General features: G+C 45.9%; 3 protein-coding genes across 8 annotated transcripts; 1 reads left to right on the top strand and 2 right to left on the bottom strand.

The window, feature by feature from the left end:
* The first annotated feature begins 2,498 nt into the window (after positions 1 to 2,498).
* HIP1R (huntingtin interacting protein 1 related) lies at positions 2,499 to 59,662 on the top strand. Of its 6 annotated transcripts, none has more exons than XM_044989968.1 (32): positions 2,499 to 2,694; positions 28,624 to 28,687; positions 29,432 to 29,574; positions 31,249 to 31,305; positions 32,177 to 32,257; positions 32,493 to 32,569; positions 34,234 to 34,295; positions 36,070 to 36,210; positions 38,143 to 38,200; positions 38,312 to 38,387; positions 39,358 to 39,495; positions 40,248 to 40,306; positions 40,389 to 40,461; positions 40,908 to 41,091; positions 41,609 to 41,697; positions 42,199 to 42,315; positions 43,213 to 43,314; positions 44,639 to 44,833; positions 45,764 to 45,911; positions 46,709 to 46,795; positions 47,714 to 47,821; positions 49,191 to 49,327; positions 51,116 to 51,226; positions 51,490 to 51,548; positions 51,991 to 52,021; positions 52,153 to 52,215; positions 52,874 to 52,974; positions 53,750 to 53,855; positions 54,808 to 54,931; positions 55,889 to 55,950; positions 56,536 to 56,733; positions 57,419 to 59,662. In XM_044989968.1, exons 1-32 carry the CDS (start codon positions 2,602 to 2,604, stop codon positions 57,464 to 57,466), a joined length of 3,192 nt encoding a protein of 1,063 aa, XP_044845903.1. In that variant the 5' UTR covers positions 2,499 to 2,601; the 3' UTR covers positions 57,467 to 59,662. The 6 variants fall into 6 exon arrangements, with proteins under 6 accessions (XP_044845903.1, XP_044845906.1, XP_044845905.1 ...); XM_044989971.1 differs by lacking the exon at positions 2,499 to 2,694 and adding an exon at positions 2,930 to 2,954; XM_044989970.1 differs by lacking the exon at positions 2,499 to 2,694 and adding an exon at positions 22,183 to 22,206.
* Positions 59,663 to 68,461: 8,799 nt separating this feature from the next.
* VPS37B (VPS37B subunit of ESCRT-I) lies at positions 68,462 to 93,348 on the bottom strand. The gene is made up of 4 exons (XM_044989522.1): positions 93,165 to 93,348; positions 75,066 to 75,237; positions 72,828 to 72,910; positions 68,462 to 71,272 (listed from the first exon to the last, which is right to left on the bottom strand). The coding sequence occupies exons 1-4, from the start codon at positions 93,267 to 93,269 to the stop codon at positions 70,769 to 70,771; spliced, it is 864 nt and encodes a 287-aa protein (XP_044845457.1). The 5' UTR covers positions 93,270 to 93,348; the 3' UTR covers positions 68,462 to 70,768.
* Positions 93,349 to 102,659: 9,311 nt separating this feature from the next.
* ABCB9 (ATP binding cassette subfamily B member 9) lies at positions 102,660 to 135,477 on the bottom strand. Its single transcript, XM_044990274.1, has 12 exons — positions 135,392 to 135,477; positions 126,778 to 127,482; positions 126,366 to 126,480; positions 125,089 to 125,219; positions 123,646 to 123,851; positions 121,057 to 121,254; positions 116,168 to 116,296; positions 113,715 to 113,903; positions 110,881 to 111,054; positions 109,534 to 109,693; positions 107,820 to 107,956; positions 102,660 to 104,725 (listed from the first exon to the last, which is right to left on the bottom strand). The coding sequence occupies exons 2-12, from the start codon at positions 127,400 to 127,402 to the stop codon at positions 104,426 to 104,428; spliced, it is 2,364 nt and encodes a 787-aa protein (XP_044846209.1). The 5' UTR covers positions 127,403 to 127,482; positions 135,392 to 135,477; the 3' UTR covers positions 102,660 to 104,425.
* Positions 135,478 to 143,471: the final 7,994 nt, after the last annotated feature.

Below are 143,471 nucleotides of genomic sequence, written 5' to 3' on the forward strand. Positions count from 1 at the left end.
TGTTTGAATTCATGTCTGGCATACTCATGCACAACACTATATCTTAATCTTGTTCTGAATATGGTTTTCTCTAGGCATGAGATCTGGAAGATTGCAACTTTCAAACTGAAAGAGGTGGAATACTTGGGTGAATTTATTCATGCATTAACACACCTGCAAAACAAACAGATTATGCTCTGAGGCTTTCTATGGAGTTTCAAACTAAATCAACTACCTAAGAATAGGGACCTTTGGAAACATACTATTAGAGGAAATTAGACTTTTATTTAACAGCTTTCAGCTACTTTGCTTTTCTAAATAGAGGTCTGAGAAACAGAAGAAGATAGCAATGAGGTTCTGTAGCTTTTTAAACTAACTTGTACATTTTTCTATTACTGTAGTTTTTGTATAGAGAACAAGCTTGATTTTTAAAATAAAAACACCCCTTGATTCAGGAAAGCTTCATCAAATAGAAGAACTGGAGAGAGTTGACAATTACACAGTACAGACAGAAAAATTAACATAATTGTCTCAAATATTTTCCTTTTCCCTTAACAGATTTGCAGAGTTCCAGTTTATTAGGGCAAATGCTGCTAAAGCCCTGAAGGTAGTGTCTCGACTCCTAAAGAAAGCTGGTATTTAGATGTCTATATTCAAATATCTTACAATGCATAACTACACTGTTCTTTAATAACAGCTCATGGTTTCAAAGATTTTTTTTTTCCTGTATGCATTTAGTTTTGGTGATGAAATATGAGAAAACATGAATAGGATTATTCCAATTCAAATACTTTGTTCTATCTGTATGGTTGTAATAGCTTAATATTATCAGTTAATTTACTCAGCAATTTTTCTATTATAGCTCACTTACAGAGCTTAAATGAACTAGTCTGTTACACTGATTATTTTTCCTGCATTAGAGATAAGGAACTTCTATTGAAACAAAAGAATAAGAAAAATCCCTTTTAACTTACTTCAGCTGTGCTGCCTGTGAAACACTGCCAGTTAAGACAAGTTGTAAGCTGTATTAGTGTACATCTAGTCTACATGAAAATATTTGTTGGTATTTCATTCTCCCAATCCCCCACTATTACCCTTATGTTTGCCTCACATACCTGTTACATGTTGTCCTTAATCAAACTCCTTAGCAGAGGCACTCTCATGACATGTTTGTACAATGCTTATCACAATGTGGCCTTGATCACTGATAGCATATAGAGCATGCAACAGTAGTATAAATATTTGTTTATATAGAGGCATACACCATCAAAGAATTCTAAATAATATCTACATGAATAGTACAGCAGGATTTAAGTTTTTTTCAAAAAGAATGAAAAAAATCTAGTTAAAGAACAACATATATACAGGTGTGCCTGCAAAAGTATTTTCTGTTTTTACCAAAACACAGGTTCTATGATACATTACTATGCTTTATAAAAGTGATTTAGTACCTTTTTATATAGAGACAGGGACAAGCACAAATGTAGCTAAAGAATTCGATAGATTTGAAATCAAACAGTGGCTTCTTAAGCTTTTTCAATGTGGCCTACATTTTACTAGATGAACAAACAATGGAATGGTCAAGATGCTCTTTGTCTGCATTTGCAATTAACTGTTCAGTGGTAATTCAGGTACTACTTATTGGTAGACAGGCTTCTGTGCACAAGTGTCAAAGTTGAAATGCACCACATATACTTTTATTCATTACAACATTTTGTTTACACTATCATTTTAAATCTGAAGGCTTTATCAGTCCATCAGTATTCTCTAAGTAAGAGGATTCTATTGTATTTATAAAATCACTTTAGCTATTTTTGAGTTACACAGCTAAAGACAAAAGTAGCTTTACTATAGACAGAGACTACTATGGACTAAGACAAGGCTGGAGTACTAATGCTTATGTTTTCATAACCATTTGACATGAGTGAATGCAACTGAAGGTGGAGTGCTTAATGTTTAGAAACCTGCTTCCTGCCCAAATCCTGCTTCTATTGAAGTCAAGGAGGTTTGTCCTTGATTTAAAGTAGATCAGGATTTGGGTCTCATTGCATAATTTACTCCAAAGAAATCAGAACAGTTACTGCAGTCTCCCTACTGGAGAAGAGGAGTAATTAAATACGAACAATCCTAGCTTATGAATAGACAATACAGGCACTGATTTCCCCGCTCAGCCTTCCGCCGTTGGTATCATTTCAGGGTCTTCTACTAGGTTACATTGGGCAGAGAAAGATGCTTCATTTCATACCCCGCCTGTAATTCTAGAATCTAGTCTAGACTAGGGGCTGCAGTGAGTGGAGGGAGCGAAGGAGATAGGGGGTAAGAGAGACGCTGTTTTGCTGCGGAGCTGCCGCTGCCGGGGAGGAGCGGCAGCAGCTGCTGGTTGTGAGTGGCTGCCCGGGAGCGGGGAGGGGAGGATTCCCTGGCCTGTGAGTGGATGCTGCTGCCCCCAGCAGTGGCCCGGCCCGCCCGCTGGGGGCGCCCTTGCGCTCCCTGGCTGGGTTCTCGCCAGGATGCGAGCCGTTGCCAGGCTGAGGGTCGGGCCGCCGCGGCTGCAGGAGCAGAACGTTCCGCGCCTCAGCCCGTAGCGGAGCGAGCAGCCGCTTCTCCCGGCCGCCCAGCACCATGAACACCATCAAGAACGTGCCGGCCCGCGTGCTGAGCCGCCGGCCCGGGCACAGCCTGGAGGCGGAGCGGGAGCAGTTTGACAAGACACAGGCAAGGAGGGGACGGCCCCGCGGGAGGAGGGCGCTGCATGGCTCGGGGAGCGGGGCAGGTGGGCGGCGAAGGCGCAGCTGGGGGGCAGTGGGAGGACAGCCCGGTGGTAGCCGTGCGGCGGGCAGGGCGGAGCGTGCCGCGTGCCTGCTGGGGGCACGCGGGGAGAGGAGCATCTCTGGGGCCGGCTGGGCTTGGATTCGCTTTCCCCGCGCTAATTCGTTTCCAGCTCGGGGAAGCCTCCCTCAGTGTGGGTAACGCAGGTAGCGGTGCCTGGCAGAGATCATGGGGGCGCTGAAGGCGGAGCGGAGCCGGGTCTGTGCCGTGGAAGGGGCTGGAGCGGGGTCGCGCCAGAGAACACCGCAGCGAGGGGCTCAGCAGTCCGTGGCTTTTGCTAGGGGAAGTAAATACATAAAGGGCTTGTGTTCCCTGAGTTGTGCTGGACTCGGATAGAGAAAAGGTGTGGGGGGCAGTGGTTCCTGGGATCTCCACAGCTTCCCAGGGCAGGCCTGGGCTCTTTACAGCTCCGGGGACCTGTGGTCCCTGGCTCAGGCATTTTATCTCTGGCTTGGCTACCTTTGCTCTTTAATTTTCGTGGGTAAAATTCATTAAGTTTAAGACCAAGGGGTGGGGGGAAAGGCAAATACATCTGGATGTGAAATGCCCCCTGTTGATTGCATCGATACAGTTTACACTTCCTGTAATAAACAAGGAAACTGGCCTGGCTAAATCACAGACACCTTCAACCAGGTTATGCAGTGGCCATGCCAGCTCAGCTCTTTCCTTTTTCGGACTAGGGTGTAGTATGTGTTTGGGTGGGTGTCAGGAAGTGGTCTTACAAAAGATCAGATCAGGCTGGTTTGTTTTGTACAGATAAAAGTGAATGTCTTGCTACATTTCTCTTATTTGCACTGCCTATAAGATTTTTATTTTTAGAAACTTGTTGCAATGACTGTACTCTTTCTAGTTGTCCTAGTATATCCGGTTTGACACAGTTACAGAAGCCTGATGCAGGAGCAAACCTGTTTTTCTTTCCATTGGCAAAATAGGTCCATTATTATCTAGGAATCTGTGAGGTGAAAGGTTTCACATGTAATTGACTGAATGTTATGTGTATAGTAAAATATACACCCTTTTGTTTAGATATCTGTGATGTGGATTATTTTTAACTTTCTTTAGTATACCTGTTTTTCTGAAAATGAACTTGATGGTTTTTGTAGCAAATGGAAAAAAATGGTTTTTCCATGTGTTGTATACCTTTATAATAGATTTTAAAAATCAGGTGTAGAAATGTCTGTGGGTCTTTGAGTTTTGTGAGTTAACATATGGTATAAAGACACTTTGAAATAACCTAAAATACAGATATTTAAAGAGGAGACTTAAGAATACAGGATTTGTGGGATGGTTGTTCATTTCATTATTATTTGGAGTTCAAGCCCTTCCATAATTGAAAGTCTGTTACATTTTTTTAGGAGGCATAAGCAATTAACGTTGTTATTTGCACATGGGAAAGATAACTCAATTGTCAATTGGCATGAAGCTTAAAATAAGAATAAGGTAGTCAAATAGTTTTCCACAATTTAATAACTTTAGGGAGTTTTAAATAGCTGTAATTTCTAATTCAGGTGTTTGCTAATATAATACACTAAATAGGCTAATCAAAATTGGTATTTGAGATTTGGCCAAGATACTGAAAGTATAAGCAAAAATAAAATAAATTCTCCATTAAACTGAAACAGAAATCTGGAACAGGTATTGTAGAATAAGACTTTTCAAAATATATTTTGACACGATTAATTTTTAGAAAGTTTTTAGGTTTGTATAGAAGTGTTTACCCTAAGATCTTGATTTTGCAAACATTTGCACATAAAAGAATAATTACTACTTCTGGGTATGTTTTTAAATATTTCTATGTATAATATATTAAAGTAAAATATGTCTGTGTGCTTCTAGATAGACTCATGGTGCTGCAAGGAAGAATCTCTTTTCTGTTCATGTTCATAAAGCAGTTTCTAATAAGTAGACCTCACTATGTGTATTTTGAGAGGGTGAATAGAGAGGATACTGCCCCTGCTTATAGCTTTATTTATTAAGTCTGATTTCAGTTCTTTGTAGGACATACTGATGATGAGGCAGCCATATTTCTATGGCTGACTAGATGTATTAGGTCACTTCCTCAAATAGCAAGTGAACTTAAATTCAAGCAATAATCATGTGAAATAGCAGCATTAATTGAAATCACGTCCTTTTTCTATCCTCCTCAAGTCCCTTCTGGCAAAACTGAATAATCTCTCCTAATTTGGCCCACAAGATTGTGGGGTCTTTCCTACTTAGTCATGCAGTTCCTATGCATGTGTATTTGGTTGGTTGGGAGGAGGGGCAGTGAATAAGTTACATACTGCCCCTAAGGCATGATAGAATAAGTCCAAGCTAGTTTATCCAAGAGTTGTGTATCTGCTATGCCAGTGAACTCACAATATACAATTGCTGAAGTAATTGGTTTGACAGTTTTTCTTTGCTTCTTTCTTACCTGTGTGTAAAATATGCACACAGGGTCTGCTTTTTTTTCTTCCTCCAAAGGTGCTAAGCACCTGCAGATCTCACTGACTTCAAATGGGTGCCCAGCATTCCTGAACATCAAGCTTCTAGCTCTTTAATTGCCTGAGATTGGGCTTTTTCTCACCATGCCGAGGGCTAGATTTTTTTTTATTATTATTTTTAATCAAAGCTGAAGTCTTCACATTATCAGTTTACTCCAGGAAGTTGGAATTTTGTGAGACTTGCAATAAAATCACATGATTTGGCAACACTAAGTAGACATGTAATACAAAATTGAAGCAGATTTGCACAGTATCAAGATACCACTTTTGAACAGTCTCTCTTTAGAGCCAAACCTCTTGTTATATAATGACTTTTACTCTGCTGTCTTGATTGTGAAGGAAAAGACTTGGTTGATTTATATATTAGTCTGATTTAGATACTAACTGTGCAGGCATGGAGATCTCTTTGCAGGATTGATGCTGCAGGACTATCCTCTTTTAAATGATTGCACTAAAGAACAATAATAAACCCTTAAGAAAAGATTTTTTTCCACAGTGTTATCTTCTGTGTAAACACACCAAATATTGGCAAATTATTGAATAAAAAGTTTTATAACTCCAGGCCCATGGGCGTGAGGGTCTAGGAATTCAGTGGTGCTGCTGAAGGTTAAAGGAACAGCAGCAACAAAGAATGCTGAACAAGTACTCTATCAACACGGAGTGCAGGCCAGGTAAACATGCTGCAAGCTGTTCTTTGCTGCCCTTCAAATGACTTAAGTCTTGTCGTGATAACCTTTTTAAAATAGAGGTAGTAAAATCTTCGTTTGTGTCCTGGTCCCATATTATCTTCTGTAGATCCCAGGCTGTTCTTGTGCATAGACTAAAAACAAAAACCCAGGCCTGTTACACTCATGACCCTAGTGTAGGATGGACTCTGGGACTGAAAAGTTAAGTATGTTAAGTTGACCCATTTGGCAAAGTGTAATAGAAGCAGATTCACTCCAGGTGCCAAAACAAATGGAGGAGAGAGAAAAATAGACATGTTCTGTCCTTTTAAAAGTCAATCACTTCTTCACCCAGAAGACAGCTAGAAATAAACACGTTTTTCTGATAGCTTCCATGCAAGCAACTGCTATAGTTGCCCTAGAGATGTTATGTGATCTCTCATAAAAGGCAGAGTAGCCCTGCGGCACAGGAAATTCTTTCTGTTCTGATATAGTCACCCTATGGGAAAAAAAATTTGGAATGGACAGCACTGACCAAGTTTTTTTCATCTCTAATTTCCTAACATCTCGGCAAACTAGATGGTTTAATTTAAACAATATCTCTCAAGAGTTTTCACTTTCATGAGCCTCATAGGAGAGTGCAAAGTGTCACTAGTAGTGCTGTGCACATAACACGGGTTTGATGGCAGGGGGGCATTCTGAAAAATTTAAAAAAACCATGTTTTAGCTCAACCTAAAACGATTTAAAAAAATTGGCAAATTGGAAAGTAAAAAAAAAAAACTTGTTTCAGATCAAACTAAACAATTTGTTCTACCTGAAACTAAACATTTTGTTTTGTTGAGCTTTTAAAAAAGTGTTTTTAAATAAAACGGAAAGCAATTTTGAAATAAAAAGTCATTTTGAATCAGAAAAAATGTCTTTTTTATTTTATTTTATTTTAGGACTTTGACTGAAACAACTCAGCGAAATTTACTTGAATTCACAAAATGTTTGTTGACCCAAATCTGCATTTATCATTGTGGGAGGAAGGGGAGGTGTGGAGGAGTTTTAGCTGAAAAATTTCATCCAGCTCACATAATTAGTGCTGCAAACACTCCAGATAGAAGTGAGAGGTTTTATTAAAGTTGCAGGTGCACCTTTAAATGTATCTGTGCTAAAAATTACTGTGTGCCTAGGCTAGCTTGGCCGGGTACCTGGATCAGTTAAATACATTTTGGTGAATTCCTGAAGTCACTGGCTAATAATGGTATGCCTTGTATGAAACAGACCTCTTTTCTTTGTCCCATCCAAAGACACCTTTAATGTAACACTGATTCCAATGACTGAGTTGTTTGTTTCAAAAATGTACATCAACTTAAAAACCATCAAAGTAGTAGTAAATTATATTGGTGGGCATTTAAAATTGAATTAGAGCAGCTTTGGTTGATACAAAAACAATAAGAGTATCACATTGAGGTCCAATTGATACCAGTGCAGAATGAGCACTATTCTCCGATGTATCACAGCTTTGTGACTTTGGTATCTTTACTATATGGTTGCTTAAGGCAATCTGTTGTACTTCACTGAAGAATATTGTTGTAAGAGTTGGCACTTCAGCCAAGAGACTGAAACTAAAACTGTCGTATCAAAGGCTCATAGAGGGATTTCCTCCTTGCATTACATGTAGTTTCTATTTCCAAATAAAGCATCCCTCACCTGGAATGGTTCCCCTCACTTAGTCACCTTTATGCATCTAAACAGACTTCCTCATCCACTCAGCCCAGCTAGGAGCAGATGCCAAGGGGGAAGATGACACCATCCCAAAGGAAGTGATGCTTGTTGACATGCAGTCACAAGGAGGCCTGATTGTACATTCCATTCCCAAACAAGAATCGCCATTGAGCAAAGCAGGGCAATGCCTGTCCACATTGCCTCGTGACTGCCTCTGAATAAGCCCGACCTCTTCTTGAGTCACTTCCTCTAGAATGGTGTCAGTTTGCCCTTGGCATCTGCTCCTGGCTGGACTGGGTGACTGAGGAAGCCTGCTCAGAAACAGGAAGCCTTCTGTAGAGTATGGCACACTGTACCAGGTCAGGGACACTCAATTAGTAGAACAAGTTGTCAGGAGCCATTGGAGCAAGGAGTACGATGATTCAAGAAACATATACTGGCCAGCACCTTTTCTTGGCAGTAACCCTTGTGGAACTGTCTAGGGCTATTGTCTGAATACGTGATTGGAGAGCTTTAAAATCTGTATTCTGTGTTCACACTTTCATTTGGGTATTACAGCCTGATCCTGCGATGCTGGGAGCTCTTAACTCCTGTTCTCAAAGTCAGTGGGTGTTGAGGACCATCAGCACCTTGCAGGATTGAGATTCCTCCCCCCATGCTGAAGAACTCTTTGGATCTAGGAGCCAGATTGTGGAACAGTATGAAAATTGTTTCAGAATGATTGCCGTCCAATTTCTGATCACCAGTAGTTTTGCGCCCCGCCCCCCCTCCGGCTTATCTTTCCCCTGTAGATCATTTATAGAAATGTGAATAATCCTCTTTTTCATTCTATTTGTTTTGCTACTTGTGTGTCTGTGTGGGTGCATATAAAATTTTCATTTGAATTATTTAAGCATGATTTAATAGGAACACTGGTCTTAAATGTTGTTCTCCAACTCTACTGATACAGGCATAGAACCTAGGAGTTAAGTGTAGTCAGGAATAAAATCCTGCTGGGTTTTGCATTCCTTACGCATTCAAAGGTAAACATCTCTACCAGAAGTTTCAACGATCAAATGAACCAGGTAGATGCCCAGAACACAATGTATATTTCCACTTGGTATCACTTTCATAGTGCATTTGGTTTGTTAAAAGGGGGGAAATGTTAATAGGACACTTATCCTTTTAAGCAGCCATTGGGGATTAGGACAATTTGACAAGCCTTGGGCCAATTACTGTAAAAGGTTTACAGTGCAATGTTCTGCTAGCAAAAATAAATCACAAAGGTGGCCTTACAGTGAACATTATTCACTGTCATACAGGAGACTCGATTCCACCTCTGTGATGGGGAAGATAGTGGCACTTCAGCATCACTGCCTCATGCAAAACAGTTGGAAGAGCAGTGGGTGGAAGTAGCTAGCACTAATTAATGTGGTCTGAAGTGAAAGAGTGGGTGAAACACCAGTCTCCATCAATTGGACTGTGTAATCATGAGGTTTAGTCACTGTATTGGTACATAAGGGTTTGAAGTAAGAGACTATAGTCTGGCCTAATGCAGAAAAAATCTGGCCACTTGTCATCCCTTCATAACTCATCAAAAGTCCTGATTCTGGAAATAAATATAGGCAGGGTAGGTGGGTCTGGCTCCACTGAACTATGTATTCAGTGAACTGGAGTGCAGGTTACAGCTCAAGAAAGACATGGAAATGGTCTTAGCTATTCTTTCCTCCATAACATCATTTTAACCTACTTTGCCCTGGTAGACCATCTGCCATCCAAGTATCTCTCAAATGCTTTATAAAGACTAAAGAATGAAAAATATCTGAAGGAAGTACTTATTTTCCCCACTTCTGTACCTCAGTTCCTCCAGCTGAGAAGTGATTTCTTGCCCAGAGGCGCACACAAAATCTGTGGTAGAGTTGGGAGTAGAACCCAGGTGTCTTGACTCCTAGTGCTGGTCGTCGGCAGGTGGGATCGAACCTGGGACCTTTGGAGCTTAGTGCTTGAGCTAAAAGCCAACTGGCTGTTAGCTAAGACTGTAGAGCAAACTCTTCAATCAATCCCATGGCACAGAACACCACACCCCGCAGGTGTGTGGATTACACTGTACCTTAACCCAAGACCTTCCTTCTGAGGTTACTTGATGTATAGTTGTGTCCAAAGGCACTAGAGCATCCCCCCAGCCCCTGTCTGAGCACACAGGATCCCAAGAGAGTGTTAGGACCATGGCTGACTTTGTTGCATCTTGGATATGCCTGGAGCAGAAGAGCCAATTTTCCTAAATTCTGCACCATAAGGCTAGAGAGACTGTAAAGGGAGGGTGTGGAATTACGTAAGTGGTTCAGTGATATGAAACAGCCCCCGATACCCTAAATTCAGGCAAATATCATTTCCTACTTGGGCTACCAACAAATCTCACTTTAATCTCTGTACATCTTGTTCTGTCAGATTGAGTAGCTTCCCCTGGGGGCTATTCTATCCAGGTACCATTCACCATCCCAGAGTAGCGGGAGTTTGTTAAATGAGCAGCAGGGAAAGAGTTAATCATATTCATATTTAAATTGTCTCCACCGAGCTATGGAACTAACATCCCAGTCAAATGAATAGGAGGCAGTTCAGAACATTCAGAGCTATTGCAAGGTTACACTCAGAGGCATAAAAAATAAGTCTAAATTCAGTAGAAACAAATGGGGTCACTGTGTCTGGCATGCTGTATGGTATTGGCTCAGTCAGAGCGTGACTGGCTCTAGAAATGCCAGAACGGGCACGGTCTGCTCTTCTCTGTCGTATAGTCACTTCAGCATTTTTTTTTCCAAATTGCATAAAGGGATCCCTTAAAGAGTTGAGCAATCAGAATTTAAACACTTATCGAGCCCGTGATGTTTTTCCAATGAAGATCAGTCTAGGAATTGCCAGTCCTTACCACAATCCTCAGAAAAAGTGAAGGGTGAGTCTTGGACTGGGTGATCATGAGTGTGAACGCTTCAAGGTGAATATTCCAGTTGGCCTACTTCAAAGACATCCTCCAATCCCTGAAAATATGACTTTCCCAAGGCAGCTCAATGAGTATGGCCTATTGCCATGGAAATTAGACGTTGACACGGGCAGTGGCAGTACATCCAGATTTGATGATTTACTGGCCAGTGGAGAACTGGGACTGTTCTGAACACGAGCGCCAACTAACAATGCAGGGTCAGAGCTCTAGATAGGCATGTGCAGTTGGAGGGCCAGATCCACAGCGGAGGTAAATCAGACACCGTGAGATTTAAATTTAATAATGACAATTTATTAATACTAATTCCTAGCTTTTATATACCCTGCTTCCGCCATAGATCTCAAAGCACTTCACAAAGGAGGTCAGTATCATTCCCATTTTACAAATGGAGAAACTGAGGCACAGAGCGGTAACATGTTTTACCCAAGGTCACTAGCAGGTCAGTGGCAGAGCTCAGAGAGAACCCAGGTCTCCTGAGTCCCAGTGCAGTATTCTATCAACTAGGCAACACTGCCTCTTTCTACCAGCTGAGGGTCTGGCCCTCCATTTGTAATGCTTTTGTCTCCAGTCCATTTGAATAATTACAAATATTTCTTCTCTTGCTCTAAAGCATGTTAATTGATTCAGGGCTTTGAACTTTATAACTTGGGTTATAAGCCTGAGTGACTGGAAAATAAATGTAACACATGGACAATATATCAATATTGACATTATAGTTCTGTACATAGACTTCAAATTCTCCTCCTGCTTCAGTTTTTGTGCCTCTTGTGTGTAAGTTTAAAAAAACCCAACAGCACTCCACAGAGTGGAAGGCTCAGGGAATTAGTAATAGAATACACAGCCTCTCACCTCAGGTCCTTGGACTGAAGCCGAGATCAGCTCAGTACAATCTGAACCTCGCTATAGTCTCACACCTTCTTAGTAAGTTGCATCAAGAAGGTTTGCGTGTTTATATTCCCAAGAGTCACGTGTCCACATCCCAGTTAGCATCCTGATGTCAGCAGAGAGAAACCAAAGGCAGAGTGGATTTTGGAAGCTGAACTCTGCTTCTGTGGTCTCTCCATATCCAGGGTGGTGTACATTGACAGTGGCATAGCTTGTGCTGCTACTCACTCTGTTCTACCTGTTCTGTGGACGATAGGTTCCCAAGTTGTCAGTGTGGCCTCGTCACAAGCAGTTCACTTATGTTCAACTTTAAATCAAAATCTATGTAGTTAGGACTATTAAGCAGAGAACTGATGACCTGGGAAATGTGAGGTCCCTAGTAATGTTATGTCAAAAGGAGAGCAAGGATTGACTCATCAAAATGCCAAATATAATCCTCTTCCACCCATATCTGTGGACCGAGGAACCTGATGAACCCACGATAAACTCCTCAGTTGACTCAGACTAGTGTCCACTTGGCAAATATCCTCTCCCCTTCTATTACAGTCTTGCTAAGGCAATGCAGCTGAAAGAACAAGCTGCTAGTGTTGCTACAGCTGCTTCCTGTGTTCTGGCTCAAGGAGGCTTCTCTGGCCAGCTTTCCTTAGAGCTTGTCTACAACTGGAAATTACCAAGAGAGCTGTTCTGGAATGGCTCCCTGACCCCACTTACTCTGGAATAAGAGTGTGCGCTCAGGGTCTCCTGTGGAAGTCGTTATTCCAGAAAAGTTCCAAGTGTGAAGAGTCCTTAATGCCCAGGCCCTGAGGTCTCTCTCTGTCCTTGGTGGCACTTTTCCCAGCCTGGCTGCAGAATCGCACTAAATGCCACTCTCAGGTTATCCCTGCTACAGCATAGAGTGGAAGCAGGAAGCCAGGTGACCTGGAATCCTAGTAGATAGCCTTTGGGGCTGGAGCCATCTCATGTGTCCCTCTGCCTTAGTTCACAGAACATTAACAGAATATTAGGGTTGGAAGGGACCTCAGGAGATCATCTAGTCCAACCCCCTGCTCAAAGCAGGACCAATCCCTACTTCCCTAAATGGCCCCCTCAAGGATTGAACTCACAACCCTGGGTTTAGCAGGCCAATGCTCAAACCACTGAGCTATCTTTCCCCCCATAGTGGAGGCAGGGTTACTGTTTGTCAATAGTGCATGAATGAGCTTCTGTCTCACTGCCTTGTGGTCAGAGCCAATACCTCACATGTTCGTCAGGGCTGGGCGACTTCCTGGACAGACAGAAGAGTGGTTGCTCAGGTCTCAAATTGAAGCAGAGAATGCAGCTTCCCTGGTTAAAGCCTATAAATAAAGGAATGAGTTCACTGAACTGGGGAAAAGGAAGTTCGTTGTTGGTCAACGTTTGCCAATCTAGCCCTGAGGCTAAGTCCTGCCTCCCTTGGTGTAAACAGAGCAGCATCATGGTCCATTATTAGTCATGGAGTTGCAGATCCCAGAGGGACCTGGTGTCATCAGTGACAGCTGCTTGTGGGATGGCAGTCTCGTCCTTGCCAGGGAGTAGCTAGAAGGGTGCAGTGAGCTCCTTAAAAAAATGTCTCCGTAGCCTTGCTAATTGCTCTGGCCGCCATATACTCCCAGGGCCAAAGGCAGCTGTAATGTGAGCAGACAATGGCATAACGTCACAGGCTTTTGTACCCAGTTACAGCTAGGGTGACCAGATGTCCTGATTTTATAGGGACAGTCCTGATAGTCAAGGCTTTTTCTTATATGGGCACTTATTACCCCCCACACTCTGTCCTGATTTTTCATACTTGCTGTCTGGTCACCGCAGTTACAGCAGGGCTGAAACTGGCCTTTGATATCCCAGGGTAGAGCTGCCATTACACACAATGGGATCCCCAGTCAGAGATTTAGTGACATGTTAGAAAAAAGCCAGGTAAAAGAGTCAATCCCTTTCCTCCCTCCCTCAAGTCCCTGCTGGTCACCGAAAGAGGTGTCGTCCCCAGCACATGTAAAGTGTGTGTACAATGACCTGCTGGCCTATGCTGGCTAGAGACTGCTGCATTGCATCCATCTCAGAGCTCTTCTCTGCTTCGTTCCATGTTCGTTGTAAAGCAGCCTTACCATCAACCCCAGGACCACGCTACAGTATTTACTTCCTTTTTAAAAGAGTGTGAATGTAAAGCTTGTGAAATTGATAGCCCTGGTGACCAAAGTTCCTTCTGTCATGCTGTCTGGAGTAGCTCACAACTGTGAGTGCCCACCCCACACTGGTGGTATGTTCTATAACTGGATTTCACCAAGCCAGTAACTAACTAGATCACTATACCAGTTTTACCATGGAGTCACAGACAGTCCCCTTAGACTCTCCAGCCTAGCTTGCCACCCACACAATCTGGATTTTGTGATAATCACTTAAACCAAAAATCACACCAGCTCAGGTTTCTCCCAGTCCCAAGAGACTAGTCACTTACCCCAGATCAATTGGTATTCCAGATCTTACACCAAAGACAACACTGCTGGCCAATTCTATAGTAAACTAACTATAGGTTTACCAGCTAAGAAAAGGAAATGAGAGTAATTGAGAGGTTAAAGCAGGTAAAATATATTAACAGGTGAGTCACAGTCTGTAAGTCCAAATGGTGGCAGAGATGTAATAAACTGCCAATTTCCCCCCCCAAATTGCAAGGTACCAGAGGTGTCTCTGCTTTTCATTTGGCACACTTCCCTGTAAAAGTCCAAACAATCAGAGATAAAAGATCTTAATTTGAATCCATATTTATATCTTCTCACAGAAGATAAGCTGACAGTCTCTTTACCCACTTGGGCTTTTCCTTTGATGATGAGGGGTAAGGAATGCACTTTGCATTTCTGACCTCAGGTCACCACACACACTGGCTATTTGCTTTGAAATTAGCACCTTTTCTGATAAAATCCTTCATTAGCATTCCCCAAGGCTGCTTTGATGTCTGATGAGTTAGTTAGTTACAGGGGTATTTACAATGGAAATATTAGCTATTCCATTATAACGGCAACAGATAAGTGAAAACAACACAAGTAACATTTCACTAGTTTTCATGAAGTTTAAACACCTAAATACACTCTTACATTTACACTCATTTTGATCTAGACCAATACATAAGTGAATTGGTCTGAATACACTCTACCATGACCAGGTCAGCCAGCATCACACACTCTAGCCACACAACTGTATAGGATGGGCAGTACAGGCTTCCTTGAAGTGACATCCCCTAGGAGTGAGAGGATAAGTCTCTGTCTGTCTCCATGCCTGTTTAATCCTTACCCTCTGAACACACTGCCAGCAAAGATGCCAGTTAGTGGTCAGGGAGGCAGTGATTTATGACCTGTCCATTGGAAACTGCACTGAGACCCACCATATCAAGGTTAGAAGGGACCTCAGGAGGTCTTCTAGTCCAACCCCCTGCTCAAAGCAGGACCAATCCCCAGACAGATTTTTACCCCAGTTCCCTAAATGGCCCTCTCAAGGATTGAACTCATAACCCTGGGTATAGCAGGCTAATGCTCAAACCACTGAGCTATCCCTCCCCCTGCATTAGCAGTGAATAGCTATCAGTCAGTAAGCATTGTAGATTAGTGCTGGCCTAGGCTAACCTGCAACACCGGAGCATATGTATTTGGAGCTATACTCCAGCTGTGGAACCACTTCCTTCCTTCGTTGGCATGTGGGAGAGACTTAGATTTTAGCAATAGCTAAAGAAGTGATTTTTCTTGAACTCTTGGCTGAAGGGGAAAGCCTTCAGCATATAGCAAGGGTGATCCATGTGTTTCCACGTCTGGTTTATTTAGTGATATGAATTCTTATGTCTAAGTGAAACTGTCTCATCAAAAAATCAGTGGATGGATTCCATCCATCAGTTCAGAAGAAATGGCGTTTCTGGCTAGGACATTTTCACATCACCTTTCCTCTACTCAAAATTACTAAGATCCAAAAGGATCTAATTTCTATTAAGAATCACTTGTTAAAAGTTGTTGAAACAGACTTCTCTGTTTCTTCAGTGCTAATACTTTGAGCCTTACTTACAGAATTAGAAATGAGCTCAATCTTCTGAGTAATAAAAAAAAGAAAAATCATAATCATGCTCTAGTCTTATGAAAGACTGACTAGGACACAGAGCCAACTCTCTGTGGAAGAGAACTGAAAAGCAAGCTCCCGTCCCCCCGAGAAATTAAAACACAACAACTCCACCCATGGGATCATAATCGGCTCAAATCCTGCTCTCCTGTTTGTATAGATGCATAGGCCCATTGACTTTCTCCTAATGCTTGGCCGCTCAGCAAAGAGGCTACTTGTGTGAGTGAGTCACATGATTGTGCAGTGAGACACAGAACTGATCTCATCCTCTCTTTATTAGGTATTGCAGGGTGGAGGTGAACTGAAAGTTTGCACAGCTCGTAAGTGCTTTGTGACCATATGAAAACCACTTGGGAAGGCTCTGAGGACACACCTGTATGGAATCCTGCCTCAACCCCTGCCGGGTGGGGTTTTAGGCTGACCCTGTAATCAATTTGGGAGACAGAGTATCTTTCAGAATTAACTCATTGATTTACAGAGATGGGCAACAGCAGGCTCTTGCAGAGATGGTTTAATGGAGGTGGAAAAACAGGTGGACATTGAGCCCTTGGGTCTAAAAGACAGGCGTGTTCTCATGGGAATGCTACAGCACACTAATAATAATTAGCTCTTTTCGGTGGCTCTTAAAGCGCATCACAAAGGTTCTCAGTACCATTACAGACGCTCCCCGACTTACACAAGCGTTCTGTTCTGGAACACCTTGCGTAACTCAAATTTTGCTTAAGTCGGAAACATATCTCCGACCATTACGCCAACAAAAACAAAAAAAACCCCAAAACACTCCTATTTCTAGTTTACGAAACTTTTTCCGTAAACCTCAGATTTGCGTATGTCAGGTTTACGTAACGGGGAGCATCTGTATCTCCATGTTGGAGATAGAGGCACAGGGAAGGGAAACAACTTGCTTAGGGTCACCCAGTAGGCTAGTAGCCAAGCTGAGAATAGAGCCTCATTCTCCTGAGTCCCAGTCATGTGCTCCATCCACTAGGCCACACTCTCTCCTGGTATCTGGAAGGGTTCCTAACACACTTCCTCCATGCACACTGTAAACTACCTGTATGGATATTATGAGACTTTACTAGCTGAATAAACCTAGGAAGAATTAAAATAAAATCCTTCGTATCTGTTTGATCAGCACAGAAACATTGCTTGCTACTGGCATAGGACTTGCGTTGGTCTGTATCCTGCATTGTAAGTCTTGGTTCTGTTAATAAACCATCCTCCCTCAGATCACGACTGTTGGTGTATCTAAAATTAATTCCCAGTGACGTATTTGACATTTTGTCACTTGCAAACCCCATACTAAGAGCTAGAGTTTAAGGGAGCCCAAGCCTGCAATGCACTGTGAGGTGCTACGTACCCTCGGTTCTGATAGGATTGAAATGGAGTTGAGGGTGTTCAGCCCTTTGAAAGATTAGGCCCTGCGTTAGCAACTCAGTGAGGGACCTGGGAGTGCATTTTGCCGTACGTTTGAGACTGATCAACTTTAGGGGTTAAGAGGATTAGATCAAATTATTGGCTTAGCTACTTTACTACAATTACAGCCCAAATGTCAGTCTAAACCCACAGGCTTCATTAAATACGCTGAAAACAAATCCTGCATCTCTTCTCTCCATGCCCATAACCTGTCCCTACATTAGATCCTTCCAGCCACGCAGGCTGAGTGTGGCTGCACTGTACCGCTGAGCCTCAAATAATCAAGATCTTCTGCAAAAGTAAATTCCATGCTGAGCAAATAATCCGACAGACCTTTCTGTAACCACACATACTGGGCATCAGACACCGCACCTACCTGTGTTTGGGGGAGCGGGGATTAATTCAAGTACCTCCAATAATAGGGTGGCTGTGCTAAAATTTGTGGAAGTCTATTTTCATGCTTCTATCCTACATTCTAGAGGGACAGTGAAGCTTCCTGACCTATTTTGTGTGTCACAGCCACAGCATTGCATTGTATGAAGGAACAACTATCTGAGCAGATTAAGTTTAGAACCTCCCTAAACCTAATGTCCTTGGGGTTCCCCTGATTCCTGAAGCCAGACCAATCCCAAACATCACACCTCCTCCCCATTTGGATGTACATGCAGACTGCTCAGGTATAATCTGTTTAATTCCTACATTCATTCATTGCTACAGTCTGAGTAGGGAGCTGGATTTTACTTAGAGGGACAGGCTCTGAAGTAATAGTTCTTCCATTCTAAATTCTCCAACTGCTTCACTTTGGTAACTTTACACCTCCTCCTAATTTGTCAGTGTTCAATAACTGCTCTCCTGCTCAGCCGGACCTAGCATGCACTAGTTCAGGTGTCTACTGGAACCATTGTCTTCCTCGCCAATTCCTTACAAATAGCTGCTACTCATCTGCTTCTGCCACACGGCTGCTGGCAGGGCCTCAGAAACGCACAAACATCTAATGTCCGAGTGACTAAGTCTTGGAGCCTTTGCTACCTGGAGGTGTGAGCCTGACAAGTGCTAAATGAACAGGCGTCCTCACCACAGGGGCTGACGCTGATTGGAGGCTATGCCAGCAGTCTTAGATGGGCCAAGTTATGAATGGGTCGTGGAGACTGAATGCATGTCAGTGGAGCCTGTATTACTCTGTTCCTGTGCTGCACCTGAGAACGTCCGACTCAAGGGCTGTTGAAACAGGAGAAATAAACTATAGACAGTCTCTGCCCCCTTGGAGAAGGCCTTGGCCATGGAATGTTGTACTGAAGAAACCCAAAACAAACACAGTCAGTTATGGAGTCCCAGCTTGGCAGACTCCGAGGCGGAGACGCCAAGCAATTTACATGACCTTCTCAAATGGGTCAGCCTCAATGTTTTTTTTAATAGCTGAATTAATAAGACGGGGTAATGCATCACACTGTTTCAGAGGCATTGGTTAGGAAGAGAAGCCATTAGGTTGCTTGGTAACGGACACAACACCCCTACCCAGGATAAGTTACCCTGAAGCCTGCACACTGTTTGATGCTATGAAAAGCAAAGCAACTGGCAGATGCCAGTACAGTGTCTCCATGAGACAACTCACTGAAGGGGCCTTAAGGCAAGTAGTAGACCATAAAAAGTCTTGCTGGGAGGGCTGGTATCTTTAGCATCAGACACGTCCGCATGTGTGTACACAAATTAAAATTGTAGAAGCAAGGCGCTGGTTGCTACTCAAATGATTTTCAAAGTGCTGTCAAAAGTATTAACCAGTTAATACCAGTAGCGGGTTCTTGCACTCAGCTACAGCCTAGCTGAAGGCCTAATCCTGAAGGGTGCTGAGCGCCCTTTCTTACTCATTTAAACCAGCACCTCTTGACTGCATTCAGTTCCATTTTTAAGTGCAAACATGGATGATGAAGTGCAGTTTCTCAATCCTAATGCTGACAAATCAAAAACAGCAGTGTTGCCATTAGTGCCTACAGATGATGTGACGTTAATTGGCCTTGGGCATTTAGCTGGGTCTGTGTAGTAGCTGAAACAGAAGCTGCTTTTTTTCATCAGTTTTTTTCTAGATGTGGCCATCCAATGGATTTTTACTGTGCTCCAGAGGGAGTGGAGGATGGAACTGAAAAGTGTATTACAATCCCCAATGCAGGACTCAGAAAGGCCTTTTAATAGCTCAGTAGCTAACACTTTTAAGCCCTTCGAAGCAGTCCTATTCTGCTGAAGAAAGATGCCTTTTCCCTGGTCAAAGAAAGCACACTCGCTTCTCCTCCATCACTGAGGAAATCTTTACTTCAGCCTTTGGTTGACACTGGAGTTTCAGCTGTAGAGTCCAGTATGCAGCAGCTCCAAGCGAACAAGTGGATGTGTATGAAGCAGCTGCATTACATACATGCTGATAGATGGGAAGCAAATCTTTTTTTTTTTCTTTTAAATGCCAAGACTTGCAGCTGCATGATGGATGGCAGAGTCCAGCCTCCATGGGGAAGCAGGGAATGAATTAAAAGGAGGACCATTGGCATGATGGGGCAAAGATGGCATTTCCTAAGCAGCCTCTCTCTCTCTGCCCAAATGTCTGGGCAGAGGATTATATCCTGGCCTCCAGCTTCAGGAGGAGTTTTGCAGAAGGCGTGTGAAAGCCTGAGTTGTACATCCCTGCCAGAGAACGGGTGCTTGCGGAAAACAACCAAAAAATAAAGTTCTCATTCACATGCTGGCATTCCAGCTCCGATCCCCAGGCTGACACCTGTCCAGAACCTCCTTGCAGCATACAACAGCCATGATAACCTGGCGCAACCCTTCCGTTATTCACAGCTCTTCCCTTTAAAAACAAGCTCTTGGTAATTTTGCTGGTCACTCCTGTGCATAGAAACTAGGTCACTGGAGAGAGAGTGAGATTAACTTGATACCTTCCCTTGCCCGGTGTGGAGAGAAGTGAGGTAGGTAGCTTGCTCGTGCTCTGTTTAACTCCTGCCGTGCCATGCAGCTTTTCTCTGAGCAACAGTCCTGCAGGGGGATGGATGGGACGGGCTCCTTTTCCAGCCCCATCAATGATGATTCCATTGCTACAGAAGAGAGATCACTCTAAATCCAAGTTGATCTGCTTCCATCCTTTTCTTCACCAACATCCCTGGGTAGTTATAACTAGCCTTAGGAATTATTATGAGAGATTGTCAATATCCTCTCCTTATTTCCCCCCCAGCTCCTAGCCCTGTCCTTGGAAGCTGGTTGGGGTGGGGACTTCACCTTCACTAACTTTGCAGAGTGGCAGGTGTCTTTATGGAGCTCTATTAATATTTCATACCAGGATCGTGATTAGAACACATTTTGGCCTCTGCGTGGATGGGACCAGACCATGGTCCAAGACGGTTGTGGCTCCATCATGTTACAATAGTCCAACATGGCTGCCTTTTGTAGAGCAGCAGTTATTCTACTGCAGTAGCACCGAGAGGCTCCAGTGAGGATCGGGGCCCATTGTGCTAAGCGCTTTACAAACTGGTCCCTGCCCCAAGGAGCTCCTGACCCAGATCCATGTTAGCATGGTTATTCCACTCTGGGCTGGATCACAGATAACTGATGTGCTACTGAAGAGATTCTCTACTAGTGTTTCTATAGGGGTCTGTACTGAATTCCTGTGCTTGCAATAAAGGTCAGTTCTTTTCTCTCCAGTGGAGATTCTAGCCCTGTTTGTCACTACAGAAGAGCTTGACAGAGCAGCATGTAAGGAAGCCTCATCGCAGGCTGAAATGCCAATAATTGAATGAATCAAGGCGTTGGTCTCCCCAGATGTGCCTGACATTTAAGGGCCAATGACCTTGGAAATGATTATAAATAGCATGGTAACCTATTAAACGCTTATCATGAAGTTGTGATTTTTTTCCCCCCGTCAGTTGCTTTAATTGCAAGCTGAATTATTCTCAAGTCCCCACGCCCATTATCCTACACTCGCATGGTATGAAATGCCTCTGACTCTAGTCGCATGGAAATACCAGCATCCTGTGAAATGTAACAGAGTCTCACTATGCTCAGGACTGAGATGTGTTGTGTAAAGCTTTTGCCCAGGCGTAATGTATGCTGAAGCCGAGCTTTGTTCAGTGCATACTCTGAGCTTGCCCGGTTAAGTTTCCCTGCTGGCTGGCTCTGTGGTATTTGCACTGGCATCTGCTCATTAAACATACAGCCGTGGTGTTTGTGTTCTGGAGAGGGGTGACTGGCCAGGCAGGGTATGTCATGCTCCAGTGAACTCTCCTCCTCAGCCTGCCAGTTTGACAAAGAACTGTGTTTACGAGGTGCAGTAACTTCAACTCCAGAGGGGCTGTGGCTTCTGGAGCTGGGTCTGAGCCAGCCCCATTCCCTCCCCACCTTCATAGCCAGGCAGCTCCCCTTTTTGGGTGGGTTCGGATACAAATCTGGAGCTATCTTTGCAGTTGAGGCCATCTGTCTGCCTTCCTAAAGCTGAGTGGGAGGATTAGCTATTAAATTAAATGTCCTTGGTGGCTTGAACAAGCCAAGTTGATTCCTTAGCTGAGGGCTTGGCTACACTTACAAATTTGCAGCGCTGCAGCAGGGTGTGAAAACACACCCTCTCCAGCGCTACAAATTGCGGCGCTGCAAAGCGCCAGTGTGGTCAAAGCCCCAGCGCTGGGAGCGCGGCTCCCAGCGCTGTCCGTTATTCCCCACAGGGAGGTGGAGTACGGACAGCGCTGGGAGAGCTTTCTCCCAGCGCTGGCGCTTTGACTACACTTAGCGCTTCAAAGCGCTGCCGCGGCAGCGCTTTGAAGTGTAAGTGTAGCCAAAGCCTGAAATGCTTCCTTAGGAGCCCTGGACAGCTGGGTTTTAAGTGCCCCACTGCTAAACTCTGTTTCTAAATCAGTTAGTTAATGTCTGTGTCCTGGGCGTGCCTGTCTGAGGAGCTGGGCAGCAGCCTTTAATGGTCCTGTTCTGAAGGAGAACATGAGAGAGAAGTGGGGAGTAAGTGGTCAAATGAGCTTGTTCACCCAACAGATCTCACCTTTATATCAGTTGTGGGGGCAAGGGGGATGCGGCCTCCTCCTGACAGGGAACAATCCTGTGACAATCCAGCCACTTCCCTAGTGAGCTACTTAACTTGGAGATGGGCCCTAACCCGAATGCCCCTGGACTCTGGTAAAATTCAGATCTTTGTGGTTGACTCTCATTTCCCTATGGGCCTGAACCAAAACCTCAGATCCAGAACCCCCCCAAAGTTGGGGAAGTTCTGATCTGAATCCAAACCCTGTGGCTCAGGCCCATCTGCTGAGCTGGCTGGTCCCCATGGCAGTTGGCTGGTCCATTACTCTGGTCAACGTGGTGGAAGGATTGGGTTATACAATTGATATTTCCTTCCACATCAGACCTCCCAGTATGTCTGCCTGGGGCGTTTGACTCATATGTCCCTCCTGACTGCTTTTTGGGCTCCCTCTGCTGTTCTTTGCTCTCACCTCTGGAGTCCTGCAGGGCCCATGCCGCTCCTGGGAGTAGCTGGACAACGCTACAGGCTCCACTGTCACCAGAACCCTGAGGAGAACCTGCCTGGTGTCCTCAGGCAGAGTCCAGGCCTTAGGCTGCTCAGTCAGGGCTGAGAGTAGAGGGGGGAAGGGTCTGCTGGGCCCCTTCCCTGCCTCCTGGTTCTAGAAGGTGGGCAGGCCTTGGAGCCTGGCCTTTCCTGCTGGAATTGAACCCGTTGTCTCCCTACTCTGGTGTGGCGTATGCACACCCCATTGTGTTCTCCAAGAGAGATGAATGGGAAAACAAGTGGCTGGATGGATGGAGTGTAATCCAGGGCATGCATAAGTAGTGCTGGGAGGGAGAGGGAAAGATGCCAGGGAGCTGGCTATGGTTCTCCTGGGAAGGCATCTGCCGTCTGCTTGTCGAAGTAGTATCTGCAGCCTTGAGGTGGTGGAGGATTCATCTCTGCCCCTCGATAACCAGAGAGCAATAGCAATGTAGCCCCCTCCTGTGGCCGCTGCCACCTTCAGACGGCCAGAAGACATGGCCACTCCCCTTGCCCTAGTAGCCATTCCTTTCCTGCCTCAGGACACAGACACTGTAATTCACTCTACTTAGGCCTGCTAGCCGGAGCTAACCAAGAACTCCATGTTGGGCTGCCACATGCTGCACGTCTCCTGAGCGCTCCTGTCACTGTGCCCTCTGCTCCCCTGTTTGCTCCTGGGCCTAATCCACAGGTATGGTCCTGATCTTCAAGGGCCTTAGCAAGGTGGAACCAGCCTGCCTCAGAGTCACCTCGTGACCCACTAACACAGCTGTGTTTATTGAGAACGCAGAAAGCAGGATGAAACGTTCACAGACCAGGCGTTCTTGGTGCTGCATCCTACCCTGTGGCATATCCTGACAGGAGACTGGAATGAGCTCTAGGCCATCTGGCTTCTTGCCCTTCTGCAAAAGCCTTCCCCATCATGCCCAGATACTGTGGTGATGGGCACAGCACAAGAACTTGAATAGAACAAAACAGCTGGGCAGGAGGCAAACGGTTTCACTGGCTGAACTCCAGGATGACAAGCAGAATCCATTCTGATCCCCTTTTCTGCTGTGGTCTGCCCCTTGACACTAAGATGATTGGTGTCTATTGAAAACTTACGGGAGAGAGATTTCCTCTCTTCTAGAAAAGTAAACAGAGGTCCACCTTTTCTCCTACAAAAGGATACCTTTTTTGTGTGTGCTCTGTAAGCAGAGAGATTCTCACTCTGTCTTGTCTTATGGTATGTGTACTCTTAAAGTGCTGCAGCGGCACTACAGGGTAGACACTGCTGCGATGGGAGAGACATACCTATGTCCATATCAGTTTTCAGTGTCAAGCAGCCCTTAAACTCACTGGTTGCATTGTATAGTGTGTGTTTGAGAGATTTTTTTTTTTTATTTTTTTTTAGGTTTTTCAAAAATCATGATCATCTTTAATTGTTCCATTCCAAAGAGGATATATGAAAGTTAGTTATTCAGTAGCTGTATACCTCAGAGGGATGAGTACAGCATCACAGTTAAAAAATACACCTAACTCCCAAGATGACAGAAGATGCTGGAGAGTATATGCCTTATACCATCAACCCAGACAAATAGAGTTTATTTTTTAAATATATACTTTATCATACACTAACTCCTGAGACTTTATCCATGAAGAGACAGGGAAGAGATCTGTAGGTAGCACATACAATATACTAAGTGATCAAAGCAAAACAGTAAAGCGCTGTCTTAACTGAGAGATCCGAGGCTGGGTTTCTCAGTCATTAGCAAAGATCATTGTATAATCCAGGTTTCACAGGCAGGATGGAGTAGTGCGTAGTGATACCGGACAAAGCAAAGCACAACTGTTTTCACTAAATGGAATATGTAAAAATGAGATGTTTAGGATGACCATAACATCCAGGGATTTTTCTGAATTGTATTTGGAAGTCTTACAGGTTGTTGTACCGTTAAACATGAGGCACAATTAACCAATAGTATATCATTCTGAGTAGAGATGTCTTCATTAATTTATACAGTTCAGCTGCAGCATTGGTTCTTAGAATCTAAGTGAATTGATGGCACAATAGACTTCTGTATGAAATGAGGTCAGGCATGTAGAAATTGAATGAGGACTCTACATGGTGAGGGCTGTGGGACAATAATAACTTCAAACGCCATATGTTTCCTGGAGACCCTCAAACATGCAGATCCAACCTTAGCAGATGTGGAATATAACATCATAGACTTAAAGGCAGTGCCAGCTTTGGAGATTAATTCTGTTCCCCCTGGGAGGAAATTGTGATCCCCTGAGGGACATACAAAGATTAGTATTAACAAGTCTCTAAAAGCATCCGAACAGTCAACTTGAATTTTCTCTTGTGTTCTACAGCCTTTAGGGGAAGCTGGCCCATATTTGGGGTTTTTAACTAAGCTTGTTTAACCCGCTGGTCGGGGTCTGTGTGTGTACTTGTCCTCCCCCTGTGCCCCATCCACAGGGGAAGCACTCGGCTTGAAGGTCTGGTTTTTTAGCTTGAACTGTAGCCTCATGCTTTTAGCCCTGGAGTTCCCTGCTTCAGTTCCCAGGGTTGGCCAAGATGGCACCCATCACATGAGTGGGGTTCTTCTGGGATGTGAACTGTTTTGAGACTACATGGGGTGAGTTTCCTCTGTCCAGAGGGTGTGTGTGATCCATTGGTCTGGGTCAGTGTGTTACACATTTCCCTCTGTAGAGATGTGAAGGGTCTCATCTCTCTAGCTGAGTAGTGGGGTCACATGTGCCACCTCTCAATGTATCACTTTTGTCCTGTGGTTTCCTGGTTCTCCTCTCTGCATCATGTAATGGCCGCTTTAGAGACTGAGTGGTTCTGTGTGTTGTAGCAGGGCTCCTCTCCTCTCTCACTGCATTCTCCCAGCTCCTATTACAAGTAAGAGATGGTGTGTGTGTCGGGGGCAGGAAGGTGGTGTGTGTGTCGGGGGCAGGGAGGTGGTGTGTGTGTGTGTGTTGTGTAGGCTTGGAGTGTGGTTTTAGGACTCCTAGTGCAGCCTCTCTTACAACAGTGATGTGAGAAACTTAAGGGCTTGTCTTCACTGCAGAGTTAACTTGGACTCTTCCTTGGTATTACCTCCTAGCTCCGCTCTCGTTCACACACAACACTCTTACCTGAATGTGGTGATGCTTTCGACCCGGACTAGCTGGTCTGCCCTGGGTTATAGGCTAACACTCAAATGCTGCTTATGCTTGGGCTGGTTAACCTGACCGCTTTGTGGTGAGGACACAGGCTAACCCATCTGAGAGCTGAAATTCCTCCAGTGCCTTCCCGCAGTTCATCTCCCCACCCCATGTGCCCAGGGAGATAGACACGTTCTCCCACAAGTCACTGGGAAAGAATCACAGAGCTACTCGTCTTACTGCCGTGCTAAGAACCATGAGCTATGACCCCAGAAATCCTAGGGCCTTGCACAGTGAGCGCAGCACCAGCGTGGGGGACACAGTAATTTGAGTCTGGTTGGCAGTGTGGCCGCTCACACCCAGGCTGGACTTGAGCGCTGATCACCTGAGTGAACTCTGAGGGAAGACATGGCCTAAGGCTAGAAGCCAGTTAACAAGGACAGATCTTATCAGGCGTCTCTCACGTCCTAGAAGTCATTGCCCCAGTTCACACAAACGGGTTCTTGTTGACAGTTTCAGCACAGCCTAGAGACTGAATGGCCACAGAGGCTGCCCCCGTTCCAGTCTCTCCAGGGCAGGAGAGAATCCAGTCGGTGGGATTTTGTGGTGAAGCCTGCAGAGCTGCTCCTCCCACAGTTATATTTTGTCAGCCCAAAAATCTGCAGCACATTGAAATGTTTAACGTTGGGGGTCTGTGAAATAGGGTTTAGGGTCAAACTAAATGGCTCAAGAAATGCTGATCGGGGTTGGGTGGGGTTGTGAGTGGGACTGGGACTGGGCCTTGGCTATGACTAGATTTATGCTGAGTGTTTCAGTCTTTGCAGTGGATGGTGCATCTGATGTTTCTCCTGACAAGTGTTTCACCTCTTCATCTGGTTAGCCAGATTCCCCATTCACATTCCTTCTTCCCCAGACACAAAATAACCTTTTGCCCTTGCGGGGCTAAGGGCTGGAGAATGCAGTGTGTGTTGAGATGCCGCTCTCTCATTTTGGGATCGCAGCTCAAGTCATAGGTGTCTTGATGCTAGATCAATGCGCCTCCTTTCCGGAAAATCCATCCGTGGTGCAAAACCACAGCCTAGCGTTTGCCATTGTGTTGACGCTCTGAGACAACAGGCGGAAACTCCCAGAGGAAACAGGAGGAAACGCTGATAAGAATCAGAGTTACAGGAATGTTTTCAATCTGGCTGTTTTATGGCTGCTCTGCTTATGACTAGAAAGCTTGTTCTTTATGTGATCAGCCCCTTAGGATCATAATGCATTTAAAGTGCAGCTCTCTCCTGACAATGTAAAATTGGCATCTTAATATTCACCAGGCCTACTCCCGGTGAGGCTGCGGTATCCTGCCTGCGCACTGTGGATGGTATAACAAGGCTTTACCTCTGTTAGCCCGGCAAAGCAGGAGTCTGTTCTGGTATGTGCACCACTGGGAGGATTGTTCACCAAGATCTAATTACAGGGTTGGGCAGTTACACCTATGCAAATCCACTGAAGACAATGAGGTTACACAGATTTGGCTGAGGCTGGAATTCAGCCTGCTGAGCCTTTTATTGGTCATGCAAGAAGGAGGAAAGCCCAGCTTGCATGCTCGGACCCCTGGATGAGTTTGCAGGACTTGGAATTGGGTGGGGGGGGCGGATCTGTAGTTGTAGACAAGTATATCTTGATTTGGAGCCACTGAGAGCCAATGCAAATGGATGGCATTGTTCATAGGGTCAGTCTTCAGAGTAGAACTGTGTGATTTAGATTGGGGCATGTTGAAAGTGTTTAGACTCTTAAGGCATAGTTTACCCACCTAATAAAGACTGCAATCAGCATCACTCTCATACCATTTTGCTGCTACTTTAATCACGTTGCCCTACACTTTGAGTTCTTTGGAATGGGTGTGGCAGCGGCTAATCCCATATTTATTTGTGGCCTGTTTTCCAAATTTTAGGAGTACAAACTACAAAAGGAGATCTGACGAGAGATTGATGTAAGGAGACATAAAGGGAAATGCCATCAAAGCTGTGAAAAGAAGAGCTGTGGGTAGCTCGAAAGCTTGTTTCTTTCGCCAACAGAAGTTGATCCAATAAAATATCACCTACTGTGTGAAAAGAAATAAACATTTCAAAGGCTTGTTATGGTTAGATAAACAGCTCTGAAATTGGCATTTTGCTGTTATGCGTGTTTGCTCTGTAGACATCTATCTGAGTTATTGCTGAGAAAATGCAGTCCGTGTATTTACTAGGATCATAGCAGCCATGGAGAATATCAATTGCTCTCATCAATTTGACTCCCAAATTCAAATGCTAGAATCAATCTGGTCAGTGATGTACAAGGCAAGACTCAAGATGGTTGTCAGATACAAAGAGGAGGCTGTATTGCTAGCAGGTACAAAAGAAATCATTTGATATGTGTCCTGAGCAACTCTTGATGTCACTGATAAAGGGAACACTGAGAACTTAGTGCTTGGATGTCAAGGCACGAGGCGTCGTGGGTCTCAGGTCCGAGAGGCTCTCTTTTCAGACTATAACCAAGGAACTTGTTAAACGTGAGACCTTACAGGAGGCTGAGCACAGGGTTGGGAGACGGGAGGTGCTGAGTTCTAATCCTGGCTCTATCACTTAATACGTCCTGGGCCTTCGGACAAGTCACTTGCCTGCTCCGACCTTCCATCTGTACAGTGGGGTGAGGATACTCCTTGCCTAGAGATAGTCTAAGGCTGACTAGTTGGAATGCATGTTTGAAATGAAAGGTGCTTTATAAACTAGGAGCATTATCAAATGCTCCATATGGCCAGGCAGTGTCTAGTGAATGACAAGGAGGATCTAGAAACAGACCTGGTGCCTGAGATTTTTATGGACTAACAATGTTTGGCAGTAAAGGATTGTGCTGATTCTGCCTCTGACGTCTACTGTTTTCTCCCCACACAGGCTATGAGCATCAGCAAAGCCATCAATACACAGGAAGCGCCAGTGAAAGAGAAACATGCCCGCAGTATCCTTTTCCTTAGCAAAGACAGTGACCCCTGCTTCTCAGAGGCCAGTACTGTGGCCAGTTTTCAAAAGGAGCTTTGTAATCTCATGGCCAAGTTTCTCTACACATCATCACGCAATTCCCAATTAGATCTCATACTTCAGGGTGTCTTTTAATTGCCCTGGGGATCAGACAGGAATTTGCCAATAGATGATGGGGGTTTTTGGGGAGTGGGGCAGGTCGGGAGGAGATATGCCTTCCTCTGAGTCATAGGTTGCAGCTGCGGGGAGGACACTGGACTTGACAGACCCTTGGTTTGATGTGAGATGGCATGTTACATGTTCCAGGGTCTTTGCTGTGATCAGTAAACGTGCAGCACAGGGAGAAATATAACATAAAATCATTTTCAGCCACTCGCTGACAAAGAGCGGGAGCTGGGTACAGAGGGGGTGAGGCAGTTCTGCTCTTTCCATTGCTTGCAGGGACATGGGGCTGCACTTGGATGTCCCGCCGCCTGCAACACACTCCATTCCCAGGCCATCCTTTTGGTGTGCCATCACACCAGGGTCCCGCTGGAAGCCCTTTGTAAAAATAAAATGTAACATAAATTCGTGATTTGTGTTACTCAAACCCTGGCTCTTTTAATGAGGCGAGAGTCGTAATGAGAAGCTGATTGAGATAAAGGAGACTTAGATAATGAGCGTGTCTGATTGGAATGGCTGCCCTGAGTTTCTACCTGTTCAATTAGCCTTGACGTCTGGAAAGGGATTATCTTGGGAACTCACCATGAGAAAGGAGCATTTACTTTCTGGTCCTACGCTATTGGCCTCCCCCTGCCCAGCAGCTCCATCCTCAGCTGGAAGTTCTGCCACGTTCTGCACAAAGTCCTGAGAGACGGGCATCCTAATGTAAGTGGCTCCTTCCCTTCCGCTTAATGCTCATGTACTCTGCATTCATAGAGCGTGTCTCATCCGTACCTTTCGAAGCCCCTCATGAAGGAGGCTCCCCATCTGGCAGAGAGGGAAACTGAGGCACAGAAAGTTGAAGTGACTTGCCGGACAGCACATGGCAAGTCAGTGGCAGAGCCGGTAGCAGAACCCAGGACTCTTGGCTCCCAGTTGCTGGGGCTGTAGGTTAGACTCTGAGTGCATAGGAGAGGGTAACTCTGTTGCCTCTTGCTGGCTGGTGGGAGGGCAGAACTTTCCACCGTCATAGATGAGCATGTGCCCTACTTCACCAAGCTGGCGGAAACCTGGCGAGGCATTTAAAAAGTCAGAGGGAGGAGAGGTATCAGAAATAGGAGAAAGCGTGTCTGGCTGGTCCAGCAACATTTTACAGTCTGGGCAGCGGGTGCAAGTTCGTCTGTGCTTAAGGAAGCCTTCGTGGGCTGCAGCATTTACTGATGTGTTTCTGCTGCTGAACTCCCTTAATTTCCTCTGCAGCGTATTAACACACTCCTCCTGCGAGGAGCATTAATGTTCACCTCACATGTATTGCGGAGCTCTCCTCCCTCACTACTCCATGCGCCGCTTCCTGGAGATCGGTGCCTGGCCCTCCAGCGAATACAAGGCTACAATTCACTGGCGAGGCCCGGCTGCGATCAGCTGTGTCGTCTGTGAATGCTGAGGGCCTTGCTGGGGTCTCCTGTTCCACTACCACCCCTCTATTTTTAACGTTTAATGCAAGAGGTTTGGGACGCAGCAGTGAGCTTGGGGAGGAGGCTTCTTCCTGGCAGCTTGCAGGCTAACCACAGAGGCTGATACCGACGCTAGTGTTAGGCTGATTGGGTTGAGAGATATTCGAGCTTTGGGTTTTAAACACCTAGATCACTAGCTCAGCACTTGGGTACCAAGGTGAAAGGCACCTAGGAAAACCCTTAGCTAGATAACAATTCAGTGAAGCTTCCAAAAATGTTGTTAATCTTCACTACATTCAATTTAGTAAATCCTGAGTAAAGCAGTCCCCCATCATAATGATTATACATAGGCACTTGCCTAGTGCTTTTAACTGGTAGATTTCAAAGCACTTCTTGAAAGTGGGTGTCATTGTTCTTGTCTCATAGTTGGAGAAACTGAGTCACAGTGAGTTTGTAACTGGCCCAAAGTCACAGAAGCAGAAGTGGGACTAGCACCTGGGTCTCCTGACTCCTAGTTCCCTACTCTGATTACTAGACCTGCTTCCCAAAAAGCATCATTGTGTTTAAAGTGCTCTAACAGATCCTTTAAGAGTGTACACACCTCTTTCTTGGACCAGCTCCATTGTTTTTAGACTGAAACTTCAGCTCAGTCTCCACCTTCTATGGACAAATGGGATCCATTCCTGGTTCCTGCTAGAGGACCAGGAGCCATTAGATCCATCCCTCCAGTCAAAAATCTTGTTGCCACTTTGAACCAGTTAAAATTTTCCCCTGGAATTTCCTTGTGTTGCTTCCTCACAATAGGCCAGCAAAGGGGGAACTGACAAATCCAGATCTGTACGGTGCAACAGATGAGGATGAGAGGGGGGTTGTAGACTGGGAGGGGCAGTTCAGGGCAGGCTTGTCTTGATCCTCGTATGTCTGACCTCTCTGCCTTTTTCCACAGGTTCTTCAAGACTGTCAGAGATATCGGAGTAATATCCGAGAGACAGGAGACCTGTGGGTGAGTTGCAACAATGGCCTGTGCTGGCCACTGAAAGCCTTACATTGAAAAGGGGGTAGAGCTGGGAGGCCTTTGGTGCAGTGCGGGGAACGGGGGTGTCCGTTGGTGAATGCTTTGTTTCTGAGTGGGGCGTTGAAGGGTTCTGTGCTGTGGCACGAAGGCTTTTGAGTGGTGGTTGGGTACTACAGAAATAATTAAACATCACCTTAACGCTCATAATCCCTAAACTGTAATCCCTAAGTAGCGAGGATTGCGTCACCTACCGCTGAAGTGCGGCCATCTTGAGGGGTGAATGGCGCACAGGAGCTGCGTGTTACACAGCAACTCTAGGGGAGTTTAGGACAGGAGGTGGGAGAGACTGTTGCATCTAACTGACACTGCAAAGGGTGGTAGGAGGGGATGGGAGAGGGTAGGTAGGCGATAAATGCAATTGCCTAAATTGGAACTTGTCCATATTCTTCTCACGTTTGGATCATGAATAAAATGAAAGTCTTTTCTACCTTCGGCAGGGGATTGGAAGTGATTTACCCTTTGGAACTGAACCAGTGATTTCTTCTTCCTGATGAGACTAGAAATGCAGTTCTGTTTGTGAATGAGAGTTGTATTTAGAGGCATGGGAGGTCCCGCCCTACTGTGCCCACAATTACATTTTTCTTCCTGGTCCTTTGGAGGCCAGATCCTCAGGTGGCAGAAATCAGTGGCGCTCATTTGACTTCAACGGAGCTGCGCCTGTTTATACCCACGGAAAATCTGGGCCAAAGATTGGAGACACTCGCCTCTTTGTTGGCTGAGTCCTGTTCAGCTGAGTGTAATGATGAATGTTTAGTGTCACCCACAAGTTTTGTAATGTTTTCCTGATATTCCTTGGCAGGGGCACTTGCATGACAGATATGGGCAGCTTGTGAATATTTATACCAAACTTCTACTCACCAAGATATCCTTTCACCTAAAGGTAATTCCATCTCCCACCCTCCCTGAAATTTTGACAGATTTTTGCTACAAAGCTGCTGTTCTCTTTCTCTTATTTGTTGAATTCACACTGTTCTGAGAGCAGGTGTGAATACAAGATTAGGAAGAGCCATGATTGAGCAGGGATCTTAGCTTGAATGTACCTATGTGTCTGGAGTGGAGGTGTGGGACCTGCCATAAAAATATTACTGAATTTATGAAGACTTTTCTTTTTGAAGCATCCTGACTTTCCCCCAGGCCTAGAAGTGACGGATGAGGTGCTAGAAAAGGCTGCTGGGACAGATGTGAATAACATGTAAGTTTCCTTTTAGGTATTTAAAACCTTCTACAAAGCATAATGACTCTCTTTGTCCTGAGCACCATTAATGTAAATGGTGCATCCTGCTAATGAAATACTCCACATTAAAGTTCAAAGTGCTCTGTGTTGGAGAAAGAGGCCAGCTTATTTTATTAGACTGATATAGCCATAAAATGCATCATAAATCTGAGCGAGGCAAACAGCATCTTTGCACTGAAGCACCTTTGCGGAGTGCTGCGTGAGCTGTGAGCAAGACTGTTGTTCATCATTTATAAGTGGTAAGATGGTGCTGAGTGTAAATGCTGATGATACTCCTCCTGCAGAGAACTTCAGCCTCAGTCCACATCAGCCAACCCTTCCAGCCATGGGCCAAAGTGCAAATAAGCAAAGGCCTGATTTTCAGAGGACCTGAGTACCTGCAGCTCTTATTGGAGTCCTGAGTGTTCGGCACCTCTGAAAAGCAGGCCCCAAAGTTCTGTCATCTTAAGCAGCACATCAGGAAACAGTCAGATCTGTTAGATGCTTTCCAAAGGGTAGTGGTGGAAGCCCCTTTCCTTGTCTCAAGACTGGACAGAGCTGTGGTAAAGACCCGGTCAGGAACAAGCTGGGGTGGGAGGGTTTGCCTAGATGGCCCAATAGGGACATTCCACCTCTCTACCTCTGACTTCTGTGATCCCGATACCAAAGCCCATTTGTTAGGCAGATGGCAGCCAGGACCCCGTGGTAAGAACGCCCAGATAGCTGCTTCCCAGAAGTCCCTAGGGGCCAATGGCTGACATTCGCTTATTCTGTGTGCACCAGAATGCAATGAAAAATAGCCCAGTGGCTCCACTCCCAGCCTCATCTCATTCTGGCTGGGAACCCTCAGGAAGTGACTTGCGTGCTATAAGGAGGGGGCTGACCCTGTTGCACAGCAGGGGGGGCTGATAGTCCGATTCACGAGCGGGATGGGGTAAGGGGGAAGAATCTGCTTCTCTCTCCATGGACATGTTGGCCCTCTGCAGCATCTTGGGTCCTAACGGCAGTGCCTAACGGGTGATAATAGAACAGTACAGTGCACCGGTCCTGGGGGGGGAAGAGATTACAGCATTCGATGGTCCTGGCCCCAAACATGCACCTTCCTCTGTGTTACCACCGTGGTTGATGGCCTTTACTGTGGAGTGCTTCAGTATTTTCTGACGAAAGGGCACACAGTGCTGTAGTAATAAGGGCTTCTCCAGGGATGAGAGAGGAAGGAAGTTTTGTGTGTTAGCATTGCAGGAATGTGTCCCCTCCCGATGACAACACTGCAGGACTAAACTTAAGACAGCACCCTATGGTCATGGCCCCCAAACACAATGGAAACCCAGGGCAAGTAGCGTATCATGTTGCACTGTTACTGCAGTATTACCAAGAGTTTCTCTGGTACTGTAGTAATCCTCTCACTTGCTGGCTGGCAGTTCGGTTTGTATGTATAGCCTGCTTGCTACCCTGGCACGGTGTGCCGATAGTAAAAAGAAATGACTGGAGCTGTGGTCGGAACAGTGCAGCTGACAGTGTTGTGAAGGTGCCTTACAATACTGTGCTGTACAATGCTTCAGCATCTTTTTTAATAAGGGTTTCTACGCTGATCCTGACCTTGCTCTTCGTGTAACGTGATGGGGGGGATTTTGTTTTTTCAGCTTTCAGCTCACAGTCGAAATGTTTGATTACATGGACTGTGAACTCAAACTCACAGAGTCAGGTAAGCAATGTGACCCTGTCCTCTACTGTTTGGGGTATTTTCTCCAGGCTGATGTTAGTTTCTCGTCTCAGTCAGTAATCAAGTGAAGAGCTCGTCTTTTCTCATCTAATAATGAGCTCCATAGGTTTAAAGTAGTCTTTCAGCTTTGTTTGCTTGCTTATAAACACAACTGTCTAAACAGGCCAATTTGGGGAAGATATTTAACATTCTGACTGCTTGTAGCAAACCTATATTGGCTCTGAACGATGACAAACCATGTGTGGTAGTGCTGGGAAAAGATGTATTTTTATTGCTCATTGATACAAAGATGTTAATTACATGCATTCCGCAAAGCTTTTATTCCCATAAACTGGAGACTGCAGTCAGTAATGTATTCTTTATAAATATTCATTTCCCTTTCTGAAATGTCCTCTTTGAGAGCTGAAGGACTCGGCAAGTGGAAACAGCGAGGGCTGCTTTTAGTTACTTGCCTAGTCTCATTCTGAAAGAATTTTTGATGACTTAAAATTTTTGTTTTTTATTTTTTTAACCAGCCAGGAACGTGCAGCTGGAGAGGGGGCAGGAAATGTAATATATTCTAATGGTCTTCACTTCCCGAGTGACTAAAAACACTTGATTCTCTTACTGTCTCCTCCAAGATGGTTGTAAATGATCCAATTATGCTGGGGGGTGGAAATTAAAACTGCCATTTTATAGTCACAAATACTTGAATCTGAACATAGAGGAAGTCGAAGTTGAATATTCTGGCTGGATTTCTGTAAAAGAAAGGAAGAATTTTCTGACCGTTGACGACATGGTGTTACAAAATCTACAGTAATGGCAATCCAGTCTCATGGCCAGGGCATGAGACAATTCCAGCATGGAGCAGGAGGGAATCTTATACCCCCTCTGTTCTCATCCCCTTTCACAATTGTTTACCTGCCCCCTCTTCCTTTTGTAGCATCAAATATTGGCTGCTGCTTGAGGCGAGATATCTGAGCAGGTGGATGGGTGTGACAGAACAGGTGTCTTACATTGAGAATAAAAGCTAAAGAGGTTCTGCCCATCTCGGTCTCAGTATCTTTAACCTCAAGTGCTCGGTGCCAAGCAGCCCCTGGAGAGAACCCAGGTAGTTCATAAGTGACTCTGAGAAGAGCTCTGAAAGTTCTGATCACAAGGAGGGGCAGCTGCTTTGCTCCCACTAGTCTAGTTCAGCTGCACTGGCCTTGCATGTGAACCAAGAGTTCAGTCCCCTTGTGGCAGGTAGAGATATGGACTTTGTAGTTATTATAAAGCTTTGTAATCCAGGTAGCACACTCCACTCTGCCCAATGGCAAGTTGAGTAAACAAAGACACTAGGGCTCCAGCTGCAGGCTCAGTCAGAATTACCGTATGCTGCTTCCCCAGAATGACACCAATCTGTACCTATCTCATCCAAGATCTCGCTAGCCACCCCAGCTGCACTGCAGTGGCTTTTAACATGTCACACTGTAACCTGACACTGGGTAAAGGCTTCATCTGTGCAGGTCTCGCCTCCTGGTCCCGATTCGATTCTGCCTGGTAGCAGTAGATAGACGCAGGCAGGAGTTGTCTGTGATCTGCCCAGTATTAGAAGCCAGAGCTCCTGCGTCCCAGCCTGGTATCTTAACCAGGAGGCTGTTCTTCCTCTCTTGGGAGCAGCCTGTCAGTGAGACGCTTCTGTCCTGCCTGAACATGCCCCTGGGCAGCCTGTATTTAACTGTATCTCCTACTGGATGAAACCATTGCAGAGTCCTAACCCCGCTTCCTCCTGCAGTTCTCAGACAGCTCAACACCGCCATGGCCGTGTCTCAGATGTCGTCTGTTCAGTGCAGGCTGGCTCCTCTCATCCAGGTGATCCAGGACTGCAGCCACCTCTATCACTACACCGTCCAGTTAATGTTCAAGCTCCACGCCTGTGAGTCACCCGCTGTGCACGATTTCCTGAAGCTCTGCCCCTCTGGCGTCTGAACTCGCTGTCGCATCTGCTGCTTGCAGACACCACTGCACCTGTGGCAGTTCAGCTACCCTGGGTGCTGGGTTAAAGCCATTAACAGGTGCCAGCCTGCAACAGCTTCATGTTTAGAACACCGAGCTGGCTTTGTCTGCGGCACTGAAATGCCTTCAGTAGCTTGGCACCTTTCACCTCACTACACTGCAAAACACGTTCAGGCCCCTTGCCCCTTCCTCCACCCCAGCCTTTCTGACAGTGCCGGACACTGGGTGGCTGAATATCTAATTCAGTGCACTACCCTGTGCAAGCAGGGGCCGTGGGGAACTGGGTGCAGTTCTGTGGAGGTCAGACCAGGTGAGCTAATGGTCCCGTCTGCCCTTGGAATCGATGAGTCTGTTGTTTCAGGCCCTGTCCATTCTGAGACCAGACCCGTGCTGGCTGACAGCCCAGGGGTTAGCAGGGCTCTCACATGAATTTTCTGGCTGGTGGGGACAGGCGCATAGGGCGCCTATTGCTTGGTGTTAGAATACGGTTCTGGAAGTAAAAATCCCGGTGCACCATAGTCAGGAAACAGCTGGAACTCTTCCAGCAATGGCTGCATTTCAAGATGGTTCTAGGCTGGAGCGGGCTCCGCTGGCTGTCACTGAGCCTTGGTAGGTGATTGCTAATATACAATCCCTTACCTGAGCCATTAATCTCTCCTTCTCCCCCGGCGGCTGGGTGCCAGCTACGTTATTAAAGCCCAAGTGTTGGCTTAAGATAACTAAGTGCCCCATGGTGCATTTTGCAAACCTCTCCCTTCGTGATGGTCTCTCACCGAGGCCATTTGCTTGATTTCATGGGCCAAGCTTCAGTTTCCTCTTGCCGCCAGAGTTAAAGCCGTGATCTGCATGTGACGGTTCTGAGCCGAGCAAGTCATTCCTATGCCTTTTAAAGGCCCTTCCCCCACTGTAAAGATACACTTTAATCCCAGAGCACCTTTCCCGGCAATCAGCTTTCAGTTTTCGTATCCCTGCAGCTCAGTAACACTATCAGGCTTGGCTGTGTGTATGGAAGGTTTATAAAGTACACGCTCTGATTGTGGACTGTAGTCCACTTGTTTCCACTGCTGACTTTTTGACTAGTTCCCTTGTTTGCAGTACATGCTTTGTTACTGGTTCTCAAGGGAGCAGCGAGGAAGGGTTTGATTTCACCTGGAGGTTGGGAACCCGAGTATTCGACATTCCCAGGAAATGTGAGAGGGTCAGAGCCCCGTCTCCTTTCAGCATCATGCTTCCCACTTGGATTAAAAGATCAAATTGAGCTTGGCTGAAACACAAATGGCCATCTCCCACCCTGCATTCCTAATTTCCAGGCCAAGCTTTTATGGACAAACGTAATGAAATGTACATTTCTTGAACACTCTGGACTCTGAGAGTAACTTCCCCCTGACTAGCCCAATGTGATTCACAAGCACTCGCTAGCTAAGCCTTCCAGTGTCCCATGAGATGTAAAAGAGATCTAGCAACAGCTGCAGCCACAGCTGGGGTGGAACACAGCAGAATTCCTGTGTCACTTTCATCTGACAGGCAACAGGTTGGATTCCCATTGAGGCATCAGTAACTAAACTGCAGCAACGTCTGGGGACTGGCTTTAGCCCCTTGACCCTACCTAGATTTTTTTTTAAAGTAGTTTGTGGTCAGATCACATTTTAGTACATTTTCTCCGGAGTGTTCAGAGGTCTCTTTCTCACCCAGTATTTCATGGGCAGTTTCTTCCAGCTAGTTGGATCAGGTGTATGGAAAGGTCCTTTCCCAGCTGAAGCATTGAGTGGTACTGTGCTCTGTGCGCTGACTTAGCACCTGCTGTGTTTATCAGGCTGGGCTGGTAATTCCTTTATCTCCTCGACTGTTCTAGGTCTGCCAGCTGATACGCTGCAAGGTCACCGAGACCGGTTCCACGAGCAGTTCCGCAGGTAACGAAGGGCGCCCTAGTGCGGGGCAGTGACTCGCAGCTGTTCTGAATGCTCCATTCACCAAGGCTCCCACTACTCCCATTTTAATGATTTTCGTTTTCTTCTCTCTAGCCTCAAAAACTTCTTTAAAAGGGCTTCAGACATGTTGTACTTCAAGCGGCTCATCCAGATCCCGAGGCTGCCAGAGGTACCATCCGCTTTCCTTACTGCATGCTGATGTCTTTTGACACGAAACCAGAAACATACACGACACTTTACAGAATACCCAGAAACGGAGTCCCTGCCCCAAAGGCCTTGCAGTCTATTATGTGCATGCGGTGCCTGGGAAGCAGTGTGCCGTAGTGAGGGCTCTGAAACAAGAAGGCTTGGCAGCAACCCAAGCCAGGCGCTTCAGGGTAGAAAACGGGTAACCCTGTCGATCTCAGTTGCCTAGGGGCAACTCATGGCTCTCCAGGTGTCCAAATGCACCTCAAAGTCCAGGAGCAAGGAAATTCAGAGCTAAAGGTGCCTCGCTTGAGCGTTAATTCTCCCTGTAACGACGGCCTATCGCAAGGTGCTCACAGCAATGCAGGGAGTGTGTCCTGTGTCCTGCAGTCTCTTTATTTCAATGGTCTGAAGTCTTCAGCTTCAGCAATGAATTTCCTTGATTGGCTCCACGTTCAGAGAGAGGGAGGGTTGGCTGATCCAATGGCCGGCATGATGCCAGACATTGAAAGTGTGTCTTGTTCCCATCGACTTTCAAAGGAAGGCAGCAGTACAACAGGCACCATGGAAAACCAGCAGGGAGAGAGTTGTCCACTTTAGGGGTTCCCCCCTTTTTTCACTCTGCAGGCCACTCTGTAAGTGAGAGCGAAACACTCGTTGGATCTGGCCCTGCTGCCTGGTTCTCAAAGTGTTCAATTCCAGAGATCATCAGGAATGGCTCTGCGGATGTCAGTGGCCCATGGGCCATAGAGTGAGAACCACTGGACAACTATCTTGTGTTCTCTCATACCCTGAGGTGCTGAAGCACTAACAGAACATAGTCATGATGGTTCCTGGTACCCTCCTGATCTATCAATGTGCTCACCCCCACTGGGGCTGTACTCTGGGTGCCCTGTTCAGTTCAGTTCACCACAACCAGGTGAAACATGTTTGGTTTTCTGTTGTCTTGACAGAGCCCCCCTAACTTCTTGCGGGCGTCTGCCCTGGCAGAGCACGTGAAACCGGTGGTTGTCATCCCCGAGGAGGCCCCTGAAGACGAAGAACCAGAAAACTTAATCGAGATCAGTACGGCTCCTCCAGTGGAACAGCAGGTGGGAGCTCAGAGATTCTTCTCAGGGGTGTCTTGGAAAGGCAAGAAAACCAAAGTCTGTCTAGGGTGCTAACGGTCTGTGTTAATCTCCATTCCAAGGCACTGAACACTAGGAGCGTTGCTTAAAAATGGAATTGGAGCGAGCCACACGCTCTTCTTTGCACTCCGTACAGTAACTTCTGCAGTATTTCCGGCAATCTGTGTAGCTGTGCTGAAGTCTTGGCCTTGTTAGTCTCCCTGGACAACCTTGGTCAGGACTCTTCCTCTCCTCCCACATGGCTGCCTGCTCCTTGTTTTGAACAGCTGGTTACAGCTGAGGCTAGGCATCATTCGGTATAATACGGCTGGGCTGGGTGTCAGGATTTGGGAAGGGCAGGGAAGTCGATGGGATGCAGACCCAGGGATTTAGAAAGCTCCTTGCCTTCTAATGTGGAAGGACACTGATGTTTAACAATGTTTTCAAGGACCATGGGGATATTTTTTTCACATCATTGCAATCTGAGAGCCTTGATTTGTCATGGAAGCTGTTGGGGTGGATGAGCCTCAGTAGGGAGTAAGTGGCATGAATTGGGCTCTCGCCCACAGCCAGGATATTGGGCTTCTTGCAACGGTTGTCTCTGGCAAACCTGGCCGCCTTCCCAGACTTGCTGTGACTGGTTTCCAGGCGATCGAGGCCTAATCTGACTTAGGCCAACCCCTGTCAGACACTTTGAAGGGCTGAGCCCTAACTTGGGTGCCATCTTTCTTTTGCAGAACGTGTCGGATATATTTGAACAGACCTTCGGCCCCCCCAATGGCGTTCGGGATGACAGGTGAGGGGGACGGCGGTCAGCTGATGCTCGGAGGGAGCTGCTGCTTTCTGGGCTAGTAACGAGGCTCATTCTTTATTCCCAGGGATCTCCAAATCGAAAACCTAAAGAAAGAAGTGGACTTGCTTCGGGCTGAGCTAGAGAAAATTAAACTGGAGGTAAAGCCTGGTGCTGCGGTGAGCTGGGGTGGAGGAGGAAGAACCCAGTTCCTGTCCCCTGCCACTGCACTGTGTCCTCTCATGTTAGAACTTTCCAGATTACCACAGCTGGATGACAGGCCTGGAATCCATTTGCTGAATATTGTCACCAGTTGGGTGTCTCAATGTACTGGGGAGAAGAGAATTTTGCTGTTAGAAAAATATATTCCTCTCCAGTAGGATCTAGTGGCCATTCCCAGAGATCCCATGTCAGATTGTGTGTGTTAGCATATTAGCTGAGGACTTCACAGGCCAATGTAGACTCTGGGGAATCCAGGGCAGGCCATTGTCAGAGTCATTGTCAAAGCCACCCCTAGCACTCAGGAGTGCCTGGCCCCCAGCCCTATGCTCAGTCCGTGCCAGGCTCGCTGAATCGGGTGGGTAACTGCAGGTGCCTGTGTCTGTAGGCTCAGCGGTACATCACGCAGCTCAAGGCCCAGATCAACAGCCTGGAGGCTGAGCTGGAGGAGCAACGGAAACAAAAGCAGAAAGCTCTGGTGGATAACGAACAGCTCCGGGATGAGGTGGAGCGACTGCAGAGGGCACAGCTGGAGAGCAGCCGAACGCAGGGGCTTTACGTTGAAGCTGAAAGTAGGTGGCAGCGTCAGAGACTCCAGAGAGAGAAGGAGAGTGTGAGCCGAGGGGCCTAGACCTTAAATAAACCTTTGATGCCCATGGGTGGCTGAATCCAGGGCTGTGGTGTTGGGTCTGTCCCTTGTGGAGAGGATGTTCCCTGTAGCCATTCATTGCTTGGTCAGGAACAGCTCCAAACCCTGCAGTGTCGCTATGGGGAGCTGCAGTGTGTTTGACCAGATATTTTGAAGGGAAATGCCATTAGCTGCTTATGTCAAAGTGATGGGAACAAACTGGCTCGAACTGCTTAAGAGGATGCCCCTGTGTTTAGCAACTAGGGTTGGACTAGGTGACCTCCTGAGGTCCCTTCCAACCCTGATATTCTATGATACTTCACAACTAGCCTCTGCTGTTCTTTTCCCCTGGGTGTGTGAGTAGCTGTGGGTTAGAAGGCTGGTTAGTACTGAGTCGCCAGGGTGCAGAGCGTGGAGTTCCTGGGTGTAACTGACACTGGGAATGTTCTTGTCTCTGCCAGAGAAAGCCAGCGCCACGGAAATGCGCTACGCCAAGCTGAAAGAGAAACACAGCGAGCTCATCAACACGCATGCAGAGCTGCTGCGAAAGGTGAGGGCTGGCTCATGTGGCTACAGGATTGCTAGGGCTTTAGCGGAGCCAGAGGGCGTCACAGAAATCAGCTTGTATATTTTTCTCTCCCTGTTCCACTCCCCTGCTGCCACTGCCTGTCTAGCCCTGGCCTCTTTTCTGTCCGTCCCTGCAGCCTCGACACTGTTAATTCAAGACTCCCTTCCTGCCATCTGCAGTCTTTCTACGTCTCTCCATGACCCCTTTATCTTTTCTCGGGCCTGTCAGTTTCTTTTTTTCCTGTTACCTGCGGCATTTTGGGATATGTACTTTGTATGAAAGGTGCTGTCCAAAATACAGATCCTGCCAGGGCTCATTGGCCTGTAAAGAGGCAAAGGATCGAATGAGGAATTTGGAAACTGGAATTTGAATCGACTGGATTGAATGAGCCATGAAATGCTTTCAACCCTAGCAGTGGTGCTTGGATGTTCCCCATCCCCGATATACCGAAACAACTCTCCAATCCTCCTCTCTTGTGCTCAGAATGCAGATACTGCCAAGCAGCTAACAGTCACCCAGCAGAGCCAGGAAGAAGTGGCTCGTGTCAAAGAGCAGCTGGCATTTCAGATGGAGCAAGTGAAGCGGGAGTCGGAGATGAAGGTATGTCTGCTTCTGCCCAAAGCTCTGCCCTGGTTTTGACCAAAATAGCCTTGAGGGCTGATCTTGTTCCTGCAGGAATGAATGTGCACGTGTTTGTACCTGAAAAAATTGGGTGTAGAGCTGTGTTGCTCCTACACACGCAGGCATCTTCGCGCTGGTTTGGCAGCCACAAAATAAGGGGCTGCGTTGAGATCAAGTGATCATCTCTGGCCTGATTTCTCTGAGGTGCTGAGCACCTGCAGCACCTCAGCAGCCTGCCCTGAACCTTGAGGTCAATGGAAGCTGGGAGCGCTCAGCAGCTCTGAAAAATCAGCCCCTGACATTTGTATTTTCCAGCATAGCTGCCTGAACGAATGGGACTGAAATTCCCCAAGCCTAGCCCACGGCGACTAGCCCATGGCGTGTGTGATGGATGCACAGTCGAGTACTCATCCTTGTGTCCGGTACATAGCCTGCCCTCTGCCTTCAGGGGCAATTAGTGATTCACACCCTTCCTAACGACCTGGGTTTGCATCACTCAGGTTGTCGCCGCCCAGATTCCTTGGCAGTCAGGTGGTTTATAGGCACATTTCACTCACATCTCCTCCAGAGTCATTGTCCATCTGTCCATGAAATCTCCAGGGTGGGTCTAAATTTTCAGACGTGACTAAAGATTATGGGAGCCCAGCTTGGCACTGTAAAGGGGTCTGGTATTCAGAACGTGCCGAGGGCTCTCAAATAAAATCCTTAGTCACTTCTGGAAAACGTAAGCTCCTGTTTCTTTAAGCAGTCGGGCTGCCCTGCCCGTGGCCCCCTGGGTAGCAGAGCTGTAGAAAGCCATTGTCTAAGTGGGCACAGAAGTAAAACTGGAGAGCTATCCTGATGCCTTCTCTGATTCCCGTCTGTCTGCAAATGTAGCTTGAAGACCAGACCTTGCAGATGGAGCAGCTGAAGAGAGAACTGGAAGCCAAGAAAGAAGAGCTGACCCAGATTCAGAGTTCGCTCAGCCATTCCAAGCAGGTACATGGCCCAGATGGTAGGAACGCGCCCACGAAGGGGACTGCCTTTTTGAGGTGCTGAGCACCTCTGGGAATTGGTCTCCAAGCAGAATCCTGCTTGTAAGAGAGTGCCCGGTGCAGCATTTCAACTGTGGGAGCCTTTCTGGCATCCTTGTGACAGGCTGGAGAAGGAAATGAAGGATGCCTGCCCCTGTGCGTTTGTGTAGATGACCACACAATACATTGGCAGACTTCCCGCTCCTCTTAGGCAGCATTTCAGACCCACAGAGCACCAGGCAGCTGCTCCCACTCAGATCCTGGAGATCTCCTCTCCCCGTCCCCATGCTCATTAAAACCAGGTTCTCCGAGTGCACGATCCACCAGGTGGCGACCTGAACATACTGCAGAGGCTGCGCAGGCTGTCGATGGACCTCAGCTTGCAGAATTGGAGTTATAAGGAACATGGATAAACCGCGAGAGCTTCACCCTTGTGCCAACCCCTCTATTGCGAATAAAAGGGCTGGAATGGTATAAAGGGGCGGAGTTCCACAGCACAGTCCTGTGTAGGACAGCTCTAGGGTGCCTTCCTGAGCCCACCTTTGCAAGTCTCAGCAGAGTGGGCCTGGGTTGAGGTACTGCATGAGGCAGCCCTGGGAGTCTGCTGTAACTTAGACCCCCCCCAGGACCATCCCAAGTTACAGCGGAGGCCAGGCCAGCCCTGGAGCAGCCCAGGATTCAGAGGTCACAACGGTGGCGTAAAGCTCCTGTAGGCCGACTTGCCCTGGGGCTGGGAGTTCTGTGCTGCACCTCTGAGATGAGCAGCACAGAATCTCCCCCCAGATGCTGTGTGGGGATGGGCTGGCTCGGGGGATTCATCATGGGCTAAACATCTTTCATGTCCAGGTCCCTGACTCCAGTGGCTGTGGCTGGCTGTCCAGTGGCCTGTGTGTAAATGAATTTGGTGGGTCCCAGGCCCGTTCCCTCTTGGTGCATGTCCTCTTCACAGAAACCACCACTGGACTTGGTGCTAACTAGTTGAGAGGCCAAGGCCATGGTGATCTCACACCACCCCCTGTGCTGGTCTCTCCAGGAGAACAGTCTGAGGGAAGCTTGCCCTGCTGCTGGATAACAGGAGGGGTCCCTCATCGCTTTCTAAAGCACTAAATTCCTTCCCAGCTCTTTAGAAGGCCAAGAATCCCCCATGGCTGGCTGGCCCAGGCTGGCATCGGTTGTCATGCGGGTTAGTTGGCATCTGGTGCCTAGTGGAGCAGGCAGAGATTTGTGCTGAGGGCTTGGATTGTGAGAGAGTAGTTTTGAGACCCTGGCTCTTCCTGCTTTGTTTTCAGGCTGGCTCTGAGCTCCACTCCCAAGTGGAAGCCCTGCATGCTGAGAAGGACTCGCTGAGGAAGTCGGTGAGCGAGAAGGAGTGTGAGCTGCTGTCTGTAAAGGGCCTGATTCAGGAGAAGGAGCTGCTGTTGAACCAGGAGGCAGAGAGGAGTGCTAAAGAAATCAGGGAGCTGCAGGGGAAACTCATGGAAAAGGTACTGGGGAGAAATGTTTAGGGTCTCAGGGCAGAAGCCCCTTTCCCAAGCATCCCTTGGAACCTGCTGGGGCCTCGAGCGACGCGCATGCAGAGAAAAGAGCCAGGCAGGAGGCTTAGCTAATGTGGAATGAATCTATCTAATGCCAAAGAAACCACTTTGTGGTCAGACTGCAAATGTCACGTGGCTGACGTGGCGAACCCCTTACAGCCTGAATGGTCACTTGCAGTGACACAGCTTCGCTCATGGGCAGAGCTCCAGGTGATTTGCAGCCAGCAATAAACAAAGCCCCTCCACATCTCTGCCCTTCTGGGAGGGTGTATTGCCCAGCGGTCAGAGCAGTGAACTGGGAGTTTGTTCTTGACTCTGCCATTAATTTGGGCTTCGTATGATCCTGCAATGAAAGGCCGTCTTTGCCTCCTGAATATCCCCAAGATTCAGGGGCCTCATGCCGGATAACCAGGCCTCAGCAGGCCAGGGGTTTCTCATTCCCTCTCCTGGAGGGTAGCGTAGTGTGGCTGCCGTGTGGGTGTGGGGCAGGAGTGGGAGGGAAGAGGGGCTCCAGCCTGAACCCAAACATCTACACTGCAGTTAAACAGCCCCTTAGCCTGAACCCTGTGAGCCCGAGGCAGCTGGCACGGGCCAGCCGCGGGGTTTTAATTGCAGTGTAGACAGACCCTAGATTCTCTTTTGGGCTCCCTGTGTGGCTTTGGGCAAGTCACGTTACCTCTTCTCCTCAGTTTTCCCATCTGTGAAATGGAGGGAATACTTCCCACCAGCCTCTGGAGCACTCTCTGTAAAGCCCACTGAGACCCTGGGAGGAAGGGCACTGCAGATGGGAAATGATTATTGCAGAGGTGGACAGCTGCAGGCTGGGAGGGACTCCGAGACCCTGCAGCATGTGTAATGTCGTTTATTTACAACCCACAGAAAAACCAGGAGCAGAGCCTCCAGCAGAAGCTTCTGGATGACCAGTTTGGTATGCTCCAGGGCACGGTGAAGGAGGCAGAGAACATCATCCAAGACGCCATTGCCAAGCTGGACGACCCCTTGCACGTCCGATGCACCAGCTCTCCAGGTAGGGAACTGTTCGGCCGACGGCTGTTGGCAGCCAGGGAGAGCCGAGCTTTGCAGATGCGAGCTGGCTCTGTGCCTTCTCCCTGGCAGGTGGGTGACGCTGCCCCATAAGCCTCCCTGGCACTGTCTTCTTGGCTAAATATTGAGCCTGAGGGGTTCTGGGCTCCTTGGCTTTCCCTGGGGTGAATTTTCCTTCTTTCGTGAGTCAGACCCTAATACTGCTTGAACGCCCCCTTTGGCTTAGTCAGCTGGACACCTGTTGGAGTGCGAGGAGCGGGAAGATCCCCTGTAGAAGGGACAGGTAATGCTGATCCCACCCTCGGCCCCCATCTGGCCAGCCGAGCCGCGGCAGAACAGCTTGTTAGCTCTGCTTTCTGGGCCCTTGTGGGTGCCCAGGCTTAGATGCCGGGCTCAGATGCAGGTCTGGAAATGGCTCTTCGCACCGAATAGCCGCAGGGCTTTCTGACCCAGGGGACTCAGGTCAGCAGCAGCTTGGTCACGGCTGAAGGAGTGTTGGACTTCATAAACAGGAGGCATCGCAAAATAAGTGTAGCTCTCAAAAGGCCCCCGATGGATGGCGACTCCTTGCTCAGTACTCGGAGGTATTCGCTTACGAATGCAGTCAAACTAAGCCAGGCCCGCAAAGCCAGGAACAGGTTAATTCCCCTGATGGGGGCCTAGCTGCAACATCCAGACCCTCCAGGGCTTTGGGCTGTTCAGACAGGTACGCGGCCTAGTTCAGCCCATGTCCCACGTAATCCCTTCCTCGCCTTCACTCGACCCTTGGTGTCTTTGCAGATTACCTCATCAGCCGGGCGCAGGCAGCACTGGAGTCTGTGCACTCCTTGGAGAATGGGCACGGGCAGTATGTGACCAACATGACAGGTAAAGGCGCCTGGGCCGTGAGTCTGGATCGGAAGCTGGCACTGAGGCCAGTCCCGCGGAAGGGCACGTCTGAAATGGGCAGACCAGGCAGTTCGGGCGGGGTCGCCGCAATTTGGTCCAGACCTGAACAGTTCCGTGTGCTTAATGTGTCTGTGAAATCCGTGGGGTGTAAATAAAGAAAGAAATCGCACGGCAACGGGCCATGTTCAATACCCTGGGGTGCTGAGAGGCTGGGGGAGTTGGGCATTGAGCGCGCTGGAAACTTTCTGGTTGTGGGTGGGTTGGGGAGCGTGGGATGTGCTGGTCCTACGCTGTCATTTCTGCGAGCCCAGAGCTCTGACAGGCGCATTTTAATACATGACATGAATTAACGAATGAGGCTCTTCTTGTGTTCAGGGTATTCAAGTCCCAGCCTCTCTATCTGGGAGCTAAGGATTAGTGTTCCCAGATTGGGGGATGCTGAGACTTGGAGGGATTAAGGCCAAAATTGTTCAGCCTCCTAAATTCATATTTAGGCTCCCACGGGTGCCGAGTGACTTAGGTGCAGACGTCCCTTTGGCCTCGACATCAGGCTCCTGTTCGTGCAAAGGCTGGCCAGGGTGATTTTACGCAGGGTCACCCAGTGAGTCGGTGCTGGAGCTCGGACTAGGGTGCAGGAGTCCCTGGCTCCCAGGTCTGTGTGTGGACTGCTCTGCGCTCGTCAGGCAGTTACCGATTCACCGTGTGTCCCAGCTCTGAGCATTGGTGCTTCGGACACTGCTCTGGGGGTCGCTGACAAACGCTTGGCGTAGGGGAGGAGAAGCAAGCAACTTCCCGCCTAGAGTGATCCCTGAAACGTTTCGCTGGCGCAGAGACCTTTGCATGAGAGCATCGGTGTCCAGTGCTCACCCTGCGGCCTGTCTCTCTTTGTTCCTCTAGATGCCACTGGGTTGGTGGCGGCCCTGGCCCAGTTTGCTCACTTGACTGCCGACACCATCGTGAATGGCAGTGCCACGTCCCACATGGCACCCACTGACCATGCCGACAGTGAGTAATGAACCCAAAGCCGGCTTTAGGCGCTTTCAAAAACTCTGGCGCAGTTAGGACTCGCACCAGCCGGGCAGCCCTGTGTCCTGTTTACTCCCAGAGCAGCCACGGTGTAGCCTGGGCCAGTGCAGGATCCCCCCACTACCCTGCTGAGGTGCCTCCAGCCTGATGTGCGAGATCGCCCTAGAGGGAACAGGGGACTTTGATCTCAATGGTCCAGTCAGGCCTTGGTCTCTCTGCCAGCATGGTGCCCTTTAGTGCCAAAGGTGCTGGTAGCTTGTGTGATGCAGACACTGGACTGAGACCCAGCCAGCTAAGACATCTAATGCCTTGTAGTGACAAGTTCACGGGCTCTCCCCTGCTCTCAACACATGTCCAGATTTCCAGCTTCACTTAATCAGCAGATGCCAGAGGTTGGTGCAGGTTTGAAAACAACCCGCTCCCCATTTGCCTCTGGGGGCCCACCCAACCCACATGGAATGCGGGAGTGTGGCAGGACCCACTGTTGCTCTCGGTGCCTGGCTGATAGAAAGAGGATGTGCACGTGCAGCTGGTACTTTCTTGTGCTGCTAGGTGAGGGGCACATCTGATGATGAGCAGGAAGGTTCGTGTCTGCTGGAGGGGTTTTGAGTGACTCACTATGTAGTGGTTAGGGCTGGAGAGCGCAGATCTGACTAAGTGCCTCTCTACAGTTACTAAATGTGGCGCAGGCTTCAGCAGATCTTCCTTTCTGTGGTCCAGACATGCACTAATTGAATGTTATGGGCAATCTTCCTTCTTTGCCAAGGATGAATGCAAAGACTTCCCTGAAGCAGGCTGTCCCTTATTTTGTATGACACTAGCGCCTAGCTATATCAGCGCTGCAATGTGCAAACATGTAGTGAGAGAGTCCCTGCCCCAGAGAGCTTCCTTTTGAACTAGACAAGATGGACAAAGAGTGGGCAGGGAAACAGACCCAAAGAAACAATGTTACTTGCTGAAGGGCACGCAGCGAGTTAATGGCACAGCCACCCATCTCTTCCAAGCTCCAGTCCAGTGCTCTGGCCACTAGGCCATGCTACTTCCCTATTTCCTGCCTTGCTTGTTCACCTGACTCTCTCCTATGGCTAGTGGTCTTTCCTGTTTGTTTTCTCTTCTCCACTGTAATACTTGGCACTAAGATCACATTCTTCAAAGCATTTTACAAATGTTGGTCTGAGGAAGAAGGCCCAGAGGGAGTCAGTGTGTCAATGTGAGGATTAGAACTCAGGACCTTCTGGCCCCCAGTCCTGTGCTTGGACCACTAGACCATACCCCCTCACGCAAAGGAAACAAACTGCCTACATATTTGTTAATCCTTTGCCATAACTGAGATTCTTTCTCCTGTCAGAATTAATTGAAACCTGCAGGGCCTGTGGGCATCGGAGTCTGGGGTATCTGAACGAGCTGAAGGATAAGCAGTTGCTGAGACAGGCAAACCCGGAGGACGTGAGGAGAACTCTACAGGGCATCCTTCAACTGGGCCAGGTAGGGGGTGATCCTCGGCGTGGGGATACACTCGTGGAGGAGCACTTCGTCTTAGCCACACATCATTGCCCTGGGACAAATCCACCCTGGGTGTAACTCCAGCCAATCCAGAGGAGCCACACCAGGAAAGGATTTGACCCACTGGGGCCGAGACATGCAAGTAGGAGGATGCTCAGATGATTCAGATGGAAACAAAATAGCGTCCGCAAGTGGTGCCCCATGGCTTCCTCTGCCACTGTTGACTTGCACGGCAGACCCAGGTGGTTTCCTGGTTTCTATTTATAGCAGCAAAGTTAAGCCTTTGCTCTGCAGGGATGTGGCTTCTGCTGGCTAGCGATGAGTGCAGATTAGTGCTTAGCAGCCAGGAGCTTAACACCTTTCACTTTTTTCTCTTGCTGGAAAGTCTGTCGGATCCTTCCAGCTTGTTATACCCGAGGCTGGGGGGTGGCTTGGGTTTCAGACATGGCATTTTTACCTTCTTCAGAAATGACTATTCCAGGTCCCAGAACATCTCCCTCCTCAAGTCTCATCCTGATGGGCATTTGCTCTTGGTACCACCAGCCGGCCCCCAAAGGACCCCACCATTGTGTCTTAGACTGGCAGGCAATTATGCATTCACTGTGGTGAGCGCTAGCAGGAGGGACTCGCTTCTCTTCCACCCATGGCTGCCCTTCCCTTCTCACTACTCTGCGCCATAAATCCAGAGCTGTGATGTATTCCAACCTCCCTTAGCCCGTCACCTCTTTCCTTAAACCCCCTCTCATTTCTTTTTGTTGCAGTCACGGGGCAGGAGTTCTGTGTTTGTATTTGGTAACACTTTAAAAGCTAAGTGTGTATTGAATTATTGTCCAGCAGTCCAAGCCCCGGCCGGAAAAAGGAAACTTTCTTTTGGAATTGGTTTCATGTCTCATTCTTTATGATCTGGTCTAGATATTAATGTGGAACAAATTACTATTTTTTTCTTTTTAGATTAAAAAAACAACCCCCAAATGAATGTAATGTTGGTGAAGGCATCGCTGAGAGCCTGGCGCCTTGACACATTCATGCTATTTGTATTTTTGTGGGAGCAGGCTGCGTTGTGCTGGGGGCTGTACAAGCGCAGATTGGGGGACAATCCTGACCTAAGATCTCATTTGAATCTCTCTCTCCTGTGCATTTGGGTTCTGCAGGAACCTGATCAAAGTCCAATATCTCAATTTTTGTATTTGATTTTTTTTTTAATTCCCTGTGTGCTTTGTTTTAATTCCAGGAGCCATTTATAGGGGTGGAAATAACATGATCGTGGGGAGCATTTCAGTGGAAATACCCTTAGACCAGATCAGGTTATTTTAGCCCAGTAAATGGCTCCCTGAAACCATGAAAAATGTGCAAACCCACATACACCCTCCTGCCCCAAAATCGCCACTAGCATTATACATTAATATGCTACTAACTTCTAGCACAACGAGCTCTTCTGCCTTCCGCGTGCTCTGGAAAGCTACCGCAACACTTCTGCTGCCTGAGTGCAGGTCTGTCCCTGGTTTTGGAGTGTTTTCTTTACATGGAAAATCAAACTTCCTTTATGACCCTTTGAACCTCTCTGAGATTCCTCTGATATATTTACTGCAAGACTCAGGTTCACCTGGATCATTCCCAGCTCTTCATCGTTGTGGAGAGTTTTGTTCTTGGGGTTTTGCTCTTTCCAGGCCAAAGAGAGATTCTTGCTAGTTGTTTGTTTGAAATCTTTGGGAAAGTTTTTATCCTGGCGCCTGATTTCACGCTGGCTCGTCGCTTTCTTCCCTTTGCCAGGAGCTGAGGCCTAAAAGCTTAGACATCAAGCAAGAAGAGCTGGGTGATATGGTTGATAAGGAAATGTCCTCCACCTCAGCAGCGATTGAAGATGCTGTCAGAAGGATAGAGGTGAGGTGAAGACCGTGAACTCTGTGTCTAGCAGAGAAAAATTGGCAATCTGTGTGAGACTTCTGGCCTGAGTCCCAGTAGAGCTGCGTGTCTGTCACACTTGAATCAAGGCCCCCGAGGCAGACAGGGATCCAGAATTCTCAGACCTGACCACGTCAGTTCATTTGACAGGATCTCATGAAGGGAAACCCTCTTCCTTTATTTTTCCTACCACAGCCAACCAGGTGGCAGTTTTTAACCACCTCTTCCTGTCTTCTCAACAGGAGATGATGAATCAGGCCCGAAATAAAAGCTCCGGCGTTAAACTGGAAGTGAACGAGAGGTGAGTAAAAAGTATCAACTAAAGGGGAGTTAGCACGTGTGGGATCTGGAGCGTCCCTTTTTGAAGGGAAGAGCTGTTACTGAGGACATAGCTCTCTTCAAATGAAGCCGTCTGTGTAGTGGTGTCTCTGTTGACAAGCCTGCCTTTCGTGTGCCTTGTTCCATCACCAACAGCAGCACGGTTGGATTTCTTATGTTCAAGCAAAACGTTATCTCATGCAGAGTGGGGAGAAAGCATGTCGCCAATATAACATGCTGGGCTAAAATGTATTTTACTGCAAAACTACACGTACTGTACATTGCTGCATCTGTTTTGAAGCTGTTTTCTGGGGTCCCTCAAACCAGGTTCCCCTTGATCTGGTTTAATTTCCATTTTATGTTAATCACACGGAAGATGTTCCCTCAATCAAACTTGCTAAATATTTTCTCCTTGTTTCCAACAGAATTTTGAACTCCTGCACTGATCTGATGAAGGTCGGTATTTCTGATATTAAACCTACATTAAAATTCCTGGAAATATGTGGTGTAACTTAAAATGCTTGGCTGAGCAATCGCTCTTTATAAAATCCTTGTAAAACAATGGAGTCTGCTTTGATTTGTTTCAGGCTATTAGGCTTCTCGTAATGACATCCACCAACCTACAGAAAGAGATTGTGGAAAGTGGAAGGGTAAGGCTCCCTTTGGGATCATACAGCCACTCCTCTTTGTGGGTTGACATGAAATATTGGAGGAATTTTTTTCAAAAATTCCTCGACTTGCACAAACATTAACCTAACGTCACAGTTTCTAAACAGACTGTACGCTGTGAAACATGGGGTGTTTATTGAAAAAGGCATCCATAACCTGTGCTTTTATAGGAGATGTTTGCGCTCATCTTAACAAGCCTGGTCAATGTACAGAGGATGACGACGACCCAATCCAGTCTATTTTAAACAGAAGTCAAAATTTTCAATCCTGGGGGGCCTAGAATTATAGATTTAGGCATTTAAGTGAATGTGACCTGATTTGTCAGAGATGTGGAGCGCCTGCAGCTCCCACTGACTTTGGGCACAGCACTTCTGCAAATTGGGCCACTTCTGGGTAGGTACCTGGATATGGATTTAGGAGCCTCACGGTTTTGGGAAAATTTAACCTGCATGTTCTATGTTTTTGGTCGCATAAGTTTGTTTGACCACAGTGCCCCGGGTGCATGGTGTATTCAAGGGAGCTGAAACTTTTAAGAACAATTTGAAAATGTGACATCTATTTTGATATGTTGATTGCTTAGTTAGAAACTGATGCAAAGTGTGTCCTATTAAATGCAACCTAACATTTTCGTGACAACAGGGGGCAGCAACGACACAAGAATTTTATGCTAAGAACTCCCGTTGGACGGAAGGCTTGATCTCTGCCTCCAAAGCTGTGGGATGGGGAGCCACACAGCTCGTGTAGGTATCTGCGATGCCTGTCGGTTTTAAATAGTCACAGATTGGAAATGTTTCTCAGGCACTGCACAGGAGGTTTCCTTCAGTATGTGCTGCACTATGGGTGTACAGAACCCCTGTATATGCTGTAACCTGTAACCAATGTGCGCTCCGGTTTCCTAGCAACTGAATTTAGAGCTGACCAAATAGACTATATGGGTTAGGATCCCAGTTCTCTAGAGCCAAGCCCCTCAATCAATTGAACAGCTAGTGTTGTCTCCCGGTCTGCTGCCCCACCTTCCCCTTGTCATCGACCCCTAATAATACAGATGTTAGATTGTAAGGTTTGTCTCAGGAGAAGGATTTTGCTTCCTCTTGTTAGCAAATATTGAACACATTTTGGGTGTTACCCCGATTGAAATAGTGGTAATAATGTAGGGCTCAGTCCTGCCAGGAGTCTGAGCTCCATTCTGACCGGCTTGAATGGTAGGATTGCGTCTGTGGGAGAATATTCCACAGACTAATACATTTCACAGCAAGGAAGTTTTGTTTTCTGATAGCCTGAATCCAGGACCACTCTAATCGTCCCTTCCTCCTTGGTTTTTACACCCTTCAAGTACTTCTAGACTCTGGGGTTTTAGCACGTTTCCTCTATACACGAACCCTTTCAAAGAAAAGCTTTGCAAGCAATTATTTAAAGCCACATGCAGAGTTTGAAGGATAAATAGCTTTGCACTTCCCTACTTTAAATTTATGTCAGGCTTCTCTGATCAGACTTCACTGTTGATCTATATTCTAGAGAATCTGCAGACAGAGTGGTTCTGCATACGGGCAAATATGAAGAACTGATCGTCTGCTCCCATGAGATTGCAGCCAGCACAGCCCAGTTGGTGGCTGCATCCAAGGTAAACTTTTGAACAGAAATGCATAAGAAAGAGGTGAAAGCTGTGACAAGTGTCTCCTCTGTTGTTCTGGTGGGGACACATCTAGGCATCAATGTGGGGGGGTCTGCCTCCCCTTCAGAATCAGTGCAAGCTAAGCAAAACTCCCTTTTGGAGAGGAATTATTACTTTTCAATTTAATTATGTTTTTGTTTAAAGTGAGATGTTGAATCCTTCATCTCCAGAAGGGCTGGCCTCTGAAAAGAGGATACAAAACCTTCTTGCCTCTCCTTTCGAGCTGACTCTGTAGCAAGAGTTCTGATACCAACACAAAACCCCAGAATAAATAACTGTAGACATCTGTGCTGGAGATGATGTATATTCCATTTTCTGCCACCTTTCCAATGTATATGGACAAAAGAGGTTTTGAAAGGTTAAAAATGATTGATAGGTAGATGGATATTGGGTTATTTTATCTGTGTTGTGACGTCAGTTGATTAAAACTAAAAGTATGTTAAAAGCTTGTTTTATTTTTCACCACTGATGCTTTGTTAGTTCACTTATTTTGGTCACACTGGACAATGAAAATAAACTAGTCAATTTCACACTTGCTTCTAGTACATTTCATCTTCAGGGTCTCATGGCCTAGCAGCATGCTGCTGCAGGAATGTTTAAATGAACAAAATAAGAAACCATTTCTAATAACCTTTTAAAAACAAAACCTAGAGGCTGGGCCTAGCCTGCTTGATGCAGTGTCTAACCAGAGTCTTTCAAACAAAAGCAAATGATGTCTTGCCCCTTTTCCATTTCCGCAGCTTAGCTGTGTCTTCTTTAGCTCTGAGTAGAATCTGAAGAGTTCAGGTTTCCATTCACACACACATTTGGAAGCGTGTTTGCATATATACAAAAAACTGGCGTCTCTTTGCATTTCCCTTGTGGCTCGGTAACCCTGAAAACACTTGGTTGATCTTTGCAGGTGAAAGCCGATAAGAACAGCAGGAACCTGGGCAAGCTGCAGGAGTGCTCCCGCAACGTAAATGAAATGGCTGCCAATGTTGTGGCTTCCACTAAGTCCGGGCAAGAGCAGATTGAAGACAAAGGTGAGGTGTAAACAGAGCCTTGGGGGTTTCAGTGCAGAAATATCCATGACTCGCACACCGACTCCAAGTGTCAGTTCATGTGCATTTCAAATGAGCAGATAATTTATACGCTTTCTGCTAAGTGCACGTACAGGGCTGGTGGGAGGAGAATATAAAGGTGGATCAGTGTTAAGTGCTATGGGATTCCCACATTCTGGGGTTTTGGGCTCTTGGCCTGCAGAGACCTAGGCCTCTATTTGGCCTCTGGGAAGCACATTCAGTCATTTTTACCATCATCTATTCTGCACCTCCACAGGGCCATCTTAAGGGCTTTGTCTAGGCACCAAACATTCAGGCAGGCCTGAACTACTGACTGTGAATTACAGGCCCAAATTGCAATGCAGCCAGGAGGAGCTGAGTATCATTATCTTGCAGTCTCACACCAACTACCAGCTGCAATTGTTCCTTAAAACATTTCAGTGATTGAACTTCTAAAAATAATTTTTGGGATAGTTTAGCATTCATTTAATGTGAAATATTCTATAATGGAGACACAGTATAGGATGTGATTTCTAATAACTTCCACAGGGACTAGGAGAAAAGTAGCTGTTACAGGATCAAATTTTTCAGTCTTTTCCCATAAATATTTGGGTCCCTTCCAGGGAACTAGTGTGACAGCAGCCATCCTGGCTGACACACTGGGGATCGAACTCCAAAGCTAAAAGTGTGAGCTGTTAGAGATTGCTCTAGTTCGAGTCATCATGGCTCTGCGCCTGGGGTTGAGACATACTTGCATCAGCTGTGGATTGGGCACAGAGAAATGGTCAGCAACACACTCACCAGTGGGTTACACTAGCACTTTCCCCACCTATTTGGACTGAGTGAGTGTATGTGTCCAGCTGGCTCTGTTCTGTATCGTTGTTGGGACATGATCCTTGTAAGCTACAGGATAACCCCCCCTCTCTCTCCCCTCACAAGATACTATGGACTTCTCTGGCATGTCGCTAATCAAACTGAAGAAGGAAGAAATGGAGACGCAGGTATGCCACCCCTTGCTGAGAATAAGCAAACAGGGCTAGGTTCCTTTTACTGATCTAGCAACTCTCAGAACTAGTCTCTGAGAATCTCTGGTATGGATTTAAGCAGACAGTGTTGTGTAGCCAATCTTCAGCAATAAAACGGGACATAACTGACCTTGTTGCCAAAGAGTTCAGTCTGCTAGAATAGGCGTATATAGCAGAATGTATTAGCCAAGATTGAATTTGGATGGGACACTGAAGCTGCCTAAAATTCAGTTTGTGGTTCAACAGCAGAAATGTCTTCATCACATCCCCTCCTAAAGCTCACTCTAAGGTTAACCTTGTTGTATGGTGATCCTGGTGCAGAATGGCTGCCACGTTCTACCCCAGAAGTGGCTGCATTTCTCGGGTAGGAGATCCCTGTGATACTGTTAAGAGCTTTCGGCCCCATTACAGACCTGGAAAAGAACATAGCCATGATCGAGAGCGTCATACACCATAATGTGATGGGAGAATGGTCCCCTTCTCTGACGCCTGACTAGAGGGATCATAGCGCTGTGCACCCAGCACTTGGGGTTAGAGAGTAAAGGGCTTCTTGTTATGCAGGTGAAGGTGCTGGAACTAGAGAAGAAGCTGGAGAACGAGCGAATTCGTCTCGGCGAGCTGAGGAAGAAGCATTATGCTTTGGCTGGAGTGTATGAAGACCCAGATGAGGGGAAACTAGCTGTGGCTCCAAGGCGGAGCATCTTGAAGAAGCCACCACTGGCTCAGAAACCTGCCTACCCCCTAAAACAGGACTGTGAGGTATTCGCTCTGATCCCTTCCCCTTCCGCTAACTAAACACCCCTGGTGGTTGCTGTGTCTTATTTATCCTTGTTTGATGTAGGGGGAAACTGAGGCACAGCCACATGAAGCAACAGGCTTGGGGCTACACAGCGAGTCAGTGGCAGAGCTGGAATTAGAACATGGGAATTGCAGTTCCCAGAGCTGAGCCCAGTCCAACACCCTGTCTGCTGCCTGCACTCTGTTTTCAGCATGAATAGTCCCCAATGCACTTCAATCCATAAACTGGTGGGATTCATACAAATAAGGGGTGGGTGGGTGTGTGCGCGCGCCTCTGTCAGTCCTGCCAGCTAGCCAGGAATTCTGACGCGGGGGAAATGGAGCAGCAGTGCACCTGCCCTCTGGGAGACCAGTGATTATTATTTATACCCAGTGCAGAGGTGGGCTAGGTGGGTCTTAGAGATGGAATTAGGTAGGTCCCTGCCCCACACAACCTACAGTCAAGTTCCAGACGAAGGGCAGAGTTTTCCCCTTGTGATGATGGTTACTGCGGTTCGGAGAATGGGGCAGGAGGGCACGTTGACAGCTCTTTCACTACTGCTTTGTCGAAAGGACCCAGCTGTGGTGGTTGCCATTCGCACTGGTGATGATGATGCCTCTTACCAATGAAACTGATTAATGTTTTTTTTCCACATTGCATTTTTAGCTGGAGCAGCATGACGGCGTTTTTCAGGCCCGCATTGTAAATTTCTAGGGGGGATACAGAAGTTGATTCAGCACAAAAGGAAGAGGAGGCACAGGCTGCTGCATTCGCCTTCCAGCCACAGTACACTTCGTCTTGGTGGTGGGGGCTAGGATTCCTGCTAGGCTCGGACGGTGCGGGCACCACGTTTCCCCTCACAGGGAGTCTAGGAAGAGCTCCACGTACCATGATGTAGGCATTCCAAAGCTGTTTTATCTGTGTTTTAAACAGATACTAACTGGATTAACCCAAGAATTGCCTTCAAGCTGGCAGGCTGTTGTTGTTCAGCTGGTTCTCCTGACTGCCACATGTGAAGAATAACATGACTTTACACTTCCTTTCTGTCACTAGAACAATTGGGTTACTGTCGTTTACTAAAGCAATGCTAACGATGCCACGTGGCACATCAGTTATACAGAAAGCGATTGGAGCAGCTCTCCTAGTTGATTTTTTTTTATTTATCAGCAATAGGAATCTTAAGTAAATGTAGGTGTATCTCACTACTGTAGTGTACAAACTTTAAGGAAATGTGAAACGTTTTTAAAGTAGGAAGTTGCTCTTTTCTTGCAGCCATTTGCTTTAACAATGTGGCAGGCTGAGAAAGGGTAACAGATGTCTCTGCATGGGTAAGTACTCAAAGGAAGAGGCATCATTTAGTTTTAAACTGTCAATGTTTAAATGTTTTTAAAGGAACAGGGCTCATACAGGGGAGAACTAGTTAATATATATGATGGCAATAAGGGTGCAAACTTTTTTCTTATTAATGGCTCAAGGTCAGGGGAATAGTTTCACTGTTTATAGTTAAGAATTATCAGAATTAATCTTGGTGTATAATATCCATGCAATAATTATTGGTAGAAAGTCTGCAGCAATAAGAAATTTTGGGGAGATGTTAATTTAAAGAGACACCGTTGGTTTAAATACTATAAAAATTCCTTCCCCTGAGTTCCTAGTAACATTTAGATTTGAGAACATTTTATTTAAATTATATATATATTTTTGCCTTTCTTGCTGTTTATGGCCCATAGTCACCTTCACTATAGCGCATTGTAGCTCTCGTTTGTGAAGTCAGTTTCAGGTCCTGGGTCTCACGCCCTAGCCCAGTGCTGCACTGTTGGGATTGCAGGCACTAGATGGAAATGTTTTAGACCTACAGTGTCTCTCTGGCCCGAGGAAGTGATGTATATAGGAATGTGTGACTGCTCTTCAGTACAGAATGCTTAGGGAGAGCCTGGAACCGGCTTCAACTCCCACTTCCCATCCTGTTTGTTCTCTACTGTAGGGGAGACGTCACTGGCACATTGCCACATCAGGCTTCTAAACTGGAAGTGTGGTTGTCTTCATGCATTGTTTGATCAGCAGCATAGAGCCATGCACCGGCCTTTTTTCCCCCCACACCAGTGATTTGGTACTTCGCCTCCTCCACTGCTGAGAGCATGGCACAGGCAGTAACGTGGTCTGATGCTGTACTGCAGGGGGAGTCAGTAGGCAAACCACTAACCAAATGTGGACCGCCAGACACTTTTGAACGGACCCTGAAATCTTTACTTATGGTTACTGCAGTGTGAAAAAATGTTTCTCTGGAGTCTGGACCTTGACTATTCTTTGACAAAAAATAGACTCCTCCTGCTGTATGTTATAATGAATTCTCACTCTCAGAGCTTAAATTCAGCTGGAGCAGAGCTCCAGGAAATACTCAATGAGAATTTAAGCCCTGTTCGCAGAGCCCTGTACTCAGCATTTCAAATGCGGATGCATACGGTTAATTTATGCAGCAATACACCCCAGGTTGAAAATGTTGGCTGCTCTGTCTTCTGAAACCACTTTTTACTTCCGGGATAGTGAGTTTTGTCACTTCAAGATTTCAGTTAAGGAATCTGACCATTCAGAACCAAGATTTCTGATAATTGAAGTGAATCCAGGTGACAACTAGGCCTGTCACTGCACCCTGCCCCAGTTAATTGAAGGTATGTCCATGTAGACAGCCACACCACAAATCACTTCTAAAGGTAGTACTGACATACAGCGGTTGCTTGCTATCAACTTTTCAGTGTGAAGACAAGACTACATGATGGAACTCTCACAGCAAAAGGAGAACTGAAGACTTTTATACTGAAATCTGTTTGTTATATTTTAGTAGCAGGAAAGCTTGGTTTTGTACTCTTTTGTAAATCTCAAACAAGCAATAAAATGTGTTCCTGGGTCTAATATCTCTATTATAAATTGTGCCAGGGAAGGGGGAGCCGGTTTAACAAAGGGGCAGGTTCTGCTAATGAGTCAAGTTAATGCAGATAACAGCTAAGTTTTGGGTGGGGTTTATGATTAAGGAAGCGTTCTTGAAAACCAAGTTCTTGTTCACACTTTCCCCCACTCTGTTCAATTATTTTTAGCGTTGGAAATGGCAATTGGCCCTTCTTAAAACACTGCAGCTGGTTGGGACTGTTTGGTTTGCACAGAAAGCCCGCTCCTGATCACGTGCACCTAAACAACCACTAATGTTTAGTAAATATTCATACCCCTCAAAAGAGACTAGGACATCCCAGTCCCCCAGATAAGTATCAGTCTCTGCCTTGCCTTGCCCTGAACTTTTGTCTGGGTGGAGGTGAGGCAGCACCAGGCCAGAGCAGCTGATGCTTGAGCTAGCTCATTTCCTTGCCTTTCCTAACTGGACACATCTCCTCTTTGCTTCTGGCTCAGGGGCTGAGAGCTTAGGAGCATCTTTGAAGGACAAATATTTAGGGAGACACAGCAGAGGATTGTCAGGACATGGAGAGATGGTTAAGGGAGAGGGGAAGGGTAGTTGTAGGGGAGAAGAGCTACTGCTGGAAATCTCACATGGAAGGGACTCTCAGCCTGTTCCCCGTTGATATAAGGGGCACCCCCTCACATTGGAAACAGGGAACTGATGGGCACCTTTAGGTGAAAGTGAGGCTGCACACAAAGAGCTCAAAGGGAGATGGCAGCCTGTGGCTTTGGACAGGAGCCTTCCAGCTCATAGCCGCTGAAGTCAGCAATTAATGAGAATCTTAGGGAAAAACAAACCAACCCTGGGAGACTTGGTCTAAAACTGACCCAGTGTTGCCAAGTTACTGTCGTTGGTCTAAAGCATGTCAACATGTCTGAGCAAATAGACACCCTGCTGCATACACGCACCTTGCCACATACAGCTCGTACACTTGCACTCTTTGCATAGGCCGCCGGTACAGCAGCCGTGTTTTAGGAGATGGGGAGAGTAGAGCTTCATTTCTGCAACTATTCAATGTTGGGTTTGGGTGCTTGAAGGCCCAACCAAAACTCGAAATAAATGCTAATGGCAGGGTACATCGCAGTCTATTAACCTCTGAAAGTTTACACCACCCCCTTATTTCATCCCTTCTTATTCTTCCCCTTCTAGAACAGCTTGGCTTATTCCGAGTTCGGAAAAAGGTTCGTGCCGTCACGATTTAATAACTGTGCAGACTGGACCTAGGTCTTTATAGATTCAAAATGCTGCACAATAAAATCCTCAACAAGTGGTGTCTCATCTGCAAGGAAAACAATGGCAGACGGGAAGCAGCTTGCTGACTGCAGTGCTGTTGTAGCCATTTTGGTCCCAGGATATCAGAGCTCTGTGTAGCTCAAAAGCTTCTCTCTCACCCCTACAGAAGTTGGTCCAATAAATGATTTTACATCACCCCACCTTGTCTCAAAGCAAGTTAGTAGCAGGGCCAAAATTAGCACTCAGGCCTTCAGTTTCCAACACCTCCACACAGTCAAATCCACACGTGTAGCCTACAACATGGAAGGACCTTAGGAAAAGCAATTAAACATGCTGGAATTAAGATCCTATCCACATCTCAAAATCTGTAACGTAAGGGGCCATCCTTCAGATTGGCTTGTATAAATTACAAGTTACATTTTTGCATCAGGAGAAGAGAATGAGCAAAGTTCAAGCCATTTAAGAAAACCCTTAAACAAAGCCTTTTAGCCCTTCTGTCAGCGCTGCACTGCAGCAGCAGTTTGGTTACACTACCACTTGTAGAGCCAAAACAGTAGTAGCTATCATGAGAAAGATTTGGCAAAAAAAGTCTAGTGGAGGTAATGGGACCGACACAGCTATACCAACCCTGCATAGAGTAGACAATGCCTCAGGCAGGACTGGTTATAGCTTCCTTTCCTTACCTGTTGCTGCAGGACTCAGCACTGGAAGGCAGCCAGAGAGCTACTGCCCCTGGTTTTATTTATTCAAATCATTCACAACCCTTCTGCAGGACTGAGATGTATCCTGAAGTCACACACCAGGGGTGAAAGACTGAACCCGTATTCAGAACAGCTTTTGGTTCCTGCAGAACTATCACAAAATTAGATAGAATAGAAGCGACTTTGCTTCATGTGTAAGAGGATATTGCACTGTTGCCTCTAATCATCTAAATTACTATTTTCACCTGATTAAATTGTAATCCTATTTTTTTCTGGAAAAAAATAAATCACCCGACAAATATCCAAGTCATTGAAGGAGAAATTTGCCCAAGGCAGAGCCCACTCTATTCATTTACTGAATGTAATCTTGAAACTGTTCACAATTACAGATCACCCATTCCAAAGAAAAAGTAAACACCAAAGGAATTTAGTTTATTTATTGAAATGAACTAGTGGTCTCTTAACCACTAACAATTCCATTCTTATACAGCACAAATAAAACCTTTATAGTATGTTACATTAGAAACAAATACCACTGTAAGTGTAGTGAGTTTAAAACCTGCTTAGAGACTCTTCCGATTTCCAGCTGCCCCAGTCTGATTTCCCTGTATGAAATGTATACAGATTTTGAAATAGGGTTTTTGGTGTTAATCTTGTGCGTCATTTGACAAAGCAAGTAACATGTCTAATGCATCAAGCTGTACTGAGTACCCTCCACCCCGCCTGGAAGATTTACATCCTTAAAGTGCGTGTGGAGGGGGAGATATTTACAAACCAGTTTATTATTTTAATATGCTAAGTAGTGTTGACAGATTAGTCATAATTATACTTATTGGGTTCTCGGCACTATGTCAGGTAAATCCAATACCTCTTAGCTTTCTTCAGTTTCACTCCATCCTGAACTTCATCCTTTAAGGTCTGAGAAAGAACAGGTAGTGGACTTGTCACACTATGCACAAAAAGGGGAAGGTAGTTCTTCAGTTTCATAGTTGCTTTCAACATATGTACAAACAGTGCTAATGATTTATTCACAAGAAGAGCAAAGCCAATTAACACAGCGAATACCTCCAAGGAATACACACTTTGGCTAACGCAGAACTAGAACCACAACAACTCATCACCATTTGTCTATCCACAGCTCATTTTGCTGAATGTTCAAAGAACTACGATAGTGTACACAAATGAGATTTTTAAAGAACCCTACGGATAAACATGGCAAGTCCATCTTCATTGCTGTAGTACGTTTATAATCTATTTAAAAAAACACTAACTACACAGTACAGGTAAAGTGACCAAGGTCACTATTTACAAAGTTCCATACAAATGTCAGCAGAAGTAAAAACCATCAAAACCACATTTTAAATGCTACCTACATTCTAAAATCAAGTTACACCTCTCAATTTAAGCTCAGTGCCCACTCTATGTTATAAAGACATTTCCTTAACGTAGATTATTTTTAGGAAGCATTTGCCATTTGTAGCAAAAAAAAAAAATCACACCACTGTATATTAAAGAACATTTTGACAAGAGAATTGAGCCATCCCTTTATATAGGCTCCTACTTGCCAATGGTATTTTAATCTCTCTTTCATTATAAAGAGTACAGATTAGTATAGTTCTAAACATCCTATCTACAACAGAAACTACTCGTTTTTTAACAAAAACAGTTGGGAGACACTGAAATATCACCTGCATTTCTCATCTCACCCAGACAGATCAGTATAGTGTCAACTGGGTTTCTGAAAGAAGGATTCAACCTTCCAAAGCTCTCTTCCTCCTCCACCCTCAAACACTGCCAACAGTCAAGCATATCAGTAACCACAAACCAGTTTGAACACACACATACTTTATGAAAGAACATTTTCCCTAAGCAGCTAGAGTTCAGTTACAAGATTGTTACAACTGACTTAATACAAGATTCCCTGACAGCGTATTTTTAAAAATCCATCATCCATTGAGGGCAATTAAGCATACAAATAGCAGATACCACCCTTTAACCTTCTAGAGTACTCGCTGAAAAATCTTTTATAAAAAAGGATGCCTTTTAGGGCCCTTAATCAAAAGAGTTAAGCAATGGCCATTGATTTGAAAGGTAAGTTCATAGTCTTACTGGCCCAATTGCAAAGAGTGATTTTTAAGGCACATCAGCCACATACATATGTGATAATGCATCGTTTTCTGACAGCAAATTGCATCAGCTTAATTTGTATTTAATTTGCACAGTACAGGTTTGCCTTTTTAGACAAAGTATCCCTGAATGGTCCTGTCATCATTATACAAATTACTTTAAAAAGAGGAAAATGTAACAAGTAAAAATATTTTGAAATATTTCTTAATAGAAAATTTTACTTGTATTTTACTTGCACTATTTCTTACTAGAAATAGTTGGAAGGTAGGTAGATAGTCTTCAGTTCAAAATTCAGACCACACTTCTTATCCCCTCCATCACTGAGAATTTTTCTTAGCTCAAAATAAATTGGCACTTGCTAAGTGTGCAATCTACCTGGTTGATTTTACTATGCTTTTGATAATCAGATTAGGGACATATTTACCACACAACCCCCCTAAACTTCCTGTACACAACCACCAACTCTTGTGGCCTAGCTCATTTTCACGGCAGCTTTATGCTTTGCATTCAGATATGACAGTTAACATCCAAATGGCATCACCAAAAAAATTATTTTGAAACATTAGTAGTTCACAATTAACCATGCTGAAAGCAAGCCATAATGGGAACACAATACCAAGAAAAGTGTCTGCTACTCTATTTAAAATCATTTACCATCAGCTAGTGTATTGGGAGACCAGACTTGCAAACAAATTCACCACACATTGTTTCACAACTTGCTAGGCTTACCAATTCCCTTCTCGTCACTTGCCAGGCTTTCAGGGAGCTCTTCAGATACCAAGAACTTTGACCATTCTGGTGCCTTTGATCTTAGAGGCAGAGTCAGCCCAACAGCCTACCTTCCAGACTAGACGCTGTTATGCTAATGTTAGCATGTAGCCACTACAAAATTCTAGGGGAGAAACAACTAGATGAGTTATGGTTTGTGTAGAGAAAAAATATTCTATTTTGACCTTTAAGGGAAAGTCATCCCTGGACCGTTCCTAATGGAAAATTATTTCAACCACTTCTAAACTGGGAGATGGTAGTTTAAAAAACAGGTGCCTCTAGATGAGAGATGGAGAAGATCTGGGGCCTGGCTTTTTTGTAGGTGTCATTGTTTTAGGCTGCATTGGTGAGAGATTTGGGGTCAGAGGGAGTTTAGAATATGAGCTATGCTGCCCAGCGGTGGATTAAAAATGTAGGCTTGTGACTCTGGCTCCAGTTCCTTGAATCACCACAATGAAATCCGAGCTTCCAAAGTCATGAAAATATATATTATAACCCACATACTTAGAGAAATTAAGCAAACACACAGAACCCTCCACAGCAAGTGTGGGGAAAAAACGAGATTGGGGTGGGATAAACTAGGGTGTGGGGCTGGAGGGTGTTTTGAATTTGAAGTTGATACTAGGAGTTTTCTTTACACAGGCCAAAATAATTGATCATCTAGTACCAAAAGTGGTGAATCTATAATAATTTCTGGTGACAAAGGATATAGAGAGCTGAACAGGGTGTGCACACAAACTTCTCACCACCGTGAACATTCATGATAGATCACAACTGCTAGCTGGAAACAGACGCTCTATAATATCCGCAGGGTTGCCAGTATGCCAATGACATGCTGATCTCAGTTTTAATGGTATTACACCTGTGTCTTATATTTAAAGACCAGCCTGAGTTAGGCAACCAATGTGTCTCCCCCCACCTCCAGGAGTTAACATAAGGCATTTTTCACCACTAAAGATTACCACATAAGAAACATTTGTCCATGCAGAATAAATATCACTCTCAACTTACCAAACATTTGGCAACTTCCTGGATGGCCTATTTGGATCTCAGAGTAAATGCTTTTAACAGACTTATTTAGAAGTTACATATTAACAGTCTTCAAACTGCAGCCACTGTCCCAACTTCCTAGAAATCCAGTGCTTAGGAACTGCAACTTCTTGATTCCGCCTCCCCCACACAGGCCATATCATTTAAAGGCACTGAAAGCAAAGCCTTTTATATTCCCAGCTTTCAACACTGCCAGTTTCCTGCAGCACAGGAAGAAGTGTGTTCAAATCCTGTCCCCAATCCTTGCATCCCCAAGATGCAGCTAACGGAACAGTATTCTAAGGGAAAGACTTCTTAACCATAGCTGGGGATCAGTTTACTTGCGCTGAGTTTCTGCTTAATACTGCTTTTAAAGTGGCAGATATTTTGGGGGAGTATCCCCAAGTGTCTCTTCTGCTCTTCCTATGGCTCAGGTGCCTAAGTAGACTTGGGAGTCTTACTTCTCCATATTTATATTGTCTTAACTATGTTCAGTATAAAGTTTTTCTGCATGAAAACAGGAGCAATGTGTAGGCCTTTCTCCACACACTGTCAGCCTTCAAAAGTTTAGTATCTAGGATGCACAAGATCTATCCCCATAGCCAGGTTAAGTAGCAGGAAACTGAAACTTAAGAGCTCCTCTGTAAGTTGGCACCTGCTAAGGGTAAAATCTACCTGGCTGCTTTTTCTAAAACTTTAGAAAATCTAATGCAAGAGTGTCTGTTTAGAGTTTGTGCACCTCTGATTCTAAGAACAAATTTACTGTATACAACCATCAACATTGTGGCCTAGACCTGAGGTTAGTTTTTCAAGCAATACACACTTCCATTGCAGATTTATGCTTACCATTCAAATACAGTTACCACACATCAAATACCAACAGATGGAACAGAACATTCTTTTGAGACAAATGGTTTACAATTAACCATGCTTAAATCAGGCTGCAATGGGAACGTAATACTAAGACAGACAAATATGCTAGTTTATTAAAATCATGTATCATCACTAGATTAGAGAGACCATACTTATTGTGCAAACAAAACCACTGCACAGTGTTTCACAACTTATAAAATTACCCCTCTATTAGCGCTCTCCAGGCTTATCTAAGGAACTGTTCAGGTGCCAAGAATTTTGACCAATCTGCTGCCTCTGAACTCCTAAGGGGAGGGCTAGTCAAAAGTCCTATTTTTAGACCAAAGGATTTCCTGATCAGATTTCCTAGTAGTTGCTAGCAACTACCAAGGGTTAGGAGGAAAACAGCCTATTGAAAAATCATGGTTTGGATAGAAAAACAAGTTATTTTATGTTCTATATTCTATTATTCTAAAAAGTTCTATTACCACTGTTAGAGGAAGACAGCTCATGAATCATTCCAGCCAAAGAGAAATGACAGAAGCTTCAGGACACTGGGAGATGAGGGACGGAACACAGAAACCCCCAGACAAGAGAGGAGAGCAAGACAGACCCATTTTGGACTCTGCTTCTATATCATTGATCCAGTTTGGAGTGGGCAGGTTCAGGAGGGATTGGGAATATGAGGTTGTGGTGCTTTAATTGGGCACCAAATGATATAGCTAGCCAGGACTGGATTAAGTATCCTGCCTCCTGGAGTCACATGATGGAAGATTAGTCTAAACAGTGACTCTGTTGTATCACGGGGGTTGCCAGTACAACCTTTCTAAACAACTGATTGGTTGGTCTCCTCGGAGACAAGTTTTGCTGCCCTGGAAAGCTGTCTTAAATTATTACTATTCAATGCTAACTATCCAGTACAGGTAACGTAAATAAAGTTATCATTTACAAAGTTCCATACAAAGTGTTAGCAGAAGCATAAACCATCCAAAATGGGCATTTAAAATGCTACCTGCATTCTAAAACCATGTTACACCTCGCCATTTGAGCTCAGTGTCCACTTTCATGTTATAAAAATGTTTCCTTAACTCTGATTCTTTTTAGAAGTATTTGCCATTTGTAGCACACATTTCAAATCAAACCAAACTGTGTATTAAAGAATATTTTGGCAAGAGAATGGAGCCATCCCCTTATATAGGATCCAACTTGCCAATAGCATTTTAACAACATTTTAATTATATACAGTACAGATTCATATGGTTCTAAACATCCTATCTGTAGCACAATTTACTCTTTAACTATAACAGATGAGTTGGAAACAGTGTCGGAGGGTGGGAGGCATGAAATAGCCCCTGCATCTTTTACCCTACCCAGCCAGATTAGTGTGATATAATTTGTGTTTCTGAAAATAAGACTCAAAAAGCTTTCCGAAGCTCTCTTCTTCCTCCACCCGCCAAACATTGCCATCAAGTAAGCACATAAGTAACTACAAAGCAGTTTGCACGTACACCAATACTCATTAATGGCCAAGCATGTTCCATGAACATCTGGAGTTCAGTTTTGAGACTGTTTTAACAACTGAAACAGTCATTGTGACAGTGTCTAAAAACCAAACTAATCATCCACTGAGAGCAATTAAGCATACAAATAGCAGATACTGCCTTATTCTAAAGTACTAGGTGAAAAAATTTTCATAAAAGAAAGTGTCCCTACAGCAAAAGGGTTAAGCAATGGCCATGGATTTGAAAGATACGCTAACATTCTAGTAAGAATATTATAATCACAAGTACTGATCCTAAGGCACATCAGCCACATGCATATGTGATAATGCATTGTTTTCAGACAGTAAATTGCACCAAATTAATCTGTATTTAGTTTGCACAATACAGTTTTTTTTTTTAAACAAAGTATCCCTGAATGGTCCTGTTATCATTAAAGGTACTAAAAACAGACAAATTTAACAAGTAAGAAAAAATATTTTGGACTATTTCTCAGTAATACCAATAATGGGCTATACCATTCGAAAAAGAGTTAGGTATATAAAATGCAGTGCAAAATTCAAAATACGCTTATCTCATCCCCGCCATCGTTTCTGGGGAATTTTTTAACCCAGAAAATAAATTGGCAATTGATAAGCATAAAATCTACCTGGTTATTTTTACAAAGCTTTAGCAAATCTAATCTGAGTGTCCGTTTAGCGGTTTTGTACCCATCTATCAATCTGGTAGCTCTAGACCTGGGTTTATTAGTTCTATAGCGGCTTTATGCTCAGCATTCAGATTCAATGGTTACTAGCCAGATCCTAGCACTGGTAGCACAGGACATTCTTAGTGAAAGACAGAGTTCACAATTAATCATGCATATATGAAGCCTCAATGGCAACACAATACCAAGAAAAGACACTTTAAAAAATCATGTACCACCACTAGATTAGAGAGAGAGACCATACTTATGCAACCAAATCCACTGCACATTGTTTCACAACTTGCTACGTTTACAAAATTCCCCCCCCACCCTTTCCAGATTTATGTAGGGGGAGCTGTTCAGGTACCCATCTGCAGTCTCTGATCTTCCAATGGGAGAGTTAGCCATGTAGTCCTATTTTCAGACCAGAGGGTTTCCTGTTATGAGATTATTTATTATTAGCAACTATCAAACTTCAGGGGGAAATAACTAATTGGGAGTCAGAGGGTTTACATAGAATGGGGGCCGAAGGGGAGAAATCAAATAAATAATCTGTTTTACCCTTATCAGAAAAAAGGCACTGGAGCCTTCTAAGCAATCTAACACTCTCCCGGACAGTGGGAGATGGTGCTTTGAAAAAGTCTATCTCCACATACAAGATGCAGCAGATTCTGAACTAGGTTTCTTACATCACTGTTCTAATTAGTGGAAGGGCAAAGGTTGACAGGCTGGGAGAGGCTGGGAATATGAGTTTGCGGAATTTTGATTAGTCATCAAACAATATGGCTGCTCAGGGCTGATTAAGACATGGGCTTGTGCCTAGGGCCCTGGTTCCAGGAGTCACACAATGACATCAAAGCTAAACTTGTGTAGAGATCCCACTTCTGCCCCAAATGGCATGGGAATGGGAGGACAAATTAAGCAAGATGCAAACAGCCATCCTAGAGTGTTTTGACTAGTGGAGGGAAGGTTAATTGTACATTTCAGATGGAAAAGAATTTCAAACACTGTAGGACAGAAGATGATGGTGTCTAGGGGCAAGAAGTGCCTCTAAATAAGAGACAGAGCAGGGAGGTTGAGAATACGCGTTTGTGGACTCTGAATGGGCACCAAATGAGATGACTGCCCAGTGCTGGATTAAGAGAAATTTAGGCCTAGCACTCTGGGTACTGAAATCACAAGACAACATCAAAAGTTACACTTGTGTAAAAAAAAATTGCTTCTTAAACCCATGGCATGAGAAGGACAAATTAAGCTAAAAGTAAGCAGCTACCCTAACAGCAAGGCAGGAAAGTGGGGAAAACAGAAGGAGGCTGGTGAGACTAGGTTCAAGAGGGTGTGGACGGTGAAGTTTCTACAAAAATATGAACTGGCACTACAAATAGTTTTCTTTACCTGGCTTCCAGGATCAATCACCTAACAGAGAAAGATATTCGGTTACTTATTTCAAAAGACCGGGACTTTCAGGAAATTAACAATGTACAGAAGTGAAAGGTGTGCATTTTTATTGTGAAAAACCCAAAACAACAACAAATTTAGGAGTTAAAAATATTTTAAGAATTAATATTTTTCAAAATAAGCTACCGAACATTTTCTGATTAGCAGGATCGGAGAAAAAAGTTAGTGTACCCGGCCACCAATGTGGAGCCTTGGGTTTATTTCAAAGAATCCAGGTCATTTCCACTGCAGCTTTATGCTTAGCATTTAGATACAATGGTTACCACTCAAATACCAGCACAGACAGCACAGAAAATTCTTTTGAGATATAAATAGCTCACGATTAACCATGCTTAAAATCTAGCCGGAATGAGAACACAATACCATGTCAGACAAGTATATTATTTTCCTTAAAATCATTTACCATCACTGAAGTATTGAGACCATACTTATAATGCAAACAAATCCACTGCATTGTTTCACAACTTGCCAGATTTACAAAATTCGGCCCCACCACCCTCCTACAAAAAATAGTTTACATAGTCACTGATTTTAAGAAACAGAAAAGAAAATGATTATTTACTGAGTGCAATTTCACAACCCCATGTTGCAGGCCAAACTTTGTGTTCCATTGTGCAAAGCACAGAGGTTTTCCATTGCCTATATTAAATCTCTGAGAGGGAGCGAGAAAGGACTAAAATTTAAGCACCAATACATGAGTTAGGCGCACTGATGTATTCACTGTAAGATAAAGCCAGGATGTGGTGGAAGACGAGGTGGTGGTCTTTGGGGCAGTGCTGGAGGGAATTGTGATACAAACTGAGATGGGTATCCTGGCTGTGGCATTTGACCTGCAGACTGAACTCCCACTCGTGGGGGAAGAGGAGGGTATGGAACTCCTGGATAAGGAAGAGCTGGTCCTGAATCCATGGCTGCAGTAAATGGAGTGGGGAGGCGTCCTGCTGGGACTGATGGAGGAGGTGGGGGTGGTATTCGTCGGGGCATAACTGAGGGAGGAGTGTTTGCATCTGAAGAGTAGGAAGTTTGAGGTGCTGGTGTTGTCTCAGGTGCTCTTGGCTGAGGCTGCTGCTGAACCTGTGGAAGTCTCTGTCCCTTCAGCACCATCTCTTGGAGCTTCTCGATTTTTACACGTCGCAAGTGAGCCAGTTTACGTTTGCTCTGGTATTCATCAATGAATGAATCCAGCGATACTTCACCATCAAGAAACTTTTCTGCCATATTCTGTCAAACATTGAATAACCCTGTTAGAAAGTAATATGTTCTGAAGGAATCAGAAATAGCTTATATCCTAACAGCATTGTGTCTCCTTTCCTGTCATTTGTTCCAGCTTGCACATGGAAGGCAGAACACGGTATCCTTTACAATTCCAAGCAATGTTTTTCTCAGTTATTTCTCAGATGTATTTGAGTTCATCTCTGCTCAGCTATCATTTTGTGCCCAAGCCATGGTAGCAAGAACATTTAAACCTGGCTCTTGCTTAGCAGGGCTCTCATGTTTCCCTGACCTCTGGAAACATGAATGAATCACATTCAACAGTTTTCCAGATGGCTGGCCAAACCATTCATTTTATGATTCAGCATTGCCAATACTGACCAGGAAACCACTTAGAACCCTGCAAGCAAGAACTGATTCCAGCATCAGTAGAGAGTCAGAGATCAGTATTAAGCCATGTTTTTAGTCTACTCATTCTCACTGCCTGGACAAAGTGAGGCTTTGGTAAATGCTATTTTAATCAAGACAGGCAACAATACATTTCAATATAACCAATTATAATTTGCCCTGAACATGGCTTTTTGAGATTACAAGTCAGTTTTAACAGGTTTGGTTATTACTCTTAACAAGCAGTGTAGTGAAAACAAGCCAATGTCCCACAGGCAATTCACAAATAGAGCCAACCACGGCAATGCCTGTAAAAACCTGAGCACAATGAGGGGTGACCAGATACTAGACAGATACACAAGGATCATAATGGAATATTCCATTGCTGCTGAGGAGGCTTTCCTCCTCCCCCAGAACGCTGCGCACTCGTTATCCTCATTACATTTTCAGTTTCAGCAAGAGAGAATGGCTCACGTCAGTTTTTCATCTCACCCAGACTCCAAGAGTGACTGACATGTTGTGTTAGTTTAATACATGCACCTGGCAAACAACATTACATCTGGATGTTTATTTAGAAGGAGTTCTACACAGACATGCTATTGGTTTGAAAACAACCTGAGGGCACATCTACACTATGGGGACTATAGCAGCTCAGCTAGGCACCATACTTATGCCAGCATAATCCCATAGCACTGACAACCTATAGTGATGGAAGGGGTTTTCCCGTCACTATAGGAACACCGCCTCCCTGAATGAAGGTAGCTAGGTCAACAGAAGGATTCTTCTGTTCCCCTATCTGCATCTACACCAGGGATTAGGTTGACATAGCTATGGCACTCAGGGGTGTGAATTTTTCACACACACCCCCGAACATGTAGCTGTGTGTCTATGGCCTGAGCATGCTTTCCACATACAAGTTAGAGAAAAATTATAGTATTTATGTTAAAAATCTTTAAAGTAAGCTTGCAATCCTTACTCAGACAAAATAATTCCCACTGAACTCAAGTGGCTGTTTGCAAAAGTGTTAAGTGATGGTTTGGGCCCTATTCTTTGAAAAACCCTTAGATCTAGGATATCTTTATTTAATAGTATGTTACAACTGCGTATGTTCAAAGCCTTGCATAACTGAGATGAGGAGCAGAATCTCTTATTTGCACTACACATGTACTGCCATTACCTCAGTGTCTTCTTCAATCTTTGCCCCCTCTGTTTGAAGAAGTGCTAATAGTGTCTCCAGGGAAGCACTGCTGGATTGTTTATCTGTAATAATTTGAAAAGATCAGTTAATGGACCAGCTGTTACAAGCGATAATTTCTGACTGAAATTATACAGCTCCAGTAAGGATAAGGCTTCTTTTAAAGGCCAAACATACTATTTGATTATTTAGTCTTTGTATTACTCCAGACAGGAGGATTCTACGTAGAAAATGCTAATGTGTTTTCTGAGAATTTCATTTAAAAATTACTCACTACAGTAAACTTATAACTGAAAAAAAATCAAATGAACTTAAGTTGGTAAATGTGTTAAGATAAAATACTTCATAACTTGAAGTATGAAGCAAGAATGTATTAAATGCAAGATTATATTCAGTCTAGGTCTGAATTTTCATTGGGTTGGACAATCTCAGGAAAGAAAAATTTGAGGGTTTTTTTTAACATCAGCTGAAATTTGATCATATGCAGACAAAAGATCAACAGTAGTTAGGTATGTATGTTCTTTTAATCATAGAAAGGAATGTGTATTCCAACAATACACGTTTGTCTCTAGTTCTTTTTACTAGGTGGCAGAAGATGTATTTAATAATTAAGGCTACATTTTAGTCACGGGTATTTTTAGTAAAAGTAAGGACAGGTCACGAGCAGTAAACAAAAATTCATGGCCCATGACCTGTCCATACCTGTGACTAAACGTACCTGTGACTGAAACTTAGGGGGGGGTTCCCTGGGGCAGCCTCAGGTGCTGGGGGAGGGCGGCCTAAGTGCTGGGGGGAAAGCAGCAGCGTGCAGCCCAGGACCACCACTGCTGCTGGAGTGGGGGATTGGAAGGGCCAGCAGGCTCCCTACCTGGCTCCGCACCTCCCCTCCGCCCCAGCAGCAGCAGAGTTTGGGTGTGGGAGGGGGCAGGGGGTTGGGCCACAGAACAGGGTGAGGCGGGCACTGGGTGACACTTACTTTGGGAACTCCCTGGAAGCAGCGACATCCCGCTCATCCGCTCTGCGCATTGCCTCCGCCCAGAGTGCTGGCTTTGCAGCTCCCATTGGCTGGAAACTGCAGCCAATGGGAGCTACGGGGGCGGTATCTGCAGGTGGAGGCAGTGAACAGATCTACCTGGCCATGCCTCCACCTAGCAGCTGAGCAAGGGCGATGTCACTGCATCCAAGGACTCCCCCAGATAACTGCCGCCCAGAGCCCACCTCACCCCATCCCGTGCCCCAACCCACTGCCCCCTCCCACAGCCAAAATCTGTTGCTGCGGGGGGGGAGGGGGGTGTTGGCCCAAGACTGCCCCAGAAGCAGCTGGTTCGACTGGCACAAGGGCTGTGTGAGCTGCCCCTGAGCCAGGCACACCAGCCACTGCAGAAGTCATGGAGGGAATCCGTGATCTCAGTGACAAACTCACAGTCTTATTAATAATCTATGAGAACGGTGGGATTTTCCAGGTCTCCTATCGACTGTGAGCTCGTTGGGGGCAAGGATGATTTTTTTTGTTCTGTGCTTTTAGAGTGCCTAACACAGGGGTGGCCAACCTGTGTCTCCGGAGCCACATGCGGCTCTTCAGAAGATAATATGCTGCTCCTTGTATTGGCACCGACTCCGGGGCTGGAGCTACAGGCACCAACTTTCCAATGTGCCAGGGGGTGCTCACTGCTCAACCCCTGGCTCTGCCACAGGCTTTGGCCCCACTCCACCCCTTCCTGCCCCCTCCCCTGAGCCTGCCATGCCCTCGCTCCTCCCCCTCCTCCCCAGAGCCTCCTGCACACCGTGAAACAGCTGATCGGGAGGTGCGGGGAGGGAGGGGTAGGTGCTGATTGGCAGGGCTGGGAGTGGTGGGGGGAGCAGATGGGGGACTGCTGATGTATTACTGTGGCTCTTTGGCAATGTACATTGGTAAATTCTGGCTCCTTCTCGGGCTCAGGTTGGCCATCCCTGGCCTAACACAATGAAGTCCAGATCTATGACTAGGGCTCCTAGGTGCTATGGTAGTACAAATAATAAATAATAATATAGACTGATCTGTAATCCAAACATTACTATTTTGACACTTCAGTTCTTTTACTCATACTGATATTCTATATGCACACAGCTAAGAATTAGGGGCATGCATCAGAAAAGAGAGAGTATATCTATCCATATTTTAGAACGAGAGAGAAAAGTACAGGAAAATAGGAGATATAGAACCACAAGAACATGTTATACCTAGCTTGGTTTTCTTGATCTGATATGCTTCAAAAAGAACCTGCAGCTCCTGATATTTCTGGTTCAAACTTGCTTTCAGAGAGTCCAATTTTGGTTGGTACAAAAGATTGCCCTCAGCCAGACTACGGTTGCTGGCAAGAGTCATTTCCTTGCTAAGCTGAACATTTTGGGCCTGCAAAAGAAAGAGATGTAAGGTATAATGGGACAATGGTATATTAGACAAATACTGATATCTACACAGACAACACAAGACTTCTATAAATTTGACCGAGCAGCAAAATCCAAACTGTCTTGAATCATCCTCATCACCACTGAATCAGATCCTAAAAGAGATGCTGATAGTTTTGGACAATGCATAGTAAGCCAAAAAACTAAAGATGGGAAAGACCTATTAGGTAATCTTGTGCAACCCTTATTCCAACCATTGTAGATCTGTTTCCTACCATATCTTCTGTGCTCTGTCCAGTCTAGTTTGAAAATTCATTTTAAAAAATGTGCTTTAGCCTTATGCTAAAAAAGTAACAAAGCAGCTCTAGAAGACACAGGTAAGCTGTATATGGCAAGGAGCATATTAAAAATGCCTACAATAGAAAGGACTATTGTGGGAGAGGCTCATGAATGCTGGAGACAAACTTAAAAGGAACTGCACCTATGGAAATCTCTACCACAGGAAATAAGAGTGGAATCAGTCACTTTCAGAATGAAATGAAAGACTTATTTCTTTGATTTTGCTTTCATTTCCTTCACACATAAGCAGAAAACTTATGAAATTGTTGTGTCTGGCACAAAGTGACGAAAATGATGACGAATATAGCAGTTTTTATTTTTAAATACTTGGGAGGCACTCATGCTTTGGAGAAGAGAACCATAGGAGTTGCACATCATTTTTTTTTTCCTTTTTTGCAGAGGGGAGGAGGAATCACTGATACTGGTGGGTTTTTGCAAGTATAGGGCTTTTTTAATTTAAATTCTTAAATCACTGACCGAAGTAGAAACTGGAATAGTTCTAGCTCTTGCTACATTCCTGAAAGAGCCAGGTTTGATATTTTGAATATGGTTGTGGCTAGCCCAGTCTTCTCACGCTGCAGACAGAGCTTTTGGAGAGTTTATTCAGAAAATATCTGCAAGGAAGTGGGAGTGTGTGTGCATTTCGGCATTTGAAGAATTTATTCTAATCCCAATTCTAAATCTATGTGAAAGATGTCTGGTCTACTGGTCAAGTCATAGGATTGTGAGTCCAGAGTTTTATGTTCTATTCCAGGCTACATTGACTCACAGTGTGTCCTCTTACAAGTAATTTAATCTATGTGCATAAATTTCTCCCTCTTTAAAATGGTGATCGCTGAAGGGTAAGGCAAGGCTTTTTTGTAAAATGTGTTGAGATCCTAGAATAAAAGATGTAAACTGAGTGCAAAATATGCCATCCTTCCTCTTTTACTGAAAAGCACAAATCAATAATTACTTTCTTTATGGTTCCCTCTCCTACACATTGTTCCCAAATAGTGTTAATAAAGCAAAAGTATTTTTTTTTGGGGCAAAAGTATTTTTTTTTTCCAGTTTAATCCTTCCAATTGACACATCCTAGTTTGAATGACGCTGTTCTCAAAGAATGAATGGCCAGCTCTCAAAAAGCAAGAAACAAAGACCACTGTAGGAGATATTCCAAGTTTGTTCAAAACCAGTAATTTTTCAAGAAAGTCTTCATGAGACTTTGGGAAAGCAGAGCATTGTGGGAAAGGCTGCCTGGGCAGGATTTCAATTTAGACTTCAAAACAAGATTTAGACATCAAAAGGGAAACATGTAAGAGATTTTATTTCAGTTGTTCAGTCTGAATCAAAACCATGGTTCTCTTTTCCCATGGCCTGCCAGGGGGACTGGTTCTCTGAAGCTTGCCTTCATTATTTAATCCAATGAAAGATCTCTACAACTTTCAGTAGTCTGTGTTCTTTGCCTGCTGGACTAACACAGTGTCTAGTATCCTGCACTATTTATTCTCACAAGAAATTTTATTTATTTCTTCATCCTCTTGTGCCTTTTGATAGGAAGATTTTGCTTCCATGGTAAATTTGGGAGTATAGTGGTACACCAGCGTCCCTTGTGAAATAATCCTTGGTAGCATGCCACAAGGTGCATCATGCCTCACGCAAACACTGTAGGCAATTCAGGGCTAAGGCTCTATCAGCCCTACGTCCCTAGTCCGCTCCCCAACAGCTTTCAGCATTATGCTCCTCCTGCCTCTGTGATCCCTCCTCCAACTACCACAGAACTGTGACCTAGCTGCTCCACAGCATAAGGAGAAGAGCAGTAGCAGATTCACCACACTGCACTTTGTTGACTAATCAATGCTCAAGCTGATTCTCCACACTACCAATGTGCTCCCTGTTTAAATTCTGATCAGCTTTATACTAGAGAGTTGCACACTTTGTTACTTCTAAGGGCTAAGTATGAGCGCACTGCAAACACCAGGAGCTCCTTGCATCTCGCCATTCTCCTCACCCGACAAGTGACCTGTGTGCCACTCTCCTATCCCTTCTGTTTCAGACTCCCTGCAGCCTTCAGATCCACTCCCTCATACAAAGGGATCTGTGTGCCCCAGCTGTCCCCTCTCCATGTCTCCCCTCATTCACTCCACCAGATCACAGGGGCTCTGTCTCTCCCCATTCTACATTCCCTCTCCATGCCAGAAGCTCATTCCCTCAACCCTTTGGCTCCCATTCATTCTTCTGCCACATGCCAGGGGCTCTGCGTTCCCCACGTCTGCCTTCCTCCAAACTATTGTCTTATCTCTCCCCACTAGGGGTTTTGCGTACGGCCCTTTCATCCGTGCCAAGGGCTCCATGTGTTCCCATTCCTCCTTCCCCCCTCCTCCATGCCAGGGCCTCACTCTCCTCTATATCAGGAGCTCTCTGTGTCCCCGATCCCCCCCATATTTTTCCTTTCTTTTAGGGTGTCAGTTTAAAACTACATTGGGAGAACAGGCAGAGCTAAGATGGGGGTACTGCTATGCTGGAACATGTTAATGGCTGCCATTAAGAGATTCGTCGATCCATGGACAACTATAGAAGTGGTTGAAGTGGCTGGTTTTGTTAACCAGATGCCGGGGGCTACAAGTGTCCTTCCTTTTCCCCTTTCCCCCAAATCAATAGGGTTCTGGTCACTCCCTGAAATTCTGGAATTGATCAGTTGCAACACACAGATCATCAAGCTGAGCATTAAACCTCGCTTTGCTTACCCAATAAAGATAGAATTCATAATAAAATTACAACTTCCACTTCTGTTACCTAAAAGGTTTAAATATATTAGTTCCCTTCAGCGTCTGCGTTCCTAAAATGTTTGGTTAAGCTGAAACTGCCAAAAAATCTCTTTGCATACATGACTTCTGGTTTCCCGTCTCCTTTTCCTTGAATTAAACTCAACTGTAAGTCTCTGTCCCCAGAGCGACCTTATTACTGGATTGTTTGGGTTTTGGTTTTTTTTTTTTAATTATGCAAGTTTTTCCACTTAACTTTTTTTATTGTTCTCTCCCTAATCCTCCCCATATCAGTTTTACTCCTTAATATTTCTGCTTTGTCCACCCATCTGTTTATTTAGCTGCTGCTTCCTTCCTCTCATCTGCCTTTTGTATAGACTCTGTGCCAACGTCTGCCCATTTCCTAGTTTAACATGTAGTTCTCCAATATGCCAGTGTGCATGCAGACTAAAACTTGGTATTATTAAACAAATTGCATTGGTAGAGGGACTAAATCTTTCAAGACCAACAGATACAACGCCTATATTTTGTAAAGTGCTGTAGACACACCTACATGTAGTATTTTGTGCAGTCATGTTATACAGAGATAGACAGATACTTTTAACAGTCAGGCCAATGGACTCCTTCCAGTACAGAATGCCAATGACTAAGAACACGTGATGCCCAGCACCAAGACCAAAACCACCTTTTATTATAAAAAAACAGATTATACCAATATTATTCACTGATAGTACTACCTTAATTAAGATGAATCCCATTTAATTCAGTAAGGATGCTTGTGGAATACAATACTACTAAACATTAGAAAGGATGGAAGAACCTGGCTCACAGTACTTTGGCATTTATATACCACTTTCTATCTTCAAAGCATTGTCTATACGTTAACGAATCCTCAGAAACATCTCTGAAGTTGGTATGTACGTATGAAATTCCCTATTTCTGAGACGGGAAAGCTGGGAGTTCAAGGGACCTGCTCCATGCCACAGAGGGAGCTAGGATCAGAAGCCAAGTGTTCCTAGCCTCCAGTCCTGTGCTCAGACTGCATCGAAATAAAAAGAATGTTTATTTTCAAAGCACTAAGGGCAGTGTCAACAATGTCTTCAGAAGTAATTGTTTCCTTTTGAAAGGCTCTGGATTGTATGTAATGCTTTAATCTGCCAACTTCCAAACACTGCCTAATGCTGTATTTAAAATGCATATCATTCTTAGTACACCTCTACCCTGATATAACGCTGTCCTCGGGAGGCAAAAAATCTTACCGCGTTATAGCAAACTTGATTTGATCCGCCGGAGTGCACAGCCCCGCCCCCCTGGAGCGCTGCTTTACCGCGTTCTATCCAAATTCGTGTTATAATGGGTGGCGTTATAAAGGGGTAGAGGTGCACTTGAGGTATAGTAAGAGCTATATCTTGCCCTTGTTTTTTATACTCCTCTACCTGACCCATCTCACCCACTCAGCACACCAGTAAGTCAACGGTGATATGGATCCAAAACTCAAGTTATTTCTTTCAATTTAGGACAAACTGAATTTGCCATTTTGTTTTACTTTCAGAGGATTTTCCCAGAATAAAGGGCAGCAAGTCGCAACCACATATTTTCAACCTTATTCACTCCAGTCCCTGAAGGAGGGGGGGCGGGGAAATCATTTCTACCCAAATCCAATGCTAAAGACTGTCTAATATTTCATGGTTGCTCCCATTTGTTCATCCTCATCTTGCCACCTAAAGCACTGAAAAAAACCTCCTGCAATGGTCTGTCATTCTTAAAAGCTTGAAAATAAGTTCTCCCCCTCCTCCCCCCCAATTTTGCCAGATTCCATTTGCTCAAAATCATTCTACCCTCTTTGCCTGCCCTTCCCTGGGTTTTGAATGGAACTAAAAAAAACTATGTCTGTTCTTAGTTAACAACCTAATTTATACAACCTCATCAGTTTCCCATCAACACATCTACCATCAGCACAACTCTTAACAGCTTAGATATCTGCTAAAGAAATAGGAAATGGAGGGGAACACAGCACATTGTATATAAGGGACCAAAAAAATATAAAATGCTTCTCTCCCTCACCTCACCAATGGAATAGTTAGACAAAGGTTTTCCCCAATCACACCAATTTACAATCAAATCTAGGGATTGTGTATCTGTGGGGTGGCTATAATTCAGGTTGGTCCGCTGTTAAATACATATAACATAGCTAAGCAACACCCAGTGGGATAAAGGAGACACAAATCTACAAATAGCTGAAAAGTGTAAACACCAGGAGGAAAAGGGATGATTTAGTGAAATAAAGGGCGTAAAATTAGGAAAAGGAAGAAAGTTAGGAAGGGAAGAAAATCTTCTTAGTGAGAGCAGGCTGTGAAACGGTTTCTCAAGGAGTAGAGTATCAGGAGGTAGCTATGTTAGTCTGTATCCACAAAAACAACAAGGAGTCCGGTGGCACCTTAAAGACTAACAGATTTATTTGGGCATAAACTTTTGTTTATGCCCAAATAAATCTGTTAGTCTTTAAGGTGCCACCGGACTCCTTGTTGTTTTCAAGGAGTAGAGGCTCCATCTTTGGCATGTTTAACACTAGAGAACGCTATAGTAAATGTACAAAAGGAAACAAACTGGTTTTGGCACGCAGATGACAGACTGGATAACCTAACAGGTCTTTTCTAGTTCTAGATTCTAGGATTTCATTATCTGAGCCTCACAGGCTGCCCTACCACTGTTGTGTAATGAAGGAATATTCCCCATTTCAAAACATGCCCCATTCCCAACAGCTGACACACAAGCCAATTTAAGTAATAGTAGATTTGGCAATTCAGTCAACTGACCAGTCAAATATTCCAACAGCAGCACTCTGATGTAGGTGGCGGACTCCATTTCTGATTGCATCATGGTGTCATTGTTTCATTTTTTAGAACTGCATTTCATTGTGCTTCATGTTTTTCTGAGTTAAAATAACACGTTAAGTAACTTAGTTACTTGATTAGGCACAAATATCTAAGGCTAAGCCTACTGGAGAACAGAGACTTACTCTTTTTTGTTACTGTTATTAAATTAGTGCTTTAAAATATTTGACCAATAATTTTTGGACAGGTCAAATGCCCAACCCTGCAATAGCCTTTATGTTACCTTGGAGAACACATTTAAATTATAAATGCTGGGAGTAAGCATAGTCTGAAGGAAGAAGTCAGGAGACAGAGCTGGACGCCCCAAGTTCTAATCCTGGCTTTGGCACTGATTCACTTAGGATAGGTCTACACAGCCCGCAGCAATAAGTCCCCAAGTCCAGGCTGACAGACTCAGGCTTCCAGGGCTCACACTACAGTACTAAAAATAGTAGGGTAGACATTGAGGCTCGGACTCGAGCTCTGAAGTCCAGAGAGAGGGCTGAGCTTCAGAGCCTAAGCTGCAAGTTAAAAGTACAGTTTTTAGAGCCAGAGCATGAGCCCCAAGAGCTTGAGTTAGTCGACCTGGGCTTGGAGGCTTGATGCTGTGGGCTGCCACTGGCTGTGTAGATGTACCCTGAGTGGCCTTGGGCAATTCACCTAACTCTCTTGTCGCCGATTGTTCATCTTTCTCCACCTGTAAATCATGCATAATACCCGATTATCCTACAAACGTGGTGTGAAGATACATGTAAACACTGAGGGAATGTATTAGCATAACAGGCTGCCTCCAAATTGCACAAACTTATCAGAATCAGCCTCAAATTGTACCATCCACAAAATAGCTTAAGTTGTGAGGTTCTGCCACAAAATTAGGCTTTGTCTATGACCCTTTGAAGAATGACAACAGTGACTCATCCTGTTTTACGTTACATCTCTAACAAGGACAAATTTCCTACAGAAGGTGAACATGATTGGTGTTTACCATCAAACACTACAACTTAAGTAATCTTTACTTTCCTTAATGTTTGATAATGTCTCAGTTTTCATGAAAATGGTAAGCTGAATGAAGTGCAACCTCAATTTTGTCCACCTCCAAAGAATGTAAAGTAAGTTAAACAATTTTACAATTAAGATTAAAAACACTGTTTTGGTCAATATATTGCAATGTTATTTAAGGTTATTTTATTTAATTCAGAAGAAGTAGATTCAAGAACTGCATTGTTCAGCATTATAAAAAATCAGGCCTGCAAAATAAGCTGTGAATGTTCTAAACTAACAACAGAACACTCATTTTCTTCCAATTAGTCTCCACAATTAAGCTTTGTCTACACTGGAAAGGGTTTGCCAATGTCGCTGTACTAGAAAAGCCTTCTAGATGGAGACACAGTTATTGCTGCTACAGCTTACAGTTCCTCATACAAAATAAGCTATACTATGCCCAGACTAGAGCTTTTGGGGCATATCTAAATGGGTTAGCGGTGTGATTTTTCCACACCCATAACTGACATAGGTAAGCCAGCAAAACTTTTAACTATAAACCAAGCCTTAGTAAATCTAGAAGTTTCTCCAGTGAAGAGAAAGACAAAGTTACTAAAACCTTTGAGAATCTCAAAGATTACCTTCCATAATATATGAAAAAAAGATCACCTAAGTATCTTCAGCCTGGGTTTTCAGGTGGAAGTATCATCTTGAGAAACCTCAACTTCTCTTTTCACCTCAGTGGATGTCACAGGTGTGTACAACTGGAGGTGTTTGCAGGCAGAGAGAGAAAAGAAAGGAGGAAAAGAATGGCCTGAACCCAAATGCATTCTAGGTGGGTTTAAAATGGAAATACAAATGCTACAAATCACAATACTAGATTATTTTCCTGCCTGGGATGTTCTCTGACCATGTGGAAAAGCAGAACTCCCTCCCAGCTAATAGAACAGTTTAGCTGACATTCTTCATTTTTGACCAGTCAAGATGCAAATTACCAACTTTCATTTTTAATACAAGCTGAATAAGTCTTCTCATGGTATTATACATTAAACATGACTATGTCTACATTAAATCATGTTATGAAAATGTTTGTATCCATGTAAAATATAGCTCCAATTTCTGTAGTTATTGCAAAAAAAGACAGACACACAAGACAGTTTATATACAAGTCTAATGGAAGCAAAACACATCTCATGTAAAAATGTGTAACTTCTTTAGGCCTGTCTACTTACACTATTAGACCAATACATTAAACGATCCCTTTATTTTAAAGTGAACTTCAATCCCAAATACATTTCCTAGGTCAACTGTGGGGCTGTTTTATACTGTGTTAGACATCAGGACAGTACAGCAAAGAGGGATCAACTAAAGGAAGATCACCAAGGCCAACTGAAGACCTTCAGCTGAAAGAAATGGGATGTTTAAGGGAAGCCCTCCCACTATGTAAACTGAGTGCAAATTGAAATAACAGTTAGACTTTTAAATATGCTGTACGAAACCAAGAACTGTCTCAAGCAATCTCCCTCAGATCCCTTTCCAGCCAGCAGGGAGGAATGCGTCTTTCAGCTACTTGTATGTGAGCCTTCCCTCTGAGACTTGCTCAGAAGAGATCAAATCTGGAAATTAAGACACAAACTACAAGCATTAGTTTTCAAGTACATAATCCAAGTACAGACAAACAGTTAAATCCAAATGAAACAAACCAGCAGCTCATAAAACACTTGCAGAATTGCCCATGGGATTGGTAGAGTACCTTAATGAAAGTTAGATAAAAATTTCAACGTGCAATTTGAAGCACAGATGCAGAGCGCTGGTCAGAACTGGCAACAAGACAGTACCACTTGAGAGGGGGGATCTAAACTCAGCTTTCTAATTTAACTACTTGAGATTTAACCACATCCCACTGAACATTCAATGCAATAATACTGAACTAATCAGAAGAGGAACCTAATGACAGAGGGATTGCTTAATGCTGAGTGGGTCATTCTGAAACTAAATATATATAATTATAAAGGCACAAGACTATGTGGCAAGAAACTGAAACCGTGGTCACACATACCTAGGCATATATTTTTTAAAAGAGCAAAACCCTGATTTTGCTGCCATGCCAAAGAAGCCTGTTCAACACTTAAAAACACTGGTTTACATAAGAGATTCTCCAAGACTTATTTGTGTGGCGCAATGGTGGTCAGTTACTGTGTAGTTTAGTTTTAGAATGTGTGTTCCTAAGGGAACAATTCCAAACCAGATACCTATTGTAATGCAAGGTCTGAATGAGACTAACCCCAGCTAGCCACAAAGTCTGGCAAATCCTACCATAATTATAATCTTGCATTGGCAGGCAACACAGTAAATACACTGTCAGCATTTCCATTAAAAATCCTTATTTTCAGTGAATTATAAATTCACAAAAAAATGTTCCAAGCTGCAGCCCTTAACTTGCTTTATATTTAACTCTCACACGCTAATTTCAGGCTTCCCTTCCGAACCCCACATACCCTAATACTCCCACATTTTGCCCTCTCTTTACTTTTGCCACTATTGTACAAACACAAAAGAAAACAGCCAAAATGAGAAGTTGTTAAGACAGTGCTAAATCTTCCTTAAAGCAGGACCGCACATTTTGACTATTTGATTAGTAAAATATTCTTTCAGTAAGTGTTTAACTGGTCAAGGAATTTTAGTGTCTGAAAATTTGGTTAAAACTTGGTTAAAAGGCAGTGTTTATACATAAAACACAAGGAGTTGTGTAAGTATGTTAGGAAACAAGACATACTTATCAAATAGGTATGCAGGGCCGGCTCCAGGCACCAGCTTATCAAGCAGGTGCTTGGGGCGGCAACTCCAGAGTGGGGCGGCACTTTTAGGTATTCGGCAGCAATTCGGCAGAGGGTCCCTCGCTCCCGCTTGGAGCGAAGGATCTCCGGCTGAATTGCCGCAGATCGCGATTGTGATTGTGGCTTTTTTTTTTTTTATTTTGGCTGCTTGAGGTGGCAAAACCCCTGGAGCCGGCCCTATAGGTATGTAGATTTAACTGTGTTGAAAGAAAATTGCCCAAATGTGACAATTTCTTATTTGAAAATTATTTTCATTGCAACAGACTTAACCTCCTTGCATCTAAGGTTTTGTCTACACTGGAGACATTTAGCAAAGTAACTCCCACTCTGCTACCACCAGACCTGGTGGTATCACTGGTAGGAGCTCTAGTGTAGACAAAGCTCTAGCTGCTGCTGGCATTTTATTACCAGTGGGAAATGGTAGCAAAAATGCTTTAGTGTAAACATAGCCGAAGAGTATTTCAGAAAAGGAAGAGCAAAGTTCATACTTATGAACAAGTTGGTAGTCCAGATTTCTAAGATACATGTTGGTACTTTGGCAGGTTTCCTTTATTTTTACCAACTGAAGTCCATTGAACCAGCACTGACTACCATACTATCATTTTGTATCCCCCACTATTTTCACAACTACTAAGTAGAGTTCCAGAGAGTCTAGCTTTAGATAATCTACTGAAAGCAACAATTAATATGTTCCTCTGAGTTCATACTAAACAAAAACCCTTTGTCCTATATTCATTGTCAGGTGGAGGGAAAAGGTTAACTTAAATTTACGCACTGAAATACATCACTGAAGTGCCTTTTTATTCAACTTGTTGATTAAGTTAATAGAAAGAGGCACATTTTCCCTTAACATCAGACTCAGATGATATTATACTCTGAACATACTGTATTTAAAGCTACAACCCCTCTCTTCTTGCTGCACTCAAAATCCTTGCTCCAAAAGATTGAATATATTAGATTTTAGGGCCTTGTGGGAAAGGCAGACTGAAGCAATCTCCCGCAGCCTCTATACATTACAAACATTATTCACTTTGTTTCAGTGGTAGTATATGAACTCTGTCAAGTAGCACAGAATTCAAGCATTCACCCAAATACGTAGGATGGGATGAGATGCATGGATCAAAAACCTACAACAGCAGAGTCTGGCTGATTCAGTCCAAGTTCTTAATATTTAACATTCACACTGCAGTTGCACTGAGGGCCAACCAGGTCATTACCTCTTGGGCTAGGTGCTGTAAAAAATGGATACTAGATGACAGTACCTGTCCCACAGAACTAAATCATCAGGTTATTGTCGATATTTAGCATACATTTTCTCTGGGTTGTTTCTGACATCTTATTTAGATTTAGTACTGATTTATTTATATTATCTGGAACTATCCCAAAATATACCAATTTGAGTTTAAACTTTAATACATCTCTCTCCAAAACTGCAAAGATTAGTTGTTAAAGAAACAGTGGGGCCATCTGTTCTTCTGCCTCCTGTCTTTCAGGGTGGTATAACTAAGGCCCAAGTTCTGCCGAAAGAGCAGTAACAGCAGCCTGAAAATATGACCCGGAAGGATAGTGGTGTTGGTTAAGTCTATGGACTAGAACTCAAGAGACCAGGCTCAATTCCTGGCTCTGTCACTGACTTCCTAGGTGACAAAGAGCAAATTACATAAACCCAACATTCCTTATGTATAGACTGGGGATAACTACCTCATTGGAGTGTTGCAGGAGTAAAAATATATGCAAGAAAATACTATGGCAATGAGCACCGTAAAGCAGACTATAAATAAGTGCAGAAGCACGCCAGTCTTCCCTCCTGGCCAGTGTTTCAATGAGCTAGACGACAGTGGTAAAAATATCTGCTATCAGTTTTCACTAGTGCTCCCACTGGCACAACTGCACTGGTGATAGTACAGTGAAGAGAAGTACAAAGTCTTTGAGGCAAGTACACTATCTTATTTGTTTGAGATGCAACCAGCACATTTTGGGGTACACTATAACTGAATAAGAAAATGTATAAGCTGCCTGTTAGCAGTTCTATAAACAAAACCCAGAACAAACGATAGAAAACTATTTTACTTAGCAACTGATAAATAGATTAACGGAAGCTGAAACAGTTATTGTATTTGTGGACATTTTAGTCCACTTTGCCTGAGTTTGTTGGGAGATTAACTTGTGAATTTCAGGGGGTAAAAAGCATTATATAGTTATGAGAATTGGAACAGATTTACATACTATGTATATTTTAAAACTAGGAACAAAATGTACAGCAACACTACAAGAGTACAACCATCAGAGTGATACTCAACAAACTTGGAGGGATGGATCAATCCTGGAAAAGTAAGGGAGAGAACTAGAACAGAGGAGGAAAGGGATCAGCCTTCTTACGTAAGAGCCTATATAAGAGAGTCTATGTTATATAGTTATATGTACACTATAAAATTGGATGGTTTATAAAATATGTATTTATCACTAGGGCTGTCGATTTAATCGCGTGAGTTAACTGCGATTACTCAGAAAATTAATTGCAATTAAAAAATTAATCTTGCGATGCCGTCTACAACAATGCCAGGAGAACACTTGTTCTCTCTTTCAGGTGACATTGTAAACAAGAAGCAGGCAGCATTATCTCCTGCAAATATAACCAAACTTGTTTGTCTGAGTGACTGGCTGAAAAAGAAGTAGGACAGAGTGGACTTGCAGGCTCTAAAATTTTACATTGTTTTATTTTTGAATGCATTTTTTTTGTACATGATTCTACATTTGTCAGTTCAACTTTCATGATAAAGAGCTTGCAATACTGTACTTGTATTAGGTGAACTGAAAAATACTCTCGTTTTTTTTACAGTTGTGACAAAGTCAGGCCGGACGACTGCAAGAGGGTGTGGGAAGGCAGATATGTTAGCCCTATAAAGACCCTCTTCCCTATAAGCTGAGAAGGGGTTACCTCAGGTCAGTTAGGAATACCTGGATCCAGTTAAGGGCTACCTGAGACCTTTTAAAACCAGGAGAGAGAGAGAGACAAGCTGCTACCAGGCTAGTGGCAGCAGGGAAATAAGCTTCTCCAGGAGGAGAGGCTGTGCTCCTCCTCATAGGGGAAGCAGACAAGCCTGAGTGCCTGCTCAGGGCAGGACTGACACCCCAGGGCAGGCTACAGGGCAACACCCAGACCCATCGAGGAGGCAGGGGAAGGTATCACCCTTTGTTTTTATGTGTATGGGACTATTCCCCTTTTGTTTGGTGGAGAATCACCCCGTAGGCCTACCCAGGAAATACAGCCAAAGAAGCACAGAAGTGGGGGACAAACACTGCCCAGAGTGGGGTGGGGCTGATTTACCCCAGGTCCGCCATCGCCAGAGAGGAAAGTTCTTGGTCCGGCGAGATGAAGGAGCTGCCAGTGCAAATATTTGTAATAAAAAATAAATATAAAGTGAACACTGTACCCTTTGTATTCTGTGTTTGTAATTGAAATAAGTGTATTTGAAAATGTAGAAAACATCCAAAATATTTAAATAATGGTATTCTATTATTGTTTAAAGTGCAATGAATCACATGATTAATTACAATTTTTTTTTTATTACTCGACAGCCCTATTTATAACATGTAATTCGCCTTTCAAAATAAGGCCTTTATTAAAGTTTAAATTATTTATTTTCTTGTGGTAACTAGAATTACATTAAAGATGACAATATATAGGGCAGCAAATATGGTATAAACAGAAACATTTTTACATTAGGAAGAAAGCACAAACAACAGTAATTTGTGCTTGTTAGATGTAGGCAATTTATTAACTTGATGCTTAAGAAAAAAATAATCTGTAGTTGTAGGCATATTTAATTACTAACTTTCTAACTAAGTTTCATGTTAGCCAAACAGTACATAACCACATACACAATGTGGTTTTAAAACAGGATTAGGATCCAAGACATCTGGGCATCTATTTACTTGGTTTAAGCTTGAGTTTTATAGCCAGTTCTTTTCAAGCAGCTTTTGAGAAAAAGACTACACCTAAACTTCCCTGTGCTTACTACTGTACTTTGAAGTCATGGGGGTGATGGGGAAATTACATTTTTGGCTTCTTGATTTTACATATTTAAATTCATAGACAGTGTATGCTTTTGCCAGTTGTACTTTGTAACATTTTAAAGAACTGCAGAGTTCAATATCATGATGGTTCACTGTTACTACTGTATAGTTCCAACACACGTACCAAGGGAAAAAACTGGATCTTCTATTACTCAGATCACACACATACTGCCACTAGCTGCTCAACTCAGTTCAAAATCTGTCACATTGAGATTCTCTGATTTATGTAAACACAGTACTGTTATTCCATGAAGATTAATATTTTAGGTTACTTATGTACTAAAAGATTAAACCCAAAGGCTTATAAAATTCAGAAGAACTTTAATAGATTAGGAGCCCAGTTAGAAGAATGAGGAAGGAAGCCAATTTAATCGATAAGATGTTCTCTGTTCAAGTGTTAAAAGCCTACAGGCTTCAAAAACACAACCTTACAAAGGGTATCTCTACACTGCTCACGTTACAGCGTGGCTGCGCCAGTGCTGTGACGTGGGAAGTGTAGTCACGTTTTATCGCCAGGGGAGAGCTCTCCTAGCAATAAAAAAATAACCACCCCGACCGAGCAGTGGTAGCTTTATCAACGGGAGTGTGGGTCCCAGCAATAAAGCTGTGTCTATACTGGCGCTTTTCAGCACTAAAACTTTTGTCACTCAGGGCAGGTCTACACTAAGAATGGGGGTCGAACTAGGGTACGCAAATTCAGCTACGTGAATAGCGTAGCTGAATTCGAACTACCCTAGTTCGAACTACGTACCCGTCCAGACGCCGCGGAACCGAACTCCGCGGCTCCAAGGTCGACTCTGCTAACTCCAGCTGCCGAGGTGGAGTACCGGAGTTCGAACTAGCGCTTCCGGAGTTCGAACTATCGCGTCTAGATCAGACGCGATAGTTCGAACTCCGGAAAGTCGAACTCACCGCGTCGACCCGCGCGGTAAGTGTAGACTAGCCCTCAGAGGGTTTTTTTCTACACCCCTGAACAGCTAGTTTTAGCACTGAAAGTGGCAGTGTAGACACAGCCAAACGGGAGAAAGTAGCTTAAACTCTTCAGCGGCATATTCTCACATATACCTTGGGGCTATGCCATTAAGGACATTTTCATGGAGTTGTCACGTACATACATGTGACAATATATACAAATCCCTCCAAAATGCACCTTAGAAATACATTCCCTTTAATATAGAGGCTGGTTAATATTAGCTTTCAGAAAAAAATTCAAATTGTTTCCCAAATCTTTCTCCTTGTTGTGAGCAGAATATTGTTCTATGATGAGCTGGGTTCTTCTTACAATAAGGACAACAAAGGATTTGTCAATTGTGAGTAATTAGCTCCAGTAAATTTTGCCAGTGAAAAAAATATAAATGATCTCAACAAAATGTCCCTGGAAGCATGACTTATGAGCATGCTCAATTAAGTTATTCCTTTTAGGGACTTGGGGCTTAACCCAGCAGCATGATGTATATGAATGGTTCCCCAAGCCTGTGTGGAGCCCCACTAAAGACACCTGGTCTCCTCATGGGTACAGGGGTCCACCCATGTGCACAATATTGCCGGATCAGGACCTTGTATTGCAAACCCAATGATACTAAAAAAAGTTAAAGTAAATAACTGGAGGAAGACAAATTTCACCAGAACGTTAGAAAACTTTAAGCAACACAATGTGATAGCTGGCACACGGTTAAATCCAAGTTATTAAAATTTGTGATTTCATCATTTTTAGGACTGTGCTGAGAATAGAGAAGGGACATTTGACAGCACTCATTAGTAAGAGTTAACCACTCCAGAATTGGGCAAATGTGTTTTTAATTGAATGGACTCTGGTAAAGCCACTATATACACAATAAAAAGGACTATACTACAGTAGACAGTAACATAGCTTGTGTTTTGGCCCAACACTGAATACCGTCAAACCTAGCCACACATTCCATACACCACAAAATATTCCCTCAGGCCTGAGGAACTTTACTCTACAATTTAAAACGTTTCTCTTGCCAACTAAAGAGGAAAACCATAGGATCAACTTGAGAATACCGTCTAGTTCTACAGACTGAAAAGGGTTTCTACCATTCTTATCTCATGCTAGTCTCCCACCATGCACATCCAGTTTTGACCTGTACAACCTGAAAAAAATTACACACCCTATGGGCCAGATCCTCAACTGTCTCAGATTGTCAGATTCCACTGAAATGTGCAACAGCAATGTATGCCATATGAGAATCTGGCCCATTATTTCAGACTGAAGAATAACCCTGTTGAATTCACTTTACATTTAGCCTGTAACAGGATTTCATTAGACTGTCAATGTTCTCATATGATCTATATTACAATCTCAAAGTTATCTCTGCACACCCTAGTTATTACAGCAATAAAGCTAAGAAATAAATGCTGTTTCTTTAATATTGAGTGGCAAACCCACAGGAGAAAGGAAATTCACTTAAGTCTGGCACTCCCCAAATCACCTACTTATTTCCATATTTTGCATTTTGCAATATGTAATGCAACAGCTAAGCACAACAGGGTGCACTACAGTAGTTATTTCAAACTCATCTTTGAACATGTTTCAATTTGTTACTTCCTTAACAGAATGATATAACAAGACCCAGTGTCAGCCCCTTATGACCGCATAAGGATAAGTACATAAGGATATGAGTTCATGCAAATAAACTAAGAAAAACTTTAAGTTGCTTTCTTTAAAGCAGATCTCTCAACTGCCGCCAGCTTTCCTCCCATGGCTTTACACTGCATTACTGGGCCCTTTTAAAGCACTATCCTAAATCTAGTGAGGAACACAAGAGCACATATGCTAGCTCTCTGGTACGTCTATGCTTTAATAATTTTATGTATGAAGAGGCTTCATCTCATGTTATGCACATAATCGAAACATCTGTGGAATCTTGTGGGAGGACCTGTGATTTTGTAAAACTGAATTAGTCTTATATCAGACTACAGTATTCACACAGATATTAATTAACAGACACTAATTTTAAGAGTACACCTAGTCCAAATGTACTAAGGATCGAATACACTAACAAAACAAATATGTAAAAAGAAGCATCAAAACTCAAACTAATTTTTTCTTCTGCATTCAGCATACACACAGCATCACATGGAATTCTCTTTCCTGTTAGCTTGAAAAAACAGTTGCTTTTAGACTGAGAGCATAAATATGTTTTATGCTAGAGCACAATTTTTTTTTATGCCCAAGGCACAGAAACCATGGAAACAAGAGGTGTATTAATGGAAAGACTGATACAATCTCTGCTACAGTGGTGTCTCTATAGTTGAGTACAATGATCTGTTGAGTACTTTCCGCATTTCAAACCTGTAGCCTAGGCTGGCTTTGCGCTTTATGTACTAGCCAGTTATTGAGGAATAACAGAGCAGAAACGCCCCCTTACAGACTGCCAGCAAACAAAAGAGGCTATAACAGGGGGCAGAAAAGAGTCAACACCCAGAGGTTCCTTATTTGATCCGCTGTTTTATTACCAAACCCACAGCAGCGCGGCAACTCGAATACAGAGAAAAAAGGTCACCTGCTCCTAAGTTAAAATGTCGGGGGGAGGGGGGGGGGTCGGTAGAGCTACACCCAAGACTGGAAGCTGGGACCCCAGGGGCTCATCACATTTAACAAGTGATGATGGAAAGCACCAAAGGCAAAGGGGAGGTGACCCCCCCACACAATCCCTGGGCCGGGGACAGTATGTTTCTTGAACCTGCCCCATTAATCACTCGCCTGGGTGGAGGGGCCTAACCCCCCCCCCCCAAACCTGCCAGGAGCCAGAGTGAGCTCAGGCAGCTCCGAGCCGGGCCCGGGGTGTCTCTGTCTCCCCTCGGCTGCGGGGAGGCCCGGGGCAGACGCCCCCCAACATGCGGGATTTCCTGGCGGCAGGACGAGAAGTAGCTCGAAGAGGGGCCCCCCGCCAGGCCCGCGCCCCCCACCATCACCACGTCCCTTCCGCCCGCCCCACCGCCGCGGTGTCAGCCGCCCTCACAACGCCGCCCCCCCCCTCCAGCCCCAGCCCCAGCCCCAGCCCGGCTCCTGCTCACTGCCCCGGCCCGTCGCCCCAGCCCCCGCGCCCCGCTCACCTCGTCCATCCCCAGGGCCAGGCCCTGCAGCTGCTCCTCGTCCTCCAGCAGCTCGTTGAGCTGACACAGGGTCAGACCCTCCAGGAGCCGCGTGTCCACCGCCATCCCGGCCGCTCCGCTCCGCTCCTCCGAGCCGCCGCCGCCTGCTCCGCCCGGGCCCTGCTCCGGCAGCCGCTCCAAACCGGAAGTGCCGCTGCGGTTGCTCCCCGTGCGGGTGGATCGAGGGAGACGCCCCGGGGCCCGCAGCGCCCCCTGCAGGAAAGGGACCGCTAGGGGGCGCGCGGGGGTGAGGCGGGGAGAATCTAGGGCTCAGTGCGGGGGAGACCCCAGGAGAGGAGCTGGTGTTCTCTGAGGGGAGATATTAGATGGGGAGCTGGGGGGGGTCACTGAGAGGAGACACTAGGAGGGGAACTGAGGGGGCTCAGTGAGGGGGAGACACTAGCAGGGGAGTTGGGGGGTCACTGAGGGGCAGAAAGGAGGAGGGGAGCTGGGAGTCACAGAGGGGAGCAGGGGTCACTGAGGGGAGACCCTAGGAGGGGAGCTGGGGGTCACTGAGAAGGGAGTTGTGGGGACACTAAGGGAGAGAATAGATGAGGGAGTGGATTCAGGGCAGCATTGAGGTTTTTTGGGGGGGGAGAGTGCAGTTGGGTCTGGGGAAAGCAGAGTCACTGGAGTATTGAGAACACAAGGAAGGTAAGCGGAGAGCGGTGGGGTTGGACAGACCGGACCATGGGGCTTGGGGTACCTGTAGGGGAAGGACTAGGCAATAGAGACTGAACTCCCCTCTTCGCCTTACATGTGGCTGCTTCAGGTCAGGGAGGAAGAAGCTTCCCCTTCCCAAGCTGTACCTGTTCTGTGGATAACAATCTGGCACTTTCACCAGCACTAAACTACTCCCCCACCCCTGCACAAATAAAAAGTACCAAACTTTTGATATTTTCAACATTACTAACCATTTAGGTCCATAACCATTCCATTCTACTCCACACTGATTAGGTCTCAACCGGAGTATTGTGTCCAGTTCTGGGCGCCACATTTCAGGAAGATGTGGACAAATTGGAGAAAGTCCAGAGAAGAGCAACAAAAATGATGAAAGGCCTAGAAAATATGACCTATGAGGGAAATTGAAAACATTGGTTTTGTTTAGCCTGGAGAAGAGAAGACTGAGAGGGGACATGATAATAGTCTTCAAGTACATAAAAGGTTGTTACACGGAGGAGGGAGAGAAATTGTTCTTCTTAACCTCTGAGGATAGGACAAGAAGCAATGGGCTTAAATTGCAGGTGGGCTTAAAGGGCAGTTTAGGTTGGACATTAGGAAAAACTTCCTAACTGTTAGGGTGGTTAAGCACTGGAATAAATTGCCTAGGGAGGTTGTGGAATCTCCATCATGGGGATTTTTAAGAGCAGGTTGGACAAACACCTGTCAGGGATGGTCTAGATAAGGGGTGGGCAAACTATGACCCACGGGCCGGATCCAAAGCCCTGAGGGGGCTGAATCCGGCGCACGGGATTGCCCCCCGTGGCGCTGTGGGCCCTGCGCCACTCTCAGAGGTGGCCAGCACCGCAGATCCCGGGCAAGGGGGCAGAGGGCTCCATACGCTGCCCTTCCCTTCAGGCACCGCCCCCCACAGCTCCCATTGGCTGGAAATGGGGAACCGCGGCCAATGGGAGCTTCAGGGGAGGTACCTGGAGGTTCGGCAAGGGCAGAGTATGGGGAGCCCTCTGCCCTCCTTCCCCCAGGGGCCGCAGTGCTTCCTGAAGTGGCACTGCGTGGGGCCAGGGCAGGCGTGCAGGGAGCCTGCCCTGGTCCTGGTGCGCATCGCTGCCACCCCAGAGCTGCTCTAGGTAAGCGGTGCCGGGCCGGAGCCCGAACCCCCCCTGCACCCTGCACCCCCAACTGCCTGCCCTAAGCCCCCTCATACATCCTGCGCCCCTCCTGCACCCCAACCCCCTGCCCTGAGCCCCCTCATACTCCCCACACCCCTCCTCTGTCCCAATCCCTTGCCCTGAGCCCCTTCCTGCACACCGCACCCCCTCCCAACCCCTGTACACCCTCCTGCACCCCAACCCCCTGCCCCAGCCCTGCATACAATTTCCCCACAACCCAAAAAGTTTGCCTACACCTGGTCTAGATAATACTTAGTTCTGCCTTGAGTTCAGTGGACTGGACTAGATGACCTCTTGAGGTCCCTTCCGATTCTATGATATTGTAACACGGATTTCCAAGCAGAAGTTCTGGCTGCAATCAGTTAGGCCCAGGTCCTGCAAAAACTTACACACATGCTCAAACCTAAACGTGTGTGTAAATATTTAGAGGATTGGGGCCTTAGGATTTATATTTAACACTGAATGACATAATGTGACCCTTAGTGGTTTGTATTTTGTAAATAACAATACAGGGATGGGATCAACTTTGCTTTATAATTTTTATTTAGTACAAAATCACAGAGTAAAATTGAAATCTTATCTATGGGATTTATACTGCCACTTATCACCATACCAGCTGAGCACCTGTGTAAAATCATCAGCAATAATTAATTTCCTAGTGGACTTCCTGGTGGCTCTTGTACTTCTCCCTTTTTGAGGTCATAAGTCTGCACGGAGTAGTTTTTTGTTTGTTTTGGGTTGGGGGAGAGCTGGTAGACGCATGGGAATAAAAGGGGTGTTTGAACTGTGACCATCACTTATGGTGGAAAGACTTTCTCAATGAGTAAGGCTTTGCCACCCTTCCCAAAGATGATCAAACTCTGGATTCACCTGCTCTTTACTGGAGGATTGTTCCTTAGTCAGATCCCTTCAACAAAGAATATTTTGTCTCCAGCTCTCACGTATTTTGTCCTGAGCTTTAAGATCTGCATTGTCCCAGAGAAGCTCAGTTGTCATGATGATTCATAGACTGAATTCAGTCTTTTATGTAGTTGGTTCTTGAGCCATTTGGAGCTTTGAAAATTGGGACCAAAATGAGGGACTTGAGTTCAGGTCCATGGCATGAGCCATGGAGAAGGTGGGCACTGCATTCTGAACTAGCTGGCACCTGTGCGTCATTTTTATGTTTAGTTTCAGATACAATGAGTTACAGCAGTGGTTATCAACCTGTGGTCTGCAGACCTCTAAGATTTCCAAAGGGGTCTGCACCTCCATTTGAAATTTGTTAGGGTTCTGTAAGTGAAAAAAGGTTGAAATAATCCAGACTAACACAATTACATGCATTTTTGTTCCCCTTTTGTTTATGACTGTACAGCTGTAAATTAGGAAGGAAAACTATACTTTAGCCACACTTCCTTACTAATTAAGCTCTTACCTGCATAAAGTCTCAGAAGAGTGACCACATTATTGTTCTCAAATCCAGATTTAGTACTCACTCATATAAAAATAGCTAATATAATATCTCGCCAAACTCTTATCAGTGTCTAAGTATCTTCCTATTTAAGGGTGGAATCACAGAACATATGCAAAGCTCTTTCCATCAAGCCTGCATTTCATATTAAATCAAAAAATTGTTTAGAGACTATTACGTCAGCAAAAGGCTGAAGATTTAAAGATTCAGAACCACCACACCAGAAAGTTGTGGCTCATGTTGGAATGTCTGCTTTAGTTTAAAAATGTGCTCATTTCTTCTGATTAATATATGTTAAGTACATATGTTAAATATTTGTATAGCAGCAACTTTCTGAAATGTTTTATACACTATGGGCAAATGTATTTCCTGGGTCAAATTATTACTAGACCAAATTAATTCCTGGTGTAACTCCATTGATATTAATGGGGTTACACCAGGAATTAATTTGGTCTAGTAATAATTTGACCCAGGAAATCTCCAATTACTATAGTATTTGATAAATAAAATTATGCCTAAAAATAATTTACTGGATCTATATATTTTCCATTGTGCATATTATGTAAGTACTGACTTCTTGGAATGCTTAGATAGTTAGACTATTTGCAGCTAAGAGGAGGGGACAAGTAGTGGTCATAAGGTCATTATCCTGGTTTTTGCCACCTTTGATGTGATGGAAGAAATACAGTTACCATATTAGGTCAAGCTTATCTCTGTATATCCATTGAAGTGTAATTAAGTTACATTTTAATTTATTGGAGTTATACCAAGGATGAAGTTGGCCCAAGATATCCTAGCAGACACCTGAATGTATAGATAAAGAAATTATGGTCTGTCATCAGTCTAATACAACATACTCGGCTTCTTGACCTGAACAATCATTAGAGAGACAAGGCGGGTGTGGTAGTATCTTTTATTGCATCGACCTGTTGGTGAGAGACAAGCTTTCAAATTTACACAATGCTCTTCTTCAGGTCTGAGAAACTTACTTATCATATCACAGCTAAATACAAGGTGGAACAGATCATTTGGCATAAGTAGTTAACATAAAGGACCATTCAAGGTGAAGTGGCCCATTAACTTCCCTCCAGTCACTGGGAAAAAAAAGAAGGGAAGGGGAGAAAGCAGCTGGCCAGAGTTGGTAGCAGGTTATAGATTGTTGTAATAAGCTATAAATGTAGTGTCTCAATTCACTCCATGATTTTTAGTGTCTAGCAAAGTTATGAATTTAATCTCCCAGGCTCAAATATACTGAACAATCATTGTCATTATTATTTATAGGCAAGCCACACAACCAACATACAACATGTACGTTGTGCTGTTTGAAGAATCTCTCTGTTGTGTGTATATCCTCAGCAGTGGGGGATGCTACCTAAAGAGTAAATAAATGCTACTCATGAGCAATTTTCACCTGTGTGTTTACAGCTGCCTGCATGAGCTGCTGCAGTATGACCTTGTTATTCAAAACCAGCTGATAGTTGCTATGACAACACAATATCACATAACATTTACGCACACACCCATCATAGCGGGAAAAATAACATTTTAAAAAAGACGTTTTAGGAAAAATGAATTAGATGAGGGCTTAAAAGAGACCCTCCTTTATAAAGGTATAAAGTGGGTATAACTTTATCAGGGTCACTTTATAAGAAGTATTGGGCAATGGTGTGGTTTAAGACTATGGAACTCTGATGTGTAAACCCAGTTTTGCCACTGACTCACTGTATGATCTTGGGGAAGTTTCTCAGCCTTTGCCTAGTTTCTCATTTATAAAATTGGGGATTTCTTCCTACCTCACAGGGGGATTGTAAGGAATAACAAATACTTGTAAAATGCTTTGAATTCATTGGGTAAAGCACTATCAATCATTTATTATTCATATTACTACCTACCTTTTTAGTAAGACTCACTAGTTAGTTATTTGGTTTACAGTGGCACAGAGAGACCCCAGTCAGGATCAGCCCACTTCCCCTCCCCCAGACTGCTGCACCAAGTGGGAGGTATGTGAAAATGGAGGTAGCTGTGAGTCTGCTAATCCAGCCATCAGTAAATCAGTTCTTCTATTTAGTCACACTTCACATTAGTAGCGTTTATTACGTTAGAGTTAATAACCGGCTGATACATAATAGTGAAGTCATGGCAAAATTTACAGAGGGACTTGAATGAACTCATTAGTGCTTAAGTACAACCAGGGGTGAAAGTAACATTCACCACTTACCAGTATGGGGCCGGCTCTGGAAGGGGCGGGGTTGGGGGGGTCAGCATCCCCTAGCCAGCCCATCCATGCTACCTGGCCCGCGCTGCTGGGGCTCCAGCGGCAAATTAAAGGCCATGGGGCTCTGGCCGCTGTGGCTGGATCCCTAGGCCCTTTTAAATTGCGGCCCCGGGGCAGCTGCTCCTTTTGACCCTCCAGCCCCGCCCTGTAGGCAGCCCGGGAGGGGCACACTTTAACATCACTGCCCCTTTTGTGCCCCCCATTGGCGGCCCTGACAGGTCTCTACTGGCGGCGGCAGCAGCAGCACTTCAACGTCAACTGAGTATGGGCTGGTACCGGCGGCCACTTTTTACCAGTACACCATACTGGCCTGTACCGGCTTACTTTCAACCCCTGAGTACACCCCATATTGACAATAACCTTTCTACCTCCTTAGTCAGACTTGTTTAAGAGCTATAGCTCTTGGGGTGGAGTTTCTGTTTATTGCAGCTTGCTGGGTGGCATTTTAGTCACCTATAGCCCTACCTTCTTGGACACAGTTTGTGTGTAATTTAGCTTCCTAGCCAGCTGGGAGAGGCAACTGATGTTAAAAGAGGTGAGATGAGACAGCAGAGTTCAGCTGCTTTTGTATAAGCATGTATTACAGTCTTGACAGTTACGTGCAATTCCATCCAGTCACATTAAAGGTATTGAGGCAGAATGGTCTCTTGGACGGAGCACAGGGCTGGGTGTCAATAACTCCAGAATCTGTGGCCTCTGCTGGGACACTGGGAGGTACGCCACACTTATCACGAACCATGCGTGGTGTGACATGACATCAGACACTTAGGAGTGGTTCCTGTTTATCTTTACTGGTGCTACTTTTATCCTGACAGCATTTTATGAACATTAAAGTTGTTGACATGCAAATTATGGAACACAGGCTCTTTTCCTTACAGCACTCAGTTATACAATCAAAACCCGCAGGTGTAGTGAAATGGATTTCTCCCATAGCAATTGAAAAAGTGCCCTGGATATCTATCAAAGTGCTTTCGTCTGGCAAGAGGAATTTATTTTCAGTAGAAAGGAATGAATCAAGTCTCAAGATCAAAATTCAAATCATGTTGCATAGCATTTAATAAAGAATCCAACATTAGTATTAGAATCAGCATCCAGCCTATATTATTAATATTTATATTGATATATTTTTAAACATGATCCTGGATCTCCCTTTCTCACCTTGTATCATTTCAAGGTTATTTCTGGTACTAGCGCATAGTTATTAGGTGTATCATGTTTTGCAAGTCACCTTCTTGACAGCTTGTTTTGCCTGGAAAAACTGGTTAGTTACATAGAAACTGCATTGCAAATCTAATCTTTGGAGTCTATTAACCCTTGTAAGGCTGGTTGGTAAACACCATGTACATTGTTCAAACTACCCTGTGACTTCTTAATTTCCCTTTTTATATTTAGGAAGAGGAGCCCCCATGTGCTTTTCTTCAGACACCACATTCTAGTCAAAGACTGATTCTCTCATCTATCAAAACGATGTGACCATCCAGCACATTGGGGTAGAGACAGTGGTCCCAGTACTAGTTGAGAGAGCAAGAACTGATTGTCAGTACCTTGCTTCTCAGGCTAGAAAGGGCAGGGGATGCTACAGAGGCAATACAGCAAGAACCTAGTCCTGGACACACTGGTCATCATAAATTCCCAATGAAGTCAGTGCACAAGACTAAAGCTAAGTTGCTCAGATCTGAAAAACAAAGATATCTAGCAACTCAAATATTGAAACAGAGGTGCTTTGTGGATCTGTAATGTTTTCCCATACCTGTGTAACCAAACACTCCAATGCCTAACCACGGAAATAAATACATGTTCCTATTTTGGCATAGTCAGATGTATTAGAATATACACGTACTGAAATAAACACAGCTGGGTTGATTCACCACACTGTGTTTCCATGGTGATGTCAACAGGACATCCGCATTCATTGTCAGCATGAAGGGACAGATGTAACCATGTGTCGCTGATGCACGGCTATGACCAGTGGCTCACCTTGAATAGATTTCTGGTGCGGGTCCTTCAGCATTTACACCAAACACAGCTGTGTTTATGCCAATATGCACACGGCTTTTGGAATGACATGAGGTAGCTGTAGGAAGGAAAGTGCTACACATGCTCAGCATAGCAATTGCAATCATTCGGAGTTTCTTTCCAAACCTAATTTCTTCCAGCTCTGCAGCATGTGCCTTCAGTATCAAGGTCAAGAGGCTAAGTTTTAAAACAAAGTCAGTTGAGTTATGTGTGTGGAAAATAAATACCCTTTATCTTAAAAGGCGAGAACTTTTTCTCCAGGATTGCATAACTCAACAGGGTCTGAACAGACAGAGTGATGAATGAATGAGAGGGTTTTGGATAGAACAGCTAGTTCAACCCTCACTATAGCAATGGTACAGGCAGAATAAGAATAAAATACTTTGCAGACATCTTCAAAGCGCTTTAAAATGTTAACTGATACAACCATCCGTGTGAGGCAGTAGTATCCCCATTTTATAGATGGGGTAACACTGGAAGTTGTGAGTTCGTATGTTCGTGGAAGGCAGAATGTATTATACACTTGCAGTGATCTGTAAATATTAATTATTTAAGTACTTGCCCAAGTCAAAGAAACAGAGTCAGTCTTAGAGCTGCGATTAATATCCTGACTTTTATTCTGGGATCACACCAAGGCACCAAAGCTATAAGGAAATCTTAGGAATCACAGCATAAAGAAAGATCCAGCCCTACTTGTGGTTTGACAGGATAACTAAGGGTATTCACAAACCCTAACATTTAACCCTATCCAGAAAACTTGCCTTGAGTTGTTCTACTGTATAGTGGGGAATTCAGCATCTGTGGCAATGAACACCTAGAAAAGTCAAAATCTGATGTCAGGTCAGACTGTTGCCATTGATATGGCCAGTTTGCAGTTTCCAGTGTGTTCTTAGGATCTAAGCATCTGGAGTATTAATAACAATGAGATTATTATAATAAGGCTGGGAACCAAGATTCCTATTTGAGTGAATTTTAACATAACGCTATGCAGGCTCAGGTTCAGTGCAGTCTTTGAGAGTGCTGGCATTGCTATGAAATGTATTACAGTTTACATACCCCATTTAATTTTTTATAGGACTCTCCAGCTCACCCGTGCACCTCTAGCTCTGTTTTCCAGCATCCCATTTCTTAGCTGGTACTTTATTTTCTTTACCTAGGATTGTTCTAAATAGCACTTCATAGGCAAAGGCAATGTTCTCTAGGTCCATTAATCATATTTCTCAGACTTTGCAAAGGAGTAGAAATTTACTCCACTTTTAAGGACTATTGGCCACATTTTGTTCCTAGTTACATTGATGTAAATGCAGCGTTAACTCTACCCCTTTCAGCTTCTACATGGGGTCCATACACCTGTCACACCTACAGAATAATTGTCTGCAATCAGGTATGTGCCTAGCTGTGGAAATGTCTGTAGAATGGTACAAATGACTCTCCAGAATGAGACAGAATTTCACAAGCACAGGAAGAGAAAACAAGAGATCGTACTAGGAATGGCATCACCCTCGGGTTACCTTTGAATTCTAAGGCCCAGACTTTGATCACATTACAAAGGCTGGATACTAAAGATAGAGCTGGTCATGGGGCACGTTGCTTTGTGAAATGATGAGATAATATCACACAGAAGGGCAGATGTACTAACCAAATGAGAGACAGAATAAAAACAAGTCGTGAAGCTGGTTACACCTACTGTTAGGATTCAGTATGATTAGCTGATGTTCAGCATAACCTGATCCTTGTAGGTATTGCATCTCATCATTCCCAGTGACAGGGCCAGAAAGGTATGTGGTTGTATTCACAAGTTGTCTCATTAAAAATAACCTGCAACTTATTTGTACATGAATCAAGCCTTGAGACGCTGGTTATGAAGTTGAACGGCAGAGGTAGTATTTTATTTTTAAAGTATCCCCTTTGAGGACACTAAAACAGTTTGTAAAACATCACTTTCAAAATAAAAAATAACAACATTGCAAACAAGAAAGCTGCCACAAAGTATTACAGAGCAGCATCCAAACCCCGGAAAGTAATTAACACGAGCGCTAAAGTGCTTGAGGTCATTAAATAATTGCGCAACCTGAATCAATCTTCCCTGTATAAGATACAATTAATGCTATTTTTAAAGTAGCACCTTGCTGGCTGCATAAACATTCCTGCCAATCTTTATGGTGTGGTAGGAAGATTGGGCCAGATCCACCAGTGTTGTATGCAGTTAGAAATGGTATCTTTCTTTCCACCCTCCTACTCATAAATAAATACATAAATAAATAAAATAATCAAAGACCTAAATGTGGAATTCCGGCAGTTGCAGTTAGATTTCAAGGAACGCGGCTGTATGGATCTCTCATGCACTGAAGCTGCTAGCACAGCCCACAGCTGAATGGGTCCCGGGTAGGGTTTATAAAGTGCCATCATTTATATTTTATGCCTGGTTTTAGGTAATATTTCTCAACCCAGCTCTGAAATTGTGAATTTAAAAACAAACAAATTTTGAAATAATTCTGACTGGCTTTCAATGGATGATGGAGCCAGACAGACACCATGCTGGTGCCCATAGAGATAGAGCCATTTAAAAAAAATTAACCAAGCTGTGGTAAAACTTAACCTCCTTTAAAAACAAAACACTCAAACTCCATCAGCGATTCAGAAGGCAGGATCTGCCGGTTGGCCCCTGGCTCACTGCAATGGAGCTAATAAAAGCTCTGCATGGTAATGTTTTGCACCAGAACCTGAACCTGCAGACACTCTGGGCAGAACTCTCATAGATCTGACTCAGGGTATGTCTACACTACCCGCCAGATTGGCAGGTAGCGATCGGTTTATCGGGGATCGATATATCGTGTCTCATCTAGACATGATATATTGATCCCCGAACACACTCCCTTCGACTCCAGAACTCCACCAGGGCGAGCGGCGGTAGCGGAGTCGACAGGGGGAGCCGCTGCTGTCGATCCCGCTCCATGAGGACAGGAGATAAGTCGAAATAAGATACTTCGACTTCAGCTACGCTATTCCTGTAGCTGAAGTTGCGTATCTTACATCAACCCTGTCCCCTAGTGTAGACCAGGTCTCAGAGTTCTGCACTTCGGGGCTGATCCAGCTTCCATTGAAACCAACGGGAGTCTTTCCATTGACTTCACTGAGTGTGGGATTGGCACCAGACTGACTGCAGGATCAAGATCTTACTTTATGTTCAATGTCTTCCTACCAATTCACAAAACTACCTTCTGAAGTTCCTTAAGGGGTTTCATTCTTCCCCTCCATGCATGTGTATAACACCCGTTACAATTAACAGCAGTTAAACAGGCATATCAGTGGGAGAACAGACCCCATCAACTGCCTTGGGAATTGATGATTCTAAGAAAAGAAACCCAGTAGAAATACTGGGAATTGCTAAAGATCCAACTCCCCTTAATAAACTGGGCCCATTGTATCCCTGTTTTACCAGTCTGCCTACTGGAAGCTTAGTATGCGTGACTAGTAAACAGGCCTTGTTCTACAGTAATGTGTCCGAGTCTGGACTACAGTGGACTCCTGTTTCAGCATCCCAGCAAGGATCTTGCATGGACTCCCTGGTGCTCTCTCACTTGTGAGCTACAGGATTGTAACCATCCTGTCTCAATCCAGAGAGAGCATGTCACACCCTGAACTCTTCATCCAGTCCTCCCGGCGGCTTCATCGAATCTCCACTGGCAGCAGCTAAGCTAGTCTCCAGATGATAGCCGGCCCCTGTGCCAGTTTCGAGCCCGAGGATCTGTCTCTGCACCAACTTGGAATAAAGGCCGCCTTCTTCCATGAGCTCCTTGTGCACTCCCTGCTGCACCACTCGGCCCTTGTCTAAAACAATGATGTTGTGTGCCTTCTCAACAGTGCTCAGCCTGTGGGCTATAACAAGCACAGTGTGGTTCTGCAAGTCACCATAAATTGCTTGCTGAATCTGTTTGGGGGATGGGGATTGGGAAGGGAAGAGATTAACACACAAATGTCACTGTTACTCTCCCCTGCCCTCCCCCCCCATGGGTGTCTTTTATGACTCACTAAGAAATCTGCAATAACAGGTTTATTCTCTGGATACACATGGCTCTATTAACAGGATGTCCCATTAGTATTAATGGGAAATAAGCATGAATATCACTGCTCTGGATGTACTACTTATTCCTAAGCACTCCTTCAAACCGCTCAAAATTCAACTCACAAATCCCATCCGTGCAATGCAGCAGCTGCTGCTGCAGTCACCAACTGGTCTGGTGGGTCTAGAGATTACAGCCCTGATCCTGCAAGGTGAACTCTCATTAGGACTGGGCCCTGAATTTAGAAGCCTCTCTATAGTGGCAGGGGCTGAAAGAAGCTTGCACCTACTAAGTGCAGTGGTTTGGAAAGAAGGGGCTATTGGCTGGCTGAGCATCAATAAAGGCAGTATCACAAAAAAATGATATTTTTCTTAACACAGTAAGGCAGCCAGTTGGTGACTAGCTATGTGTCAAAGGGACACACCTTCTACCTGCTCGGAAACAAAGATGGCTGTAGTCTCACAGCTGTCATCATTAATAAAGCATCTGGCTGTCATCAGTACTAATCCTGAAATGCATTCATGTTACACAAATACAAACCTGTATTTCCGTTTGACTAGAGCCAGTTTCAACCTTTCGTATATTTCAGTTGGACTTTCCGGCAGGCCCTTCCAAACTCCAAAGTCCCATCTGTTTGTGTGTTGACGTTAATGAACCCCTACACATTTTTTAAGAATTAAGATTTTCCCCAGTAACCATAGTCAAAACTTCCCCTCCATCCCGCTGCTGTGGAGTGTGGCAGGTGCTGCACTCTGTCCTAGAAGTGGCTGCATTTCATAATGCCGTGGGATAAATGTAAGTTATATTATAGTAAACACCCTTCCACTGCCAGCTTCAACATTTAAGAGTCAGTTTCTCTTAACCGCAGGGATCATGCTGTTTTGGGACAGGCACTGTAGACTACACCTCTTGCTATGGTGGCTCATATTAAGTTGCATCGTGTACTGAGATGATAGTGTACAAGTTCAGAATACAATGCACCTGACCGCTCCTAACAGTGTTCCAGGCTCACTGTACTGCACTGTAGCATCAGCATGAGATATGCCCTTAGGTCCTGCTGTGGGACTTCAGCTCCACAGTCTGACTCAGATGAGTGCTACCAACTGAGTCATTCTGACATGAGGTATTCAAACCAGCTGGAGTCAACCATGGATCTCAAGTCCCCACATTTTTGCTGAATTAGTCAGTAGATCTGCAGTCATATTACCTCCCTGGGCTGTGATTTCATCAGATCCCTGAAAGCAAAGCACTGGGGAAAATCACTACAGTAACGCCTCACTTAACGTCGTCCTGGTTAAGGTTGTTTCGTCGCTGATCTATTAGAGAACATGCACATTTAAAGTAGCACGATGCTCCCTTATAACATTGTTTGGTAGCTGCCTGCTTTGTCCACTGCCTGCAGAAAGAGCAGCCAGTTGGAGCTAGCTGGTGGGGGCTTGGAACCAGAGTGGGCTGGCAGCCCCCGTCAGCTCCCCAGTCCCCTAAGTTCCCTGTGCGGCTGCCTCTCAGAAGGCTATCAATTGCCAGGCAGTTCAGGTGTCCCTCCCACAACTGTCATGTGCTGCTCCTGCCCTCTGCCTTGGAGCTGCTCCCGGGAGCCTCCTGCTTGCTGTGCAGGGTGTGGGGGGGGAAGAGGGGTGCTGATGTCAGGGTGTCCCCCTCCCCCTTGCACTCCATCTCCACAGAGCAGGGGGGTACATGACAGGACTCAGGATGCAGGGAGCTTGCTGGCAGCAGCTGCTGTCTCAATTTGCTGATCTACTTAAAAGGCAGTGTACTTAGAGTGGGGTCAGCGTACTTAAAGGGGCAATGCATGTCTGTCCCACACACACATGCACCGCCCAGCACTTTGGAAAGTGGAGGGAGTGGTGCGCTCCAGTGGGATAGCGTGGGTTCATCATCATGTTCAGTTTCCCCAGGGAATGTTTGCAGCCACTGCCAAGCCTCTATTGTGTCTCCTCCCTCCATTCGTGCTGCCTTGTAGAGCGTGAGGCTACATTAACAACGTGTTAACCCTTGAGGGCTCAGCCGAGCGCTAGTTAATCATTTAGCAGCAAGGCATTCCCTGGGAAATATCCCACACTCTGACTCCACCACCTCAACCAAGCTTCACAATCATCATCGCTGGGTACAGTATTAAATTGTTTGTTTAAAACTTATATATGTGGGTATATATAGTCTTTTGTCTGGCGAAAATTTTTTCCCCTGGAACCTAACTCCCCCTATTTACATTAATTCTATGGGGAAACTGGACTCGCTTAACATCGTTTCACTTAAAGTAGCATTTTTCAGGAACAACGTTAAGCGAGGCCTGACTGTACTCAGATGGGAGCTCTCTATGGAAAATGGAGGTGCTGCAGAAAGTGGTGCTGGCGATTCACCAACTTTCCTTCAAGATGGTACCAAAGCAATATCCCAACATGGTGTTAGGGGGCGCTGTGGTACCAAGGTGTCATACCAGACTAGACAAGGGCTCTGACTGCTCACTATCCCTGAAGGCTCCCTGGGTACTGTTGGCAAGAGCAGAGAGGCTCATTCTGGTGTCCTGGCTCCATTCTAGCTCAGGCAATTACATTCTGCCTTAGTGCAGTTTCACCAGGATACAGTTTTCTCCACTCCCTGTCCTAAGCTGTTGTGTAATGTTGCTGTGCACTGTTTAACTTCTTCCCTGGAAAAAGGGATTTGTATCTAACCTGAATTAGTCTTGGTATGTTATAGATGCCGGATCATTCCCTCCGTAATGGTTACAATCTTGTTTGACAGAAGATAAAGCGGAAATTAGTTTCTAATTCTCACCTGCTCATACAACAATTGCCAGATGTTTAGAAGGCAACACATTATGTCCAGACTATGGAGGCCCACCACCTAGAAATTGCAGCTCAGGTCTCTGCCCATCTGTACCCCAAGTCCAGACTTAACTCCTATTTATTTCCTGGAACAAACTGAATTAGCCCGACTAACCGTGTGTTCACTCTCTGCATCCAGGGCACTGGTGGCTTCATCTAGGATTAGGATTGGGGGGGCTCGGATCAAAGCCCTTGCAATAGCCACTCTCTGCTTCTGGCCACCAGACAGCTGGGCTCCTTTTTCACCAGCTTCTGTTGGATGAAAGGGGGGGGGGGGAAATGAGACCAAAAAATCAAGCTGTATCGCTGGGTTCAGATTTCTTTCAGTACACCCCTGTGAGGTAAGGCAGTGGGGAGGTTCGCTACAGGAACCAAAAGTATTTTGGTACAAGAAGAGAGGCGTGTTCTAGTCTCCCAGCAGCTATTCTAACTGTGCCCTCCTCTGAAATGCTGGGCTGGGATTTTTACGGTCAATACTCCTCAATAAGGACCTGATCCAAAGCCCACTGAACTCAATGGGAGTCTTTCAGGCCCTAAGTTACCAAAATAACCCTGTGCCCCTACAGTAGCCATACCCTTAAAGGAATGCTATAACCGCTCTCTCCAGCAGTGGATCACCACAGTCAACCCGGCATTTTAGGGGATTGATACATGCTACAGTGATTCCAAGAGCCCTTGCTCTTAGGATGAGAAATGCTACACGAGACTGGAAGATCAACTATACAAAATCTTCACTGACCAATTCTTCAAAGGAAACCTCAGCACTGAAAGGTAGCGCCAGTTATTGCTACTTCTGCACATTTACATATACTGTCAGTTACGTGCGCGCTCTCCCCTAGGGACTCATTCTGCAGATCTTTAAGTGAAGAGAGACGGGAGGGGAAACTGAAACATTCCGGTTGCATCGTATAAGCCATTTCCCTCATTTGTCCCAATGCAAAGTGCTTCTGTCACCACCACATCAGCTCTTGTTCTTGCAGACTTATTGTCATTTTATTTTCTTGGTAAGCAGGAGCAGGTTGGTTAATGCCTCGCTGCTCAGTTTTATTGCTATTGGGTTGCTAAGAGAATAAGCGCACTGGAAAACTAAGAGACATAGAGGGTGTGTTCCGTCCAGGACCTGGCGCTGGATGAACTACGAGTTAGGGATCCAGAGCCCAATCCTGTTCCCGCGGAAAGCTGACAAAACCTCCCATTAGCCACGTATCAGATATACCAGGGGCACCAATAGCACAGAGTTCCACATAAAGCCTGACCAGGTGCCACAGCCCTGACTTGGAGAGACCACCTCTGTGGGGAGAAGATAGTTCAGTCTCCGTAGCTCATTCAGTCCTTGGCCTCTCCAAGGAGTCTGTCAATAAGGTGTGTGTGGGGGGGGGCAATTAGTGTTAACTGGGGTGAGGGTTTCCGTGATGTGGACACTTACTCAATAGGAAACCAGGCCTGAGACCAAACTAAGTTCACACACAGTAAGCCATGGAACAGAAGAAACGTAAGAATGGCCACACTGGGTCAAACCAATGGTCCACCTAGCCCAGTAGCCTCCTACACTGGGCGATGCCAGATGCTTCAGTGGGAATGAACAGAACAGGGCAATTATTGAGTCATCCATCCTGTCGGCCAGTCCCAATACTTGGCAGTCAGAGACCATCTTGTCCAACAACCATCAACTGCCAGTGAGTTTTGGTCACTGCTAACATGAGCTGAATTTAATCCCTTAACCTGAGAGGACAGGCTCCGTATGTTACCACCAATCTCCAAGATGTGTTTTGGATATTTAAGTGCTATGCTTCTGCTGCAACCGGAGCAAACGAAATGATCCATACTACCTGTATTGTAGCCATCTTGCAACTCTGTGATAAATGCATGTGCATTGGCCTTCTGAGCAGCTTGGACAACCGACTCAAACGAGACTGAAGTTAACCCATACGAAATATTTTCTGCAATAGATCGAGCAAACAACACTGGCTCTTGGCTCACCAAAGAGATCTGCAGAAAGGAAGGGAAGAGGCAGTCAGAACCAAAACAGAACAGTCACAGTTTAATGACTACAGTCCTCTCGCCGATTACAACAATTGGTTCCAGTTGGTTTGTGAGTGTAGATAGGAGAGTTCCACCGTTAAACCTAAACCCAATGTGCCTAAACCAGAGCGGATTTCAGCAAGGGCACTAATTACACTCTGCTGTAGGCTGCCCGTGTGAACAATGCAGCTGTGCCCTCAGAACGAGCTCTTGGCTGACTCATGGAGGCTGCAGGGCATTCGTCAGCACTGGAAGCACATTTTGCCAGATGTACCTGGTATTTTAACGTGGGGAAGTGATTACACGCCACCTTCATACTGAACCAAGAAACGAAACTGACGACACTGCAGGAGCCAAGGGTAGTAACACCTTCTAGTGCTTTGTGGTTTCTGCTCTGTTTGAAAGTGCAGCTCTTGGAGAACAAAAGTGAATGTGGTCTGTTTCTCTCAGGGTATTACCCTATTAAGCACTGCAGCAATGGGACAAAACCCTGCAGCTTCCACTAGTGATACTGTTGCATTTTGGTTGTAACACTGCAAGCTCAGGGCTGCCATTTCTAACCCCTTATGTTTTCAGGTTCTCATGCAGAAGCTTAACGTTGTGTATTTTGGATTGTAACCACTGCAGAGGAAATGTTTATTTGTGTAAGAAATGAAGCCTGCAGACTTCCAGTGTCATCTTGGGCAAGTCACTTAACCTTTCTGTCTCGGCTTTGCCAATGGGGATCATATACATCACAGGGGTGTTGGAAGATTTAACTAATTAATATTTGTAAAGTGCATGGAGATCCTTGGCCAGAAGGTGCTGTAGAAGTGCAAAGTATTTAAAAAAACCTGGTTTATACTAGAATGTTTAAAAACACCCAATCACAGACATGGTTCTACTTGTCTTAGGTTGAACTAGTCGAAACAAGGACAATTTGGGGTGAAATTTTTTTGGGGGAAAAAGTGCATTTCTTCCTCTTCTTCCTCCCCACTCCCCCAGCAAACAAATGGATTTTTTTTTTAACCAGCTCTAGTCTCAGGCATTGAGGAAACATTTTAGAAAGAGCTAAATAAGAGCCCAAATTTGACCAGACAGTATCCCCTGAACGATCTAAAACGCTTTGATCCGTGGCAGATTAGAGCTATAATAGGTTTATCAGTAACTCGTACCACTGAGTGCAGGTACTTGTGATCATACATGTTAATAGGCTGCCCGTCCAGCAGGACCTGCCCATCTTGAAGAGGGTAGAAGTTCTCCAGAATATTGACGCAGGAGCTCTTCCCACTGCCCGAAGGACCCACAAGCGCAGTCACTTTGCCAGGATAGAGGGTGAAGGACACATTCTGTAAACGGAAGAGGTGAGTGAGTGATGGCCTGTGTACCCCGCCTTTTATAGCATCCATGTGTCTGAGCTGCAGGGAGTACACTAGAAAAGGCAGCTGAAACAGAGCGAACACAGTGATCAGGGTTTTCTTTAGTGCTGCTCTCCTACCACTGGGCTGATTGGCTGCCTCCAGCTTCAATGCCAGGAGATGAGCGTGTGTGAGCTCTGAGTGCTGTATGATCATCTTCCGCCTCACTCCTCCCCTCCCCCACAACAAGCAGGTGGGCCCAACATCTTTTCTTCAAACTCACCTGTTCATAGAACAGGCACGTCCAAAAGCCAGGAGAGAGACTGCAGCCCGCACCCCTTTCCTCTGCTACTCTGACCCAACTTAACTTGGAAATGATCAGTGGCCCCTCTCCAGTTCCTAGTGGTCTGGTGGCCACATCATAAAAGGCACAACCACAACTGGCAACTTTGTTGGTCGTCTCAATAGAAAAGCTGAGGGCTGAATGGGCTAGACCCGGAGGGTCAGGATTGAGGCACACTGGCACCGGGCAGCATGGGGACACTTTCTCTGCTGTCCCTGTGCTATACCTGTTCTGTGGCTCAGACTCAAAGGCTGTCAGTCCAGCAATGCCCTGGTACCCATCCCCTGATCTCACTCCTGCTCTTTTTGATTTAATGGGTGGATCCTTTTTCTGGGCCCTCCCTCCACCTGCTGGAGGTCGAACAGGCCAACAGCTTTCACTAGCACGACACAAAACAGAACACGCCTGCAGCTGCACAAACCACCACCACCGCAAATGGGCAGCTCTACATATCCTGCTCTCGGTTTCCCTCCAGTGTTATATATATAAAAACTTGGACTCTAGCTGGTTCTCCAAGACCCAACCATTACCCGTATATCCCACGCATCTGAGATCAGTACCTGGTTCGCTGTCTGCCAAGCCTCCCGAGTGACCTAGAAACATCCCTTCTGTCTCAGTGTTAAACAGCTACAAAAGGCTTTCTAGTAAGTGAGCTCACAGATGGACTTTTCCAGCTATGCAAAATCATAGGCGTGAAAGACAGGAAAAACCAAGAGGCCTGTGTGTTAAGTTGTGCAAAGTAACAAAACTCAGCCTGTTACATACACTTGTTTATGAATGTCGGCCAAAGCTGAATATGCAGCGACTGGTACAAAGTGGATGGTTTAGGTTCAGAGAACTGGGAAAATGGGTCAAAGCTCCTGGTAAAGTCACAGGTTGGCATGAGAACAAGCTGAAAGAGTCTAGAAATGGGAGGGAATGTTGACAGTTGAAATCCCCAAAACGTGTTTCAACTGGACCTTGTTTATCTGGGGGTCACTCAGTGGGAGCAGGGGAAAGGGTGGGCTGGAAGGAGCGAGTTTCACCGTCATGGCTGCCACCTGTCTCCTGGGCTCGTCGGACCTGCACTGTCCTGATCCGCAAGCCAGGCCAGAGAGGGAACCCAGGACACAGTCACCGCCGCCAGATTCAGTCGAATCCTGAACAATACATGGGGCGGGAGACGTGGGCTCCTGTTCTTACCCACTCATGTGTCCTTCCTCCCTTCCCACGTTATCGTTCCTCTTGCCTATCCTCTCCTTTGGCTTTTGTCTAATCAGAGTCTGGCTGAACTGGCCAAGACAACTCCACCTTTTGCACCACCATGACGAGCCTGTGACCAGAAAGGCAGCGAGTAGCAGTGCCTCAAACGGCCTGATGCTGATAAAAGTTTGCCAGACCTTGAGAGGCTGAGAAGTGGGTGTGCTGGGCCTGTGTCCCTTCAGCAGCCAGTGAAAGTCAGCACCTGAGTCAGAAACTGCCTTTTCTCTCTTTGCTGTTCTTTTCCGTCCCTTTGTCTGTCTGTGGGGGTCTTATTTAGTCTTCATGGAAACAGGCCTGGACTTCAATAACAGCAGCAGCCGCAGCAATAGCTCCAAGCCACCTAAAACTAACCTCTTCTCTCTTCCCCATCAAGGGCAGAGTTAATAACATCAGCAATATCCTCTGTCAAACAGGGGCTTCTCCTATACAAAATTCTTATACAGCGCAAGTAAGGGAAAGGAAAGAAGGGGAATTATTACAACGAAAGCCTTACTTAACACTTTGCATTTCAAAGGCTTTCACTTTTTTTTCCCTTTTATTTTTCTGTGTCTTTAATAAAAGGTTAACAAACATTTAATGGTGGTTGCTACAATGGGAGTCGCCAGTGATAACGTGACTCAAGACCCTGGACCACACTTCAGTTGTAAGAGCGAACAAGGATTTCATTAACGTACGTATCCCTCGTTAGGCCCTAGACGCCCTCTCTTCACCACACCGCCGTGTGGAAGGGTTCCCCACTATCTAGTTCCCAGGGTTTTGTCCAGTCTGGTTTGAAATCTCTCCAAGAACGGGACTTCCAACATTTGGTTTCTAAGGAGGCGTTAGACAAATGAGTTAGTCGGGGACGGTGTAGGTCCTGCCTCCGTTTGCAGGGCTGGACTAGGTGACCCCTTGAGGTCCCCTCTAGTCATCCATTTCTATGATTCAATGATTATGCTGCAGCCTGCGACTGGTTAGTAATTGACCTGCTGGAGAAATATTGCACTTAACCTATTCCAGGAGGCAACGCTATCTATGGTGCTGTGTATTCAGGAAGGAAACGCTGAACACATGCCAAGACTCTCACCTGTAGGACTTGTGTTGCAGACCGGGTAGCATAGGAAAAAGTAACATTTCTGAACTCCACTTTACCCTCCACATGGTCTGGGGCCAGGGTTCCATCGTTCACCATCATCGGCTTGCGATCTATAAACTCAAACACTTTCTCAGCAGCTCCTACTCCCTGCATTAATCCGCTGTAGACGGAACCAACAGACTAAACAGAAACAGAAAACAGGCCTAGGTTACACATCTCCATGTGTCAGGGCTAGAGATAGGATCCGTTAGTAAAGAGAGAAATAATGATCATTAAAATATATCATTCTCTTGTAAATGAAATAAACATGCACTGCGTAGTCATACATTGCAATAGAAAGGAACACCCTAGCTGACAGGGCGGCAGCTAAGCCCAAACTCCCAGGGAATACCATGAACGTAGTACCGTATGCTGAGCCGCAAAAGGGTGGGGCCGTGTGTAAGGGTCTATCTCCCCTCCCACCAATACCTAATGTAGCTTTTGAGTGACCCCTCTCTGGCTGATGCTTGCAGCAGCACTGACTGCTGGTCTAAGACACACTGTATACACCTGCGATTTCAGGCTTTGGTCCAACATCCATTACACAGATGCATGCGATGGTGGAGTGACGGCTAAGGAGGTTGTAGACGGCGCGTGGGTGTGACAGTGGAAGGAAAAGGGAATGCAGGGAGGGGTCTCCCAGAAAACAAATCACCCAAACATGAATTGAAATCCTCCTGTCGTTTTCCATGTGACCAAGACAAGCAGTTCCCATAACACCCGGGATTCTGCAGCAATCCTATGAATATGGGACGGCCTCTCCCTCCTCTGAAACGCATTTTATCAGAGCCCCAGTGGGAACCCGAAGCCCACTCCCAAACCCAGGTCTGCTACGCAGCAGATGGTGGGGCAGATTAGAGTAAAACATCCCTTGAAACTCTGATACTCTTCAGCCTCCAGCACCAAGCCCCAGGCTTCAGAACAGACTGTGCAAGGAACATGCATCCCATAAGGAGGAAAGCAGACTGGAAGCAGCACTGGATCCTGCAGTCCTGTGAACAGATGGCTAGTGCCAAGAGTGCTGCTCTTCATTCCAGGGGAGGCTGGAGCACCAAGGTGATCGCTCCCGGCTAGGAGGAAGTTTGGAGCTGATCTCTTCTGCCCGGATTAGCTGAGCTAATGAGGCGAGACAACAGCAGACTTGTGCAGGCTCAGCAATCCCAGGGCCCTCTCAGACAGAATCCCATCTCGCTAATTCACTGCCAATTCAGCCATTTATAACCAATTAAATAAAAGAATCCAGCTAAGCTTTTAATGGGCCCTGAAAAGCAACAAGCAGCCTCCAAACCCTTTCATCCTTCACTCAGGAAAGCTTGCCCGGACGACATCCAGGACTCTGCCCTTCAAGCAATGGAAAGCTTTCCGCTCCACTTCCTGCAGCCGGCTGTCTCATCAGCAGATGAACTACTTCTATTATTCAGTGAGAACAATGGGATTCTCCCCACCCCGGGCTGTTCGCTGAGCGAGGCTGCCTTCTCAGCACATGGTCACGCTGGGGGCAATCAGATCTGGAGGTCAAGTCCCTGGTCTAATCTGAAGGATGTCCTACAGGAGCTAGTGCCAGCTGGTAAGGTGGCAGGAGAGGCCAGAAAACTCATAGGAATAACAAAAGCAACCAGAGGCAGATCCTCAGCTGGTGTAAACCAGCCTAGCTCCATTGGAGTCTTTGGAGCTGATTCACACCAGCTAAGGACCGGCACTCAGTGTCATCTAGGGCCTGATTCTCTTGTGTTATTATTCAATGTGAGTCATACCCAAACCTGGCCCTTCCGAATCAAAAGGGCTTTGTAAGGAGATAAGAGTGACCACACACCTACCCACTTTAAGAACTAAATGCAAAACTAATTTCTATTTACAGCTATGTCTACACTACCGCGGTCAGTCGACCTATGTTATGCAACTCCAGCTATGTGAATACCATTGCTGGAGTCGACATACCTTAGGTCGAGTTACCGCGGGGTCTACACCGCGGGGGGGTCGACGGGAGAAACTCTCCCATCAACTTACCTTACTCTTCTTGTCGAGGGGAGAGTACAGGGGTCGACTGGAGAGTGATATGCTGTCGATTTGGCGGGTCTTCACTAGACCTGCTAAATCGACTGCCGGTGGATCGAGCTCAGAGCGTCAATCCCGGCTGTAGTGTAGACATAGCCTACATAACTTTCCTATAACACCCTCCCCCACCAATCAAAACCCTATACCCTGACCCAGCTATTACTCCTATCAGCTGGGGGGGAGGGGAAATAAGAGTGACTGTCATTGTTTCCATTTTTAAATACTTGGGAGGTGATAAAATACTATGACAACGGTGACCTAGAGAGAAACAAAACACTTCTATTTCCCCTCCCACAGCTTTCCAGCCTGGGATGTGAAAACAATCTGGTGGATGCATAAGCCATACTCACCTCCATGCAATCTCCCAAGACAAATTCATAAATAATAAAAGATATCAGGTTTCCGCTGGTCATTTGCCCAGAGATCACCAGATGGCCACCATAGTAAAGGATACTGACTTGCACCACAAGAAGAGTCAGCTGGAATCAAGCACAGACACATAATCAGACAATGCAGGTTGTTTCTCGGGCTTATGCTTATTCATTCACCCAGCTATCCAGAATTCACCAGTGTATTTCTGGAGTGTCCCAACGGTGACTTGAGGTTGTGCAACAGATTGTAAATTCAAAGCAGGGACATTGATGTTGGACGAACAAAGTAGCTCAGAAGCACATGGGATCTATGGGATTTCTGACTCATCTCTTTCATTAAGAATAATGGAAGCGGTGTCTAATCCCCCTGTGCTACTCTGAAAGTCTCAACCATAAAGCATCTGATGCTCAGGGGATGGTCAGAGCAGTGGGAATTAAGTCATATTTAAAAAGAGATCTGAACTAGAGAAGGGTTGAGAACTAGGGGTCACCAAATTAAATTAATAGGCAGCAGGTTTAAAACAAACAAAAGGAAGTATTTCTTCACACAATGCACAGTCAGTCTGTGGAACTCTTTGCCAGAAGATATTGTGAAGGCCAATAGTATAACAGAGTTCAAAAAAGAACTAGATAAATTCATGGAGAATAGGTCCATCAATGGCTATTAGCCAGGATGGGCAAGGATGGTGTCCCTAGCCTCTGTTTGCCAGAAGCTGGGAATGGGCGACAGGCGATGGATCACTTGATGATTCCCTGTTCTGTTCATTCCCTCTGGGGCACCTGGCATTGGCCACTGTCAGAAGCCAGGATACGGGGCTAGATGGACCTTTGGTCTGACCCAGTCTGGCCGTTCTTATATCTTACGCAGTTTGTTTCTGGATTATGCTAGAGTTCAGGCTGGGGGTTGAATCAGTGCCAGGGTTTGGACTGGACAGGCCCAAAACCTCAAGATACCGTAACAGATACTGTCAGCATTCAAAGCAGAAAACAGGCCCTTTCTGATTTAGGGTCCAACCCAGAAGCGGGATTCAGATCTGGGAATTCAAAGCCAAATGCTCTGCTCACCTCTTGAAACGTGAAGGATTTGGGATTCTGGGCTGCCTCTAATTCAATCTGAACTGTACTGCAAGGGGCAAGGAGAAAGGAGCCATGCTGCAGGACTGTGGTGTTATGTCAGATCTTGGGAAAAACATGTAACAGCTAAACAATTGATTTGTATGGAAAATTAAAACGGGATGAACGGAATTTTAGAGATGAATATATGTAAGAGAGCGTGGGCTAAAGAGATAGGCCTGAAGCATAACTTTCCGATCCCAGTCCAAACTTCCTCAAGGATCATGGGCATTTGAACACAGCGTTTTTTTGTTTTGTTTTTGTTTTTTTGGGGGGAGGGGAGGGAACGACACTCTTCTTTAATTCGGTAACATGTTTCCTCAAGCAAGGGGCTGTAATTAAAAGCTCTGATTCTGAAAAGCCCCAAGCAATGGAAGGAAGCATGATCTTGTAGTGAAAGTACTGGCCGAGGACTCAGGAGATCTGAGTTCAATTCCTGTCTCTGCTACAGACTCCCTATGTGACCATGGGCAACTCCCTTCAATCTCCCTGTGACTCAGTCTCCAATTTTTTGCTCTGATGTTGTTTCTCTTTCGCCCACCCTTTATCTTATCTATTGAGATTGCAAACTCTCACTGTGTGAGTAGCCAGTGCCAACTACAATTCAACCTTGATCCCAGCTGGGACCTCTAGGTGCTGCTGTGATACTAATGCAACAACAAAAAATAACAGTTTGCAGATCCCATTAACCTCCCTGGGAGCTGCAGTGGTTCAGCACCTCTCTGTCCTCAAGTTAGTGTCGACGACTCACAAATCACAGAAGCGTAGGACTGGAAGGGACCTCGAGAAGTCATCCAGTCCAGTCCCCTGCACTCAAGGCAGGACTATGTAATAAGTAGACCAACACAATTAAAACAAAGAACTAACCTAAACCATGACTCGCCTTAGAACGGGTTTCCCTGACCAGATTAAATGCCCCATTTGGGGCCAAAGGGGAATATTTGAGCAGAGTTTTCACCTAGCCAAAAATGCTAGCTTTTCACTTCAGACTGAAGATGCCAGGAGAAGCCCATTTTCTCTATGCCCACGGTAGGCAAAGCTGTTATTAACATTGCTGGCATTGAAGCAGAGGAAGCCATGGGACCAGAAATCTGCCTGCATGTGGTTAAAGAAAAAATAAATAAAAACACGTAGGAGCATAGGCATGGTCAGCAGTGGTTTACATTAAGGGGTCAGATGAGAGGCTGGAGTATATGGAAATTAACGAGCAACACACTAGTACCCACATGGTTCCACCATGCAGCACCCTGCAGCTGTTTGTTTCAAGGGCACTTAAGGTCAACCCTGAAATCCAGAAAGTACATGTAAAGTTCAGTGCAAACATTGGCACTGGAATGTACATGGAGCTCTGGCCTGGGGCCTAATATGCTAGACTAAGTTATAAATCACAATGGAATTGCTTAAGCGTATTTCAGTGATGAATCCTGGTCATGTGCCACCTGAGGCATGTTGCACATATGCTAAGAAGTGCTGCCTTAAAGCCTGATCCAACTCTTACTTGATGTCAAAGGCAGTTTTTCCCCTGACTTCGGTGGGAGTTGGATCAGACCCTTGAAAGAGAACTGAAAAATAAAGGTGCTTTGCATTTATCTAGCATTCTTCATTCCAGGTTCTCAGGTGCAATCATAGACTATCAGGGTTGGAAGGGACCTCAGGAGATCATCTAGTCCAACCCCCTGCTCAAAGGGGGACCAATCCCCAGACAGATTTTTACCCTAGTTCCCTAAATGGCCCCCTCAAGGATTGAACTCACAACTGTAGGTTTAACAGGCCAATGCTCAAAGCACTGAGCTATCCCCCCCCCCCCAAATATGGAGATATACCCAGCTCATAGAATTGGAAGGGACCCTGAAAGGTCATCAGGTCCAAGGTCCTTCACTAGCAGGACCAAGTACTGATTTTGTCCCAGATCCTTAAGTGGCCCCCTCAAGGATTGAACTCACAACCCTGGGTTTAGCAGGCCAATGCTCAAACCACTGAGCTATCCCTCCCCCCTCAATGGGTCCATGATTTGCCCAAAGTCACATGAGTGAGTAGCAGAGTGTGGAGTACAGAACATATGAATCCTGACTCATCTACTCTTCCACTGGCCCCATGTCAGGCCGGCCCCCGAGCTCCTGGCCCAGGAGGCTCGCCCCCGGCCCCTCCCCTGCTGTCCTCCGTTCCCTGCAGCCTCAGCTCACTCGCTCGCTCTGCTGCTGGCGCAGTGCTCTGGGCGGCGGGGCTGTGAGCTTCTGGGGCAGCTCAGCTACAGAGCCCGGCCTGACATGGTCTCTGTGCTGCACGGTGGCGACAGGGTGGCTGGCTCCAGCAGAGTGGCGTGGCTGTAGCGCCCAGCCACCGGTGCTCCACGCAGTGCGGGCAGGGAGCTGGGGGGGCTGGAGAGAGGACAGGGGAGTTTGGGGTGGTGGTCAGGGGGCAGGGGTGTGGATAGGGGTTGGGGCAGGCAGAGGGCAGGGAATAGGGGTGTTGAATGGGGGCAGGAGTTCCAGGGGGCAGTCAGGAAGGAGGGGGGGTTGGATGGGGCAGAAGGGGGCAGTCAGGGGACAGGGAGAAGTGGTGGTTGGATGGGGCAGGTTTCCCAGGAGGGCCATCAGGAATGAGAGGAGGGGTTGGATGGGGCGATGGGGGCCCTGGGGCAGTCAGGAGCCAGAGAGCGGAGGTGTGTGGATGGGGCAGGGGTCCCAGAGGGGCCATCAGGGAACAGGGGGGGTTGGATGGGGCAGGAGTCCGGGGAGGGGCAGATAGAAGGTGGGGGCTGGGGCACAACCCCCTTCCCTAACCAGCCCTCCATACAAATTTACAAAACCTGATGAGGCCCTCAGGCCAAAAAGTTTGCCCACTCCTGGGCTAAGAGGTCACAGTTAGCCAGTGAAAGCTGTTGACTACAAAGCCATGAATAAAACCATTCTACAAGCCAAACATAATGAAAACAAATTCCTCTTTTATTCATCCACCAAGACCTGAGCTCAGGATTCTGCACTTCCCTGAGAAAGAGGTCGTTGGAGCTGTGCTAAATGTGGCAGTTTCATTTTGGACAGGTCGTCTCCATTTCCTGAGCCACCGCGGGTTCACACTGTGAGCTTTGCTTTGGATGATCCCAAAAACTCCAATTCAAAATGGTCTAGTTTGGCATCCAAACCATGAGAAACCACAAATCTCGCAGGGCTTTGGTAGAATGTCATGAGTCACCCCAGAGTTGGTTCACAAACCTTTCAACAAAGGAATTTAGTGGAACCAGGTCAGTTGTGTGCAATTTTGCACTACTTTGGTTACCAGGAGAAGACCTGAAATCGAGGCTTGGCTGGCAACAAAGTGCCTTTCCAAAAAGAAACTACACTGAAAATGGTTTTGTCAGTTTCTGAGCAGCAGATCAAATCGCATAAACTTTGTTTTATAGCTTGGGATACCAAAAACTAGCTGGCCTAAGTACATAATGCAATAACGTGCACACACTGCTTCAAATGCCCTTGACTGAGCTGAATTATAGTGCTACTTACTACAGGAAATTGCCTCTTGGATGACACTGTTCAAAATCCTTAACAGAAATGTATATTTGTTTGGAGCGTTAAAAATAAGGCACAGGGCATAGTGAGCAGACTTTACAGTTTGTGTCTCTTGTTAAACTCCCCACCCCAAGGCTTTTATGTACAATGTATTACAAAGTTCATAAAGCAGAGAACGAGCAGTAACCCCTCCCAGCCCTCAGTATCATCCCAGTGACAACAGGTGGCTCATAGAAACAAGGCACGTACCCCACTGGACCACACATAGTACGTATAGGCCAGGGCTTCCTTTTTGTTCAGTTTGTACACTTGCTGCAGTTTCTCCCAATAGACATTTGCTTCCATGTCCTCACTTGCAAAGCTGCGCACAGTCTTCATGGCCGAAATGGTTTCTTCTGCTGTGTTGTTGGCCTTCGCCAAAGCATTCTGAACCTCCTTGGAGAGCTTCTGCAGTGAACAAGGGAAATAAGGGAAAGCAGGACTGTACTTCCCAGAGGGTGCTATTGTTCCGTTTCGTTGTGCGCTCCCCCCCAAGGATGCACCGCACACCCGATGGAAAGGGATTTGGAGACCATTGGTCATGTCACTGTCCCTTTGTCCCTGGGCTGGTATGCCAGCCTAGAGGACTGAATCCCACAGAGGGGTTGTGGGAGGACAGGACTGAGAGCCAGAGTCCTGCCACTGGGTCTGACAGACTCCTTCAGAGGCTCTGGGCCAATCACTATTATTCTTTGTGTATGATGATAGAGTTTAGAGCCCGAAGTCAAGACCCGGGTCCATTGTGCTAGGCACTGTACATACAACACACACACACACACACACACACACACACACAGTTCCTATCCCAAAGAGCTTACAGTGTAAATAGACAAGACAGACAAAAGGAGGAGACAGGATGTGCTATTATCCCCATGTCACAGATGAGGAACTGAAGCACGGAGAAACTAAGTGACTGGCCCAAGGTCGCATAGGAAGTGTGCGGCAGAGCCAGGAAATGAACACACTTCTGTGTTCTGGGATCTCTAAGCACATTGGGACAGCCAGCAGCTGCCCGTGACAGAAGCCACGAAGGGGTTCTCCAGGTCAGAACCTAGGACTGGGGGGCACAATCTGGTGTCTGTGCATGTCCACACTCTGAACAGGCAACGGCAATATGCAAACCTCCCCCACTTGCCAATTACACACTTCTAGCAAGAATAATCTTGAGGAGAGGGCTGAGAATCCGTACAGGGGAGCCACAGCTGGCCAGAATCCAGGCACGGCACCTCTGCTTTTACAGCATGTGCATGTCACACGGGCGGCACTACGCACACAGGCAGGATTTGCCCCACGGCACTGACGTTGAGAGCGATCACGCTCTCAAAGCACGGCACACAGCCTGTGGGCTGGACTGATTCACGTGCTCCACCCAACGGAAGTGCGGGCATGTCACTTCAGAGAGGAGTCTCGCCCAGGAGTCGGAGAGAGCAGCGCAATACGAGGCTCCTTATGAACAATGAGACTCAGCCAGGTGCGCACACCCCCCAACCGGTATTACAGGTTAGGACAATGGAGCTGGCACAGCTGTAGACTCAGAGGAGGAGATGTATTAGATCACCCCAGCGCTCTCTCGGGGACCAGGGCGGGATTCCACATTTTCTGTTGTTTTGTCCTTTTTCTAACAGTCCCAAGCAATGAGGATTCCACTGTTTCCACAGACTAACAGAGCTCACATTGGGACTAAAAAGAGACAGGAATAGGGAAAGCACTGTGTATTGCACACACAAACACGGGGGGGGGGGAAGAGGGGAAGAACAAATTAGACAGACACCTTGCCCTGTAAAGAACACATTCCTTTGATATCCCCAAGATCATGCTACTAAAGGGACTGTAATTCCATTCGATTGGTTAACAGAGAAATCCAGCATCAAGACAGAAGGTCTTTTGAACACTGAGCAAACATCTGTTTGTTTAATCTTACGAGACGAGACCAATGGCACACGCAGCCAGCACTTCCACTGGGACAAGAAAAGCCTCACAGGTCTGATTTAGAGATTTGGGGAGAACAGGTGTGGCCAGGAGGAGCGGCACAATCCAGTTTGGGGAAGTGACTCATTCCAGAAAGTGGTGGGTGAGACTCGAGCCAGCCACAATGAGACTGATGGATCAGGGGGCTGTGACCAGCTAAAGCTCATTGTGGGGATTTGTATTAACTGCGAGTTCTAACCCGCTCTTTCCATGTTAGCAGCAAACGAAGGGAAACACCTCTGGTCTGGTTAAACTCTCTGTCTTGGTGGATCTGCAGAACTGATCACTGGCCACTTCAGACAGAAAGGAGCGATAAACAGGGAACCAAGATTGGGAACTGGCCTGTGGAAAGCTTGTGGTGCCACAGTATCCTAAAGATTCCTCACCACATACTTTGGAACCCACGTTTTTCTAGACGATCACTCTGGGTGCTCAAGAGCTACAGCCAATGTTGCTCTCTGGACGGCCAGCAGGGGGTAGTACAACAGCACAGATTGCACCCTCCCCTGCTCATATGCAGCATCCCTGATGTATGCGGTATCCTTCCCTGAACTCCACCAAGCCATCCTGACTCCTGGGAGCTGAAGCAGGCCTTAGGCACAAGCAAAGCAAGGGAATGTTTGGGGTCCTGTGCTGCCACCACAGCTCACAGGCTGGCCTGCTCTCTTCTCCTGGCAGCCGGACTGGAGGGGAGACAGTTCATTTGCTGCTCACCCCCAATCTCCATGAGAAGCAGCCCACAGCTAGGTCACTTGGCCCATGGAAGAGTCCTGCTTTGGGGGGAGACAGAGGGACTCGGCATACATTAAAGATGCAAGCAATCTGCCTTACCTTGTAATATTTCCCATAGAGGTCAGACACCAGCATGATGATGGGGAAGCCCATGAAGGTCACCAGAGAGAGCTGCCAGGACAGGCTGAACATGAAGACGATCACACCCGTCGCCTTCACCATGTTGCGCAGGAAGATGTTAATGTTCTGGGAAACTAGGTCGCTCACGATCGTTGTGTCCGAGGTCAGCCTGGAGATGATGTCCCCTGCAAGGCAAAGGAGAGTGGAGGGAGAGCTCCGATCTGTCAGTGCTTCAGGAATCACAGCCCCCATCTCCGTACCAGCACAGGCAGGTAGTGATTGCATGTGCCATGAGCCAAACTGGAGGGTCATGGGGAACCAAGAATGACATGTGCCCAGATCAGGGGCTCAGGGGATGCAGCCATTCATGATGGGCCACAGAACCTTTCAGATCTAGGCTCCCAGTTCAAATCCAGGCCAGGTCAGGAGTGACTGGAAGCTGTGACTGTACCACCCACTGGCAGGTCAGTGGGTGGCAGGAAACGAGTTTGGCAGGTCTCGGTCAAGGTGAGACCACCACAAAATCTACCACCACAATCAGGCTCCTTGCTGGCAATCTCAGCAGAGCCCAAGTACTGAACGGGCCACGGAGACTGAACCACCCTCACATCCTGCAAGACAGGGCAGGGGCACATTGCTGGGTACAGGTGTATGTAGGAGGTTTGCCTGCTGCTGAATGTACCTACATCCTCCAGGGCTGTCACTCAGTTCACATGAACATTTGTTATTTAACAACCACAGGTTATGTATTGTAGGGAGGGCACCCGCCCAGGGTAGAGAAGCCAAAACACACAGACTAGTGACCAGCCCAGCAGCTTCCTGCAAACACCAGCTGCCAAGACCTGCTTGGGACTTCTCTGCATGTCCTAAAGCCCAACTGGGCAAAGCACTAGACAGATGCATTGCAGGGCCCGATCCGGCACTGGCTCCTTGGGTTCGAAACAGGGCTGCTGCAATCTGGATCTGTATAAGTTCCCCCTCTCCCCCAAGTCCTGTAGCAGTTCTTAAGGAATCCCCTGAGCCCCCGTCTTCCACTAGTGACCACTGAGATGCGGAGAGGCAGAGAGCCAAAGCTTTTGCGGTATCTTTCGGCCATGCTGAATGTTACAGTCAGAAACTATGGATAAACTGGGGACTCTGATCTCCAGAAGGAGCAACCAAGCACCTCCCTTCACTTTAGATTGCAGGATTGATATGGAATTCCCTTAGCCCGTGAATCTGACAGACACTGTTAGCAGGTACTTGGAAATCAGTGCATTAGTGTTTCAGGTCAATCACTTACTCAGACTGAATTCTCATATCTTGAGAAACAAAGGAAATGTGGCATCCCGAGCACACTTGCCTCCCAGAGAGCATCATCACGCGAGGATTAGGCCGGACTGCGGAAAGAGAGACTGATCTCATGGATGGAGAGAAACCAACCTGTGCGATTCTCATCAAAGAAACTTGTCTCCTGAGCGACCAGTGACTTGAAGAGGCAGTTGCGGAGTCGAATATTCAGCCTGGCAAATATGAGCGTAAAAACGCCACCCCGGATACCTGCGGCAAATGAGCTAATTGCAGATAAGAGACGTTATATAACAATGTGCACAAAATCCACTCCTTAGCACAACATACAAGCCCCATCAGACCCAAGACAGACATATCGAAACAGGGGCCAATGATAATACTTTGTACTGAAAGCGCCTTTCATCCCAGGATCTCAAAGAGCTGCTCGGACAACTAGCCTGACAACACCCCACCCCCGAGATGGATCTCGTTATCCCCACTTTACAGATTGGGAAAACTCACACACAAGTGCGAAAGTGGCATGGCCAAGTCAGTGGCAGAGTCTCAGGTATGTGCTATCACTACTAGACAACGCTTCCACTGCATATTAACACCATGCGTCCGGTTTTAGACAACACCCAAGTGTCAGGAGTAGAAACAAGAGAAACTTTTGTTACAAAACCCAGAATCAGGCTGGTACAAACTAATCTTAAACATAACAAAAAAAACCCTTTCAGTTGAGCCCTGGTCCCTTTCACAGTTTCAGATGGAAACCATGGAAAACTTCATGTCATTATAGTGGCAAGCAGGATGCACATGGCCATTCAGTCCGGGGCTCATTCGCCCCAGAATGCCAAGTGACTTAGGGACACAAAGCTGCGGTAACCAAAACCAACCTACAAGCTGGCATGACATCTGGTCCCTCTGCAAACTGCATCTGCCAGTTTTGTGCAGCTGTCACCAGGGAAGAGTCAGAGATGGGCCAAAGCTTTGCCTCTGAATCTCCTTGTCCTCCGCAAGGATGTTTGAAAGATAAAACTAAACCAAGTGTTTAGGATGTTTCTTTCCCTACTCCCTCTTGAGTCTGTAAATACTGTAACAAAGTCATGGCCATCTAAGGCTTCACGGTTGTCATTCTGCTGCCACACTGTGGGCACTCAGAACTGCGCAGCAAGAGCAGGGATTACCTACATCTTATGGGTTCACATGGACACATCCCTGCCACCTGAGCTAAAGGAGAACTGCTGTTAGCAGCTTCGCACCTGAAACACACAGCTGAGTGAGCAGTTCCTAATCCATCGAGCAGAGGTTCATATAACCACTAGCCAGTTCAGGACAATACTATGGAAGAAGGTTTAAACCTCAACATAATAAACTTCTTATAACTGAGGCACGAATAATCTATCTATCTATCTATCTATCGCAGTTACCTTCCTATAGCAAGAAGCGACATAATCACCACTGCGGTGGAAAACTGATCCATGCTTTTTTGGATGACTATTCCATCAATCGCCAAGCCAGTGTAATAAGGAAGGAATGTTTCTCCTGTATGGGAGAAGCATAAGAGACGGTGGATTAGAACAAGAGGCAGGGTTTCAAACACAGAGCTATTGGGTAAAGCAAATGTTAGCAGTGGAGTTTAATTGGTTTCTGGGAACAGTAATATCTTTGAAGGTGTTTCTGGCCATGATAATCTAGGTGTGAGGCAAAGATTAAAAGGTTGTTTAAGCCCAATATTTAGATTTCATCAGGGTGGACAGGTGTGATTTTTATAGAACTGATCTGAATAGAAAATATGGAATTTTGATCTTGGCAATGTCCCTTTAAACTCCGTTCACTCACCCAAAGCAGCAACCAGGAGGAAGAAAGTGGCTATTCCGAGGAAGATAGCATCTGGTTTGGTGTAAGACAGCAGCTTATGGATAGTGGCTCGTGACGCCTCTTCCCTCTTTTCCTGCACAGTAACAGGGCTGGGGTCACATATCTCCTCTGCTTCCGCCCTGGACTCCGAACTGACCCCCAAGGCTTCTCTGGAGGATGTGACGGAAGACAGCAGCTGCCACAGGCAGAAAGTTGCAGCCAGCGACATGTACGTCCATGCAAACAAACTCCAAAACCAGGGGTCCCTAATGGTCTTCCTGACCTCCGAGTAGAGCAGCAGTTTGACCAGGGCGTAAATGCCCACTAGCAGGCAGACCACGGTGATGAAGGTCTGGGATGCTTTCAGGCGCTTGGGGCCAGAGGTTGAGTTCTTGGCAACCCCAATGGCAGCGCCGAGAAGCAAGCAGCTCCTGTACAGACATGCCCCCCACACATCCAACATGGAATTAAAGACATTGAAGTGCTTCAGATCCTGGACAATGTCCTTGCCGCTACGGTTGTGCACGTACAGCAGCGTGGTCACCAGCACGTCCACGCCGGTGAACGCCAGAGTGCAAGCCACAGCCTTCCAGACTCTCATCTTCATCCGACTCTGGGGTGAGGTAGATTGCAGTTTGAGGCTGAGAAACCCCTAGTTCAAGGTAAAAGCCTCCATGTTAGTCCTTCCTGGGATGGGGAAAGGAACAACACAAGAAGATCAGTGACCTTTATGAAGTGGCAGAGAGGGAGACCGAGCGCTGTGGAGCACTGCGGTTTAGTTTAATGTGAGAGCTCTGGTTCTGCCGGAGGCCAATTCCCTGCCATCCCCTCCCAGATCAGGATACCCTGGGGCGCTGGCAGAAGGGGTGCCCACAGCTGTACAACATGCCTTCATGCAGGCCTGAGTTTGAGCCTGCTTTTCAGGCTGACCCTACGGTTCCAATTTTTAGGGCCGGGAATTATTTCTAGGCTACAGGTAGCATCATGGGGTGTTTTCAGCTACTCTCTTCAATGCTGGACCAGCCCAATTCTCAGCACCACGGTGTTAACAATAGGCTCCAGGAGGTCCCCAGAACATGATGTCAAGCAAATTGTTTTGAAATGTCTCTGCGATGTCTCTCCGTTGCCGCCACTGTGTGGTAAAGGGAAACCATCAAGGAGGACAGGCTCCAAGCTGGCATGCACCATCCCTACCCCCAGAACTTATATTTATTCATGTTTCTTGGATGGATCAGGTCCCTGAAGCCAGAGCGGCTGCAGGCTAAGACCCAGGTGACAACCAGCTCTCCGAACACATGGTGGGTGTGCGATAGGGAGTGTCCCCCAGGCCTCTGCTGCGAGCTCCCCACTGCGAGCCAACAAGAGAGAAAGGGCCGGGTCTTTGTGCCTGCACGAAAAGAGCTCTTGAATATGATTCAAAAGGGATTTGCCGCAAGAGACAGAAGCAGGTGGCAGAGGTTAGAAATCAGATGGATGGACCCCAGTTTCTAGACTCTGAAAAAACAGCTCGCTCCACCAGGGCTGGTTAAAGTGTAAGGTGTGTCCAAGTGGGAACGCAGCAGCCAACAAAAGCAAAGGTAGAAAAACTGCTCGAGGGCGCCAGCAGCCCAATAGACTATTTAAGCAAGGAGGAGGGCACTTCCTGGCGGGCAGAAGAATAAATAATACCTAGTTTTTATCTGGCGCTTTTTATCTCACTCCTACTTTCCAAAGGAAGGAATGGAACATTATCCCCATTTACAGGTGGTCACTCAGGCCAAAAATATTTCCTTCCCTTGGTTATTAAGATGATGATTGTTTGGTTTTTTTTAAAAAGTGAACAGTACAGAGTTTAAGCGTAGAAGTTTCTGGTTATCAGGGAATAACGTACAGATTATCAAGGGGTGCAAAATTCGGTTTAAGATTGGATGGCGTGGGGAATACATAATCTGCAATATCCCTGAGTCAAAGTACAGACAATGAGATATGAGGGTCTGTTGCTCATATGAGGGCTAGGTTCAGGTGTGGAGTATAATGAGTGGATACGATGATGAGGATGGATTGACCCTCATTTGGTGAGATTTAACGTTCAGTGAGCTTATGGTTCCAGTTCATATGGCAGTACATTAGATTCAAACCAGGCAGCACCTGAAAAGTCTATTTTACTCTTCACTACAGATGCTGTGTTTACTCTTGGCACTTCTCAATGAAAATAAACCGGTCAGTTCCGGTGTCCCTCCGCTCCCCTCATCAGTTTCATTCCCTGAGTGTCCTGCACGACCCCAACCTGCTGTCTGTTCGGGTTGCAAAAACCACCAGATCCCGACAAAACTAAGTTTTCATAGACAGCAAATGAACTAGTTAAAAGATAGTTCAAATGCAAACTTTCAAGAGAAAGAAAACCTAAAGCCTGGAGCTCAAGGAACAGCTGGTGATGCTGAAAGCCATGTGCTCTGTTCTGATCGTCGGGCCTGCAAATTTACCCTAATTGTGAGCTCACACATGAAAGTACGTGAAAGGTCATCAGACGTCACAGTAACTTATAATAACAAATGTTAATGGAAAGAGGTATGAAAGGGAGACAAAAAGATTGAATTATTCTAAACAAAAAGGCCATGTTGATATAATCCCATGACACCGTTGAAATCATGCTTGGTAAAGACAGAAGATGTGGAACCAAAAATTAATGAGTCAAGACTGGTGTGTCCAATATTAGGCCTAACTGGTGGACAAAATAATGAAGGGCTGGGCTACTCCACCCACCACTTCTTCTGGGAGTCTTTAAAGAAAGAGGCTTGGGGCGGGGGAGATAGAGAAGAACAGACGGCATCTACTGGAGTGAGCTTCACCATCACGGCTGCCACCCTCACCATGCCCTGGAACCCCAGTCCTTCTTGGCCTTGATCCTGAGAGATGTCCTGCCCAGACTGGGCCAAGAAGAGGAGCCCAAATAAGACTCCAACTCTGCCAGTTCCAGCTGAATCCCAGATACCACCTGGGATGAAATGGGATCGGACTTTACCAGCAACAGCTTCAGCCCATCTCAGCTCACTAGTTCTCTTTCCCCCAAAAGGCCAGTTATTACCATCTTTAATATCATCTAAGAGACTGTCAAGCAAGGGCCTTTTCCTTCTAAAAACTCTCTCCAGCTAAAGGGAAAGGGAACCAACAAGGTTGTTAAAATGAACGTCTGACTGAATGCTTCTCATTTCAAATGCTTCAACCGTTTTTCCTTCTTTTCCGTATCTTTACTGAAAGGTTATAAAATGTAATGGCCTGTTTGCCATGGTGCTAATCAGGCTGAGGTCTCTCCATCCCAAACCCCGAACTTGGTTTAACGCTGTTTAATACTGATTATATTATAATATTATAGGATATTATAATACTGGTTATATTAACACCTTTGGCCCATTCATTCTCTATCTAATTAATACAAAAGCTGTAAACACAGCCCCTCGTTAAATGCCAGCATGTTCCTGACCCCAGAGGTCCTTATTTATTTTCATTATAAACCCTACAAATACTTTATTTGCCCTTTGAATTTTGTAAAGTAACAACCTTCTCACTTCAACGCCTCTGTCTGTTCCTATGGAGTCGGAATAGTGGGACAGAACCGGTCCTTCCCTAGCAGTTGGAGACCTGGACCAATAGGACTGAGCGCTCCAGCGTGTGTTCTGACATACTCTGGAGCTGGCCACTGGAGGCCAGGCTTGGTTTAGGGATGAATTAGCTCAGTACCTTTCGTACGAAAGCCTGTGGATGAAGGAAAGTTTTGGCTATTAAGCACCATCTACTATTAAGGTTGCCTGTTCATAAAATCATTGGAGTCTGGAGCAACAGAACAAAAATACCAAACGCCTCAAGAGCCGCAAACCCTCTGTTTACTTTTCAGTCTAAAATCTAAAAGGTGGCCTAAAATGTTGCTAAATCCCAATTCCTTCCAGGCAAAGATGAAATTCGTTTTTATGTAACAAATTTCAAAACCCTTGAAGTTTCTGTCAGAGCTTTTCTATTGAAAATTCTGATCCTACGGTGGCAAACCAGTCCTCTCTCGCCCTTTCTACAAAGGAACAAAATAGGCAATCAAGTGCCTGAAATACAGGATTTCAAATAATCAAGAGAGCAGGCAGTTTTAATCACCACTGTCCATAAAGGACACACTCCACAGTCTAAAAAACACAAGAAAGAAGATCAAATTACTCTCCCCTGCTGTGCAATACAAAATGGGGCAGAAGAAGGTAGAAGAAAGAGGCTTCTCCCCCAAGACTAGGCAATGAGAAACCCAAAGCTCAGACCCCAAAGACAGAGCGATATTAACAAGAAGTAGGTGTTAGGGATACTCTGCCTTAAAATGTGGATTTATCCAAGCACCGTGTGCCATGTTCAATTTAACACAAAAGTCACTGCATGTAACCGACAACACAGGGCTAGCTCTGGGCTGCCACTTCAAGGGTGTGTTACTCAGTTGATAGGACTCCTAACAACTTGGGGTCCATTTTTCAAATCTCACTGCACAAATGTGCATCACTGCACTTTCCCGGGGTCCTGTTAGTGCGGTGCAATTGATTGATCCAAAGACACGTATTGGCTCATGCTGTTGCACAACAATAAACATTCAGGGTCCGATTTTCAAGGGAGCTCAGCATCCAACAGCTCCCATGTAGGCACCTAAATCAGTAGCCAGAATTTCAAAGAGAACATTCATTAGGGGGCCTAAATAGGAGCGTCACACTTCTGAAATTCTGGCCCACGGGAACCAGCTTTCAGTAACCATGTGGCTCCCCCTACTGGATCTGCAGGAAAAGCATCCTAATGGCTTTCTAGCTTAACCACCATTGGAGTCCTCGGCTCAAGAGAACTAGCTCCAATCTGTGCCTACCTCATCCCAATGCAGGCTCTGTACCAGTCTGTGTCCAGAGCTAACACTAGGCGAGGGAGAGAACAGGAATGATCAATCACCAGCCAGCAGACGAGGAATTTCAAATTGCACGTCCTCCCATGTGGAGGGGCCCTGACCACCAGGGGGGCCTCTGGACACTAGAACACAAATAAATAATGAAGAGTAAATGCTGTTACCAGGTGGGTAGAATAAGGAACCTCACAAGAGGTAGCATGACCATGCCCCGGGTTAGAGTAATCAGTGACTTGACTGACACCGCTGAAGGCACTGTTTGTGTGAGAACCTTCTCCTGTACAGCTCTTGCTGGGGTCACTGAAATTAGGTCCCTTCTGCGGTCCAAATAGGCTGGGGCAAATCTTTCCTCCAGTGAAAGGTGCCTGTGCCCTTTAAGGCCCATGCGGAACAGACAGGGCCCTTTGTACTGGAGGCCTCAGCCAACGTCATGGTTTATCATCATCATCATCTATTATTCACAAAATAATTCTCTAACAGCTTATACAGCCGGGGAAATTGACCAGGAGAGCTACACCAGAATAGTTATTAATGACTGGAATAATAGTTATTCCGCTTTAGCTGTGTTGGTCAATTTTCTCGGGTAGACAAGCACCGAGAGGGGCGTTTTTCTCAAAGGCACAAGGGAGAATTAAGCACCCAATTCCCTGGGGGCAGTGAGGGGAAGTTGGGCACCTAACTGCCCTTTGTGCCTTTGAAAATCTCCCCCTAATTTATCCGATGTGTAGATCGCTGTCCGCTACACGTGCAGTGAAGGTCCCATGCCTGCTGCCAGGGTCTGTTCCCGCAGGAACCGCTAACGATCCAGCCACCTAGAGCTGGAACGAGCAGAACAACTTCCAAATACCCCGGTGCCGGATCTCCGTCTGCAGGGAAGGGCTCTGAACCCACCCAGACATTGACAGATGAGTAACCCCAACACCAGCTCCACTTAATTGGTCTCTTGCTCTGTCTGGGCTTTGCCTCTTTTTGGTGCTAGCTGGTCTCAGGAGCCCTACATCTCTCTCTAATCCTGGCCATCTCCCTGGCTCAGCTCCCCAGGGCAAAGGCCTTTGGCACAAGCTTGGCATCATCAGCCTCTCAGGCTGGAACCCACCCAAAACCTCACCCCACCCCATCCCCAGTAAGGAGGATCTGGAATTCAAAGGGAGCCCAATAGAGACACTATTGTAACACACGTGAACCCTGGAGAATGGAGGATTTCTAGTTCCTTTACAAATGTCTCTTATATTTTCCTGGGCAAAAAAGGCTGATTATGATCAAAGCAATAAATGCTGTTTGTCTTTCCACCGCCATTCAAATCTGCATTACACCCCAAATTGCTGCAGGGCTTCCTACAGGGGACAGCACCAAGGGCAAGCAACGAAGAAGAAAGCAAGCAGATGAAGGTCTGTGTGTGAAAACCGGAGGACATAGGAGAATGAAGCTTCCAGCACCAGGAATGGAGTGGCTGTTTCATGGCAGGATTGTAACTCAGTGGAGAAAGGGCACCAGAAGCTCCAGTCAAAAAACCAAAGATTTCTAATTAAGAACTCAGCCACAGACTCCCCTGTGTCCCGAATAACATTCCAGACTAGAACTGGACTGACACGTTATCTGTGGCATCCAATAGCATCTGGACTCCCTGTGTCACAGGTACAGGGTGCAGCTCCACTAGATTGGAACCTTGTTTATTTGAAATAGTATTTAAACTATCAAAAGTGACTGAATGTCCAGATCCTATTAGTTGCATCGGAGGCTTTACTATAGAAGATTTCCCAGTGTCTGTGCATTAAAACCACCTATTACTCTAAGGCAGTCAAAAAAAACAAACACAAGCACATTTTAGTGCTTGTGAAGGATGTTGGATTGACAGTGCCTCCATCCGGCAGCTATGCAAACTGCTCCCCACTGCCCCACCAATGTGCTCCAGCCCCGCAGGGTGAGGAGGGGGGATTCAGAATCCATGCACTGCTGAGCACTTGGCCTTTCTGTTGAGAGCATCCTCGGGGTGCCAGTTAGTGCCAGCTGTAATGAGGAAACCTGTCAATTAGAGGAATTGGACTGAGACCCACAATCTCATTTCCTACAGGACTCTAGAACAACCATCCACAGATAAGGACTTTTGGTGACAGTCTGTGCTTGTTTCAAATTAGTGACAAATCCTAAGGCTAAAACCCTTCCTATCCCCTCATCCATTCCTTTGGCCACTTACAAACTCCATCTGATGCAAAGTTTTATAAATGCGATTTCTAACAAGCGTCTCATCAGACTCAAGGAAAAGAGACTATAGCAGATTAAGGAAAAGGCACTAGACTTTTGGCTAATGTGATAGAAATTAGAAACAATTACCGTCTATTTGAGCTTGCTTAGTCAAATCAAAAGAGGAAAACAATTGTAACAAATGAATTGCTTGATACACCACATTAAACAGGTCTCAGTAAAACACAGCTTTGACTTGCACATCCGTTTTTGAACTCTACTATTATGATGCAGCTGTTACTGTAGTAAAAGGAATATAATTTGTGTTACTCTTTAGTTAAAAAAAAAAAAGAGTTTATAAAAACCTATATGATCAACAATGAGCCCTCTGCAGAATTTTGTTTTGGCTAGAGCCTCAATGGTGCTTAGTATCATAATTCTAGTTCATGTTCCATTAATAGTTATTTCACGGTTATAGAAGACTTTCCAAATGCGAAATTAGATGTACTGGTGTCATTGTTGTTGCTGTTACTCCCTTTATGCAACTGTCACCAAGTGACCTGACCACCATGTAGTGAACTCAAAGTGGGGTGTCTACATGTATTGTTTTGTTGCAATGTTAACGTGTGTGTGTGGGGGGGTGGTTGTCTAAGGGGGACCAGACCAGACCAAATAAATACAATTGACAAGCTACACAACACTCAGCACTTATTGCAAACGGGCAAGCACAAGGGGCCCGATTCTGATCTGGCTTCTGACCCTGACCTGCGTTACACCTGATTTGCATCATATACACAGGGGTTCCGTTCTGCGGTTAGTGCGTAAAGCGAAAACCTCATATAGTCAAAATTACATTGAGTTGAATGGCAGGTGGAATCACCCGCACTACAGAAACAGTATTTAAATTGTTATTTTTCTTTTTTTTTCTCTTCTTTTTTTTGCCGACCACGTAAAGCTGAAATTGCGCATGTTAAATGCGCATAAGATGCAACAGACCTGTAAAAGGAGGGCAGGATCAGACCCAGGAGGACCCACCCACCCTCCTTCTCACTCATTCTGAAAGCGGCCAGGGTGTCCGAGCTCGATTTTTGCCAGCGTCTGCTGGCGCAGATCAAAGTCCCCAGCTGTGCTGGGGGAAAGGGAATTAATTGCATGTTGCCAGCTGCCCCGCAGATGCCAGCTAGGGTGACCAGACAGCAAGTGTGAAAAATCGGGATGGGGGTGGAAGGGTAATAGCCTGGAGCCTGTATAAGAAAAAGCCCCAAAATCGGGACTGTCCCTATAAAATCGGGGCATCTGGTCACCCTAACGCCAGCCTGGTTTGATCTCTCCAAACACACCGTCACCCTCCGGGTCCTGCGTCAACAACCAGCGAGACTCTGCGCCTCCTGCAGCCGGGGGAGCCCCAAACTCAGCGACCCCCCCCCGGGCCCCGGCGCAGCGACGGAGCAGGTGCCGCGAGCGGAGCTGCCCCTGCAGACGGGGTCCCAGACCGGGCGCTGCAGCGGCGGCGGCGGCTCTTACCTGGCCGGCGGCGGCAGGAGACTCGGATCATTGCGGAGCCGCCCGGCCCCCGGCCCTGCAGGACAAGGTCGGAAGTGGGAGGAGCCTGCCCGGGTGACATCATCAGGACACGCCCACCGCTGCAGCTGGTTTTGGGTGGAGGGGGGAAGTTTAGGAGGGAGAAATCGCAGCCACGTGCCTGGCCTGACCTTAAAGCATCTGGGGCCCTTGGGGAGGGACCCTGCCCTGGCCCCTGGCTTGCACCGGCTGCTTGACCGCAGGAGGAGCCAGGGCTGCAGGGGGGGGCTTGTGTAACTGCAGCCGCCTAGCCCCAGTGGGCTCCCGGTCCTGCCCCTGGGGGGCTCCCCACTGCCCCACAGGGCTTTGCACTGGGGGTGCCAGTGTTGGTTGGGCGTGTTGCTGGAGGTTTCATCACATGCCAATCTGTAAATAAAGATTCATCGTTAATGCCTGGAGACTCCAGGCCAATCCTGGAGGCTTGGCAAGCCTCAGTTTGCACAGGGGTTTGCTAAGCAGGGGACCCTGCTCCCAGAGCTGCTCTCCTAGCCCCTGGCTGCAGCCTCCAGCCCTGCACGTGGCTGGATTTACTCACGCTGGGCAGGGCGAGGGTAACGCGCCCCTGGGGATCCACAGCTGCCAAGCTTGGCTGGAGCCATAAACACAGGGTCAGACTGGGGATTGGTGCAGGGTGAGACCCTCCTGCCGCATCCCCTGAATTTTAACCCTGCAATAGCCAGGGTCCCCCGGCTTCCTGCGTAAGGAGGTGCCCGGGTTCAGCTGCTAGGGCCCTAGTGTTGCCTGGACTCTGTTCCTTTTAGGCTGAACAAACGAAATGGTGATGCTGATTTAAAGAGCAAAGTGAAGCAGAGCCAGGGCCAGCTCCAGGCACCAGCGTAGCAAGGAGGTGCTTGGGGCGGCCAATTCAAAGGGGACATCCGGGTCTTCGGTGGAAATTCAGCAGCGGGTCCCTCATTCCCTCTCTGAGCTGCCGCCGAAAAGGGAGGGAGGACCCGCCCCCGAACTGCTGCAGAAGCAGCAGTGCAGTTGAGCTGCTGCCGAAGTGCCACCGCTTGTTTTTGTTTTTTTTCCCCCTTCCACTTGGGGCTGCAGAAAAGCTGGAGCCAGCCCTGAGCAGAGCAGCAGGCCTGGGGCATAATCAACGCAAGCACCTGTGCCAAGTCCAGGGCCTTTGTACCAACCTCCCCACCCCCGACCACTCTTCTGTGCCCCTGTGCTGGCAACTCACAGCCCTCCCCAATCTTCCTTCCAGGAGCAAGGGCAGAGGGTGCAGAAACAGCACCAGCTGCCCCTGTGGCAGAGAGCAGGAGAGAAGGAATAACTCCTGGCTGCGCTCCTCTTGCTTCAGGCTCTCGGGAGCTGTGGCTCTCCAGCCAAAAAGGCCTCACATTGGTGTTTATCCTCCAGTCCAAGCTTCCTCCACTCCCCATTTTTAGATGTCCTTTTCATGGGGTGAAAAATGTTTCTACAGCTGCCTCAAAGGGAAAGTTCAGATTGCTTTGTCCATCCTGAAATCAATCCGCTTTCCCTGCCATGGCAGGATCCAGGGATGATCTTGTTATAAAGAGGCAAAATGAGTTAAACTAGGCGTGTAGTGAAAACATGCACATTGCCCTGGCAAAGTTATACAGCAAGTCAAGACTGGAATGAGCCCTGTTCTCCCATGCACATCTCGCCTTCTCCTGAGCGACTTGGGGATTACTACTAAGACTTTCTGGCAGTGTTACAAAGAAGAGAGAAGTTCACCAGCCAGCTGCATGCGCCCTTCTTCCTCTCCAGCAACAAAAGTCTGATCTAATTTACCCCAGACCACCACACAGCCAGCCCGGAAGTTCCACACATTAAAGAAAATGTTATCTACAAAAAAACGTCCAAATGCTTTATTCTTTACAGTGCTTCGTTAGCCTCCAGCAACAGGAAAATACAAAATAGGCCTTTGATTTAGACAGTCAATCAGCTCAAGAGGATTTTCAATTAAACCCCTAACCCTAGGTGAGAGTTGTGAGGGACCTAGTTTCAAGAAGTCCAAGAACTGACATATAAATATTTCCTTTCAAAATCGGAATAGCCCTCGTATCTCAGAGCTATGAGACTGTGGTAACCTCCTCCCCTGTATATGCCTTATCACAGGGCTAGGACACAGCTACTTTATATACAAAACAATATTAACACCTAGGCTGTTTATTGTCACAAGTGCAGTAGTCAACATTCCCCAGCACTTCTGGACTTGCATGCTACGCTGTATAACCCCAGACAATATAGGAACTGACTGCATGGGACTCTTAGAATTCATTCCGTTTTAGGGAAGAGTAGGATGTGAAAGCTCAAAGCACAAGGCCAAGTCTCCCTCTGCCTGGACAATCAATCAGAGAAAAACCCTTCTCATTTTCTGAGTTTGACCCCTCCAAGATGAATATGTAAATGTCAGGCTATTTACACATCCAAAGGACACACAGGGACCTGGTGCAACAATGATCTAGGCTGATGGTAGGAAGACACGATTTTCAGGCTAAGGCAACAGCCTGGAATTCAGGAGATCTGGATTAAATTTCCAGCTCTGCCACAGATTAGCGGCTCTGATTCTCCTCTCATTTACCTCCATAAAATTTAATGGCGTTATTCCTGATTTACACCAACATGAGTGCAATCCTAATCATGCTCACTGTGGGGCTACTGGCCAGTCACTTAAACACTTTCTGCTCCTGTGCCCTGTCTGTAAAGTGGGAATAATGACACCTCTCAGGGACGTGGTATGGAAAAATCCGACTACTCGGGAGGGGCTCTGGTACTACAGCAGTGGGGCCATATAGATACTCAGACCCACCAGATCTGAACTTCTACCATCCCTTCCCACAGAGCGACCTAGGCCTGAGCATTCATCTTCCACACAGGTACCTTAAGAGGACACTTCATGCTAAGATCACCAATACAACAGCCAGCTGACACTGAGTTAGACCCCGGAGTTTAGCTGGTTTTCTTCACCCCGGATATACTCTGCTCAGGTGTCAGCACTGTCTCAATTTGAAATGCCATAAACTGGTTCTTCTTCAGCTTCTTCAGCGACGAGTTAGCGTTGCTGCCGAACACGCCCTCTTCCACCTTAAAGGCAAGGGACGGCAGGCTCCTCGTTTTCCTTTTCACGCTCTTCTGCTCCCGCTTGTAAGCTGCGGCCATGTTGGCTATCACCTGCAAAGGGGATCGCTTTGGTTAGTGTATGTTTGTGTGGCGGGGGGTTCTGCGGCGCCAGTTAATTAAAACCTCTCCTCTCACACATGCTTTAAGTTCTTATGTCAGCATATGCCAATTCTCTCACCTACACTGACCTAGAACAAGGCATTCCAGCAAAAAGCCGGTGAGTTGCAGGGCCGTAGTCTGTGGGGATCCTGCTGGGGTGTGAATTACAGGTCTGTAACTAGGTATAAGGGGGTCAAAGTTGGTATAGTTTGCATGCCAGGGGAGAGGTGGGTGTTGTAACTGACTCTTCCTTACACTTTCCTGTTAGTTGCTTTTCTTGCTATACCCCTCTCTTCCAGCCCCTCGGAGGGCGAGTTTAGGCTCAGATGGAGTCACTTACCAACGTGAAGCCTACTCCTCCCCTGAGTCTGGATCTTCGGACCTGCCTTGCTTCACAGAGGGGGAAGCTAGGTCACAGAGCGGTTCAATAAACTTCCCCAAGGTCACACTACCTGGCAAATTCAGGTGTAGAGCCCAGAGATCCAGGCTCCCAGCCCTTGTCTTGCCACACTAGATTTTACTACAATTACTAGAGAATAAAAAGAATCAAATTCCTATTGGAATTACCAAGTCGACCAATTCAAATAATAATAATAATACCACCTAGCTCTTACATTGCACTTTGCATCCATAGATCTCACAGTGCTTTACAGAAGAGGTCAATATCACAATGCCCATTTTACAGAGAGAGAAACTGAGGCACAGAGAGATGAAGTGACTAGCCCAAGGTCACCCAGCAGGTCGGTAGCAGAGCTAGGAACCAAACCTAGCTCTCCTGATTCCCAGTCTATCCACTAGGCCAGTGGTTCTCAGCCTTTTGGGATTTAGGACCCATCTGTAAAGCTTAATGGCCTGTCACTACCCAGTAAATAGCTTCAGTGCAAAAAAAATCTGGCTTCCTAAATATTTCTTACCCATGCTATACAAGGTTCACATTAATGTAGTAAGTACTAGGTAAGTGCACCATACATACCATAGCAGCGGCTCCTGGCTGGGCTCAGCTCCTCACCTCCAGGGTCGCAGCACTGCTCAGGTTTGGCCCAGTTGCTCTGACTGGGGGCTGGCTAGGCCAAATTTGGGTGAGTGGCATTGCGACCTGGTGCATGGGAGCTCAACGCCACTCACTCAGATTTGGCCTGGCTGGTCCCCGTCCTTATGACAGGACAGCAGCTGAGCCAAACCTGAGCAGCACTGTGACCCCTGAGCACCAGGTTGCACCTAGGACTGGAGCTGCCCATGCGGGTGGGCTCTGCACCCCTCCAAAACCTCCCCCTGACATCAGGCTTCCCATGCGACCCTTTGACACATCCTGGTGCCCCACTGTTGAGAAACCCTGCAGCAGGCCACACTGGGCATGAATTACAGATGCAAGAGCAGTCTGTTGCCCTGGCTCTCCAAAGCTCCTGTCTCCCTCCTGTGGGGAGGGGGGAGTTTTAAACACAGCGTGTTCCATGGTGAGCTTCAGATAGGATTCCCGCCCCCCCAAGGCTTCCCCGTGCTACTCCAGGCCATCCTCATTATCCTGATATCACAGATGTGAGCCAGGGCACTGGCCAGGCCTAGCCATAGCTCCTGAGCATCCACAACCCGCCACTGATTTCTGTGGGGCTTGAGGGCGCTCAGCACTTCACAGGATTGGGCCCAGGAGGAGTCTCCTTATTCAGCTCCCACCTCGGTGCCACGCTGCAACATCCCTACTGTGCTTGTGCTGGCCAACGAGCAGACGTATCAAATGGTGCCAACTCTGGGGCATGGACCGTCCCTCCCCCGCCCACGTGTGGCAAATGCTCCACCCCGCTCAGCGGATTCCAAAGCACAACGTGACTTACAATCTCTTTCACTGCATTCTGCTGCTCCTGAACAGCCGCGGTGAATGGTGGGAGGCCATCCACTTTACCGGGAGCAGCACCCTGTTCTTTAGAGTCCTTGACAAACTCAACCTGAAAGGCACGGACGAGACCCACCGGTTTTTATTTGCGTTAAGAGAGAACAACTGCATTGACTTTTCTTTCTTGAAAAGTTACCTCCGACGACAGATAGACACATCTGTTAAACATCAGGAAGAACGGGGTGTATTTAGTGACGGAGCTGACAGATGTGCGGAAGTCAAAGAGAATCGGGTCGAGATAGTCATCCCAATCGCTTGGCTTCTCATTCACCACATTTCGGATGGAGGATTTGAGCAGCTCATTGGTGCAGTTGTCCAGGCCGGAGCTATCTGCAGGATCGGCAGGGGTGAGTGTCTGGGAGATATTCCAGCGCTCACATAAACGCCGGCTCACCTGCAAAGAGCAGAGGCTCGCATCAGTCGAGCAACAATAAAAATCATTTCACAGCCTTCAGAGGCTGAAGATCACGCTGGTCTGAGCTCCAAGACTGGCTGTATTCAGCAGTGAACCAGCACTGTAAAAAGCGCTGTTGTCCCAAAAGGGCCAGACTGAACGCCCACTATCTCATGTGCGCTTTCAGATGGCTTAAGGCATTGGATTCCAGCAGTTCATGAGACAGTGGCTGCCAAAGTCAGTTCAGAACTGAAGTGAGGGAGTCTGAAGGAACATGGTAAATTTGCAGGATGGTAAATTAAATGAACCTGAGCAAACCTCACTGTTGTCAAGCAATGTGGTTGTAGACAGGGTCTCAGAAGTGTCAATTTTAGGGAGAAATCCTCCCTGTAGACCGAAAGGACTTGAGGGCAGGGAGGGAGTCTTTAGCGGGGTGTGCAAAGCACCACATGAATGAATGATGCTGCATATGGCTTCTGCACTGTGTTTGGGGCCATCTAGAACCATGTGGGACTCCACTGTGTGGTAGGAGAGTTTATGGATAGGTCACCGACTGGGACTCCTCACCCTCTGCACATTGTGGAGAGGAGGAGGAGGAAGACTGGATGCATGGTCAGCTGGGAGCACGGCCAACGGGTCTACAACTTCACAGAGCCATTGGTCAAGATCTCCCTTAAGAGGATGTGCAGAGCACCAGCTGCTACTACAGTGCACCAGGGTATCCTGCACTCTGCCCCTGGGTTGGAGCAGGGAGAGGATTCTGTTGCCCCCCCAAGCACCACTTAAATCCCCTGTGCTGCACTTTGCACCTGGATCTGGGATAGGCTGCTGCACAGAGGAACGCGGCTTTCCCCTCTGGAGGCACTTTCACTGTTACACGCCTCACCCCAGTGTCTGACTCACCTCGTTGCAGAAGTCCCAGCTCTGACTGGAATAGATGTTCTTGGATGCTCCATACCTGGACAAAAAAGAGGAAAGAAAATTATAGAACCCAACCTTACTTCATCAAACTCAAGCCTTCAGTTCCCCGCAAGCTGCTCTCACATTGCTCTATGGGACAAGGAATACTGACAAAGGCACTGATTTAGACACAGGGAAAGCGCTGTAGTGATCACGCACAATAGGCCTCTCAGCCAAAAAAAAAAAAAAAAATTGGAGATATACCAATCTCCTAGAACTGGAAAGGACCTCAAAAGGTCATTGAGTCCAGCCCCCTGCCTTCACTAGCAGGACCAAGTATTGATTTTTGCCCCAGATCCCTAAGTGGCCTCCTCAAGGATTGAACTCACAACCCTGGGTTTAGCAGGCCAATGCTCAAACCACTGAGCTATCCCTCCCCCAAGGTCAGCAGGTGTTTGGTTTTTTCATTATTAAATGGACAGGCACAAACTAACCTTCCCCTGCTGTGTCCATCTTTTCAGTAAGAGAATCATCTGAAAGCAGATGGGTTTGGCTAAGGGGGAGAGAGAGACACAAATCTCTCAGTCTTCTCTAGTTACACCAGAGTCTCTTGGTTAAGAATGACCTCTGGGTTTGACATCCCTCTTCTATTCTTCAGGGGCCACTTCATATTCCATTGAGCTCCATGGCAACACTCCCCAAATGACCTCAGTGGGAGCAAGATCAGGCCCTGTATCTATTCTAAAGAAGGAAGGAAGAATGGTCTTATGGCTAATGCACAGGGCTGGGAATCGGGGGACCACAGCTGTCATAGACTTCTGGCAACTCAAGTAACTGCTCTATGCCTCAGTTTCCCCATCTGGAAAACAGAAATACTAATGGGTATATGTCAGAGGTGCCTTGTGAGGAAGAATTCGGTACCATTTGGAAAGCACTCCCTAGCATCCATACCAGTGTCTCAGAGTGGGAAATATTACGAGCAGAGAGAAGTGTACATGTACTGTAAAAATATACTGTGTCCACAAAACGCATCAGAAGTGTCAGTAGCCAGTGCCAGAATAGCCCACCTGTAAAAAATTGTAGCCAGTGCCTTGGCCACTGATAAGGCATCTTTCTTCTGTAGCGGGACAGCTTCGATCCATTTGGTGAAATAGTCCGTTACAGTGAGTATGTGCGTATTGTCCCGGCGTGTCTCTGGAAAAGGTCCTACGAAAACAAGTGTCAATCTAAATTAACACCAGGCCATAATATTACACGAACGAGGAAGATAAGGAACAACACCGCGAAACAATCAGTGCAAAGAGTGTCACGGCGAAATGGCTACATCTGCAGTGCAATGGCATTGAGCTGTCAAATTTCAGTGACTTTTGTCAGCACAAAAATCTTCATTGCGGTCCCAAGCCTGGGTGGCAGCGAGTGCCCAGAGCTCCTCTGTACCGAAGATGCTCAGCAAACTGCATGGATCAGGTTGTATTTTAGCAGGCAGATAAATTCACCCTTGGTTCTCCCTCAGTGCAGAGTCTGGTAGATTTTGCTCCACACACTGCAATAGATTTTTCTTATCCACTGACAGTCTGCACAGGTTTCCTACAAACAACAGAGGAAAAGCCTGTTTATTGGTGAAAGGCAGGGGGGGCCTCATCCCA

This window comes from Mauremys mutica, chromosome 16, assembly GCF_020497125.1.
Source record: "Mauremys mutica isolate MM-2020 ecotype Southern chromosome 16, ASM2049712v1, whole genome shotgun sequence".
In the NCBI taxonomy this organism is placed as follows: domain Eukaryota; kingdom Metazoa; phylum Chordata; order Testudines; family Geoemydidae; genus Mauremys; species Mauremys mutica.

What these genes read in the sequence shown, in the direction of transcription:
- ABCB9 (XM_044990274.1), bottom strand. Translation starts at nt 127,402, where the DNA reads ATGAAGATGAGAGTCTGGAAGGCTGTGGCTTGCACTCTGGCGTTCACC. An exon ending in TCTTGGGAGATTGCATGGAG is followed by an intron (nt 113,904 to 116,167) that starts GTGAGTATGGCT and finishes GTTTCTGTTTAG; the next exon opens with TCTGTTGGTTCCGTCTACAG. An exon ending in ATGCAGAGAGTGAACACACG is followed by an intron (nt 104,726 to 107,819) that starts GTTAGTCGGGCT and finishes TCCCCCAAACAG; the next exon opens with ATTCAGCAAGCAATTTATGG.
- HIP1R (XM_044989968.1), top strand. Translation starts at nt 2,602, where the DNA reads ATGAACACCATCAAGAACGTGCCGGCCCGCGTGCTGAGCCGCCGGCCC. An exon ending in TAGAGAAAATTAAACTGGAG is followed by an intron (nt 40,462 to 40,907) that starts GTAAAGCCTGGT and finishes CTGTGTCTGTAG; the next exon opens with GCTCAGCGGTACATCACGCA. An exon ending in AAACTGGAAGTGAACGAGAG is followed by an intron (nt 51,549 to 51,990) that starts GTGAGTAAAAAG and finishes TGTTTCCAACAG; the next exon opens with AATTTTGAACTCCTGCACTG.
- VPS37B (XM_044989522.1), bottom strand. Translation starts at nt 93,269, where the DNA reads ATGGCGGTGGACACGCGGCTCCTGGAGGGTCTGACCCTGTGTCAGCTC. An exon ending in TGGCCCTGGGGATGGACGAG is followed by an intron (nt 75,238 to 93,164) that starts GTGAGCGGGGCG and finishes TTTCTTTTGCAG; the next exon opens with GCCCAAAATGTTCAGCTTAG. An exon ending in GATCAAGAAAACCAAGCTAG is followed by an intron (nt 72,911 to 75,065) that starts GTATAACATGTT and finishes AAATTATTACAG; the next exon opens with ATAAACAATCCAGCAGTGCT.